The 144179-nt window shown below is 35.3% G+C and overlaps 5 protein-coding genes across 9 annotated transcripts in view; 3 read left to right on the forward strand and 2 right to left on the reverse strand.

The window, feature by feature from the left end:
* LOC142339506 (uncharacterized) overlaps positions 1-4550 on the forward strand; it is a 16314-nt gene extending 11764 nt beyond the window's left edge. For both annotated transcript variants that reach the window (XM_075389590.1, XM_075389591.1), the window contains exons 2-3: positions 183-1268; positions 3451-4550. In XM_075389590.1, the coding sequence (XP_075245705.1) occupies positions 183-1268; positions 3451-4445 (2081 nt within the window). In that variant the 3' untranslated portion in view covers positions 4446-4550. The remainder of the gene's footprint in view (positions 1-182; positions 1269-3450) is intronic.
* A 26655-nt stretch (positions 4551-31205) lies between these two features.
* On the forward strand, positions 31206-44327 carry LOC142340133 (fatty acid-binding protein, brain-like). The gene is made up of 2 exons (XM_075390598.1): positions 31206-31328; positions 43321-44327. Exon 2 carries the CDS (start codon positions 43365-43367, stop codon positions 43842-43844), a length of 480 nt encoding a protein of 159 aa, XP_075246713.1. The 5' UTR covers positions 31206-31328; positions 43321-43364; the 3' UTR covers positions 43845-44327.
* A 6094-nt stretch (positions 44328-50421) lies between these two features.
* On the forward strand, positions 50422-61233 carry LOC142340134 (pseudouridylate synthase TRUB2, mitochondrial-like). Its single transcript, XM_075390599.1, has 3 exons — positions 50422-50905; positions 51259-51685; positions 60759-61233. The coding sequence occupies exons 1-3, from the start codon at positions 50526-50528 to the stop codon at positions 61218-61220; spliced, it is 1269 nt and encodes a 422-aa protein (XP_075246714.1). The 5' UTR covers positions 50422-50525; the 3' UTR covers positions 61221-61233.
* A 6075-nt stretch (positions 61234-67308) lies between these two features.
* LOC142340135 (uncharacterized) lies at positions 67309-103873 on the reverse strand. The gene is made up of 6 exons (XM_075390600.1): positions 103758-103873; positions 82299-82449; positions 81297-81491; positions 80122-80301; positions 69687-69869; positions 67309-67566 (listed from the first exon to the last, which is right to left on the reverse strand). Exons 1-6 carry the CDS (start codon positions 103868-103870, stop codon positions 67483-67485), a joined length of 906 nt encoding a protein of 301 aa, XP_075246715.1. The 5' UTR covers positions 103871-103873; the 3' UTR covers positions 67309-67482.
* Positions 103874-116616: 12743 nt separating this feature from the next.
* LOC142340136 (uncharacterized) overlaps positions 116617-144179 on the reverse strand; it is a 42211-nt gene continuing 14648 nt past the window's right edge. For all 4 annotated transcript variants that reach the window (XM_075390603.1, XM_075390601.1, XM_075390604.1 and 1 more), the window contains 4 exons: positions 129928-130125; positions 122318-122492; positions 117107-117295; positions 116617-116731 (listed from right to left, as the gene is read on the reverse strand). In XM_075390603.1, the coding sequence (XP_075246718.1) occupies positions 122331-122492; positions 129928-130125 (360 nt within the window). In that variant the 3' untranslated portion in view covers positions 116617-116731; positions 117107-117295; positions 122318-122330. The remainder of the gene's footprint in view (positions 116732-117106; positions 117296-122317; positions 122493-129927; positions 130126-144179) is intronic.

The raw sequence follows: 144179 nt of genomic DNA on the forward strand, positions 1-144179 counted from the left end.
AATGCAAACTAAAAGAGATAGTAAACCATAGTTAATGTTATCTTTCATGAAGAAGAATATGAATTAAATGTCCTGTACATATTTTTTGAACTTTATTTGGTTTAAAGATAAGAACCCAATTTAAAATGCATGGCGGCCTAATTCCTGCATTCTTTGATGAATATTTAATGTGTGTGTTTTAGGAAGTAACAGAACACCATTTATGAAGAAAACGGGAGCTGAACTGCCGACTAGTCTAAGTTGGAACACTTCATTTCAACAACCAAGGAATAAAAGGGAATCCAATATTGATTTCTTCAGTGACCGTGGCTCCGATTTCAACGTTGATTGGGAATCCGGCTGCAACAGCCTTTTCCTCACACTTCACTCGCAAAATGCCCAAATTCCGAAAGTAATTCCAGGAGAAAAACGAACTGCAGTCGTTTCACGAATGGTGAGTCGTGAGAACTCAAACTACGAAGATGTGAGGAACATCAAAAACGCAGTTCAGAAGAAACTCGGAAGTTGCAGAAGGCCGAACGATGCCAATGATAGCGGGTTTGTTTGTTCGCAAGACAGTTCGGCTAAATCTTCCGTTTCGGGCATTTCACCCACGAGTCCCAGTTATTATAGCCCCGAGCAAACACGGTTTAGTGAAAAAGACCAGTGTTGCAATGGTATGTTACAGCGCTCCGAAATCACTTATTCAATATCGGAGGGACTGTATGACAAATTATCTTTTGACGAAGAATACCCACTAACTGGTTGCGTGGACAACGATGCTTGCGAAACCTGTCTGTCTGAAAGTGGAGTCACTAATGATAAGAATGCTGTTTCGAGAAAACAAATTTCCGCTAATATTGGCAACGGCCATCATTGCAATTATGAGAATACTTTGAAAACACAGACACAATTTTCTTCAAACAAAATACCTAAAATTGATTGCAATAATTGTGAAGCTGATAGTGTTTTTAAAAGTGTTCACGCACCACCAAACATCGGAAGGCAAAAAACCGCAGTTAGAAGAGATAGATTATCAACCACTGAGGTCAAACCTGCTACCGTGGTGATAGATGAAGGTCATAAAAAGAATGACGTCATTGTGTGCGATGAAGGTGATTACTATCGATTGGACTCTGTGGGGGACTGTTGCTGTCACTGTGAGGAGTGCAAACTAACTGAAAATCTGAGTGACTGTGACTGCGCCATGGCTGAAGATTATGATGATGATGATGATGACAGTCTGTGTTCATGTTGCAGCTGTTCTGACATTTCTGTCATTTCTGCTGGTAAGGATCTATTTTTTATTCGAATGATTTTTTCCAGCTACTTCAGGAAATTTTATAATATTACCTAAAAGGGAAAGCCGTCGGCTGTTTCACATTTATATAAGACTTCATGATTGATCGGTCAAATGTAACTAATCCGTCATAATAATAAATTGCCGGAGTTCATATCAAATCTACCTATATAGAAGCTAACTTTCGTCGAAAAACATGCCAGTTGAAAACTCACAAATCTGTGGCATCTGTTCAACATTTTTGTACGTTTTAGATTATTTTAGTTAAAATCAGAAAAACAAAAATCTCTAGAGCAAAATTTATCCACTCAACTTACCCACTGATAAATCAAAACAAGATGGCTCGTGCGAGTCTATGCCTTGCACAGTATGTGCCGACAGAACTGTCAAGGTTGCAAAAAACCATTAATTTCTGTCAGAGAAACCGCTGGGAGTATCGGAAGCAACTTACATGCATTGGAGAAAACAATTTGGACTGTTTGCAAGACGTGTAATTCAATAGCATAGAGTAATCAAATGTGGAACGAGGCCCGAAAATCTTTTAAAAAAACTATGATATTTTTGCCATTAATAAAAAGCTTTATTGATCGGCTGAATGTTTCACCCAAGATTCAATTGTTAGGGATAAACTTGTAACGTCTATTCCACTATTGAGTTTCGGAGGTGTGACTCTAAGAGAGTAAGGTTCAAAATAATTCACAGTAATGACACTCGAATCTCCGCTCTTCTTATACTCTTCATTCTGTATGTAATGAAATATTTGTTAGTAAAATCAGTCCAGACAATTCCTGGCCTACAATTCAAAGAAGTTTTCGTTGACTAAAAAAATAGACAAAAATTTTACTATGAATGGATTGGGGGAACCCTTTTGAAAAATCCTATCGTATGGACTGAAATAAACGGCTGAAAATACCTAAAATTTATGTTACTAATATATACTAAACACTTCATACATTATCACTATATACATTGATTCCCCTGTCAGATCAGTCACTCACACAAAATGCGGCCGTCAGATCAGTCACTCGACCAAGTTCTTTTTTTCATTAACAATTGCCATGTCCAGCTTTCAAACTATGTGAAAAAGTAGATTTCAACAACTATGTAAAAGCACCTAAATACGGAATAATAATGAAAAGTTAAAGTGAAAAAACAGACAGAATTCGGCAACATTATTTATAAATATCACTCATCTGTTTGCTACAAAAAACAACTCAAAAAAAATCGATTCAATTGAAAAAGCACCAACATTTGCTCCCCCAAATGCTATCAAAATTTTTGAAGAACACAAAAACTACTAAGAAAAAACGTAAAACAAGGCAAAGGGTCTGAAAAATAGCTGAAAATTGAATATAGAGGTGTACTAGTTAGTTCAGTTTCTAAAACGCACTCTTTCTAGTTCCAATAATTGAGAGTAACACTTTTGATTGGGATAATTGGAGTTAAAACTAAAAAACTGCCTTGAAAAAGCAACACGTGATCAAATATTTTTTTCCGCTCAGAGAAAGTCTTTTCACCTTTACGTTTTTTGCTCTCTCAAAAAAATGATATGATCAGAAAACCACTTTTCTTCTCTCGGTTCTTCAATTCGTTCAGCCGTTTGACCTAAACATCACTTGCGGCATTGACTTGCTCATCCATTTTTAAATACACTTCAAAAAACATCATTAAAAAATACAGTCCACAATACTCCTTTTCGAGTTAATTGTTAAAAAGACAGCGGCCCAATACAATTCAATTTTTTTGAATTGTAAAAAAATGTTTTTCTTTCACATTTAAGACCTCAGTACACTTTTTTCTCTGAAAATCAAAATATCTTAACCTGGAAGAGCAGAATTTGGAGTCTCTAAATTTGAAGTTAATGGAAAGAGAACTAAGCAAGTAATATTTTGCCCGCTCTTTTCAGTGGCGTTTTCGCTGAAAAACATCGACCTGGGGGTTACATGATTGCTTTTAGAAACATTATTGACTCATATTGGAGCTTTTTTGCCGCAATATTACTATTTTAATTAGATTCCTTTTTCTTTTTCCTGTTTCTAATTTGATACGCGCTTTCTGTTGCAATTGCATATTTGAGGTTTTCCGTAAAATTGAGGTCAACTCAAGGGCACACTTATTTGCACCCGGTTTGTAATGATGCTTGCTGGTCTCTCAGTTCATTTGTATTTCAGGAACGCAGACGGAAGACCAGCTGAACCCCGATTATGACACAGTTTACGAGGGCGAAGAAGCCAATCAAGAACTCCTCAATCGCGACAAACAAGAACAACAACAACAACAGCAAAAAGTGGAATCAACTCTTTGCTGTAACACCTGTCAGTGCTCTCCATCACGCGAACCAGCCCAAAATGCAGATAAACCAACAATCCCTCCCCCACCTCCAATACGTCAGAACACATTGAGTCATCACTCGAACCCACAAGAAGTCATCAGGAAACATTTCTCAACATTTAGCCCTCAAACATACACCCCAGAGCAGTCCCCGTGCAACCGATTCAATCGAAGGTCATTTACGAATGAATTTTACGCTCTAAGTGCCCAAAATAAGTCTTCCAGCCCTACGATGGAAAGCCCGAAATACGACGTGAGTCAGTTGTTTAGTGATGACTACAACGCAACTTTGCGACCTCAAAAGCAATCAAATCCTTTCGTAATTCCCAATAAATTTTTGGACGATTTAAATATCGCTAACAACAATCCATTTTTATCAACTTTTGGACCGCAAGACGTATACGTTCCTAGACAAACTCAGAATTTAGACACTGAAGCACTATATCAACATCAATATTCGAACGAACAAGCATTGCGAATCGAACAAAACATGCTAACTTTCACTAACGCGGCGCCCTCTACCGCAGTTTCCACTAAAAAGTCTGCAATTAATAACAATCCCTATTGCTCGCCAATGGTCGCACGCAGACTGCTTGCGCATCAAACGCAAAGTAGTCAACATAGTTTAGTAAGGACACGTTACGGAAGTTTGGACGATATAAATGAAACTTTAGAGCAGGATGACAGCCAATCAGATTCGACTGACTTTCGAATCGCAGAAACGATTAATATAGGCAAAAATGATACCTTGACCAAAAAGATGAAATCCAAATGGAGAATGGTGAGACGAGCAATTACAAGGGGCTCCAGTATCAGGAAAAATTCAAAGAATTAAATTTCAGGATTGTTCAATTGTTTATCATCAGCTATTGTCATGTTTCACTACTTCACTTGTTCTTTAGTATTGCAATTCATAGTTTAATTCAAATTTGCAAACGTGTTTGTTTAAGTTGGAGAGCTTTTTGTGAAAAACGAAAAGTTCGAGAGCTTTCGAAAAGGGCAGTCCACGAAAAAGAGCTTTTTAGCAAAGAACATTAAAATTGACTGACTGAAAACAAAATTTGTAGGGCAAAATTTTGCAGTTTTCATTACACTGCTTGTGGTAATACAACAGAAGCTTACCAGTCTGAGGTTTGGCTTTAATTGCGCAGCTTGGCAGATAAGTACTGAAAAATTTCAAAGTTGCAAAAATTATTGATGATGTATCTAATACGAATGGATTCTTAGATAAAATACAATTTGTAACACTCCCTATTTGAAGAGGAGTTTTGCAATTGATTACAAATGTCTAACCAGACATATAAAAATAACTTACTGTTAAATAGAATTTTTCTACCGCCAAATCAAAAACAATGTGATTAATCAAACATGCATTCATAACCGCAGAACATGGAATTATAAGTAAGAACATGGCAAGTAAGATGATTTTGTCTCAACACCGGAAACAATAACAGAAAAATTTCCAGATCTCTACAACATCTTAGGTATGTTGTTAATCAAATTTAGTCTGAGAAATGCTTTAAGAAAAGTTTTTTGCGGAATTAAAATCATCCGGCGCCCCGTTCACAAGAAAACTACAACGGAAAAACCCATTATTTGCCGTAGGCACACATTTTAATCAAATGATGTAAATCCGCTGAAACACCAGCATAAACTGTGCTAAGCTGCATCTTAGGGCCAAACACCTCAATATGTGGTCAATGCATTTATGTCGCACCAGCATGGTGCTCAAAGGCGTGTTGCTTGTTTTAATTTGGTTGATCATTGTCTTTGTGCCGTTCTGTGGTTTTTAGCCTGAAGTAGTAGTAAACTGCCGATATATGATCTCTTTGAAAAGCGACTCTCGGGTGCGCCTGTACACGATTTTCTTTGCATGCCGCTCCCGACTTAACGATTTCCGTAGACAATTCTCGTATGATCTGGTCTCACTTTACTATCAGCTCGCTGATCTTCGTATACATTGCGATTTTATTCGATCAGTCGATATACTACTAGCTCCAATAGCTCGCATACATCACTCTCACTATACTACTAAGTAGACAATTTTTTCATATTGATTGTCAGAATTATATATGGTGATTGTAAAATACGTTAGAAACAACATTAAGATATATAAATAAAAAAACATAATTTGGTTTAAAGATCTAGTTGTTTAAAAAAATAGATGGATAAACGCTAAATATCATCTGATATGTCAAAAGATATCAAGGAGGCTCGGTATTTTGAACTCGGGCATAATGATCCGACAGCGCTTATCAACAAGTTTGGCTTTTTTGTTTACCAAATGAGAAAGAGGTAGAAAACTTTCAAAAAGTCCCATGTAAGGGAAAAAAAACTTCGACTCAAACAACATAATAATGAAAACAACATTTGTGGGCCGATGAGACCTGCCCATCAAATATTGAAAACCATTAGATCAATTTAAATACCATAATGTTGGTTCATACCTCCAAATGAATACATTGAGACCTGTCATTTTCTAGAACCTGTCTTACGTCTACAAAAACACACGACAAATTCAGACGTTAAACAAAAATTCCATTGAATTTTTAAGGAAACCGTGTCGAAGCTGTTAAAGCCATAATCTTCACCAATTTCTTTTAAAATATAATCAATGGCGCCTTTGAACAACAAAAATTTGGGCAACATGTAATAAAATATTAAAAAGGAGGAAAGCTGAACAAATCATTTGTTTTTTTTTCAGAAACAATTAATTTCAAATTCATGAAAACTATAGCTAGGAACAGAAATAATTTAGTATTTTCCCTTATTTATCAAAAATATGTCATTGAGATCTGTCATTATTCAGATTTAGTCATACGAAAACAAAAGGGAAAACAAACACATAAAAATCAAAAATTTTGAAATAATATTTTGCGAAATACCGATTACGAAGCCGTTAAAACAATAAGCAATGCACCAAAGACCTTCAATATGTTCAATTATGTTTTCGTCAATTCAAATGTGCAACTTGTAGTTAATGAAATTAGGAAACAAGAAAAAAGAAAAGAACAGCAGAGTGCACATTTAAAAATAAGTCTCTATATACTATTTTGAAAATTTTGACTTCAACGTCATGAAAAAATTTAGCTATCAACTGAATTCTGTATATTCATTCCTTTTTTTCATTAAACGCCGCTAAGATCCGCAAATATCCAGATTTTTTCTTACGACTACAAACACAGCGGCAAATAAAGACAAAAATAAAAAACTATTTAAAATCTGCTAAAACATGGACTCAAAGCAGCAGTTGAAACCGTTATGTATTCCATGAAATACTAAACCGTGATGTGTTTAATTGTGCTTTGTTTTAAGGTGCAAACAGTGTGACATCTGAATTTTCAGTAATGTGAAAAGACACGAAAGAAACCTCAATGATGAGAAAATATCCGAAAACCATGATTTTTTTGTGAAAACTTCTTGTAGCAGAGATGAAAACCCAATAATTAAAACTGAAAACAGCAATAAACTTTGTATTTCAATCCGTTGGAAAGACTATGTGACTTTACTTTGTAGACATCAAATTACATATTGAGCAATAAAGGGACAAAAATTCGTAAAGCTCATTGATCCTTTGTTTACAAAAAAAGTCCATAAGCGACCATATGCGTTCTACTAAAAAATAGATAGGTTCCCTTTTAACTTTTCAGGAAGCCCATTGGACCTGTCATTAAAACACTCTGATTCAAATTGCTCTGGCTTGTATTTAACGTGAAAAAAGGCAGAAAAAGCGAAGTTACTTTGAAAAACATCGACTGCTTACAGTCCAATTTTTTTTGAATTTTAAAAATCAACGATTAAAACGACACGACACCTGCAATTGCCGTCAGTTCATTAGCAGTTCGTAACTGTTTCAAATATTATTGACACAGATAACTTGACAAAAAAGTCAATTTATAAAAAATGATGCATTTAGCTTAATTATCGAATTAGTTAGCACTTTGTGAACATTTTCGAAGTATACACAATTGAAAAAAGTTTTACACGGAGTTAACAAAGATTAAGTCAGCAGTTATTAAAAGTTGTAATTTGGCGAAATTAAATAAAGGTTTAAAGAAGCTTACTTCGTGCTTCTTGTGATGGAAGAGGATTTTCTCAATTTTTAAAAAAAATCTGATTTTTTGGAAATTTTAGCGAACATTTTAGTTTAAAAAAAAGATCGAACAACTAAACACTATTCAGTTGTTTTTAGAGATTCAACACTTTTGTTACAAATTGTAACATTTTTTTAAGCGAATTGCAAAAAATTTTGTAGAAATATGGAAAAAGTGAACATTTGATAGGTTGCTGTGCAAAAACCTTTATTTTGTATCTATTTCAATCCATTTCCATCCACTCAAAGTATAATATTTTGAGAAGATCTTTGGAGCAAACTTTATTTTTTACAGATTGGATCTTGTTTGCAAGTTTTCAACACACTCGTAAATTATACCAAAAAATTCAACAAGCCAGGCTTGCCCATTTAAGAGCAAAATATATCAGTTCATTTATAAGCTTTCTCTCTTTTGGTTTTGAGATTGTTCTTTGGATTGCTTTGGGCTTGGGTAAATGATTGTGTTTGCAATATTTGTTTCTCCAAAGGAAACTTGCACAAAAGTCTAAATCAATTTAGATGGCTCACGATTAGATTTGATTCTCCAAACGCTGTATGAAAAGTAAAGTGCATTATTACAATCAGACCTTGAGACACATTCAAATAAGAATCCTGACGTGTCATGACTCTTTTCACTAACACTAACAAACTGAATATTAACATGAATCGATGTTTAACTGTCCCCTACAAGTAAGGTTTTATAAGGAATTGATTTCCATATTTAAAATTATACCGAAGTTGATGGAAAGTTCTCCCGGAGTCCTCTTTCAGACAGAAATATTAAATTTGTGATTATGTTGGTTTCTAGATTTGTAGAGGTATTGAATAACTTAAACACTCACGCTACCAAGAATTGTTTATTCTCAGTTTCGCTAGAGATGGCAACTCAGTTTTTTGTTTTTTGTTTCACTTAAAAGCCTGCCAATTCAAGTTTCTTAATTTCCTTATTCAATAAATAGTCTGATGAGTCTTGTCAAAAATTTTGGAAAGCGCCTAAATTACTTTATAGAGGTGAAATTTCTGTGTATTCTAAATTTTAAAGTCTTCGTTGTCTTTCAGAACGTTTTTGAAATTTCCAAAGACTAAAGATAGTATTTAAGGTATCACTTTGGGACTAACTAATTGCTTTGATTTCAGCTATAATCGCAGTGTCAAACAATAAGAATCAAAAAGGCAGAATTGGTTCAAAACACGTTTTGGACAGAAGTACAAGTGTTGAACGACTGAACATTTTTTCTAAACTGTAAAAAAAACTGTAATTTGTGTAATCTTGCATTTTCCTCTATGCATTCTGCAAAAGAAAGAGTTTGGCTTAATTATACACACATCCACTCATTTCATCGGTTTTGTATTCACTATTGAAAATTGTTCAGATTAACAGATTCCTGGGTTTTTCAGAGTTGATTCACTTTTGTCAAGATTAAATTTCAGCTGGATTTTATCCATTCAGTCGCAAAATTTATGGAGACTTTGTTCTACCTTCTTTGTCCTTTGGAGAGCAGTATATTGGCGTATCATTGACGAACAGGTTTGTTGCTCATATTGCTCTTTTTAATTACAAGCGAAAGAACATTACAATAAATTAAAAAAAGTGCCAATATTTACACATGACGAACACCACTTTTAAGGGCTCCTGTTTTGAAATTAAAAATTCCTAAGCAAACAAACTGTTTTCCTTCATTTATTTTTGATTTCAAAGTTCCGCGAAATATGCATCAATTTTCAACTGCTTCTAGTTTCCTTGAGTATATCTAATCTTCAACAATATTAAAGTAATTACTGAGCTCAAGAAAAACACAATATAATGATTCATGATTGCTTATGTTATATAGCGTAACTTCTACCACTTGAACCTGAGTGATTGCTTTGATGGTACTTAGTCTATTTCTTAACCCGTACTTACTAGGACTTAGAAGTACTTATTTCCCAAAAACTGACATAACGCTCTCGAAAAAATTTTTTTCAAACTTTTTTTTAAGTACCGGCAAAAGAGATATTGGTAGTTGATTCGTTGTTTGTGTTCTTTTCGCAAGCGTGCTTTTGAAAGGTCTCACCTCGTCCATGTAGATTATTTCAAAACAATTGAAAACATGAGATCAAATCAACTGTTGAAAGCGATACATAAAGTGTCGCATTTCGCAGGATTTACAGCATTTAGTATTACTTTATGTACTTTAATCACTTCAGCAGGTAGTTTCTTGTTCAAAACTTTGTTTGTTTCTTTTTCTTCTATGTGACAATTAAAGTACAATCATTACTTTTTTAAGCTTTTTTACCCATTAGTGATTGCTTATTTGTAACTAATATTGCTTTTTTCAAAGAATCGACAGTTTTAACAATGAAGGTATTCTAACCATTGTAAGCTGCTAAAGCTCCCAAGGTTGAGACTGACAATGACCAAAAGTCTCCTTCACTACTTGCAGAAAATCATAACAGTACTACGGAAAAATGAAAATCTGAATATCTCTACCATCTGGGGAACAAATTAAATAACCTTGTTCAAATAACAGAACCTGACAATACATATAGTGTACATCACCGATGACAACAACCTTCTTTCAACATGGCCTTTGAAATTTTTGTACAAAACATATAAGGGTTGAGAGATGAATTAAAGGCACATAAGGTACGCTGAGATAAATAAAAAAATTGAAGTGAATAGGCGATGAAATTGCAGCTCGGCGTTGACCACCGATTGGTCTAGAAGACCATTCGACGACTCCCGTTTTAATGTACTCACTAATGTACAAATGTACAATTATAATGTACTCGCAAGAAAACTAGCAATATGATCGAGTAAAAGCCCTTGAATGCCTGTTTAGATAATAGATCAAAGTTTTCTACTAAAAAAAGACAAAAGACTGGTCTCAGTTCTCACTCAGTCCATCTCTTTTGAGTTTCGGACCAATGGTTGAATGCGTGCCGTGTTTGGGAAAAGAAATCCAGTTGTACTACTCATTTGATTACAAACCAAAAAGAAGGTTGCCGTGAAATCGAATTGCAGTTCCCATTAACGATTGCTTGAATCTCTTCGTAGTTTTTGAGTTTTTTCTGGTTTATTTAAATATGATATGGTTTTAACCGAAAAATGGTTTATGCCTAGTGAACATAAATAAAACTAACAGAAAAAAAATGAGTAATTATGGTTGTTGATCTTCACTATGCGATGGTGATATTAGCATTTTAAATACTTGCAGTAAAAGGTCACCGAGTTGACGTTTCGTCTTGTCTTAACGCTGCCACCGTCACATAATGATGATCAGTAACCACAAACTATTGGGTGTGGGTTTTCTCAGATTTTTTCTTTCCAGATCGTGTTCTGGTCTGGTTTATTATTTCCCCACAAAACGAACAGTGTGTTACCGCACGAATGATTTAAAGTTTTTTTTTCATTTTGGTGCTCATGTTAAACGTTCTGTTTACAGTAACTTCATTATCAACTATGATAAAGTTAATGAAGAGTGCTCTCGGCCGTTTTTGCTTTTTCTCCAATTGCTCAATTTATTTACAGTAGTTTTATTGTTGTTTGGATCACCTCTGTTTTGTTGTCTTAATGAATGTGTTCTTTTTGAAGGGTTCGTAAAACTTGACTTTTGCAGGGCCAGTTTTATTTAAATCATCAAGGTTTAGCTGCAAAAGCTCAACATATCTTCTCAAATTAGAATAATATAATGATCTTGTGCCTGAGAAGTCCAAATAAAGTTTAAAAACAAGCAATGTATGTTAAAGATGAGATATCATATATTAAACGCTGCGCACACCTCTACTTTTTACGGACCCAAAAGCTGGTGGGACAATAAAAACCCCTCTCACCCTGGTGGCCAAATTAAACACTTCCACAAACCACATCAAAATAAAAATTTTCATTTATTGTTCTTTTTCGGAGCAGTTAAGTTTCATATAACGGAAATGGGGATTCTGAAGCTGATATAAAAAAAATTTCAACGGTTCTAGATAAGATAGCTGGTACATACAGAATGTCAGTGTAGGCCATAGGATTCCATCAAAGATGTTGAAATTTTTGAAGAGTTCAATTCTAAAAAGACGTACTCAAACAAAAGACAGACGTCAGCTGAAAACTTCCCAGCGCAGGTAATTCAATTAGAAGTAAACCTACCGAGCAAAGTCGATATGCATTCGTATTACAACAGAATCAACGATCTGAAAAAAGTATTTGAAGATACTGCTCTTTAAAAAATTGACGACCCAGAGTTACAAGAAAAAGAAGAGAACGAACGATTGAGTGCAGTGAAACCAAATTATTCATTTGTGGTTCCTTGGATAAATAGATTGGTCATTTTCTCAATTTTCTCTTTGCTCGTAGTGTCTTTCATATTACAAAGGGTCAAAGATTTGAATTCCAAGACATTAATTAAGAACTAATTCGTTCAATAACGACAACAACCAACGAAACAACCAGATCTCCAAAATTGTAACCACCAAACAAGCGAAAAACAACTAGAACTTGCCTGTTTTTTCAACAATTTGCCTAAAATCTGATTTTGCTGGTTTCGACAAAAACTATATTGAAGTCCAAATTAAAATTGAGAAAAATTCTACTCCTTTGTGGTAACGATGGCGCTGGAAAAAAAGACTTTATGTCTGTAGATATTGAATCGCCTTAAAACGCAGCTCTTCAAAGAGTTACACTAGAAAATCTCGAAGTATTTGCTTAAAGTGTAGGGCAAACTGACATATCTTTAGATAACACGAGAAAGGGGATAAAAGCGACAACCTTTATCGTCTTCGTAGCAGGGATAAAAAATTTCACCACTTGTTTTGCGATATGACTGCCATATCATCTTAGAACAAACCTTTTGCAATGTTCGTTCCAAGCGCAAGCAGTTTACAGAAGGGAAAAGAGCTATTCCATCCGAACGACAAGAATAGTGTGAAATTTTTATTGGTTAAAATGACAACTTCATAAAAACTCTTGGTCTCAACAGGCAGCTTGAAACTGATCATTTAGTTCAAAAGAACCCAAAAGAGAGGAAACTGCAGTTACAGTTGACAATTCCGAACACCATAGCTACTCGTTGCTCGTTGTCTGTTATATAATTTAGAGAAATTTCGAAAAACAGAACTTACCAAAATAAGTGCTTCATTTTGGCAACGAAAAAAGAAGTGAACGCAACCTTCTTAACTCTCGCATGAATAGTCTTTGCCTTTCCTCTGATATTAGCAGTCAGCTTTGACAACGAAAAAAAATGAAGTCAACCTTCTAGAATTTCCGCCGGATAACCACTGCGTGACCACATTTTGCGCAATTTTTTTCTGGGTTAGCGCAGAAAAAAATTTAGAAACTCAGAGACAAACGTCACCAATCAAAAACTGGGTGTCCAATGGTTCAATTGCACTAAAACAGCGTCTAGCAGCAAAATCTGGTTGGACAATAAATAACCTCTTTCACCCTGGTGGCCAAATTGAACATTTCCACAAACCACAGCAAAATATAAATGTTAACTTATTGTTCTTTTTCGGAGCAGTGAAATTTCATTTAACAGAAATGGGGATTCTGAAGCTGATATAAAAAAAGTTTACACTGTTCTGGATAAGATAGCTGGTACATGCAGAATGTCTGCCGTAGGATTACGCCCCTGATGTTGAAATTTTGGAAGAGCTCAATTCTAAAAAGACGTACTCAAACAAAAGACAGACGTCAGTTGAAAACTTCCCAACGTTGACTGCCGGTGTTGACTGCCCAGGTTTTGGTGCCATCTGGATGTGACCTCTGATCTGACCGTGCCAGGTTAAATTAACCTCTGCTCAGACCATCCCAGATCAAAGTATCCTCTGATCAGACTAAAGTGAGCTCGAAACACCGTGTGCGCTCGAAGTGCGCCCGAAACTGGCTCTGATCAGACCATTCCAGAGAGAAAGAACTTCTGATCAAACCATTGTCTCGACGATTGTGCGACCATGGCACAGACCAAACCCAGACCATCGTCCAGACGACTTTGCAATCAAAATCACTTCTGATCAGACTCAATTTCGCTCGAAATAGTCTGATCAGTGAAAAGTTGACTGGTATTTGTCCGATACCACTTCCTTCATGCGATTGCGCCTTATAAACAGAGGCGTACGTTTTCTCAATTTTCTCACATGTTTTATTCATAGCGATATTAATTCTAGTGCGGGCCAGCTATTTCAATTTAGCTTTTATATATTGAAATTTTTCCGTTATGTTTAGCTCTTTTTACTCTAGAAATCAGTTGACATCTGATGAAGTTTTCGCGTTCAATTTTGTAGACTCAGTTGTTGCACAGCATCAACGAATGCACTCTCAGCTCACAAATGCCGTTCATCGCAACCGTGGAGAGAGCAGTGATTTCTACTGTTAGGATTGCACGAGACACAATGGTACGTATTCTCGGTCGCCGGGCTGTTTTAATGGCACCTTCGACATTTTGTTCCCATAACTGATTGAACTTTAGCTCATGAGGGCATCGTTGCTCAATCAATCAAGGAATCGAACAGGCTGGGATAGTTTTGAGAGATTGTAACTGAGGATAACTCTGCAAAAAAGACGGCTGGAGTTGCAACAAGTCATTGACTGTACAGTGGCACCTTTGAAACGTCAATGAGGAATTGGAATAGCGACCTACCAATGATTCTCATACTCGAGCATCGCACTGGCAGTTGTCACTTTGGTATTTCCCGCCTCGTTCAGTTCAGTTTTTAAATAAAGACTTTAACATTCAATCGGTTCTTGATTTTTTCAGACCGTTGTTGTTCGGGTGTGTCTTATCACTGCAGAAATAGCGCTTTCCTGCAAGAAAACTTCTGGCGCTAAGTATTTCCATTCGACTGCCGGCTTGAACCTCGGGGGCTTAATCTCCATCATCGCCTGCAGGATGACTTTTTCGCTCTCAACTATTTTCGTTTTGTTCAGTTATTTCCCGGACAAAAACGCTGCACTTGTTCTCTCAGAAATGAACTCAACTAACTGAATAAGGTCTTTGGCAACCGTTTTTTGGGACTTGGTAGACGGCTGAACCCGTTGAAAAGGTGTTACCACAGATGAAAATGACTATTACTTCAAAGGTACCTTCAACACGGATGAACTTTGAGGTTGTAGGCGTGCTCTGGTTAGAGACCAGATGTTGAAGTTCCCCGCCTCCAGATTCCTCGACTAGGAGTCAGCGCAAAAGAACTTCGTAGGCGCTGACTTGAAGATAAGGAATCATGATATCCGCACCCATGCAACAAAAACTTACATCAAAAATGCTCCCAATGGAAGCCCTCCAAACAAGTTTTGAATTACTACAAACATGAAACTGTTTAACGAGGTCTCATCAAGAACTAGGTGTTATCATACCTTAGCCCTCCTTTGCTGAGTTGGAAATTTATTTTCAATATAGGTCAATTTAGCCACCCTTTGCCTTAGTCATATCTGGAGATTGTGCATCTTTTTCATTGATGAGAGCTTTCAATGAGACTTTTTTTCGACGACACAGTTTTGAATCAGATGTTCTGTGTAGAGATCAAATGTTCAAGTTGAACGACTCCGCGAAAGAACTTCGTCGGCTCTGACTAAAAGCTACGGGAATTGCGATCTCCGCACAAATGATAATAAAATATTCATCTAAAACATTGCCATTGGAGGCCCTCCACACATGTTTTGAATCATTAAGAACTTGAATTTATTTAACAAGATCTAAGCTGTATTGCATAACTTAGCACTTGCTTACAATACAGGTGCCTTTATCTAGCATGATAATTCCTTTTCCTTAGTCAAATCTGGAGATTGTTGCCTCTTTTTCATTGCTGAGAGCTCACAATTAGATTTTTTGAGCTTGGAACTGTTCCTGTTATTCCAGATCTATTTTTTTCGAACTCTCATTGTTTTTTTGCGCTCCCGTCATACTAATTATATATTGTCATAAATCACATTACTATGTTAGAATATAGCGCGTGCTCCGCTGGGAAGTGAAATTGATAGCCAACCAAGCTGGAGAGGCAAAACAGAATAGATCGGTTTTTCCTTTCGGATTCTGAAAGTTTTTTGCTGTCAAAATTCTTCTTCTACCGAGTTCTGATTGAAAGCGAGTGAAATGAAAACTTGCGTCTAAAATCCTTCCATATGAGGCTCTCCAAACATTCTGAATCAATTAAAAGTGAAACTAATTAACGAGATTTCATCAAGATCTAGGGGTTATGTCAAACTTTAGCCCTTACATGCTCAGTAGGAAGTATATTTTCACTATAAATGCATTTAGCCAGCATGATACTCCATTTGCCTTAGTCAAACCTGGAGAATATGCCCAAAAAATATAAGCCCACTAAGCTGGGGGGGGAACAGAATACATTGGTTTTTCCATTCCGATAATATGATTTTTTGCTGTCGAAACTCTTCCTCTACAACGTTTTGATTGATGGGCTGACGTATCTGAATTTATCATTTATCTTCGTTTGCCCTGTCTTCAGGTAACAGAATGCTGAGGCCATCTTTCCTAACTAGAAGAGGGAAAATTTTCCGTTGTTTATCATTGTAGGAGAGGTTTTTCATTTTTGAAGAAAAACCTCTTCTTTTTGGATTTTTGGATTTTTTTCGTTTGTGCTACCAACTGAGTGGGTGCATATTATTTGATTCCCCCAGACGCATGTGCAATTTGTTTACATACTGACCTGGTATTTAATATTTTGGGCGTGTTCTGTATAGCGATCAGATGTTCAAGTTTCCCGCCTCCAGATTCCACGACAGGGAGTCCGTGCAAACAAACTACGTCGGCGCTGACTTAAAAATATTGAATCACGATCTCCGCAATAATAAAACGAAAACATGCATCCAAAATCCTCCCATTGGAGGCCCTCCACATGAGTTTTGAACCAATACAAACATGAAACCGTTTAACGAGATCTCATCAAGATCTAGTTGTTACTGCATACCTTAGCCCTCCCTTGCTTAGTAGGAAATTTAATTTCAATATAGGTGCATTTAGCCAGCATGATGCTCCCTTTGCCTTAGTCAGATCTAGATAATCTGCCTATTTTTCGTTAATAGGAGCTATCAATGAGACTATTTTGTGCTTGGAACTGTTCTAGTTTTTCTTTTTCAATATTCTGACTGTTTTTTGCTTACATTCTTGCTCAATGACACTTGCTCTGTATCTGGGGCGGGGGTTGCACAGCGTACTTTGGGGTGACAGAAACGGATAATATCCACTTCTCAGTTATTCTTTTGGGCTTGCCGCAGAAGACTCAGATTTTCGAGTAGTTCTTGCGGTCAAAGTCAGTTTGTGTTGTCAATTTAAGTTGAATCCCCTCATTACTGTAAAAATTTCATTGTTGAGGGATACGTTAGGTGACCACTAAGATAGGTACATACATCGTTCCCCTCGCATCTCCTCAACAAGCGTAATTTTTGTTCAACTAGTTTTTGTATGTCAGAGGGAGATATCTCATTTTACAGGGACTTTCGGACCCTCTCATTATCCTCCAGCTTAGTGGTCCCCTAATGTTAAGTCCCAGCCCATACCAATTATTTTTAAAATACCATAATGAGTGCTATAGTTTCCTGGACTGACTATAACGGAAAGGAGCCTGAGCTTTGCTCAATCCTTAAAAGGATCTTTTCCGTATGTGCCCCAGCCTAGTGGGTGCAAATTCTTTGCAAATTAAAGACGCGAGTGCTATATTTTTGCAAAAATTAACAATGTAATGGCACGTGTTCTGAAGACGTGGGTTTGGATCTTTTCGATTTCTGCCCCCGCCCCCAATATGTTTTCACCCCCCTCCTCCCCCCCCCGTCACAGAGCACGTGTAATTACGTGGTTAATCATTATCTCAAAATATGGCGGATGCAAGATTGTGAGATTGTACCTGATGTTACTTTAGCACAAAAGTTGGGCGGCTGGGGTTGCAACATGTCATTGACTGTACAGTGGCACCTGTGAGTACCCTTGTACTATCAATGAGGAATTGAAATAGTGGCCTACCGATGATTACCAGGATTGAGCAGCACACTGGCAGTGGGGTGTTTGGCACGTTGTCACATTGGTGTTTCCCGCGTCGTTTTGTAATTTTGTTAAAAACTCTACCATTCAATCGGTTCCTGATTTTGCTCAGACAGTTGTCGTTCAGGCGTGTCTGTCCTTGCAGAAATAGCGCTTTCCTGTCACAAAACTGTTGGCACATTGGTATTTCCATTCGACTGCTGGCCTGACCCTCGGTGGTTTTCTCTCCGCCAACACTTGCAGGACGTCGTTGACTTCTTTCGCTGTCAATCTATTTTAGTCTTGTTGGAATATTCCCATGACAAAAACGCTGCTCATGTTCTCTCACGAACGAAGTCAGCTAACTCAATAAGGTCTGAAGAGGTCGTTACAACCGATAAAATTGACAATTACTTCGAAGGTACTTTCGACAGGGATGTAGTTATAGGCGTGTTACGGATAGCGACCAGATATTGAAGTTCCCGCCTCCAGATTCCGCGAATGGGAGTCCGCATAAAGGAACTTCGTCGGCGCTGACTTAAAGATTTGGAATCCCGATCTCCGCACAAATGAAATAAAAACTTGCCTCTTGAATTTTCACATTGTATGCCCTCCTTACAAGTTTTGAATCAATACAAAGATAAAACTTTTTAACGAGATCTCATCAAGAGCTAATCGTTATTGCATATGTTAGCCCTCCCTTGTTTAATAGGAAATTTGTGTTCAGGATAGATGCATTTAGCCAGCATGATGCTCCCTCTCTTTGCCGTAGTCAAATCTGGAGAATATGCCTCTTTATCACTGATGGGAGCTTTCAATGAGACTTTTAAACTGGTCCTGTTTTTCCGGATCTATTCTGTTTTGTCCCCCAGTGTTTTTTACGCCCCAAGTTACAACTTATATATTGTTATATACCACGTTACTATGTACAAAAATCAAACTTTTCAAAGGTTTACCTCGGGATTAAAAAAATATAAGCCCACTAAGCTGGGAAGGGAAAACAGAAGAGATTGGTTTTTTCTTTGCGAGAATCTGAATGTTTTTTTCTGTCGAAACTATTCCTCTACAATGTTTTGATTGATAGGCTGACTTATCTGTATTTATCAATTATATTCGATTGCCCTGTCTTCAGGTAAGAGAAAGCTGAGGCCAGAGTGTTTTTTTCAGATCATCTTCAAATTTTAAATAAAAAACCACTTAGATAACTGTTTCGGATCTGTTCTGTTTCGCCCCCCCCCCCTAGTGTTTTTACGCCCCCCCCCCCCGTGTTTTTAAGCCCCCAATTACAAATTATATGTTGTAATATAGTACGTTCCTTTGTACAAAAAAATAACACGTGCGCCTGGGGTTCATAAAGAGTATCAGCCCACGAAGCTGGGGGGGGGGGGAGGTGGTGCAAGACAGGATAAATTCGTTTGTCTTCTGCGATATTCGGAATGTTTTCCGCTGTCGAAATTCTTCTTCTACAGCATTTTGAATGAAAAACTAATATGTCTGATTTCATCATTTATATTTGTTTGCCTTTTCTTCAGATTGTAGTAACCGCTAACAACAGAACGTAAGATAAGTTTGAAAATTTTGTAAAAAAAAATCAAGAGTGTGATCAATGTGATCAAGGGTAAACCGGATTTCAGCGAAACAAAATGAAAAGTATCAAATTATGATGGGAATCATCATGAAGTTAGGCCTTGACGGGATACGTCAAGGAAGGTTTGTTCTTTGACGGGATTCATCAAGCAGGTAAACCTGTTATAAGTTAGTTTCTCTATCAGGAACTCATGCGGTTAAAATTAACCGTGAGAAAATCCCAAACCAATTCGAGAAAAATATAAAATTAACCCAACATAAACTAAACTAACGATTGTTTAGACCACAACCAAAGACCATAATGAAAACCATAAAAAATTATTCCAAAAACCTTAACAAATATTTCGGTAGGAATACAAACTAGAAAAACATTTTAATTCAAAGAAACAAAAATAAAAAAATTGAATTGATATTATATTTGACAAACAACAAGACTTCGCATAACAAATCAGTATTCAAATCAGCTTTTCATTGTTCTCGCATACGTTACTAGTACAATACTTCTACGAATATCAGTTTCCCCTCGGAACCCCTTACTGAAAGTTTACTCGTGAGGGAGCTAAATTTTACTCAATTGTGGAAAAGAGAACTACAGTGTGGGGAAAGAGTCCAACATATCAAGTGAGTAGAAATAAAAAATTTACAAGGTTGTTGTCTTTGTTGATAACTTACAGTGCTCACTACTCCGGTCGTTTTGTTACTTTTGGCCAAAGTTTTTATTTTGATCCGGGTTTTAATTGTGAAATTTTGAGTACTAATGGCAAAAGAATAACAACCAAAACAATAAAACTGCAGGATAACTGTGCTGTAAACAAAAATTAAAGTTTTTTAAAATCGATCATACATTATTAAAAGGGATTATTTATAGAAAATAAGGCGCATAGTTTTGTGCTTAAAGTAATCTTAGCAAGAAAAGAGATAAGAATTTTTAAAAGAACAACAAATTGGAGTTCAGTAGAAAGAATTCTGAAGATTATAATCAGAACAAGAGGAGATCCAGACCGTCATGTTGATGAACGGCCGCATTGCTTTGCATTCAGGCTACAAAACCTGCCATTGAATTTTGTCGCACTTTCCCGCATGCTACAAGGGAAAAAATATGATGACTGCGCTAAGGCTTGCCGAGAACACTATTGCAGAAAACCGGTCATTACCTGGCGCAATTAGCTCTCCGCGTACAGCAACCAGGAAAATAACTTACAGAATTTCTTGGAGATTTAAAGCAGTTGGCTTTGAAGCCTTAACCAACGGAGTCGCAAAATATCAGAGCTCATCTGGTTTGGAGAGGATTCCTAGAAAGAATTAAGAATGTCAGCTGTGGTTAGATTTCAGGAAGCAAATAGCCGACAAGGGTATGAAAATTGAAACATATTTGACATAAGCGTTGCATCAGGAGCAAAAGGCCAAAGTTGAGGCTATTAGACGGGATGAAACAAAAGATTAAGTGAAGGCCGTCACCAAGCTGGTGAACCAATTGTCAGTAGATGACAAACAGCATTGAAGCAGTTAGAATCAATTGAGGAAACAAATCAGTTCTGGGTGACAGTGGGGTGACAACAGACGTGACAAACAATAACAACAACAAGATCACGGGTTCAGCATTGGGCGACAATTTCCGACGTCAGGACCTAGCCACAGAGATAGATCTTTCAGAAGAGATGAAGCGTCTAGGAGAAACGACAGGAAAGGTTTCAAGTGCACAGCTTGTGGGCAGGAAGAACATATTTTATGGAATTGTCAAACTGTTTTCCTTTGTGGAAGTTCCCAACACTTGAAACGAAACTGCCCTTTCAAAAAGAAAACCTCCAAAAAATATTATGTCATAAGAGTTTGTTCGACAAATACAACTAAATGTCTAAAAGAAAAAATTTTACTTCATGGGAACAGATGCGTTGGATTGATAGACAGTGGAAGTAGCGTCTCGCTTTTGAGCTGGTCCACATACGAGCAACTGGGAAAACCAGAAATTTGGAAAATGCACGAAATGAGTGTTAACAAACCATAACTCAGCTGTGAAAATATTAGGAAGTAACAATGTTGGTACACTTACAGCAAAGTCTACGGGAGGTTGAAAAGATTTTGTGATAATGGAACACCAATATAGAATGTCCCCTCGGAATTGACTTCATGAATACAAACTAATTTGTATTGAACTTACACGACGCCAAGTTACAGCAGTCAGTTTAAAATTTCAATACCGCTCGCCACAGAGAAACGCAAAGTGTTCAAATGTTTGCAATTGCGATAGAATACACTTATATAAAGAGTAAAACGATGATTTAAACGAAGACGGCATTCCAGGAGTGGAAAGATCAGTGGAAGCAGTTTGAGATTTTGAATTGAAAATTGGCTTGCTTTTAGCCGCCTGTATGATGTCAATCGAGATGTTTTTATTTGAATAAAATTGGATAAAATAAAACGGACGCAACAGTGACCGCGTATAAGAGCACAAAAGTGCGATGCTGTCTCGAACACAAACAAAACTTAGTTGTAAAGGGATTTTTTACAAATCAAAATAAACCAAAATAAAATGGCAAAACTTTAAATGGGAAAACACGCAATTTTGGAAGGATCTAATTTAAATAACCAACAGAAACGGAAAGTATAGGAATTTTTTTTTGAGACAACAGCAAATATTCTTCCAAAAATCTAATGAAAGTTTACTGTGACAAAATTAAACACAAAATTAGTTTCAACAAAGATGTACAGCCGTTCAGAATAAATGTTTGCAGTTTGAGCTTTGATAATAGAAAAGCAATGAAACGAATTGTCAATAATTTTGTAGAACGCAAAGCTCAAAGAACTAACCCATTTAAATTGGGCAGCTCCGTCAATATTGGTGAAAAAAGTGGGCACCTACAGACTAGTTGTAGATTACAAAGATTTGAAAAAACAAATCGACAGAACCAGTTGGCTGCTACCAAGAACAAATGACGTTATTGACACTCTTGGCGGTAAATGTTACTTTACCAACATCGATTTAACATCGGGATATTTTCAAAGTGCGCTGGATGAAGATTCGCAAAAATTGACAACTTTTGAACACCAATGGGACTCTACAATTGGAAAAGACTGCCCATGAGTTTGACATCAGCGCCAGGGGATTTCCAAAATTTAATGGAACTGATCAAGGCAGGACTCTCGTGTGAAGTGGTTATAGTATAACTAGACACTATATTCAACAAATTAGGTTGATCTTTGAGGAGCATATCAAACGTCTAGATCTTGTACTTGGACGACATAAAGACGTCGGTTTGGAAATAAACGCCTCATAATGTATGTTTTTTCAGGAAAAATTTAATTCTTGGGACAGATTGCATCAATTAAAGGCGTAGAGGTGGACCCGGAGAATGTAGCGGCAGCCAGTAATCTGAAATGCCCGCAAATACTAAAAGAATTGAGAGCAATTTTAGGACCAGTCGATTTTTACAGAAGATCCATACAAGATTTTGGAAAAAAATTAGAGCCGTTTTTTAAGCTATTAAACAAAAAAGGAACGTTTTTCTTGGAGCAATAAGTGTGAATCAGCAGTTGAATCAGTGTGAATCAAAAAGATGTACTAGAGAAAACATTTTTTCGAGTTATCGGAATAACACGGACGCCTATGCGTTAACCAACGACGCCTCTATGTTTGCCAATGGCGCAATTATTTCCCAAAGACAACAATGGTGTGAAAGTGTTATGGTATACGCAAGCAAGACGCTCAGCAAACGTAAACGAAACCACTCTGCGACCTACGAGAATTTTGGGCGATACTTTTTTTTACTGAACACTTAAGAAATTTTCTTCTGGGTCATGTTATTAATTTTTGCTGATCATAGGACCCTCAATTAGTAATATAGTTTTAAGGAACCCGACACAATATTAGCCAGATGGACAGGAAAACCGGACAGTTTAATTTTGAAATCAAACAGGAAGCTGAAAAGACGATTTTTAGCACAGACAACGTCTCGTGAGTCCCACAGATTGAAGATGAAATCAAAAATTGTGATCTTGTGGACCAAATAAATTCAAAAGACAAAAACATCTGGTCCATTGGACTATGGAAACCTGTGGAAAAAGAAATTGAAAATCAGAAAAAAGCAGCCAAATTTATTATACTGAGAAACTGGAATATGAGCAGGAAAGTTGCTCAAAGGAAAAACATGGCAGGAACATCCAGAGCATTGTGACTGACTTCAAAAAGTTGAGAATAGACAACAATCTTATAGGAGAAACAAACTTATTGACAACTTTAACAACTTAGCACAAATTTTTACTACAAGATCACCTTTATATGAAATTCAAGTTTTCTTTCATGAAAATTGCGTGCATTTTGGTTTGGCTAAAACGTTTGATCGGGTTCAAGTACAATTTTACTGGCACGGGATGAGAAAAGATGTTCACGAGTGGTTAAGTTCTTGCAAATTATGTCAAAAACCGCCACACCAAAAATACGTACACAGCCTTAAAACTTGGAAAGATTTTGACTCTTTTTGACAAAATGTCTTGGACATTATGGGACTTTACCCGAGCTAAGTGATAACAAACACATTTTGTTAATTGGAGATCAAATAACAAAATGAACTGAAGCAATTCCCATGAGCAACCAAGAAGCTTCAACGGTAGCTCAGGATTTTTTGAACGTATTGGATTCAAAATTTGGTTGCCCGGTAAATCTCCATAGTGACAAGGGCAACAAATTTATGACTAATTTTTTCAAGAAAATGTGTTAAGAGCTGGGATTTAACAATAAATCAACATCTTATCATCCTTAAAGAGACACAATTACAGTGCGTACTAATTGCACAACTGAATAATATCCTGCCAATTATGTGATTCAACGTCAGGAAACCTGGAGCGATTACTTTTCGCTAGTAATCAGAGGGCAGCAACTTTATGTCGAATCTTTTCAAGAACTTGTGTAAAGAACTGGGAATTAAGAGGACATCATCAACAACTTATCACCCTCAAGGAAAGACAATGATAGAGCGCACTAATCGCACAATTGAAGAGTCTTGCAAAATTTGTAGATGAACATCACAACAGGTGGAGCGATTATTTTCTTTTAGTATTGATAGCGTACAGTTCTGCAATTCACTCTGTTACCAAGTATAGCACTCTTTACTTCCATTTTGGACGATCATGCTCTCTGCTAATTAATTGCATGGATCTAACAATATCGAACCAAAATCAACACCACCTTGAGTGATTCTGTTGGTTGCTTGAAAGACGAAAAAAGAACGTGCAATGAACTAGTACGGGAAAGCCTGTACGTGGAGCAAGACAGAAAAAAAACTACTATGACCGTTGTACAATTGGACGACAAATTGAAATAGGTCAACCCCCACCGTAAATACTGTCCAGACAAGGAAACAATTAAATCATTTTACCGTGGACCACAAATAATACGTAAAATAAAAAACGATCTGAACTTTGTCATTGATTATGTGAAAACAAAAAAGAGCAAATAGTCCACTAGGATCAACTCAAACATTTAACGGCAGATGTGCTATCACTGATGAAAAGGATCTTAAAAAGGTAACGGATGGACCAAGAGAACCACAAATTGACCTTACTGAGGACAATTTTGTGGAAATTGTAGTAGTCACTCTAAAATTGAATGACATAGAAATAAGAGAATCTATTCCTGAAGGGGATAATAGTCAAATTCACCCTACTGAAACTCACAATTAGACAGACAAGGAGGAACTTTTTGCAACACTAAGAGGTGGAGTAAGAGAATCAATAGCTACTTACAAAAACAACAATAGCAGGAGCACAACGATACCTGCGTTCAAATTAGCCACACAGCAGAGACGGGATAGCATGGTGGAAATAATCGAAAAAAGTGAAGACGAAGAAATTCCAAATAGAAGCACGGCTTCCACTTCGTAGAACATTAGCGAACAACGCTATCAAACCAGAAGTGCGTCGGAATTAACAGGACCACGAAAAAGGAAAGACGGATAACGATTCACGGATAACGATTCAGAAGAGAAAGTTAATAATAACGTTTCTTTTTTAAAAAGTGATACGACAAAATGCAGAGGGCGTGGAACTCACATTCGAACGTGCAGCTGAAATAGAAACTTGGTTAACATTTTAGGTTTTCGTTTTCTCCTGAGATTGGTAGTATGACTTCAAGATCAATCTGCAGCCGCAAATTTTTGCCATGTCTGAATGTAGCGAATGCTAAAAATCGCATATCAAAGAGGAGCAGGTAAATCAAGGAAGACTCATTTACTCTCAGGTCAACATAATTTAGTTAAAATAATGCATGTAGAGAGCCACATACACTGTAACTGCGCTAAGAAAAAAATTGGTATGACGATGCAACATACCTCAACAAAAGAACACAAATAATTCCCGCATTGTACCCTTTAAAAGAATCAGTCTGCCAGAAACTATGGCAGGGACAAAAAGTGTTGGTACAGGGACCCGGTGATTTTGTATTCAGTGCACCTAAGGAAATCCAAAAGAAGGTGAACAACAAAAAATAACATGGAGATAACCCTTGAAAAATTCATGGGGACCTTCTTCTTTGAAACTAAGTAAGCAAGTGCACGAATTTGGTTATATTTAAGGACCCTCTGAAACAAGAGCAAATTTAAATATATACAGGAGAACCATTTGAAATAGATTTAACAGAAAAATTTTATGACCAAGATGCAAGACTGAATTCGTTTACGATAGTTAAATTTTCTAACTTGACAACAGCAAAGAAAGTCAACGCCGGAAACAATAGGTATTTGACCTGCAAGTTGGATGGAAAAATTTATTAGTTCAATTAAAAAAAACAAGACTAAACAGGTAGACAATTTTCAACTTTTTGAAACAAACCACCGATACTTATATTACAAATATGAAACATTGAGTCTCAGGTAACGTAATTTCTCAACAACATATATCTGATAAAGATCTCAGGGACACGAAGCTAGATCAACTTTGTGTGTGGGATCTTCGAGGTGCGTTCGAAAAATTGGAACATCTAGAACTATTAATCTGTCTTATAGAAGAACTGCAGAGAGCAATGGTCCTAGCTACTCCAATAAATGGAAACTCACACCATGTTTTTCGTAAATAAAAAAATACACTTGGATTCCACACGAAAAGAGCGGAAGGAGTACTTTATGTCCACAGGTGGGTTAAAGTTATCGTCCATATCATTGGAAATTAGCTTTGTACCAAGCAAGTACCAGGTAGCGTGTGTTCTGACAATAGTTCAGAAGGGATGAGATACGTGGACCCTATTTCTAAAGTGTTTTATAGTAATTTTACAATAACGAATTGCAACCTCTTGTAAACGAACGCACTTGTGTTGTAGAACGGGTCATGGGTTACATATGGCCGAAAACTACAACAGATTGATAAGACCGATGACATGCCCAATCACAGAGTTAAGGTCAATTTGTCAAGTACTGGACCAATGGAAGCGATCTTTAAAGATGAGGACCTTAAGCTTAGCAATACAGCCCAAAGGATAGGGCACTCGAGAAAAACAATAAGAGGGATTGGTTTTCCTGGAACAAAGAAGCCTACTTGCACATGAGATACTAAGGATTTCAACATATTGGTACCAGCGGCATGAACTCTTAATTTTTAATTACCTCGTTAGTAAAGTGGAACAAATCTGGAATGTGGCCAAGGAAGTCACACTAAGTTCGATTACTATTTTTATCGGCTTAAAAATCATTGTTTTTGTGATGCTTGTGCTCCTGTCAATCGATATGTTGCACAGTTTCACTAATCCTGTAGTTGCAATGCAACACATTAATCCATTGAGCGAATTCGCGTATTTTCATCATCTCAAATGTTTGACCCGAAAAGGGACCCGGTTTGAACTGTATGACACAAACATTGTAGTTGAAAAAAGAACAAGGTCAATCTGTTCCCAAAAAAGCCAGAAATGAAATTGATACAATTGATTAATTGTATTTGTTAATACCTGGGAACTGCAGAACCAATAGTTGACGACTACTGCCACTATCTACCCGAACTATAAAAGGTCAAGTCAATAGTCAGACACCAGGATTATCGGATTGTTGGAGTGACGTCCAATAAAAGATTTGTGGTACCCTTGATGCAGCTTTAGCCACCAATATCGTGTAGAGAGCTCCAATCAGTGTGATGGAGCTGAATGAGCTTCAGGGAAAAATTGAAAGGCAGCAGAGAAAAATAAACAACAGTGAAAAGCTGGGAACTGCTGGGCTTGGCTCGAAGAGGTGCTTCGCTCTTAACGCTAGAAGATCAAAGATTACATGATTAACATTTAAAGACAAGGAGGTTACTAGTAAACTTTGGGAATCAGCTGGAGTCGTGCAGGAAGCAGGTTGAAATGTTGAACAGGGAGTTTGAAGAGGCTAAAAAACAAGCAGAAGCCAAAACATGCAATTGTACCGCTCTGGCAGATGAGCGGGCGTGTTTTGCTTGGGAGCTGGAGAATGCCGGGGAAGACCTCAGAAAGTTTAGTATTAGTGTGAAAACGGAACAGACGTCAACAAAAGTCATCCAGAGGAGACCGCAGGCAATATATGCACAAAGCCCTTTCAGTGGTCCTCCAAATATATTTGAGCTTCTGTTCCTGCCTCAGGGGTCAACAACCACCAAAATTCTGAAACAATTCAAAACTTGAACGTTGCTGTGTCATCTGGACAGGGATGGTCGGGAGCACCTTTTCTTAATTTTTTTGTAAGCAAAAATAAAAGAAGGACAAGAATGGAGGACAAGAAAACCCGGACCATTTATGATAAATACGAAATAGAAAAGCAGAAGACCGTTTTAACTCAAAATTGGACCAATAAAAACCAAGCTTCCAAGTGAGTGGACACTTTTTTAAGAGGAAAGCTTTGCAGCAACCACTATAAATAGAACGTTTGACATGCTTCATGACGAATGATTTATGTCCACATGTGCGCTTAAGTTCTCGTCCGTCTCATTTAAAATCAGTTTTGTACCAAGCAAGTACCAGTTAGAGTGTCTTCTGACAACAGCTCAGAAGCGATGAGATAAGTGGACCCTATTTCTAAAGTGTTCTACAGAAATTTATAATAAAGATTTGCAACCTCTTGTACCCAAAAAGCAGAACTGGTCATGGGTTACATATGGCCGAAAACTAGAACTGAATGATAAGACCGACGTAATACCCAATCACAGAGCTAACGTCAATTGGTCAAGTACTGCACCAATGGAAGCATTTTTTAATGATGATGAACTTATACTTTTCAAGACAGTCCATAGGTAAAGGCACTCGAGAAAGCAATAAGAGGGAGTGGTGTTCTTGGAACAAGGAAGCCTGCTTGCACATGAGATACTAAGGATTTCAACATATTGGTACCAGCGGCATGAACTCTTAATTTTTAATTACCTCGTTAGTAAAGTGGAACAAATCTGGAATGTGGCCAAGGAAGTCACACTAAGTTCGATTACTATTTTTATCGGCTTAAAAATCATGGTTTTTGTGATGCTTGTGCTCCTGTCAATCGATATGTTGCACAGTTTCACTAATCCTGTAGTTGCAATGCAACGCATTAATCCATTGAGCGAATTCGCGTATTTTCATCATCTCAAATGTTTGACCCGAAAAAGGACCCGGTTTGATATGTATGACACAAACATTGTAGTTGTAAAAAGAACAAGGTCAATCTGTTCCCAAAAAAGCCAGAAATGAAATTGATACAATTGATTAATTGTATTTGTTAATACCTGGGAACTGCAGAACCAATAGTTGACGACTACTGCCACTATCTGCCCGAACTATACAACGTCAAGTCAATAGTCAGACACCAGGATTATCGGATTGTTGGAGTGACGTCCAATAAAAGATTTGTGGTACCCTTGATGCAGCTTTAGCCACCAATATCGTGTACAGAGCTCCAATCAGTGTGATGGAGCTGAATGAGCTTCAGGGAAAAATTGAAAGGCAGCAGAGAAAAATAAACAACAGTGAAAAGCTGGGAACTGCTGGGCTTGGCTCGAAGAGGTGCTTCGCTCTCATCGCTAGAAGATCAAAGATTACATGATTAACATTTAAAGACAAGGAGGTTACTAGTAAACTTTGGGAATCAGCGGGAGTCCTGCAGGAAGCAGGTTGAAATGTTGAACAGGGAGTTTGAAGAGGCTATAAACCAAGCAGAAGCCAAAACAAGGGAATGTATCGCTCTGGCAGTGATGAGAGATGAGCGGTAGTAATTTTCTTGGGAGCTGGAGAATGCCATGAAAGACATCAGAAAACTTATTATTAGTGTGAAAACGGAACAGAAGTCAACAAAAGTCATTCAGAGGAGGCTGGAAGCAATAAATGCGCTTCTGGTCCTGCCTCAGGGGTCAACAACCAACGAAGTCATGAAAAATTTCAAAACTGTATTGTTTCTGTGTCATCTGGACAAGGGTGGTCGGAAGCACCTTTTCAAAATTATTTTGCAGGCAAATAATATTATGGTGGACAAGAAAAACTAGAACATTTATAATAAACACGGAAAAGAAAAGCAAAAGATTATTTGAACTCAAAATTGGACCAAAAAATCAAGTTTCCAACTGAGTGGGACACATTTTTTAGGGGAAGGCATTGGAGTAACCCCTATAAATAGAACGTATGACATGCTTGTAAATTACAAAATAAAGAAAACATTTAAAATTTTCACAATTAATATTAGCAACAGAAATAAATTGTAACCAAAAGTAAACCGGATTTTAACAAAACAAAATGAAAAGCATCATAAGTTATGATGGGAATCATCACGGATTTTGACCTTGAGTGGATTCGTCAAGGAATGTTTGTTCTTGACGGGAATCGTCAAGCAGGTAAACGTGATATCTGTTAGTTTAACTAACAGGGACCAATGCGGTTAATATTAACCATGGGAAAATCCCAAACCAGGTAGAGAAAATGGTTAAATAAATCCAAGATAAATTAACAATTGGTATCACCACAACAGACGACCATAATCATAACCTCAACTCATAAAAACGAGCTGCCTTTCTATTTCAAATTTCGCGTCATATTCGCATCTGTAATAACTCTTCTTATAAATTTATGCTTTAAAACTTAATTTGATTAAATCTGTCACATTTGCTGAATGTTTCTATTTAGCAATTTAAAAAAGGCTTTGACTTTGAACGTTTTCTTCAGCTTTGGAAACCCTCAATTAAAACCGTATCAGCATAGCGTGCACGGATGTTATACTGTCACAAACGAAAGCAATCCCACGAAAGTTACGAGCTTAAGTGCAATGGTTTAATGAGTTAATTGTTTGCGGCCTCCATGAGAGGACTAAGACATCACAACTGGGCGGTCGGAGTATATGTTAGAACAAAATCTTAGCCACCCGAGGACTTTTAGTGCCGGACACGGAGGGAAACTTATTTAGAAAACCAAAAACGAAAGTGTTGAATTTCATTTGAATTTGAAGTTAAAGAGTACAGTTCTGCTGCTAAGTGAAACACAAATTCTCTTGAAAATATACAGGGTTTGAAATAAACCAAACGTCTTCGATAGCGAAGCAGCCGATTATTTATAGCGGTTTGATTCAAGTCTCAAAAGTTAGAATTCTAACTAAGTCCTATTTTTGTGCTTAAACTTATTTTTGTGTCCTAAATTAAGCCCTAAGTTTAGGGCAAAGAAATTACCCACTTAGACCCCACTTCTTGACCCCCGTTTCATGACCCCACTTAGAAAAATCGTTATATAGCACGTTATGTAAAAATCAGACGATGTGATTGAAGGAGTAAAGATTCATGACCACTAAGGGAGGAGAGAACGTAAGTGGGCGCATGTTTTGGAAATTGCATTTTGTGGTTCATCACCATACATTCATATTGTCGCGTTTTGCCCCTTATAAAGAACGCTATTTGTTTAAGCTTTCTTTAATTGAAAAGCTTATTGTTTTAGCTTATATAGACAACAAAACTGTTTATAATTGAGCACCACATTGTGCCTCCTTGTACATAGTGGAAAATTTGCGTTGTCATTTTAGTTAACGTTTTTTTGCTATTAACATCAATCTGTTGTCTCTGACTTTCACAAGGCTTTTTAAAGGCTAAATTCCTTCAACTATCGTCCTATTGAAGATAACTATCTCTGCTGCTGAGATCTGGGGAACGACAATTCCCTCAAAATTAAACGGTAAGTTCATGCTCTTTAAAAAAACCTGTAACTCTAGATGTCAAGTTTTTTCACCCGTGTTAATGGATTAATGACGCTTATTTTTCAGTTTTAATATACTGTTTTGATTGCAGTACTGATGTACTGACGCATTCAAAAATCGGATCCATTCAAAAATCTGGTCTTTAATCCGTAAAAAACCAGCTATTCGCGTAATTATGATTTAGGGGCTGATTTTTGGAGTCTTTCCCATTATAGCTCCCCCACAACTAAATAAGACGGGTTGCGCGAGACTGTGTAGCAAAAAATTTTCCAGCATACGTTTGTCAAAAACTTCTCTTTGCTCTGAGACGAAAGGCTCTTTTGACGATCATTTTTTCGAAGCTCAAACAAGCATTTTGTAGCAACTGGAGTACTACTTTTTTTTTTAAAAAAACAATTTTAATTCACCATGTTCATATTAAAAAAGGATTGCCTTTCCAATTATTTCATAACACAAAACAGATTTTCACAAAAACTTAAAAAGCTCACCAGTTAAACTTTTTCAGTTAACGGTCAAAATTGAAAAATTACAGTAATTACTATGTAAATTTCTGTATTTTTGGTAGTTTTGTATTTTTGGTTAGTTTAAAGAAGCTATTTTAAATTTTTGTCTCATGTGTCTTTTGTTCGCACAATTTTGTGCAATCCTTTTTATTAAACACGTGAGCCGCATTGAGCAACATGGTTAAGCAAACATATCGAGAGAGATCAAAGTACTGTGCTCTAAAAGGCTCAAAGTAGATGGGTAAGAACCGAACCTGGGACAAAAAACTGTTAGTCTGGTGCAGTTACCACGAGGATAAGAGGGCTTGAAAGTAGGCTCGCCCAGATGGAAGATTTATTTTCCTGAGTACTACGTGTTTTTTAAATGATACCGAAATAAGTTTGAAGTTCTTATTCTAAACGTGTGTTTTTCTCCTAATTTTTAGCTTTACAGATTCGGCGATATTGTAGAACACTCTTAGCTTTCAACTAAGTTTTTCACGCTTAACTTTCTGATTTTTGTGTGATCTCAAACGTTCTCAAACTCAACTATGTTTATTGACACGATAAAAGTGATTGTGGGAAACGGTGGTATGTTGTCGTCATTGCGCAGTTGGTAAGATGGAGGACTGCTATTCTGAGGGCCGAGTGTTCGAACGCTTGTCGGGTTCCCTCCCTTTTGCAGACATGAGAATTTCTAATCAACACCATGCCGCCTGTTGTTCGAGAGAACTTCTTGCGACGCTGAGTTCTTTTATATTCCTGTGTGCGTTTAGATGAAAAATGCTAATCCTATATATTGAACGCGTGAGCTCTAAAATGGGACAAAAATTTCGCATGTTTAAGGGGCCTCTCGAAGCGCATGTTTAAGGGCCACTTTGAGCAGCATGGTTAGGCGAACATATTGATAGAGGTCAATGAATTAAAAGGCTCAGAGTAGATGGGTGAGAACCAAACCTTGGATAAACGACTGTTAGTCAGATGCAGTTACCTCGAGGCTAAGAAGGCGTGAAAGTATGCTCGCCCAGAGGGAAGATTTATTGTCCTGGGTACTACGTGATTTTTAATTGATCCCGAAATAAAGTTGAAGTTCTACTTGTAAACGTGTGTTTTTCTGCAAAATTTTAGTTTTACAGATTCTGCGCAATTTTAGAAGACTCGTAGCTTTCATTTAGTTTTTTCACTCTCTACTTTTTGATTTTTGCGTGATCTCAAATGCTCTCAATCTGAAATATGTTTATTGATACAATAACAGCGATTGTATGAAGCGCTGATTTGTAGTGGTTATAACGTTGTTGGTAAGATGGAGGACTGCTATTTAAAGGATCGAGGGTTCGAACCCCTGACGGGTACCCTCTCTTTTGTATACATTAGAATTTCTAATCAACACAATGTCGTCTGTTGTTCGAGAGCACTTCTTGCGACGCTGAGTTTTATGTTCATGTTTGTGTATCAAACGCTTAAGCCCTAAAATAGAACAAAACTTTTGCATGTTTAAGGGTCCTCTGGAAGCGCATGTTTAAGAGCAGCATGGTTATGCGGACATATGGAGAAGGGTGAATGAATTAAAAGGCTCAGAGTAGATGGGTGAGAACGCAACCTGGGACAAAAGACTGTTAGTAAGGTGCAGTTACCACGAAGCTGAGAGGGCTCGAAAGTATGCTTACCCAGAGGAAAGATTTACTGTCCTGGGTACATTTTTTTTAATTGCATCCGAACTCAGTTTGAAGTTCTACTTGTAAACTTGTTTTTCCTGCAAAGTTTTACTTTTACAGATTCTGCGCAGTATTAGAAGACTCTTAGCTTTCATTTAATTTTTTCACGCTTTATTTTTGATTTTTGCGTGATCTCAAATGCTCTCAATCTGAAATATGTTTATTGATACGATAACAGCGATTGTATTAAACGGTGATATGTAGTGGTTATAACGTTGTTGATATGATAGAGGACTGCTATTCCGAGGGTCGAGGGTTCGAAACCGTGACGGGTACCCTCTCTTTTCTAGACATTAGAATTTCTAATCAACACAATTTCGTCTGTTGTTCGAGAGCACTTTCTCCGGCGCGAGTCAATTTATTTTGTTCTGGGGTGGGTTTGATGGATGACAAATTGTAAATCTATATATAAAACGCGTGAGCTCTTCAATGGGACAAAACTATTGCATGTTTAAGGGGCCTCTCCAATCGCATGTTTAGGAGCCGCATTGAAAAGCCTGGTTAGGCGAACATGTCGAGAGAGATCAATGACATAAAAGGCGCAAAGTAGATGGGTGAGAACCAAACCTAAGACAAAGGACTGTTAGTCACGTGCAATTACCACGAGGCTGAGAGGGCTCGAAAGTATGCTTACCCGGAGGGAAGATTTACTGTTCTGGGTACATGTTTTTAATTGCATCTGAACTAAGTTTGAACTCTTGTACACGTGTGTTTTTCTGCTAAGTTTTAGCTTTACAGATTCTGCGCTATTCTAAAAGTCTTAGCTTTCAACTAAGTTTTTCACAATTTACTTTTTGATTTTTGCGTGATCTCAAATGCTCTCAATATGAAGTATATTTGATGAGAAGACAAAAACGATTGTGAGAAACGGTTGTATGAGATGGTTATAGCGCAGTTGATTATGTGGAGGACTGCTATTGTGAGGGTCGATGGTTTGAACCCGTCTCGGTCACCTTACTTCATGTAGCCGTGAAAATTTCTAATTGACACCATGCCGTCTGTTGTTCAAGAGCAATTCTTGCCACGTGATTTGTTTTATGTTTCTGTGTGTGATTTAATGAAAATAGTAATCTTATATATTAGAGGCTTGAGCTCTGAAATTGGACAAATTTTTGCATATTTACGGGGGCCTCTTTAATCGCATGTTTAGAAGCCGCATTGAGAAGCATTGTCAAGCGAACATATCGAAACAGGTCAATGACCTAAAAGGCTCAAAGTAGATGTAGGAGAACCGAACCTGAGACGATAGACTATTAGTCTGTTGCAGTTACCACGAGGCTAAGAGGGCTTGCAAGTACGCTCGCCCAGAGGAAGGAAATACTGAACTGGGTACTACGTGGTTTTTATTTGCTCCCGAACTATTTTTGAAGTTCTTATCGTAGACGTTTGTTTTTCTGCAGATTTATAGCTGCACAGATTCTGCGCAATTCTAGAACACCCTTAGCGTTCAATAAAGTTTTTCGCAATTTACTTTTTGATTTTTGCGTGATCTCAAATACTCTCAATCTGAAGTATGTTTTTTGATAAGATTAAAGTGATTGTGAGAAACGTTGGTTTGTAGTGGTTATAGCGCTGCTCGGAAGTTTGAGGACTTCTAATCTGATGTTTGCAGTTTCTTCTAATACCATTGTCCTTAAAATTGCTATGAAACTAGGTTTTGACCAGTTTTAGTCGTTTTGTCCAATCTTCCTCTTTTATAGTAAATATCAGTAGCAATTGAGCACAATGGTCAACAGCGCTTCTATCGTAACATGGTTTTGGGTGTCTTTAATCACGCAATCTAGCGTAATAAATGCGTTTTGAGACGCGATCCACAAAAGCCATTGTTCAGAAATTTGCCGTAGAAAGAGCAAAAGAAAAGTACAATACGCTTAGATAGCTTAAGTGTGAGAACTACGGCTGTTAAACGAGGGATGTGGGTTCGAGCCCGAGTTGGTGCGAAACAGTAAACTTTACTTCTTTTAAACCTTCTATTCGTAAAAACTATTTTCTTTTTATGGTTTTGCTGGCCTGCTAGTAACCTTTAAACTTTACAAACAAAATCCAGGTACATCGAGATTTAATGGCGCATCTTTGAATTTAATATCCAACATGCTAATCATACACCGCATAGCCATGAAAATTCGTTAAACATGCTATTTCCGATCAAATGTCAATTTCTCTTAATTTGATTAAAAAATAATGAAATTGGACGAATTCAAGGAAGTGCCACCGGGTGAATAGTTTTTGGGTCTTTCTCATTGTAGCGCCCATATTTTTTACGATCGGTTTGGCCCTTGAAACTAGATAATCTCGAGAGCATCTAATTGATGTTCAGCTCTAATACGGATTTCTAGTCTTTACGTGTATTTTTCACCGAAACTGCTGATAAAGCATATTTTTTTATCTTTGTAGTAAACCATAGAACTTAATGTATGACACGCTCATAAAATACATAGTGAACACACAGTTCGAATTCTTCACAATAAATGGGAGAACAAAAAGAGATGGTTTCTAAGAGTAAACCGGACTTTAACAATATAAAGGAAGCATCATAAATAATGATGCTTTCTTTATTTTGTTAAAATCCGGTTTACTCTTAGTAACCATCTCTTTTTGTTCTCCCTTTTATTGTTATTGCTTTAGAAACATCCCCAAACCAAACCGTAACCATACACAGTGCACGGATATTACACTGGCGACAGAGATGGGATCTGAGTGAGTGGAACACTCACATTTTCTAAGAGGGAGGCAGTGTAGTAAACCATAGAAATTAATGTATGACATGCTCATAAAATACATAGTGAACACATAATTCGAAATTTTCACAATAAATGGGAGAACAAAAAGAGATGGTTACTAAGAGTAAACCGGATTTTAACAATATAGAGAAAGCATCATAAATATTGATGGGAATCGTCACGGAATGTCATTTTGACGGGAGACGTCAAGGAATGTTTGTTCTTGACGGGATTCGTCAGGCAGGTACACCTGTTATCTGTTAGTGTAACTAACAGGGACCCGTGCGGTAGAAAATAACTTTTAGAAAATCCCAAAGAGATTAAACAAAATGGGTAACAATAACCTAAGATTAATCAACCATTGATAGGACTGAAACCAAAGACCATATTCAAAACTAAACCTCATATAATTGAGCTGCCTTTCACTTATTAGCTTTACACTTTGTAATCTTTTGAAACTTATTGTATTTTCGACCAATAAGTCTAACTCAATATTGAATAGCTTTAATATTTACAGCTTCATAATTTTTAAAGTCTTAGACTTAGAAGATTTTCATCAGTAACCCCGAGGTTTTAAAGTGCTTTAGAAAATTCCCCAACCCAACCCGTAACAGTACACAATGCACGGATATTACATCTTGGTAAATTTCGTCAATTTCCCCGCAGCAGTAAGGATAGCTTGCATTAGCGTAAACTGGATAAGAGAAAAAAGCCAGCGCACTCGTTTTTAGAGCAACTTGTTGGCTATTTATGTAAAAGTGCAGGACTGTTCTGCTCAGTCTGATTTACGACCATTTTGCACCTGTTGTTTTTGCCTCCTTTTACAATCTCCTTTTTGAATAGGCGAGTCATCTATCTTAGTAGCCTTGCCTTGTACTCATCCAGCTAGTTTAAATTGAATCAAACAAGAATTTCTTTCTTTAACGTGAGAAATCGAAGAAAATACGAAATTTTAATTTTTCTAACTGAAAGTGAAGATTTCGGAAATCAATTAGCACACGCCGATTGCTTTCCATTAGCACACGCTGATTTGTTCTGGTGTACAACGGCTCGGCTTCATGTTTCAATCAATTTTGGATTAATTGCAGATGGTATGTGTTTAGAAGATGTTTCAAAGAAACATCAGTTGAGAAGAACCGAGCAGTATTGAAAAATATGTATTTTCTGAAACTCTTTAATTGCTCTCAAACGAAGTCATGTTTTAGTATTAGTCATGTCGGTCTTTTTTGTGCGATTTTTCGCTTGACCAATTTTTCGTCGGACACATTTGACTTTTCGTCCTCATAAACGGGATAAACAAGTAGAGCGAGTGGGCATTAAGCGCTCTTAGAGTCTTTCAGCTCACTAATCTTCAATTATGAGATCCACCGAATCTGCTTCGGAGACTTATACTTGTGTTGCAAAGCGCGGCTCTTAGAGATTGACCCCCCCCCCCCACACACACACACACACACACTGTTGCCACCCCATCAGCCCCCGGTGCACCCCCCCCCGCTGCGCTCACTTTCGCCCCTTCAAGCTAAAGCTAGCCTCATTAAACCGTGCCTAGCTACTGACAAAGTCAACCGGTCGTTTGGGAGCGATTCGCCCGATGTTAGTTGGTTATGTTTGTGATATTGTATCAAAACTTAATTATGTGATCAATTCAACTATAAGTTAAATGGAAGCCTTATATACTTTGGAGACAGAGTTTTGGAATGCTGTAATAAAATGAAAAGAATTACAAAAAAGAATTTCCGTTAAAACGAATATGAGACCAAAGGGACTGCTAAATAATAAAAGACGGACAGACAGCGCAAGCATTAAAGAGTTCGAGTCTCTAAAGTGAAACAAATCTTTTGAATATTTGCGGGAAGGTATGTCGTGAATTTGCGCAGATATTTAAAATCATTTTTTTTTACTGTTCGAGACAATTTCCAGGAGTTTGATAGTTGTTCAATTTGATTCAGTTTCGGTTACCGCTTAGATCAACAAAATTATGCTACTTTTTTTAGTATAAGATTTCAAAGAAAATGGAAATAACTCGAATTTTTTTTATTTGCTTTGTATAATTTTTAGCTTTTTTTACCTTTGGAATGACCAAATAATTTTTCAGTTTTGGTTATATTGGAAACCTGCTGAACTGCCAAATTGACTCTGAAATGCGTCAGGATAACTGGAATTCTGCTTTTTGGTCGTTCATTTATGCACTTTTGATGCGTGCGTGACGTTTTTCAGTCGTGAGTGGAGCAATTTTTTGGCTCGTTTGCATGAGTGAGTTTCTGAGAGTACGTGATTTACCTAACTCTTATAAATGACGTTCATCACTTTCAAAATGATTTGAAGAAAATTTTTGTCTGTTTGTTTTTCGATCTTTTTGAGACTGCAGATTTACAAATTTCTCTTGGCCATTTTTTGGTAATCGCAGCTGTTTTTTATTAGACTCGATGTCGATATGATCTCAATTTCTCCCTGCTTTCTAATCGACTAGGATTACGACACTATCACTTGTTTGAAATCTCACAACGTATTGGATCAGCCGCTCACAAGAAATATTTAAACAGAATTTTTCCAATTTGAGAGACTTTGGGCTTTTCTAAGGATCAATTGTGAGCCCAGTTTTTTGTTTGATTTCGACTTTAGATGAAAGATTCTTTTATTTCGGCTTCAATTATGTGTTTTTTGTCTGGCCCCCAGGATTGCTTTTTCGTGAAACTAAATCGTATCTTTATTTCATGCGCGTCCGATCGATTTTTTCATCTGTCTGCGCTGTTCTGTTACTCAACAACAATATTCGTTTAATTGCTCTCAAAAAAGTTTACGAATTCTATTAGTCCTGTGGTCGTGTTTTTGTGATTTTTCGCTTGACCGATTTTTCGTCTGACGCTTTTGACTTTCGTCCTCAAAAACAAGTAGACCCCAGTGGGCATTGAGTGCCCTTAGAGCCTTTCAACTCTGTTTCAGCTCAAATTGTTTTGGCGACTTATACTTATGATGTGAAGGGTGGTTCTTAGAGGTTAAAGAGTACCCCCACTGTTGACCCCCCCTCCCCCCAATATTGCAACACCCCCCCCCCCCCCCCCCACCGCGCTGTTGCCCCTGACCCCACTGTTGACCCCTCCCCTTGCATTTTTGACAATTTTTGTCGGTTTTTGGGTTTTTTCAGCCTCAAGTGCCGAAGAACGTTCTCTTGGGTTTGGTTATAGGTTAGTGCATAGCTTCTAGATGTAATGGAATGTTTTTCAAGATTTTAATATCAGCAATTTTTAAAAATATTTACAATTGTTGCAAGTTTTTTGGATCTTTTTTAAATTTCTCCTGCACCAGGGTCCTAGGGACCTTCTCCAAGGTTTGATATTAAGCTGTCGCATAGTTTTTAGAGTTGATGGAATGGTTATCAATATTCAAAATGACTCCAGCTTTAGCAATTTTTTGATAAAAATTATTTTAAATTTTTTGTAAACTTATCATCATGTTCCAAGTTAATAGATCTTTATGAGCCAGTGAAACTATTTAACGCTTGAAATAGTGATACTGGATAATCTTTTCTGGTAAGGAATGTTGTCATTTTTTATCACGAGTTTGAGCTTTTTTTCATAAAATTTATTTCCAAATTTCCAGAAAATTATTATCTTGTTCCAGGTTTATGGATCATTGAGCCAGTGAAACTATTGAAGGCTTGAAATAGGGATACCGGATAGTCTCTTGAGACAATGGAAATGTTCTGAAGATATTAATATCACATATTTTAGCAAGATGTTGCTAATTTATTTGTTTTTTTTTTCTGAGCTTAACAATCATTACTTGCCAACGAAGCTTTTTCAAGTCTTGCAGATGGGTTACTTAAAATAACTCCAAAACCAAAAAATAGTTATGAATATTTGCATAACGAAATCTGGAACCTTTTTAAATTTTGCAGTATTTTGGAAATTTTTAAAACATTAGATTTTTATTTGATTTATTTACTAACAAGGCTATAAAACTAGCCTAGTTTTATAGAAGGCGATAAAGGCAGAGTCGATTTTAGCTAAAAACAGCCTCAATAAACCGTGGCTAGCTAGTGGCTCGCGGGATGTTTGAGAGCAATTCGCCCGACGTTAGTCGGTTATGTTTTTTCTACTTTTCTCTTTGAGTTGCTGGTCGGCAAAAAAATTAAGTTGTTTGGCTGTGTTCTTGAGTGTGAACTTAATGAACGTCGAAATATTTTTTCTGCTTGTCCTTGACTTTACATATGATGTCAACAAGAAAACAGAGGACGTAAGGTTGTATACTGGCGCTCACATTGGCTAAAGACATTTAGGGTAAAGGTATTTAGTTCTCTGCTATTTGGTTGAACTTTTAAGATAAATTGTAAATTTTTTGGCGAGGAGAAAAGTTGAATTGGTTCCTATTTTGTTTTGTCATTGAAGAGTGTGGCAACTCCTGGTGCTTTTCATAAAGAAGATTAGTATTCATTCGCAAGATGACTAACCACGATTGTTTTAATTTAATCTCGATAAAATTTTAATTGTTTTGTTTTTAGTATGATCTCAAAACGTATGCAACGAAAGAGGAAATTTAAATTAAAATTGATATTAACTAGTAAATACGAACGTTTTCGATGTTCGATTTCAGCGTCAGGTTGATTCAATATTTACACAATCGAATAAAACGATATTCTTTATTTACACTAAACTAAGTTTGTCTAGTTCTGCGAAATGAGATAAAATAACAGCGTATTTTTGATTTTATTTTTCTTATTTACAAAATAATACACCAACACATTATAGTTTTAAGTCTGGAGTTTTTGAATTTTCCGTGTATTTCGTTTTCTTTCACTGAACAGGAGTTTTGCCCTCAATCCTATCTGTCGTTATCTTTGAGGTTTTGGAGTTGACCAATTTTCGAGTTAACTTGAATTTTTTTTTCAAATTTCAAAAGTCACATTTTGCATTTGAACTAATTTTTTAATGTCAATTACCTTCCCCAGTTTTTATTGCTCGTATTTATTTGCATGTTCAGCTTTTTGATATAGATCGGTTCAATCATTAGTTTTTCAACCCCGCGACATGCGTTGAGTGTGCCCTACTCAGAATGGTGCGCTGTACCACAACATTCAACAAGATGTTGCCTTACCGTTAAATCTCTTTTGATGTTCGGAAATTCCAATGCTAACATAGATGCTGAATTCTGGTAGGGCCAACATAGATGGAATTGCTTTCATTATATGTAACTTTGTGTACCACATGCGATTTCAAATTTCCATCAAAACATGTTTCCAGAAGGTGCATACACGTTATTCTCGTTTTCAAAGTTTTTCGAAAGTAACATAATTTTTTCTGCCTACTCGAAAAAAATTTGGTGATGTTTCCTCTGTGTTAAACAAAAAACATCAACTTATGCCTATTTGTGTTGAGACTATTATTTTTGTGATGTTGTTTTTTTTTTCATAAGCAATACTTAGGAGGGATGGATATTGTCTTCCTGCCTAGATCTCTGAATTTTTTTAGAGCTACATCTAAAAATTTCAGTAACTTGATGCCTTTAAGATCTTGCTTTGTCCCTTGAATCACGTTTTTCTTTTGTTTTAATGGCGCACAGCTGCGTAAATAAATTTAGGGCTATTCCTTTATCATTAGACTTTTGATATTAATGGCAGCTAATTTTCATGACATGCTTAGATCTATGAAGGCCAGGTTTCCATTCTCTTCGGGTCGCTCGAGTGAGACATAAGCTTTTTTGAATTGAATTCGCTTTATCAAAGTACACTTGAGGATTCCCTTTTACAGTGCCAACTATGTCATCCACTTACCTTGTGAAAACTTTCAATTGTGTCTTTTGTTGAACTTTTTTCTGCACAATAACAGATTTGTACATTTTTCTGAGTGCTCTTATAGTCCGTCATTAATTCCTTGGCATTTTGCTTTAGACCTATTATTACTTGAATTGCACTTCACACCTTTTATTGGGAAAGTAACGCGTCAGTTTTAGTTGGTGCAGGTTCCCAAGTCAAGAATTTAGCTCTTCCCTTCTTCAGCTGAGTCCTGCAAGCATTTTCGAAAGATTTCATCCACAGTTTTGTCAGAATCACGGCCAACGAAACACCCTGGCTAACCCGTCTGGTTGCGTGTACCACGTGTTGTTACACTTGAAGAGAACGTTTGTTATGGCTAGTCACAAAAGGGTATTCGTAATTGACCTCAGAATCTCTGTAACCTCGTCAGTGAAGTACAGTTCTTTAGGAGAAAATTCAATTGCTGTTCAGCCCTTCAACTTCGCGGGATACTATTTGCTCATTTTCGTCCAGAGTGATAGATTCTGCAGCGTCCCTGACATCTTTTGAGGTATTCTCAATTTTCGCCCCTGTTAACTTCCTGTTAACTTCCGGAAACTTCAGATTTTCGTAACTGCTGCCGGGTATCGACAGAACAGACCTTAGCGGAGTACCGTTTCCGACTTTAACAAATTCATAAAGTCCTTCGGGTTGAGATCTAGTTGTCCTCTGAACCTCTGCTCTAAATCTTCACCTATTTTTCCCTGTTTCATCAGTTGCTGCAAACTGCTATGTTGATCTTCCTCGGTTTTCATTGTCAGATCTACGAGGCTCAAATTGATTGGCAATAGGAATCTCGTTTGGTTTATCCGAGTATGTTGTCATTTTATGCACAGAAATTCCACTCCCTTTATCAAACGGTGCTACTAATAATTTTCGATCAAAGAGGGATAAAACTTATTTACGGCGTTTGACTCAATCATTGCTGTTTGAAAAAAATTTTGAATTTTTCTGCTCACTGATGCATTAAATTTTAAGGTAATCAATTTTAAAAGAGTCCAATTAAGAGAAATGCGATGAACCGTTGAAAGTTTGGCCATGAAATCGTAATGGATTGGGCTTTCAAAGTTTGTTTGAGCAAATGGTAATTGGTTTTAGACTTGTCGATCGAGCGTATAGCAGGCATTCACAATGGGAGCGTAAATTATGAAGAGTACTGCGATTTCAGTTGATCGTTCTATTTATAGAAAAAGTGGCTGATATCCTGTAGCGTTTGGGTCACCCAAGTTATTATCACAAATGACCTCTCATATGTTTTTCAGGTGACAGGTTGTTTGTTTTTGATCTCTTATTTGTTATTACTAAAATGGAGAAGTACATTGGATCGTGGAAGTTTACCACTCATGACCCAGACCCAAATGCACTTGACAGCTACATGAAAGCGTGGGGAGTGGGATGGGCTTACAGGCAGATGATGAACAGAGCTAGTCCTATCGTCAGATTCAAAGAGTCATCACAGCAACCAGGCAAGTACGTCCTCATCACCAAATCGAAAGGAATCATCAAGAAGCGATTCGAAATAGGTCCATTCGAACTGGGAGGCGAGGCTGTTAAAGAATACAGAGCGGATGGTAGCTATTTTAACTCCAAGTTCACTATTGACAACGACGGAAAGTTGGTTCACGTCGCGATTCACACCGATGGAACGATTCCGGTCTCGACCAGCACTCGAGAAATTGATGACCAAGGTAGACTAAAGGTGACAGCTGTGTGTAACGAGGCGACGGTTGTTAGATTGTATGAGAAAGTTGCTGATGAAGATGAAGAATTAGATGGCAAGCTGTGAGTGACCTCGTCACTATTATGAAATGCATGCTATGTTTGTTGCTAGATAAATTAATATAGAGGAACTGCTTCCTTTCACCCGTAAACTTTTTTCGTGTGTGAGCAAATTGATGAGCGTTATGGTATTAATAGTGGATGGTATAGCCTAATAAGAAGTAAAATTAGTCATTACAAATTCTATGAACCTTTATAAAATGAGTAAGATATCATTAATTTATTGAGATATTCTACCAAGGTGCGCAGGAACCGGTTCCAATATCTAATATGTAAAAAGTGCAATATCTGAAAGGCTACTATCAAATTGTTGAATGATATTGAATTTCATTGGTATGTTAAGTTTGTGCATTGCCGAATGATGCTTTTGTACGTTATGAGTCTAGGTCTATCGGTCTTGTTCTACTTCGTAAATGAATATTTATACATGGTTGAATGAGTTGGGAAATATTGATGGTAAAGAGTCATTTTAATTAAAACATTTCGGTGACCGTTTATTCCACAAAAATCAGTTCTGTTGAGTAATGAATCGCTACGTATTTGCAAGCTGTCCGTTAATTCTTATGCTAAAAACGAGTTGGCGCGCACACCTGTTCTTTTGGACAACTAGATGTGACCATCCACATAAATTTAATCGTATGAAAAAAGACAGATACCACCAAGTTACTGTGATTGGTTCATGCATGGAAAATTTTCACTGCAAACGTAGCGGTTGTTCTTGGACTACGTAATATTTTTAACTTTTCGTCAAAGTTTACTCAGTCGGAATTGAGTTGCTTAAATGTTCCGGCACAAAATGGCTTTTTGTGTGTCCTGGTATTAACTAAAGTCTAATGCCAAATCAGACTTTTTACTCTTTAATCATTTGAGTTTTCAACAAGGAGGCTCGGTTATGTGCGCCCGCACCTAATTTTCCGACTCCGCTCGTCCGAAAGTTTGGCTAAATTGTCTACCAAATGAGGAAAAGATAAAAAACTTTCAAAAAATCTCTCATATTGATCAAAAATAATTGACTTCCAAATCAAATCTTTTCATAAAGTAATTAATGCCCTATTAGTGGGCAGATGAGACCTGCCATTATTAAAGCTACGAGACAAGACCAAAAATTTTAAAAAATCAAATAAACGTTTATATCCAAAACTCAATGTCTATTTTTGTTGAAAAAAATACATAATAACAAAGTCAGCACAATGTCCAGTAAAGCCTTAACTAAACAAACCAGTTTGTTCATAACTAGAAAAAACGTGAGACCAGTCCATGATGAGACTCGGTAGTACGTAGACAAAATAGAACAAAAACCACAAAGTTAAAAAAAGTACGTTTGTTTTCTTGGAAACAAATAATTTCCAATAATGAAATTTCCAATAGGTTTCGGTTCATTCATACTCCAACATATTTACTTTGAGACCTGTCATTATCGAGAATGTGTACGTCTGCAAAAATAAACGATAATTTCAGACAAAAAATCTCATTAAAGTTTGCAAGAAAATGGCGTCGAAGCCGGTAAAACCATTATCTAATCCGTAAAATATGAGATATAATGAAGTACACCCTTTTTAAACAAAGATAATAAGATATGTGATCTCTGAATAATGAGACTAGGTAACAAGTGTTCAAAAAACAAAGGGAAAAGTTAAAAAATAGCCTGATTTTTTCGAAAACAATTGATTTCTAGGACATAAAAACCTTAGCTAGCAACTGCAATCAATAAATAGGTTGTTTTAGTTCTCAAAAAAAGAGATTTGTATTTCAAAGTAATTCATTTTTCTACAAAAAGAACGATAAATAGACAAAATAGAAAATTAAGTGAATATTTTGCGAAAACCTGTATGGAATCCGTTAAAACAAAAACCAATGCACTAAAAACCTTAGCTATGTTCAATTGCGCGTTTTTGTCAGCACCAATAATTTAATACGCAACCTGTAGATAATAAAAATCTCGACAAAAAACAGCAAATTTAAAAAAACACATTTGATTCCAAAGTTATGAAATATTTTAGCTATCAACTGAAATCATTAATTGGGTGATTTTAAGCTTCTATACAAAGATTCTGAGACCTGTAATTATCCAGATTTTTTATTTGACTATGAACGGCAAACAGGGAAAAAATCAAAATTTAAAGTATACCTTTGCGGAAAATGGGTATCGTGAGTAACGCCAAGTAGACAACAAAGAACAGCGAATTCAAAAAATACCTTGTACATTTTAAAATATTTGATCTGAGTCATGAAAAACTCTAGCTATCAGCTGAAATCATATACACAGGCTTCTTTGTTCATCCATAGAGAGGCGCTAAGAGCTATAATTATCCAGATTGTCAAATGAGCACAGGAAGAACAAAAATTCCATATATTTAATCTAGAAGACGGTGTCGACGCATTTGAAATGATAATCTAGTCACTGAAAAACTGATGTGGTCAGTCATGCCCCCTTTTTAAATGATAATGATTTTATATTTGGTCTGTCAATAGTGTGACAAGAGAAGAAAAAGAAACTCAATGGAGAGAAGTCCAAGAATAAAAAAAAATTGTGATAACTCAGTATCGAAGTAGAAGAACCATTTCTTTAAACGTAAAACGGAATTAAATGTTGAATCATTAGAAACATGATGTGTCCTTTCTGTGCAGAACTTAAGCTACAATTTGGCCAAAAAAAAGAAAAAGTCGTGCACTTTAGTAATCCTTTGTTTATTTTAGTGTATTTTAAAAAGTGAAAACGACCTTAAGCTTTCGAATAAAAAACATAGGTTTCCTTGAAATCCCTAGAAATCCAATTGGAAGTGTCATTAGTACGCATTGATTTTAATTGTTCGTCTTTAATTAACTCAAGGAAAAGCAAAAATTGCGAATATCTTTTGAAAAAACTTACGGATTAAAATCCCATTTTTTTTAAAGAAACTCTGATTAGACCAATTAGATCTTAAACTCTGAAACAATGATTAGCTAGCCTTGCTTTTCTCGTTCGTCTAATAGGAACACGTAATTATTCCGAATAGTTTGGATATGGTTAATTTCACATAAAGACCAATATCAAAAAGACCAATTCAATATTAAAAAGACCAATTCGAAAAGACTAATTTGACATAAGGACCAGTTCAGAATTCTCAAATGATCCACATGTAAAACTGACTACCTTTCCAGTTAACGAAGATTGTATCAGCAGTTTTAAGGAGTGTTAATCTGGTAGATTAAGCAAAGTTGACTAAAAAAGCTTAGTTCGTGCCATTTTCGATTAAAGGCTGATTTTTGAAGAATTCAGCAAAGATCTTAGCCAAATAACGGTATCAATTGTTCAAAAACACTCTTGTTTTATGTGGTAAAACCAGCAACACCGTCGTTACCAAATTTTAATATCTTTTGGGAACAACCACTGAAAATGTGAACAATGAGAATTAAAATCAGTCAAATGTTCACAACTTTTTGCTAAAAACTACTTAAAATGTGAACAATAAGAACTAAAATCAGTCAAATGTTCACAAATTTATAAACCTCCATACCTTTGTGTAAAAAACAAATATCGAAAAGTTCTTTTAAGTTGTATATTCAACGCTGGACGGGCTTTTTAGTGATACCACTCACAGACCTCTATGATGAATATATCGGTTCACAAAAATTTACCGAACAAAAAAACGCGTTTGAGTTTAACGTTCCTCCCCCCTAAAGTGGGCCAGAACCGATATATGCGAAAGTGACTGATGCGATAAATTCTCCTTGCAGAGCGTTTTTTAATTGCTCTCAAACGAAGTTTGTAGCGGATATCTTAGTCCTACAGTATTTGTGTGCGAATTTTCGCTTGATGGATTTTTCGTCTGACCCATCTGACTTTTCGTCCTCAAAAACGTGACAAACAGGTAACGGATTCATTAGAAGAACAAAGCGTTCTATCTGTGCAGACCTTAAGCTACAACTTGGCCGAAAAAGAAAATTCGCAAAGTGCAATAATCCTTTGTTCATTTTAGTTTGTTTTAAAAAGTGAAGACGACCATAAGCTTTCGACTAAAAAACTACATAGGTTTCCTTGACAATCTCGATGAAATCACTGGACGTGTCATTATTACGCTTTGATTTGAATTGTTCGTCTTTAATGAACGTCAGAAAAAGCAAAAAAAAAAACGAAATTATCATTTGAAATTATCTGATTAAAATCTGATTTTTTAAGAAACTCTGATTAGAGCAATTAGACTCAATTAGACCTTGAATTCTTTAAGAAACAATGATGAGGCCAAAACTAGCCTTGCTTTTCATGTTCGTCTAGTAGGAACACGTAATTATTCCGAATATTTTAGATATGGTTAATTTGACATAAGGACCAATATATCAAAAAGACATGATGCCTTTAGCATATTTATCGAGTTAAGTTAGCAAAAAACGGTCAAAGTTTTTATTCAAAACTCTCAATTGATCCACAGGTAAAACTCACTATCTTTGGAGTTAACGAAGATTGTGTCAGCAGTTTTTAGGAGTGTTAATCCGGTAGATTAAGCAAATTTGACTAAAAAAGCTTAGTTCGTGCCATTTTCGATGAAAAAGGCTGAATTTTGAAAAACTCAGCAAAGATTTTAGCCAAAAAACTATCAATTGTTCAACAGCACTCTTGTTTTTGGAGGTAAATCTAGCAACACCGTCGATACCAATTTTTACATATTTTTGTGAAAAACGAGAATGCGAAAAACTACTGAAAATGTGAACAACAAGAACGAAAATCAGTCAAGTGTTCACAAATTTTTAAACGTCGATTTCTCTGTGGAAAAAACGGAATTCAGAAAATCTGTTAAGTTGTATATTCAAATCTGGACGGGCTTTTTAATGATACCACTCTCAGCCCCCTACGATGAATATATCGATTGACCAAAATTTATCGAAAAAACCGCGTTTGAGTTTAGAGTTCCTCCCGCACTAAAGTGGGTCGGAACAGATATATGCCAAAGTGCTCAATGCGATAAATTCTTCTTGCAGAGCGTTTTTTTGTAGCAGATATATTAGTCCTATGATCTTTATGTGCGATTTTTGGCTTGATCGATTTTTCGTCTGACCCATTTGACTTTTCGTCCTCAAAAACGGGACAAACAGGTAACGGCCGGAGGCTTTAAGGGATCATAGAGTTTTTAAAGTTACTAGACTAAGTATGCAATTCAACGAAACTGTTTTGGAGTCATAAATTCATTGTGTGAAGGCTGTTCTTAGAGTTTGACCCCCACACTTCACATCCCTCCCGCCACTTAAGCTTATTTTCATTTTCGTTCGTTCATTTTTCACGCTGCTATCAGTGTCTGATCAATATAGAATAATTGCGTTTTGAGTACCTTTCGGTTGTTCTGTATGTTTTTGATTAATAAAAATTAATTCAAATCAGTTCATTTAAGGTAAATTTTGGCTTTAATTTTACGGTTTTGTTTTTTTTCTCATTCTGGTAACCTATGTGTGGTTTCCACTGATATTAAATAACTTCATTGACATTTTAATTCAAAGCTCGTTTTTAATTATGCGAGACTCTGATATGAAAATTGGGAAAATCATATTTAGAGGTTTGAAAAATCCAATACAGTTTTTTAACTGTAATTTTCTGCGTTGCACGAGGTAATCATTCTTAGAAGTTTCTGTTGACGTTGGAAATTGACGTTTTGGTGTATTTTTTTGTCACTCTTCGTCAAGTTTCTGGGATGAGCTATGTACAAGGCTACATTTTTTTCGCTGTTTTACCAGAAGTTAATAAACAGAAGTTTATGGAAAGTTAAAGCTGTTAAAGTTACTGAAAATAAACAATACATTTCTATATTTAAATTTTTTATTTTTCTAACATAATGTATGAAGTTTTTAATTGCTCTTGAACGAAGTTCATAGCAATTATTGTAAACGTGTGTGTCTTTTTATGCGAAATTTTTGCTTGACAATTTTGACTTTTCGAGTGACTTTTACGCCCTTGACTTTTTGCGTTTCGCGTGATCTAAAATTCTCTCTCAATCACAATTTCAAGCAGCTGAATAGTGGTATATGTTAACCTCTGTGGTTATTTGAAGCCCACTATTGAACTTCTTAGTCCCATTTAGCCTCCCCCTCCTCGTATGTTCCACTCTTGATGAACACGTTATGTTCTTATGAAATGTCGCGTAGTTTTAAGACGCGAATTTTGAGTACACTAATTGAAATTTGACTTTGTTTTCATCGTTTTTTGTCTAGTTTTTGAAGGACTGTTTGTTATTGGTTTGCAAATGCTGCTCCTAAGTAGATCAATATGTAGTTTTTGGTTTTCGCAATGAAAACTTTTAAATCGTAGCAGAACAGTGTATTTTTTTGTTGGCGTCAATTTCATTCTCCCTATTTCAGGGTAGTGAAAGTGAAATTTCTAAATGACTCCTACCTTTCGTGATTTCATTTGTTAGTCGGAGTTTATATGTCAATTAATCGTACAAGGATCGTACTAGGAAATACGTCGTACTAGGATTTGTATGATATCATATATGATCGTTGTATGACTACTAAGAAGTGGCGACCCGGGTACGTCAATATATAATCAAATTTTATAAGCACGGGTTCCAGAAAACATGGTTTTCAGTTTTTGTAGATTTGATATTGAGAACATTCGAACACAACCGATCTTCTTACTCATTCGTATTTTCGTACAACAGATGTAAGATATTAATAAGTATGCACCATTTTAGTACCTGAATGTTAGAATCAGCTATTAATAATGAGCTCCAACCGAAAATCATTTGAGGCTATCAAGAAGCTTCATGGTCTAATCGCTGTTTACAAGCCTCAAAATGTGTCAACTTCGACTTTAATGAAAGATGTCAAGTCGCGATTGCTAAGTGATTTGAACGATAACTATCACCATGGCCCTATCAAGCGACAGTTCTACCTCGTAAACTGGAAGAGAGACCGAAAAGTTATTGAAGAAAGCGTCCTCAAACCAGGCTTTTTGGCGCAAAATGACCAGAGAAATCTGACGTTGTTGTTCAATTATTTGACAACGGAGGAACTGAACGATGGCAAAAGTAGTGAATTGGATGCAGTACAAGTCGAAAATTTTGTTCAACTGCAGAAGAATTTAGTCGATGTTGCGTTTTCGTGAGTGTTAGTTTTGCGAGTTTACTTCCATTATCTTTGTTTGAGAGCCACAAATGCCATTGATTTTTGGTGTAATTTTGATTAAATTTAGAAAATTCTGTCAGTTTATTGCAAGCTTTTTAAAATCTGACGAATTTGGGTTCTCATACATAAGTTGAAAAATGCTCTTTAATATACATTTGCCCTAAAATCTATATGAAGATGGCCTCGCTTTAAGTTAATCGCTGCTAGGAGTTTAATTGTTGGTGCGACCAAAGAATTGCTGAAGCCTTTTTAATGAACAGTATCGGTATATTTTTTTCGTTTTGATTCCTGTTAACGTAGTGCTGTTCTACCAGTTTCTATTCTTTTAGCGCCGAGAACCTCAAACATAAACACGATCTGCAGCCTGCCAAGCTAGAAAGAGTTTCAGAAGATGGACAACTAGCAGTAATCAGTTTACCGAGTCTCGCAGACCATCCTCTTGTCAAAGGACCTTTTCACACCACACTTTCTATTGACCCTGTAAACTACCTCGACCATTTCACATCGGGTATTTTACTCCTCAGTGTCAGTCCTCAACCCATATGGCAGAAATGGATGAAGGATAATTTTTTGAAGCGAAATCACAAACAAGTTTTCCAAGTTTTGGGCCAGTTTGGACTGACAACAGATGATTGGACTGTATTTGGGAAGAACAGACATACTTGTGATTACAGCCAAGTGGAGGTAAAATGGCTGAAGCGGAAACTGGTGCAGTTTACACACGATCATCACAATGCAGTGAGGAAACAGTTGAAGGTTTGTTCCTCCTTTAAGCCACGTGTCTTACTGACTGTATCTAATTTGATCGTGCAACTTTTTTAGCAGTTTTGATCGTCTCTGCGTGTCGCAGAAAGTTAAAACACAGCTCTCAAGAACAATGCTTTAAAAACCAGTGCGCCGCGTTTGAATGAGATTCCAGCAGACTTTTTGCGGTTGTCCTAGAAACTCAGCTGTTTGATTCGGAACTAGCGAAATGATGAAGAATTTACTTTTAAACTGAAGCAAGAATGCCCATTGAATATGCAACTTATGACTATCGATGAAATAATCAATTAAAATATATTTATAAAAATATAAAAGTATGCTGTGGGCGGTTAAAAGGGTACAACAAGAACGACTTTTGAAAACGCTAAATTAGACTACCAAACTAGTTCGAAATCAATCGAATTCTTTCTGAACGTAAAAACATGTTGGAGTACTTGTGAAAGTTTTCTTAGTCACAAAGCATAATATAAGATTCAATGAGAGTAGTGTACGCCCGGATCATAGTAACATTGTAAATCAGCGCTGAATTATATTATTTCGCAGACTGTATTTTTACTATAAACATATTATGATCATGTTTTACCATGAAAAGTGTAAATTCAGACAAAAAATTTCGAAGACTGTACAGAATAAAAACAGCATTGAATTTCATAACTTCGCAAAGGCTGGCGAGAATTGATTTTCAGTCTCATATCAGAGTAATTTAGACCTGTTCAGCAAAAAAAAACGAGAGTTCAGCAAAATGAAATAAAACTATAAAAATCTGCAAATTCGGTCCAAATTTGTCAGGTTCGAGGCACTCTTCGTTTATTTACTGGTTTTGACGTGTATTTACTGGTTTGGTGGTTTTTTTGCTAATCTTAATACATTTCTTGCAACGTTTTATTATAGCTGCGAAGCTGTAAGCTGAGCGTAGCTATATTGTGGTGCTCTTGGTTTTTTACAATTCAAAGAATTTGAATTGTATTGGGGCGCTGTCTTTTTTCTAAGATCTGTTCACACATTTTCATGATTTTGGAAGTCAAATTGGAGTAGTGATTTTGGTCACGCCGAAACAGGAAGTGGAGGGAAAAAGCGAGTGGTTTTGCGGCGTGAAATTTTTTCGCTCTAAATTTAAAGTGGAGTGAGAAAACGGTGTTTGAACAAAACTTCGCTTTCTCGCTAGTGGTTTTTTGGTTCACATGCGAAAATTTCACTTTGATTTTTACTGATTTTTCAATTTTTTGGATAAGATTTTTTTCTAAATGGTTTTCCCAATCCATTCATAGTCCGTTCTGGGTATAGTTTTCTGTTTAGTCAATGAAAATTCTTTGAATTGTACGTCAGGACTTGTCCTGCTATGTTTTTTTTGTTTCGTCGTCTGACGCTCTTTTTCCGTTTTACATTAGTTCACACAGCAAAGCTGAAAAAGTCAAATTTTCTGATTGACTTCTTCCTCTCACTAACGGCATTTGCGCGCGTGACGTCATTTCTCACTCGGTTTAGCGTTTTTAGGTTATTTGCGTGATTAGATTTTGATCTTACGTGACTTACCTCACTCAATAAAATGACTTTTGCACTTTAAAACTTAAGTTTAATTTGAATTTGTTTAAGGTCAAAGGAACTCATATGTGCAGTAAAAGTCCCTAATAAGAGGCTTCTGTGGAATGAATTTTAACAAGCTTTATTAATTTATCGCTGAATGTTTTTTATCCTAGTTTTTTGAGCGGCGTCGATTTTTTTTCAATTTAGATCTGTATCTGTTTCTAACTCTATTATATGGCACGCAGGTCTATTCTTTCGCAGCTATTCCGGCAATCTGCCGGCTATGTTGATTGTAAGTCATCTTCATGCTCAAAATGTGCATAAAAAATTACTTAGAGATTACCAAGTCAAAACATTTGGAGCTTAAAAACGTCTGAGAAACAGTAAATTTCAAGTTATTCATTAAACCGCAGCTGCAAAAGTCTATCCTAGCTTCAATTAAGAAGCAGGAAATTTACTGAACTTTTTCGATTTTTAATGTACTCCTAAGTGGTTTCAATCACCAGGGCATCAAATTACAAAGAAGTTCACTTTTATTCGTACACATCTGTGTTTGTCTTCCATGCAACAGTTTTTCAATTGACCCTAAGTATCTTCGAGAGAGATTGCCGGAAAGCTTTGAAAAAGTACCTTTAGATTAGTTCAAATTAAAAAAAATGGGCAGATTTTAAAATATTTTCGTTTCCAGCAGCCATAGCGAGTTGATAAGTTACTATGTTGAAACAAAACATGAAAAAACCCAGCTCAGTTGTCGTTGGCTCGCAAATACGTTGTGCCTCGCACTATGAAGGATTGTGAGTTATGACAATTTCTAAAAATGATTTTAATATTTTTTTAAGAATTAAATAGTTTCAGGCGCTTGCCCTCTTTTAATTGGTTTTTTTTTCGGTCTTGAACCTTTGATTGAAATTCTTGTGCTCACTTGGATTTAAGCAATTAAGTTAAAGCAAATTAAATCAGCAATAATTAGTTGACAAAATAACACAAATTGAAAGTATTTTAATTTATTTGTTCCGACCCCATTTGTGGGGGGAGGAACTATATAATCAAATGGGTTTTTTGTTCAGACTTTTTTGGCCGAACGATATATTCTTCGTACAGAAGTGTGAGCGGTGTAACTAAAAAGCTCATCCAGCTTAGAGTTCGGAGTTCAAAAGATTTTGAATTTTGTTTTTTTCGAGCAGTTATCGAGGTTTAAATTTTTGTGTGAACACGTGATGTTCGGCATGTTTTTTTTCACTTTTAGCATAATTTTTGAAGTTCAGATATTTTCTATAGAAATTTTAACCCAAAATTACATTTTATGATACAAATCAAACATTTTTTTTTCACAGATGAAAGGCAATAAAAAGGCAAGATTTTGTCTCATAAGGAAGTTTACTATCAAAAAATTTTGATTTTGAGAGCTGTTATTTTAAAAAGCATTTCATATTTTATTTCAAGTCACTTACAGACTGGTCACTTTTTAAATCAAGGTTCTGTTGATGACTAACCTCATTTGCAGTCAACTGATGCTCAATGAACAAAAAATTCGTTTTCAAGGAATCGCTCATCTTTTTTTATGGCTTTGAGTTTTCGTAATTTTTATTTAAATTTTGGTATTCTTTGAGACTTTAGTAAAGTTTTGTAGTCCTATGGCATAAACTCGTCGACTAAAATCCAACAGGGCTCCTAAAGAGCAGTAAGTGAATCTTTGTAGAAAATTGAGTTGACAGCTAATGGCTGTTAAAACTTTAACATTAAGTTTTCGAAAAAAAAAATTGTTGAACATTCACAGATGTTAAACTTGTTTCTGTGAACTGTAAGTCAATCTCGCTATTGACAGGGCCCACTTCTTTTCTTGTCTATTCCAACCAAAAGGAAACCAAAATTAATCTGTTTAGCAGTTTTGTATTCAAACTTTTGTCTCTATGACTTGTTGTCACGAATTTCTTAATTTCTTTTAAACTCTTTGGGTATTTTTTCGTAATTTTGGTTCCGAATGAAGTCTTATCACATTCTCCTATTTTTGAAAGTTGCCATTGGCTCAGGGAAGACGTTCAATTGATCACGAATAAGTTTTTCAGGGAAAAATGTGTGTTTTAATGGCCTCGACACTCTTCTTGCACTTCTCTGCTGTTTTTTTTTGTTTTTGCTGTATTTGTTGTTTTTCTCATAGTCATACGACTCATTGTGATGACGTGATAATATAAGGATGACACAAATTATTGCCTATCAATCGAGGCATAGTTTATATCCTGTTTATTATTGACTTCCGTTGAAAGCTATTGATTTTTTATTTTATGACTTTCATTTTACGGCTTTTCTCAAAAATTTCGTGGCCTATAACTGAGTGTTGAAAAAATGAAATTACTCAATATAGTAAGTTTTAGCAAATAGCTCTAAATTTTATGATATTTTTTCTCTTCGATAATTTTTTAAACTTTTTAGTTTTGTTGTTTTATTCGTCAACTTGTATTTTTTTCTCATCATCGAGAGGCCTCATCCAATTCCTTATAATTCAAATCTTAGTGTGTCTATTGATTTTACGTCATAACTGATGTTTTGTGTGTTGGACAACATTCATTTTATTAAAAGTTTTGTTAGTGGTCAAAATTTGTGTTCCTTTTCTCTTCTTTAAGCACATTCTCGTAACACCAGATCCCGTTGATATCCGAGTGACGCCCAAGTGAACATATTTAATCTTTAAGTATATTTTTAATTGAATTAGTATCACTAACATTTGAAATAAAAGAAAACATAATTTTCAGATAACTTTGGAAGATTTTAATGGCTTCAATATTTTTTGTTTTAGCAAATTGTTCGTAATCTTTTCGGTTTTTCTTCATCTTAATTCCGTTTTTGTGACTTATTCTAACCAAAAACAGGTCTTTTTGATTGGTTATTGACTTTTTGGTAAAGTTATCAAGAATTTATGGTAAATGTATTATTTAATTCATTTAGTAGTTTGTGTAACAATTTTTTTTGAAAGTAAGATATATTTTTGCTTTTCTCCATTTGGTTGACGGTAAAGTGAAAAATGTAGATGAGCGTGGGTCGGAACATCACGTGCAAACGCACATTAACGAGCCTCCTTGTTCAGGTTAAAATTCAGATTGAATTGTTTTATATTCTGTGTGATTGAACATCATGAAAAATTACCTGAATTTGTCATTAAAATTTCTGAGACAATGTGCTCGAGAGACAATATTGTCAATAGTATAAATTACTTATATGAAAGCAATAGCTTAAAAGAGTGACCATATTTAATCTTTAAGTATAATTTTAATTGAATTAGTATCACTAACATTTGAAATAAAGGAAAACATAATTTTCAGATAACTTCGAAAGATTTTAATGGCTTCAATATTTTTTGTTTTAGCAAATTGTTCGTAATCTTTTCGGTTTTTCTTCATCTTTATTCCGTTTCTGTGACTTATTCTAACCAACGACAGGTCTTTTTGGTTGGTTATTCTGTGTGAATGAACATCATGAAAAATTACCTTAATTTAACCGTCCCGTATTTGGATTGTTTCTGCATAAAAGGAGGAATAAAAGTACAAGCAGGGCATGCAGGATTATAGCGGGGATGCGGAATGACATTGGGGTGGACGGGAGGTGAAAGAGGGGCGTCAAAACCACCAAAACAGTGTGAACTTAACAGTATAATTTCATGTCGTCAGCAGCTTCAATGAAGAACACACTTTGAGACTAGCACAGCTCGAAGCAAGCTGCTCAATGCCATCCGGGCCTTACCTGCTGATCCCGTTTTCAAGGACGAAAATGAAAGCTGTCAGACGAGAAAATGGTGTAGCAAAAAATCGCGTAAAAAGACCACAGATAATATAATTGCTACAAACTTCGCGTTTGAGAGCAATTATTGTTTTTAATTAAGGATTTTAACTTGTATAAACTTAGAGAATGTCGGAATGATTCAAGTTTGGTAGTTCAATTTTTCAGTATTTTTTTAAGTTTAAGGAACGTCTAAGATTTGAATGAATTTAAGCAGGTTCATTAAAATTAACTGCTCAACAAAACCCACATGCCCTGATTAGAGAACTCCCGTGTTTTTGAAGACTGTTTTTAAAAGAAATTTCTGTAACGAATTAGGACTCTAGAGGCGTTGACAGAAGACATTCGATGAAAAGGAAAAGGCCTACCCCCGCATATAGAATTCCTGGGGTGTGACAAAGGTTTGGAAAAAAAGGTAAAGCAGGCAGCGTAAAAATAGCTGGAAAATCTGTTTTTAGTGCGCATTTAAGGTTTTAACTTTTGCCTTTGCTGGGTTTTTAGGTAAACTAAATACAAATAGGGTGTTTCTAATAGAACGGCGTTTGAAAAAAGCGCAGTTGTTATTCAAATATTGGTTGAGCTTTATCGCTGGTTTGCATGATTACAATGAAATGATTTTCAAGGATGAGAAGCAGGTGTGCACTAGAACTTAATTTGTCATATTAAAATTTGTCGTATTAAGTAGTTTGTGTAACCATTTTTTTTGAAAGTAAGATATATTTTTGCTTTTCTCCATTTGGTTTACGGTAAAGTGAAAAATGTAGATGAGCGTGGGTCGGAACATCACGTGCAAACGCACATTAACGAGCCTCCCTGTTCAGGTTAAAATTCAGATTGAATTGTTTTATATTCTTTGTGAATGAACATCATGAAAAATTACCTGAATTTGTCATATTAAAATTTCTGAGACAATGTGCTCGAAAGACAATATTGTCAATAGTATAAATTACTTATATGAAAGCAGTAGCTTAAGAGAGTGACCATATTTAATCTCCAAGTATAATTTTAATTGAATTAGTATCACTAGCATTTGAAATAAAAGAAAACATAATTTTCAGATAACTTCGAAAGATTTTAATGGCTTCAATATTTTTTTTGTTTTAGCAACTTGTTCGTAATCTTTTCGGTTTTTCTTCATCTTTATTCCGTTTCTGTGACTTATTCTAACCAAAGACAGGTCTTTTTGGTTGGTTATTGACTTTTGGTAAATGTATCAAGAGTTTTTTTCGTTATAAGCTAATGGTTTTCAAGACTTTTGAAAATATTTGATTATTTTTGGTTGATTTTTGAATTTCGCCTCCGTATTTGTTCTTTTTGTCAACTTTTTGACTACATTCATTAATATAATGTCCTGTCTGCTTTGTAGTAACAAGAAAGTTAATAGTAGTTCAGGTTTTATCTGATTGTATTTCGACGTTGTTACTGGGTGCTTTTAAGTTAAGATGTTGAATGTTTGCCGTAGAATGTTTTCGTTTTTGCTCATTTTGTTGTTCGATTTTTTTTGCTCCCGTAGTCTAATTAATGGCTGTTCTTGTGAGCGCTGTAATGAGGCTGGGTATTATTTAATTCATTTAGTAGTTTGTGTAACAATTTTTTTTGAAAGTAAGATATATTTTTGCTTTTCTCCATTTGGTTGACGGTAAAGTGAAAAATGTAGATGAGCGTGGGTCGGAACATCACGTGCAAACGCACATTAACGAGCCTCCTTGTTCAGGTTAAAATTCAGATTGAATTGTTTTATATTCTGTGTGAATGAACATCATGAAAAATTACCTGAATTTGTCATTAAAATTTCTGAGACAATGTGCTCGAGAGACAATATTGTCAATAGTATAAATTACTTATATGAAAGCAATAGCTTAAAAGAGTGACCATATTTAATCTTTAAGTATAATTTTAATTGAATTAGTATCACTAACATTTGAAATAAAGGAAAACATAATTTTCAGATAACTTCGAAAGATTTTAATGGCTTCAATATTTTTTTGTTTTAGCAAATTGTTCGTAATCTTTTCGGTTTTTCTTCATCTTTATTCCGTTTCTGTGACTTATTCTAACCAACGACAGGTCTTTTTGGTTGGTTATTGACTTTTTGGTAAATGTATCAAGAATTTTTTTCGTTATAAGCTAATGGTTTTCAAGACTTTTGAAAATATTTGATTATTATTTTTGGTTGATTTTTGAATTTCGCCTCCGTATTTGTTCTTTTTGTCAACTTTTTGACTACATTCATTAATATAATGTCCTGTCTGCTTTGTAGTAACAAGAAAGTTAATAGTAGTTCAGGTTTTATCTGATTGTATTTCGACGTTGTTACTGGGTGCTTTTAAGTTAAGATGTTGAATGTTTGCCGTAGAATGTTTTCGTTTTTGCTCATTTTGTTGTTCGATTTTTTTTGCTCCCGTAGTCTAATTAATGGCTGTTCTTGTGAGCGCTGTAATGAGGCTTGGTATTATTTAATTCTTTTAGTAGTTTGTGTAACAATTTTTTTTTTTTGAAAGTCAGATATATTTTTGCTTTTCTCCATTTGGTTGACGGTAAAGTGAAAACTGTAGATGAGCGTGGGCCGGAACATCACGTGCAAGCGCACATTAACGAGCCTCCTTGTTCAGGTTAAAATTCAGATTGAATTGTTTTATTTTCTGTGTGAATGAACATCATGAAAAATTACCTGAATTTAACCGTCCCGTATTTGGATCGTTTCTGCATAAAAGGAGAAATAAAAGTACAAGCAGGGCATGCAGGATTATAGCGGGGATGCGGAATGACATTGGGGTGGACGGGGGGGGGCTGAGTGAGGGGCGTCCAAACCACCAAAACAGTGTGAACTTAACAGTATGATTTTATGTCGTCAGCAGCTTCAATCAACAACACACTTAGAGCTACTAGCACAGCTCTAAGCAAGCTGCTCAATTCCATCCTGGCCTTACCTGCTTATCCCGTTTTCAAGGACGAAAATGAAAGCTGTCAGACGAGAAAACGGTGCAGCAAAAAATCGCATAAAAAGACCACAGATAATGTAATTGCTCCAAACTTCGCGTTTGAGAGCAATTATTATTTTTAATTAAGGATTTTAACTTGTATAAACTTAGAGAATGTCGGAATGATTCAAGTTTGGTAGTTCAATTTTTCAGTATTTTTTTAAGTTTAAGAAACGTCTAAGATTTGAAGGAATTTAAGCAGGTTCATTAAAATTAACTGCTCAACAAAACCCTCATGCCCTGATTAGAGAACTCCCGTGTTTTTGAAGACTGTTTTTAAAAGAAATTTCTGTACGAATTAGGACTCTAGAGGCGTTGGCAGAAGACATTCGATGAAAAGGAAAAGGCCTACCCCCGCATATAGAATTCCTAGGGTGTGACAAAGGTTTGGAAAAAAAGGTAAACCAGGCAGCGTAAATATAGCTGGAAAATCTGTTTATTTTTAGTGTGCATCACAGGTTATAACTTTTGCCTTTGCTGGGTTTTTAGGTAAACTAAATACAAATAGGGCGTTTCTAATAGAACGGCGTTTGAAAAAAGCCCATTTGTTATTCAAATATTAGTTGAGCTTTTCCGCTGGTTTGCATGATTACAATAAAATGATTTTCAAGGATGAGAAGCAGAAGGTGTGCACTAGAACTTAATTTGTCATATTGAAGTTTCTGAGACAATTTGCTCGAAAGACAATAATGTCAACAATATAAATTACTTACATGAAAGCAGCAACTTAAACGAGGTCAATATTGTAATGCCTTGTTTGTGTTAATTTCACTAAAATTTTCTTTTAGCTACCTGTGCTCAAGTCAGATTTAGAACATGATGAAAATATTGAGCAACTTCTATTAGACTCGAGAGTGTTACAAAGACGAATGCTGATGCTGCACAAAGTATCTTTAACGAAACTGAGTCTACCACATGTTGAGCTGAAAATGGAGCTTCAAAACTGCACTGGAGAGTTTTGCAGACGAGTACTTCATCAGATTGCCTTCAAACAACGCACTTTTGGATGCGCCAGAAAAGTCACGCTACAGAAGTTGGGACCGATTACGCTCGAAGAAACCCTGGTTGTTCCCCAAATTAACGTTGAAACTGTTCAAGATAATATTTCACAAATTAGGCTACTTTTGATGGGGCAGATTGATGACGATATTGGATACAATTTAATTGAGAAGAGTACAGAAAATAACTTGATTGAAACTAGATCTCAAGAACGATTGATTTTTGACGTAGATTATGTTTTGCCGAATTGAACATTTCAATAAGTTTTTGTTTTTAAATTTGAGGTCAATTTTTGTCTGAGATCTCGGGGAAAGAAAAAGTTTTTTTCTTCTGTTAACTGTATAAAAAAGACCTAAATGAAATGCGCTAAAAAAAACTCAATTCTAACGGCAATTGTAAATTATGGCATTGTGAGTAAATGACAAAAAATTACATTTAAAAAAGACATTTCCTGCCTCTTTTGAGATTATTAAATTAAATTGAAAATATTAAGCTTTTTTTGGAGTCAGAGTACTGCGAGCATCTTACTCAAAGTAAGAAGTCGCATATGATTTTCGCATGATATGGTAACGCATGATATGGCTCAAACGCAACAGCAACTTGAAGCTTCAATCGCACGTGCTGTCAAAGATTCCCTGGCGACTTTTAAACACCAAGTCAAAACAGAAATGGTCGACCTCGAAAATAGGTTGTTCTTGAAAACACTGTCGGAAAGTGATGTGCACGAGTCGTACAACAGGCGAGATAATGTAAAAATTTTCAATCTCAAAATGGACGAGGGTAAAACATGCGAAGAGTACAATGAGACTATTGACAAAATACTGGAAGTCATTGATCGAGTCGAATCAGTTGTTGAGGCCTCAGACATTTCAATTGCTCACCGCCTGCCTGGAAAACGCAATCCTATCATTGTGAAGTTCAATAGAAGGGTGGCAACACTGGACCTTCTGAAGAAGAAAAAGAAGCTAGCAGAGGTGGACGACATGAATTATATAAGTGTGGTCGAGGATATCACCAGACCCAGATTGAACTTCTTGAATATTATGAAAACTGACAACCGCATCAAAAGTGCCTGGGTGCGTGAAGGCGTACTGCACTACATGTGGAACAACGACACTAAAGTTTATAAAATTTTCAGGTTGCATGAAGGTGGCTCAGTGCTCAACTACCCCCTCTCTGACGTTCTTGTCTGTTTCAATGGTGTTTTTCCCCCAAACAATAACTCACAAGTCTCTTGAACCCCTCCATAAACCCCTACCGTCACGTGATAAACCCTGTACATCTAAACCCACCCAGATAATATCTATTTTGCATTTAAACATCCGCTCAATCAGGAAAAAACTGCTGGAATTGGAATCTTTTATATATGGACTTGAATCACTTCCCAAAGTCATATGCCTTACGGAGACACACTAAGATGATGATGATGATACTTCTAATTTTCGCTTGCCTGGATACTCGAACATTTAGGTGAAAAATCGTAACAAGTATGGCGGAGGGGTGATGATTCAAGTCCATGAGAGTGCGACGATAATTAAAACCTTGCAAACTCCATTCGAGGAGGCAATATGTGTTGAAATCAACAGCCAATCATACAAATTTAAAACCTTGGTGATTTACAGTAAACCTTGAACTAACAAAAACCAGTTCATTGAGTTACTTGATGAATATCTGCAAGGTAATACTTCTGCCACAATGCCTTTTATAATATGCGGGGATTTTAACATCGATACAAAATCTCAGAATTTGATTAGCAGTAACTACGTCGATATTATAATTGCAAACGGCTTCAGTCTGTTCGATAGTTCGGATCGTCCAACTAGAGAGACTGATCATTCATCAAACTGCTTAATCATTTCATCTATCAAAATATTCCTTCTTTTAAATCAAATATCCTGTTTCATCGAAACATCGCAGATCATTATCCTATTCTAGCTAGTTGGTTGGTCAACGACCTCGATCAGACTGACGCTCAGTGTAAATTTCGAAATACAAAATTTATTCATGACGAATCTCGGAGACAGCTCTTCCTTGACTCCAACAACACCTGAGTCTCAGGGAAGTTGAAATATTAAGTAGTCGTGATCCAAGCATTGCTTTTGAAATCTTTAACTCGAGTTTTATTAAGGTCTTTGATAAGTTTGCCCCAATGCAAAAGGAAAGGAAATCAAATCAAATAACAAACCTAAATGGTTGACAAATTCCTTGAAAAATCTTAAAACCACGCGTAACAAAGCTCATAAAAATGGAAAAGTAACCCCAATAATCCAGATAATCTGGCGAATTTCAAAATTCAGCGTAAAAATTTCGAAAACGCGTACAAAAAGTCAAAAAAATCTTGCTGTGCAGATAGGTTTAAGTCTTGCATTGGTGATTCAAGACAAACTTATCATTTACTTAAGGAAATCAGTGGCAGAAGTACGCACTCAAAAAAGATTCCTATTCTAGCCTCTTGTTATGAGGCGAACCAGTCACCCTCTCTCGGTGACGTGGCAGAAAAGTTCAATCAATATTTTGTCAATGTACCTAATAATATTCGTCAGTCGATTAATAACGTTCCTCCTATTCGCATTCCAGACAATGACAAGTCTTTATATTTATACCTGTTGTCAGCGTTTCAAGTGGAGGAGCTCATTGACAGCTTGGCTCACAAAGCATCATCTGGTGATGATGGCTTAAGTAATATATTAATTAAATTATCAGCCCCTGTTACGGTTCGCTTCATGACACACATTATTAATTGTTCCTTCACTCATGGCTTCTTCCCCGAATCGCTCAAGTATGCAAGGATACTTCCTCTACACAAAGAAGGCAGTAAGTTAGAAGAAAATAACTACCGCCCTATTTCACTTTTAAATGTATGGAGTAAAATTTTTGAACGTGCTATGTATACAAGGTTATACAACTTTTTTGAGCGATTCGGGCTCCTCTCACCCTGGCAATTCGGCTTCCGAAACAAGCATAGTACCATCGATGCTTTAGTTGAGTTAACGGAGAAAATAAGCGTTTGATACACTTGATCACACAATTTTACTTATAAATTAGAAAGATGCGGAATAAGAGGTAATGTTTTGTGTTGGTTAAAATCTTATCTCAGGAGCCGAATGCAAAGAGTAGAAGTCAATCGCATTTCCTCGCAATGGTTGAAAGTACAACATGGAGTACCACAAGGGTCTATACTAGGCCCCCTGCTTTTCCTTATCTACATAAATGACCTACCAATTCATTGTAAACATGCTCAAGTCCTCCTTTTTGCAGATGATACAAATCTTACATTTCTTAATAAGTCCTGTGAGGAAGTGCAAAGAGAAATTTATAATGTTAAACACTGGCTAGATGCTAATAAACTTTGTTTGAATATTAATAAGACCATTCAATTGAATTTGAAATCAAGCGAAAATAGGTTTGATATTGATAACAATTGATACATTTCCATTGAGCCCGTATGTAAATATCTCGGCATTTTAGTTGACTTCAAATTTTCCTTTGTCGCTCATTTATCGGTGCTGAAATCGAGACTCTCTAAACAATGTGGTATTATTTCAAAACTTAGGCATTATGCCCCGCGTAACCAGCTTATTGATTATTATAAAACGAACGTAAGTTCTATTATCCAATATGGCATACTAGTCTATGGGTGCAGCAGCTATAGCAATCTGTTGCCCATTTACAATTTACAAAAGGAAATACTTAAATTCATTTATTTCAGAAAAAATCCGCCAGTGCTAATGACATCTTTGTTAAAAATAATTTACTTAACATCTACCAGCTTCATATATACGAGTTATTGAAGCTAGTTTTGAAATCATTGAGTGGATTACATCGTGAAAGTTACCTTAATTCTTTGTTTTCGTTTTCGCCATCGAGACCTACGCAAAGTGCATCAAAAACATTACTAATGGAACCGTCTTGTAAGCGAATGATTGAAAAACGATCAGTTAAATTCAGAGCTTCGAAGCTCTTTAATGCATTGAGCAAAGCCGGTGTTCTTCCCTACAATATTATTGGATCAAATGAAAAAATTATAAAAAGTTTTTATCATAAATTTAAGGACACATTTTTGGTTAATAATGATGATATAGTGAAATACATCTTTGAATAATTTCTCTAGGAAATTTAAAGAAAACGACCCCTTGGATAAATACTATCAGACATCTGCTTTGGGAATGGGATTTCTGTGAAAAAAATGAGCTCTCAATTCCTTCTAGTTTCCGAGTTATCGCAATTTTTTTTAAATTTTTAAATTTTTCCCGCTAATATTGCTTCTGAAAAACTTTTTAAACGGAAAAATTTTGGAGGCCTATTTTATGCTTCCGGTAGGTTTAACGGGGTTTAATTAGGCTGCTGTTAAATTGTGACGACTGTAGCAAAAATATTTTATAAGTTTTTGTTTTTTTAAGCCCATTTCGTTAATAACGATGATTTAGTGAAATAAATCTTTGAATAATTTTTCTAGAAAATCCTAAAAAACGACGCCTTGGATAAATGCTATCAGACATCTACTTTGGGAATGGGATCTTTGTGTCAAAATATGAGCTCTCAATTCCTTCTGGTTTCTGAGTTATCGCAATTTTTCAAATGTTGATTTTTTCCCGCTAAAATTGCTTCTGAAAAACTTTGGAGGCCTAATTTATGCCTCCAGTAGTTTTAACGAGTTTTGTGCTTTAATTTGGCTGCTGTTAATTTTTGTCGAATGTAGCGAAAATATTTTTTTAAGTTTTTTTTTCATTTCTTCATTTTTTTATGTTTTTGTTATCATAGGAACTTCTTTGTTGAAATAGTCCTACTGCCTAGTTTACCGAGTCTCTAAGGGCAGGGCGTGTGGGTTTAAATACCCCGTTGCCTGTCCACTTTGATCATGTTTGTACGAGTCAATATTTACGTTTATTTTTTGTACTTGCTGTTACTTATTTGGTACTTGATCAAAGAATCAAATTCTTTCTTTTTTTCTAACGCATGATTGCCTGCGTTCCGGTTTTATACTTTGAAATTTCAAAGAAGTAAAAGATTTGCGCAAAATGTTAGCAGTTGATTTGCTTGGTCAAGTTTTGGAAACTGTGCCAGAACAAAATTGAATAACCCTGTAGGTTACTAGAATTAGTTTTATCATAAGATGCCTAACACTTATGAGAGAGAGACCGTAGTATACACTTAGTTTGTAAACGAAGAAGGGCAAAAGCGGTTTCCGCTTAACATGGTATCAAAGAAACCCGACCTGCAAAACCTCATAAGTGAGAATGGATTTGAGCCAAAAACACAGTCAGAATCCTCAGTAAGAAATTGGATTGTGAAACTGATTGTCTCATCTAGTCAATAGTATTTTTATATACTACTGGGTCCGTTTATACCTAATCATTTCGAGTTCGATGTGCAACCAATCGATGATTAAGATCAAGGCAATAACACCTTTTCAGCAGGTTTAGAATTTCGGCAAGAAATGGGATGAACGTCGCAGTGATTTGTGTTCCGAGAATATTGGAGTAGCTACTTCGCTCTGCGAACAAAAACTTGTATGCCAAGTTTTTAAAACTTAGTTGAAACTCCATCTCTATAACAGTAAAGTGGGGGATCAGGGGGGGATCGAATGATTCTTCCACTCCGGTTGTAGACAACGCGCACAGATCCCGTGAACGTGTGCAACACTGGTCAAAAGAAAGCAAACGTCATTTTACGGAACTGAACTGCAATTAAAAAAAATCACCCCAAGTTTGACCATCTAACGCTTGATTCTCATCGGTATTAAACTTAATTTGAGATAATGTCTAACGGTAACATCCAGAGTCAAGCCCGGAGAGATTTTAAACTATTACGGCAAAAATGATCATCTCCAAGATTTTTGTATCAGGATGATGTATCATATAGCAAGATAGCAATTCAATTAGAGTTACCGATTACCGATAATGCTGCTGGCAAAATTATTGTCTGAAAAATGAACTGTCTGAAGTGGAGAAAAATAAAAGAGGCAGTTGATAAATTAGCCGCTGTTGGCCTATTGCTGATCCGCTGCGAATAAGCAAAAACTAAAATTTCAATTAGTTTTCTGAGAGATTGCAAGGAACTTAAATTTCAAGTGAGGTTTGTATTGATTTTTGCCTAAAGAGTTGAAAAATTGACCACAAATCGGTTTAATTTTACTTAAAAACCGAATTTCGGGAAATTTTCGCGTTATAACTCACTTCTAAGATTCGTAGTTCATTTTAAAAATTTTTGAAAATAGAAATCCCATATCATTGTTAATACTCACAGAAAATTACAAACGATTTTTGAGCGATTAGTGAGCCATAGAAAGACTACATCTGAAGCTTCAGAACTCTCCTCGTGTGCGTGAATAAAGAAAAGCCGGAAGCAAAAAGTGCTTCAACAAAATTGCTATATGGTAAGTACCCTAAACCCGATGCTCAGCACAGTTCAAAGGAAGTATAAGAACAGTGGGATTTAGTTTTGGTATGGCCAACACCTGTTTTTTTCTGAAGTTGAACATTTAATCAGAACTGGAACTTAAGTACTGGCATATCAAGAATTCCTCATTGGTGATTTGTCTCTATCTGGCTTGTTCACTAGTTCACTCATCTCGTGCACTGTCAGATGTTGCGCATACTAAAATACGATATGTCGAAAATACTTTGAATTGAGTGCAATTATTCTCAACGTTTGTTCACATAATTCAAACTCTTGGAATTAGGAATTCTAAGCGGACATCTTGAAAACGAAAGAATGCATAATTTGTTCGGAGTTATCAGGCACCAATTTTGCAAAAAAGGATATGACCAACCGTGTTTGATATCAAAATAGCAGTTCACAAGGCTTGGCTGAGCCCCACTGACCCACCCGGTAATGCCAAAAAACCAAAAAATTTAATGTTTTTAATAACCTAAAGCATAATTTGGGCAAAATTATTTCCCTAAGCAGGCATGATTGTTTAGCAGAACATTACAGAAGCGTAAAGATATTGTGATAAATTCTATTTTCCATTCAACTAAAATAATTTCAAAAAGTAAAACTGAAAATTGTTCAACCTAAAATGTTTATAGATATTATGATAACTCTCTTCTCAGTTTGCTTATACGTTCTCTTTCTTTTTAGAGGCGGCTATGTAGGTGCTAGTGCCAAATGCTATATTGTATGAAGACAGAGTTATCGTTGCAATATCCTTTCTAATAAAGGCTTTGAATTGCAAGTTTTTGCTAAGTGCTATTCGGAGCGCGGGCTCGTTGAAAACGCTCTTTTTCTGCTACAAGTTTTTATTCAAGTATTTTTGTAAGCAACTGAACTGTACTGAGCAGAATCGTCAGTCTGAATTTCAAGATAAATGAAGCTTGCTGTATAAATTTACAAAAGTCTTTTTCAACCAATCAAAATTCAGCATCGTCATATTACGGCTCCTTAGAAAAAGCAGAGGCGATGGGTTTCGAACCTTTAATCTTATGATTATAAACAGGGTTGCCTAGTGTGCTATGCCAAGTGGGTCTTGATTAGTGGTGTTGTCAAAGTCAAGGGATTTACTGGGCTAATTAAGTATAAATGGAAAGCAAAATCAATAGTGGTTTGTTCTAAGTTTTTATTGAGTATTCCAGATCAAAATGTTGAAAGTTTACTTTCTGTTTGCTCTTATTTGGCCTCTTGTTTTCTCATCTGATGTATGTGAAGAAATTGAGCTGGGGAACGCGACTGCTGTATGTTGTGAAAAGAATACTACATTCCGCGTTGGCCAAGTGGATGTGAGTTTCGTGCCATATCGGAGCCATATTTGTCCAATTGGTGATGGTGGGATTGAAGATTTGTGTCCTCGATTCTTTCCAAGTTTTGCAATGATGTTCGTGTTGGTCGTGGCAGGCATAGTACGCATGCAGTAGAAGAATAAAGGATGTAGAAAAATAGATTCGTGAAGTAAAAAAATAATTAAATAAATTGATTTCTTTCCCTGGTCAGGTTCATCCTGAAGGCGCGTGTTCGTCCCCTGCATACTTCTTGAAGTTTTTGTCCATCCTCGCTCCTCTTGAGGACGAACACGCGCCGTGTAATTAAGTCCAGGTTGTGCGGTTGCCCTGGCCTGATGTATTCGACGATGAAGTAGCTCGAATAAATTGGGTTGTCCGAAGCTACAATTTTTGTTAGCAGTGCCATAGTGCTATATTGTATGAAGACAGAGTTATCGTTGCAATATCCTTTCTAATAAAGGCTTTTAAATGCAAGTTTTTGCTAAGTGCTATTCGGAGCGCGGGTTCGTTGAAAACGCTTTTTCTGCTACAAGTTTTTATTCAAGTATTTCCGTAAGCAACTGAACTGTACTGAGCAGAATCGTCTGTCTGAATTTCAAGATAAATAAAGCGTTCTGTATAAGTTTACAAAAGTCTTTTTCAACCAATCAAAATTCAGCATCGTCATAGATGTTTTAACAATATTTTAAATATACTCAGAATATTGAAACCAACATGTTTGTATGTATTTACCTGGTATCCAGATCTCAGAAGTTACAAGGGGAGTCGTCTCCAAAATTTTTGTCTACCAATGAGAGGAGACAATCAGTACTGATACGTTTTTGACGTCTCGCCCAATGAGAGGGGAGCGCAAAATATATTTTAAATTGGTGGTTAGGAGAGTGTTTGCTTTGATGATTCGAACTCATCTTATAATAACAGAAATGATCAGCTGTGAACCAAAATTTTCCACTTTTTCATGAACTAATCAATTTAAAAAACTCCATTTAAAAAAATTACCTGGTATTCCTCTTGCTCTTGATCCCAAGGATGTTGCCAGTTCTGTGTGCCATACTTGACCTCTTCCCTGAATGCGTCTATGAATGAGTTGCAGCATGTGACAGTGTCGAACACAGGCAGTCCTGTCGCATGTCTCAAAGCATTCGCATACCTGGGCAGCTCCGTGCACTCCATCAGAATGGCCTAGAAAGAACATTTTCACTTCAACACGTGATAAACAGATTTTGTAAGAGAATGTAGATAAGGTTCAATTACATTGTTCTAGACAGTTTAGTTTGGTAAGTTTTTATATCAGTTTTAAGTTGCGGGAACAACCAACTCGTTTTGGTTGCGATAAGGACAAAAGTCAATGTTTTTTCAAGTTTTACTTCTGACTTGATTGTTGCACGACATGCTCCAGGGGAAAGAGGAGGCCAACTAACACATCACAGACGTTTGACCAGATCGTCGAAGAGGGTGTAACCCAAGTTGCCTAGAAAACCGTTTCGAAAAAAGGTCAAGAAAAAATAGGCTAATCAGCCAAAACACGTGCGAGGGCGGAGACCGGACGAACGTACGTGCCGTAAGCCGTTTTCACCTTCACCACACGGTGTTGTCCATCTCGTCCAGGATAGACTTCAAGAACACGTCCAAGGGGCCAAATTCCACGTGGAGTCATATCTTTCAGAATCCAAACGATGTCGTTGACTCTGAGTGGTGTTTGGTCACTATCGCTCCATTTGGACCTCTTTAACAGTGTCGGAAGATACTCCTTGACGAGTCGTTTCCAGAAATGGTTGACCATTTGCTGCACATTCTTCCAAGACTTGAAACTGGCGGGTTCTTGGCTGTCGAACTTTCCTGGTGGGAGAGAGTTGAACGGTCTGTTGATCAGAAAATGGTTTGGCGTGAGAGGCATTTCATTTTCTGGAAGGTCAGCGACAATCGTTAGTGGTCTGGAGTTCAATATAGCTTCGGTCTCGACCAAAATTGTCCTGAACACATCAAGCGACAGCCTTCTGGAGCCTAGAATGATCAATAGAGTGCGTTTCGCGGTCTGGATCAAGCGCTCCCAAATACCGCCAAAATGAGGTCCATAGGGAGGATTGAACTTCCAGGTTGTGTTCGTTGCTGCCATTGCTTTGTAGATTTTGTCGTTGTCGAGACGTTTCACAGATCTTTTTAGTTCCTCAGATGCACCAATAAATGTCTTGCCATTGTCGCTGAGCATTGTTGTTGGCTGGCATCTGCGGCTTACAAAACGTCGATAGGCGTTTAAAAAAGTGTCAGTGTTGAGATCGGGACAAGCTTCTAGATGGACACACCTAGTAACCAGGCAAGTGAAGATGAGGCCGTAGTGTTTTTCAATCTGTCCTTTGGCATCCTCTATATAAAAGGGTCCAAAAAAGTCGACTCCGCTGTTCGCGAAAGGATACTGGGTAGAGTCTGTCGGGAAACGGCAGGCAGGGAGGGGAGCCATGACGGGTTGAATGTTTTGAGCGGCAAATCGTCTGCAGAGAAAACATCTGTACTTTATACTCAAAAGTGTTTTTCTGAGTCCAATGATGTGGTATCTTTGCTGCACAAAAGCTTTCACTGGCTCTGTTCCTTGGTGAACGCAAATGTTATGTGCATGCTCTATATAGAGTCTCGCTATCTTGTCCTTTGCGTGCAGTATAATCGGAAATTTCTCAACTTCGAGGTTATCTGGCGCAAATTGCAGTCTTCCGCATGACCGAAGGATTCCATTGTTGTCCAACATTGGGTTGAGCGAACGGATTTTGCACTTTGAATCTATCCTGGAACCACGTTTCAGGGCTTGGATTGTTGAGAAGAAGAAATTTTGCTGCGAAATTTTGATCAGCTGATTTCTTGCAAGAATGACGTCTTCTGTTATATACTGGTGATCTTTAGGCCTTTGCTTTTTGATCCGAAAGAGCAAATTGAAGACTGTTGCTAAAGTCAGGAGCAACTTGTTCCAAGTTGAGAACCGTGTCGGGTCGATTATTTGCTCCGACAAATTGCGTGAAATTTCATGCGTTGCTAACACATGCTTTGAAGAGTTTTCAGCAGCGCTGAGCTGTCTTGTGGAAAGAAATGCTGGCGCTGTTAGCCACTTGGCTGTAATTTCGTCTGGGTTGAGACCACGGGTCCCGTGGTCAGCTGGATTTTCTTTGGTGGCAACGTGTTTCCATTGGTAAGCATCAGTTGATGCAAGGATTTCTTTGAGGCGATTCGCAACAAAAACAGGTTGCTTCTTGGTTGTCGATAACCAGTCAAGTACTACTTGACTATCTGTCCAGAGTGTAGAGCGAGTAATGTGAAATGATGACTCTTTCATGATGGTTGAAAGAAGGCGCACTCCGATGACTGCGGCTTCCAACTCTAATTTGGGTATGCTGATTTGTTTAATTGGGGCAACTTTGCATTTGCCTATTAGGTAACAAGTTTCAACATCAGTGGCTGAGTTAGGAACTGTTTTCAAGTATGCAACGGCTGCAACTGCTACAGCTGAGGCGTCGACAAATATATGGATTTCATTTTCACTTTCTGGTGAATGGCAACTCTTATTCAGAGTTCTGTTCAATGTCACTTCTGGGGAAGAAAAGTATAAATCCAAATTCTTTTGAAGTGGTTTAACTACTTGAGGGGCAATTTGATCGTCCCATTTTTTCCCAAGTTTCCACAGTTCTTGAAGAACTATTTTGAAACGGATCGTTGATGGCGACATTATTCCTATTGAGTCGAAGATCGAGGAGACAAGACTAAAGATCTTACGTTGAGTGTATGCTGAGGCACCTTTTGGGAAATCAGTGAGAGGTTTCATAAAAAAGCAGTCTTTCTCAAGATTCCATTTAACACCAAGAACTCTAACAATATCTGTCTTGTTCTCTTTGTCTTCTGGAGGGATTTGGTTTAGAATTAGAGAGCTGTTTGAAACAAATTTTGTGAGTCGAAACCCACCTGTTTGCAGACAATTTTTTGTTTGAAAAACTGCCTTACAAGCGTCTTGTTCTGTTGCATGTGATTGGATGTAGTCATCCATGTAAAAGTGCTTTCTGACGGCTTTGAGGGCTTCTGGGAATTGTTGACTGTTTTCTTTGGCACAATGGTTAAGAACGTATATTGCGCACGAAGGTGAGCAATTTGCTCCAAAGATGAGTCTGGTAAATTGGTACTGTTGTATCTGATTGTCTGCTAACCAAAGAAATCGAAGAGCAGATTGATCAATCTGATGGATGGCGATTTGCATAAACATGCCTTCGATGTCCGCAAGAACTGCAACGGGATGTTCTCGAAATCTCATCAGGACACCTAAAAGGTTATTAAGGAGATCTGGTCCTGTAAGAAGGTTTGAATTAAGCGATTGGCAGCGGAATTTTGAAGCGGCATTTGCAACTCGGCGGACTTTTCCGGGCTTATTGATATTTTCCACAGGATGGTGTGGCAGGTACCAAATTCTGTCTGGTTGAGGATCTTGCATTTCCACCGCTTTGACATAGTTTTTCTCGAGGTCTGTCAAGAGAGTCTCATTGTATTTGTCCTGCAACAAAGGTTTACGTTGAAGGCGTGTATTAAGGCTTTTGACTTGGTGCAGTGCAGAATAGAAGTTGTTTTCCAAATTTATTTCTGATTTCCAAGGCAGTTTGATTTCATATCTCTCACCATTGTGATTGATGGAGTTCTTCAAAATATCAAGAAACTGTTCTTCTTGCTTTGTGTAAACTTGTTCACGGTCCTTCTGAATGCCATCAGCTTCAATACTCCAGAACTGTTGAACAAGTTCGTCAAGTCCGGGTTCATCTGATCTGTTTCTTGACACATGGAAAATAAATTTCTTCTGCTGAGTTGCGGGCTGTTGAGTGGTGGCTGAGATACAATTCTCATATTCACCAGCGAGGGTCCAACCAAGTTTAGTTTTCACACCAAACGGTTGATTTTGATTGCCAGGTATAACATGTGTAGGGTAGGTGAATGCGAATGCGTTAACACCGAGGAGGGCGCCGATTTTGCCATCGGCAATATTTGGGAAATGTATGTGGCGCAAACTGTTGAAGGCATCACAAATTTGATTAAGTTCAAAAGTTTTTGCAGCTGCGACGTTCAGAGACGGGGTGCTGAACGTTCGAGAGAGTTCAAACGATATTTCAGTTGACTTATATGGAGTTATTGTGACTGGCTCAACAATTTTTGAGAGGGACATGCTGTTCTCTGTATTGAGAAATTGTAGTGGTACTGACTGTTGTGTTTCACGGGGAAGCTCAAGAAATTCAGCTATGGCGTCCAATACAAAACTGAATTGGCTACCGGGGTCTATGAGGGCGTAGGTATCGAAGGCTTTTTCCCCTTGAGGAATGAAACTGGAATAAGCTGCAATTGCTCATACCAATTCTTCGGTGTTTCTGAGCATTGGTTAATGCTGAACGATTGGTTAATTGCATTGCCGTTTAAATTACGTCGTTGCACGTTTTGCTGGCTTTGGTTGTTGAAAGTTTGGCCAGAACGGCTGTTGGGGGCTTTGTTTGTTTGACTTTTCTGTTGAGAAGATGTATTTGGAGTTTGACTTGAAGCTTTGCTACTAGACGAAGCTGTTGGATTGTTACCAGAAAAAACTTCAGTAGAAAAAGCTGCTGTAGGGCGTTTGATTTGCTTGGCGGGATCATGAAGGGTTGTGTGGTGGAATCCACTGCAAACCTGACATCGTTTTTGCGATGGGCACGATTGTTTGTGGTGTTTGTTGCTCAAGCAGTTTGTACACAAATTATTTTGGCTGACAAGGTTGTATCGATCACTTGGTGAGCACAATTGATACTCAGGGCATGTGGCAATGCTGTGTTCTTGTTTGCACTTCTCACAAGATCGTTTTGTGTTAAAGGTTTTGTTCGGAACGTTTTGTGAAATTGACGGTTGCTTTTGCTGAGGCCCAAAGTTCCATTGTTTTCTACTGTTTTCCGCTGATGCGTTGTTGACTGACACTGAGGGATTGCCATTGTATTGCTTGGTTTGCGGGTTGTTCGAGTTGACAAACTTTGAGGCTTGAGAACTGATGGTTCTTTGATTGCTTTCTCGACTCACTTTGTCGTAGATTTGAGCTTGGAGCCCCAACCACTGTTGAAAATCCACAAGAGTTGGGTCTGAGTTGAGCTCGGTGAGACAATGTTCTGTCCATTTCAGAACCAAATGATGTGGCGTTTTCTCTTTGGCTTTCTTAATGAGTGCTGTAGACTGGAGGTCTGCTGTAAAGCCAAGGTATTGGAAGGCTTGCACAAGTCTTTTCAAAAATGAGGAAAAGGCAATGAAGCTTTGCTTGTTTTGGAAGTTCATTTGCCAGTTTTCAAGCTGGTTAATGAACGCATTAACAACTATAGTACGATCACCGAAATGTCGGATTAGTTCATTCAGTGCTGTCTGATAATAGGATGGATCGCAGGAGTAAGCATGAATCAAGTCTTTTGCTTTCCCACTCACAGAATTCTGTAAGTAAGTTATACGATGAGTGTCTGTAATGGAAGGGTTGTTGTGAATCATCGTGTTGAAATTATTGATCCACTCGTGAAAGTGGATAGGATCACCATTGAAATTCTGAAGTTTCAAAGGTGGCAATTTGATTGAATGCTTGAAATCAACATTTCCTTTTTCCTGTGTTACATTAGGGTTCGAGTATGCTGAGCTTATGTGTTGATTGACAGTGGGCAGTAAACTCTGGTTAATTAAAGGCTGGCTCAACTGATTTTGTCCAGCAGGATTTGAGTGTTGATTAATGCACATTGGGGCATGGATCGTGGAAGTTAATGGAGCTTGACAGTTCGATGGAACTTGAGAGTCAGGAACAAACTGGTTGTTACACAACTGACTGGGTTGTGTCACATTTTGGTTAACTGGGAAAGTGCTGGTAAGACCGTGTTGACTGTTAACAGGTTGTGGAAATTGCAGAGGAGCCGCAATTCCGTTTGATTGTGGAGCTACCTGGTTTGGCAGAAAATTAGGAGCTGCAGGATTTAAGACGGTATTTTGATGCTGTTGTTCCATCAGTTGTACGGTAATTGGAGGAACACTTGCGGAATGTACCCCAGTTATAGGATTAATATATTGATTGGATTGTAGGCAATTGTTTTCTGCCACTATTTTATCAGTTGTACTTGGAAGATGTGAGGTTCTGTTCGCCACTGTGGGTAAGCAGGGGAGTTTTTGCAGATCACAGTTCAACACTTGACTATCGAGGTATCCATTTGTTCCTATTTTAACCTCAGAAGGTCCAACATTCTGTTGTAGATTGGGAAAATTATGATATTGAGGATTTCTGTTGGCATATGAATCCTGATTGTTTCTTCGCTTTGGCAACTTTAAATTAAGGGTTTTCTCCAATGCCGAGTTTTGGGCAAAAAGACCATCTGCTTGTAATTGAATAGTTGGATCTGCCAAAATGAAGGGGTTTGAAAGTGAGTGATTACCTGAAAGGTTCAAATTTTGGATTGGAGGCAAAAGGTTCTGCGACGTGTCAAAGTTGTCACTCAAGTTGATTTGAGCTGTTTCAATATCGCAGACATCTCTATTTACCAGGTTGGAGGCAATTTCAAGTTTCCCTGATCTTGTTGGAGATGTGAATTTTTGGCTGATATCTTTGTCAAAGCAGGGAAAAGGATTCGGAACGTTTAATTCGTTTCCAAGTTTAGTTTTGGATTTTAGAAGACTTTCATGAACTTCCTTTTTAGGATTTCTTTGATGGGCTTCAAGCACATGTTGAATTTGAAGTCCTGGTTCATTAGATGTTTGCAGAAACAGTGATGGTTGTCTTGGCCGTGGTGGTAATGGAGGCGGCTGATTGAAGATGTCACTGCTGGTCTGCTTTCCTTCTATGTCGCGCTGATGCTGGATTCGTTCCTTGTCGTCACTGGGCGCAGGTGTTGATTGCCGAGACAGGTTTCTTCTGCTGGAGATCATGCTGACATCATTTCTAATGCGACTAGAAGACTGACTGAGCTGGCCATCGTCGTCCAACAGATCAACTTGCAGTTCCAGTTCATTGAGGCGAGTTATTAGTGTCGTTTGCCTATTCAATATTGATGATGCAGTGCTCTGATGTGGCTGCTGTCTCATCACTTCCTCTGAGAGTTTCTTGAGCTCTGTTTCCTGGCCTTTGATTTTGTTGATCATCAAAGACAATGACCGGAAACTCTTTTTCTGCTCCACAGTTTTCTCAAGGAGATCGAGCAGTTTCTTCATTGACATTTCTGTCGCTTTGAACATATTGATGGCAAACTGACATTCAGCGCTGTTCTGCTTTGACATATTGGTGGCTGCTGCTTTGTTGTAGCTGATTGTTGATGATGTAGGTGAAGAAGCTCGTTACTGAAGGTGAAAAACGGCTTAGAACCGGAGCGACGCAAATTTTTGATGTAAAAAAAAAAAAGTTGTCTAAGGTTTGAATGCTAATGATCCTAGTTTTTTCTTGTTCAAAAGACCGGCGACGCAAATTTTCTCAAAAAGTGATGTCCTAGAATGTGTTTTGTGTGCTAAATCTTGCCTTTTGCGCTAAAAAAAACTTAAAAGCTTTTCCGAACGTTCGCGCGCTTTAATCGACTTTCGTTCAACAGACTTAAATAATTGCTTGTTTTTTGTTGAATTAACACAAGTTTTGGTTAAATAGCTGGCTTTAACTGTTTTAACTAGTGTCTCTGGCTACTGTAGTTGACAGGAAACTTGTGCTTTGCTACAATTATGCAGTTGAACCAATATTAGACCAGAACTCAAATAATTGTTACATTAAACTCCTTTTTCTTGAAAACTTCAAAACACTCGTCTGTTTCCCTCAAATAGGAATAGATTACCAACCAGAAAGCTTATGAAACTACCCAAGAAAATTTGTCTTAACTCTCTAACCCTAACCAAACACTATGATTAATAAATACCTCTCACAGTTTTTGCGAATTTATAACTTTGAAACCTGTTCTTTTTCTAGGAGTTTATTGTTGTTGTGACGGCTAAAGATAAGAAATTAGTAAAAAGGCGATGCGTTTAGGCAACAAGGGCTACAGGAGGGCTACTGAATGCTAGAAATTTGCAGAGACGAATCATATTGTGGAAATCTTTAGAACTCTTTGGTGTATTGTCTTTTTTCGGGTTTTGCAAAAGCTTTTTCGTTATCTTTAAAACTGTGTGACTTTGTCTGCTGTTTTTCACTCTGTTTTCGTTATTTATAGATTGCATTGACTCTAATAAACTCTCAAAACTTTCTCCCACGGATAACGTCTGAGATCTGCTTTTCAAAAATATTGAAAGTAGAAAAAAAAAGAGACATCAAAGTTTCTGGTGACTACTGGAACCAATTTTCTTCGAAAACTCCTCTTCTGCTGATGGTAACGTCTGAAACCAATAGGGATAAAGGGACTTCGCAGACGGCAACGTCTGAGACCGAGGACTTCTGCAAAAAATCAAGTTTTGGAAGTTTTTTCCAAAAAAAATTAAAAAGCTAGTTATTTTCGTCAAATGAAAGTTTTGATATTTGCTGTGGCGCCTAATGACTTTCTATTTACTTCCATATACAGGTGAAACCATCAAACCGAATGACAATGACTTGTTGTAGGGGTTTGTTTAGTGGTTTATTCGGCAATTCAAATGAATATGTAGTCAGAAAATTAGCTTGTGTTTTTTGAATTTTCTGATTTCAAAAAATTTTTTCTGACATTTCTCATTTATATGATACTGATTGGATAAATCGATGAAAATGGCTTTCTGTTTGATTACAAACTAATTCAGGAGAGTAGTTTAAGGGTTTATTCCGCAATTGAAACGGATATGTAGTCAGAAAGCTAAATTGTGCTTTTTGATTTTTCTGAATTCAAAAAATTTTTTCTGACATTTCCACTTTATATAATGCTGATATGATATATCAATAAAAGTGGCTTTTTGTTTGATCGAAAGCCAATTCCGAAGGGTGGTTTAATAGTTTTTTCCGCAATTCAAATGGATATGTAGTCAGAAAACTAAATTGTGTTTTTTGAATTTTCTGAATTCAAAAAATTTTTTCTGACATTTCTCATTTGTATAATACTGATTGGATATATCGATGCAAATAGCTTTCTGCTTGATTACAAACCAATTCAAAAGAGTGGTTTAATAGTTTTTTCCGCAATTCAAACGGATATGTAGTCAGAAAACTAAATTGTGTTTTTTGAATTTTCTGAATTCAAAAAATTTTTTCTGACATTTCTACTTTATATAATGCTGTTATGATATATCGATAAAAGTGGCTTTTTGTTTGATCGAAAGCCAATTCCGAAGGGTGGTTTAATAGTTTTTTCCGCAATTCAAATGGATATATAGTCAGAAAACTAACTTATGTTTTTCGATTTTTCTGATTTAAGGAACATTTCTCTAAAGTTTGTGCGTTTTTTTCGCATAATTTTCTTTCAAAGTTAGAAAATTGCCTTTACTCGCTTTGAAAATAATATTACTAGTCAAGGTTTATCAATCGAGGTGTTATAGTAACAAAAAGTTTTTTTTTGGGACAAAAATCAATTTTTTGAAGGCTTTTTGTCGAAAAAAAAGTAGAGATTTTGGATGGCTCTAACCGGGGAACAGGACATCAGAGGTAACGTCTGAGACCTCGGGCGGACTTCTGCTGGTGACGTCTGAAACCAGTAAAAAAAACAGATCCTCTCGTCGGGGTGACGTCTGAAACCCAATTTCCAAAAAAAAATCGTCTGCTGGGTAACGTCTGTAACCCAATCTTGGCTTCGTCGCTGAAAAAATTGCTTGTCTTTTCTTTTCTGTGACTTTTCTGTGTCTTTTCGGTGTCTTTTTTGTGTCTTTTCGGTGTCTTTACTGTGTCTCTTCTGTGTCTTTACTGTGTCTCTTTTGTGTCCTAAGAGACTTTTGCCAGTAACAGGGGAGACTTTTGTCCTCAAAATTGTTTTGGGGAAAGAAGGTTTTGTTCTTTGAACGAGGGGTAAACCATAAAATGTAAGAGAATGTAGATAAGGTTCAATTACATTGTTCTAGACAGTTTAGTTTGGTAAGTTTTTATATCAGTTTTAAGTTGCGGGAACAACCAACTCGTTTTGGTTGCGATAAGGACAAAAGTCAATGTTTTTTCAAGTTTTACTTCTGACTTGATTGTTGCACGACAGATTTTATTCACTCAAAGATGTTTTAAGTTGTAATATAATAATCGAATGCTTAAATAGTTAAATTCCAATTAACTTGAACTAAATTACATTGAATCATTTGAAAATTTCGGCAATTGCGGAAAACCACGAAGCATGACCGCCGACTGATTATAGTGCCAACATTAACATTCACCATTATATAAAGGAATAAAATCGGGGTGAAATGATTGAGGGGTGAAGTAATCGGGGTAAAAAATGGGGGTTAAAAAATAGGGGCTTAAAATCGGGACTCCAGTTTATATATATTGGAGCAGATCCAACGCAACGTGATAAAGGTAAAAGCTAGCCTTGATATGTGGGTTTTCCCGGATCTTATCCTGCACAAGTTGCACGATTCCAGGTTGCACAATTTCTGGCAAGACTTTCTCTCCCTTCTCGACAGCGTCAAATCCGGGCACATCCTGGCAACCGACTATTTCAAATCTGGGATTGTCACAATCACAACCAGCTATTTCTTTAATGAGACCCTGGTAATATTTCAATTATTAATGATAGACAACATTAATAGTCCATTTTCTATATTTTTTAATAACTGTTGAATCTAACCTCTCTAACGGCGTCTTATTCAACAAAAGGTCCTTAAGATTGCAGTTGCTGGTAAAATGATCTCCCCTATCGCCTACCTTTCAGCAAAGGAAGGTTATAATGAAACCGTGACAACCATTGTCGACAACAATTACAATTAACGGTTTCCAAATTTCAAATATTCATGAACATACTTATCTAATCTGTTGTAGATTTTAAATTCTGTTTGAAAATCAACTAGCTTTCAATTGCTATTCAACAAAGTGAGCACTGCGATCTTTTTTAATACCCTTTCTTTTATAACCGGATAAACAGGTAATTAGCTCTGGAGAGTTCAGATGCGCGCTAGGTATAAGCCATTCTCATACCAAGTGTAGAATAATGAGTCACGGATAAAAATTAGCGCAGACTATACATTAAAAAATGCAACATGATCAGAAACATCCCAAAGAAAAAAATCAGCCTGCTTTTTCAATGGGTCATGGCTGAAATGCCGTGCACGCTAATTCCGGGTACCTAAGACGAAGCTGGCTACTACCGAAGTAAGCCGCTCACCAATCGTTTGAGAGAAACTTTCCCTTAGTTAGTTTGTTATGCTTAATTTCTGTTCAGAGACCATGCCTATATAAATTGTTTTTTTTTAAGAAGAAACTTTGAAAGCAAAAATATGATCCTCATTCGTATGAAAACTGAAATTCTGGGTCAATATTTAGCAAATAATAACATTAATGTGAATAATATGAATGAATTCCTTAGGGCTCTATATGAAAACAGAAACAACGCCAAAACTCGAATAATTTTTCGGATCTTTTCCGTTTGTATACCCGGAAAAAATTGTAAATTTTTGTTGACATATGTTTTCGAGTGATTGAATTTTTGAGTCGGAGTTTTAAAAAGAAAGCTCATTGCAGTAGACAATATACCCACAAAGACATACCTTCATGGCTATGAGGTTGTCCCCATTGGCGGTGAGAATCATCACGTGTTCATGCATAGACAGTGAATGCAATATAGTTCCAGTTTGGACCAGTGAGCTCAATACTATAGGAACTGCACCCACTTTCTCTGCTTCAAGCTGGGCTATCCTTTGAAAATTTATCATAAATCCACAATCTCCGGTTATCACATTCACCTGGCATCTTTTCAGTTGGTTGCGTTTGAACACTTAACACAAATGATTGAAAAAACATTTTTTTATTAATTCTTAGGTAAAATTTTGTGATGCATTTTAGTTTTCTGGGTAATTTATTATTTAAATAAACTGCAGGTACTGTTTTTTTGTCTGGCCAACTGTTTGCTGTTTTGTATAAAATACCCTGACGCTAACTTTGATAATAGGTCTCTTTTCCTTTTTATTCAAATTCTCCAGTGCTATATAGCCAGTCTATTTGCAACCCCCCCCCCCCCATGTTCTTTTGTACTTTGCGACAAGTAATTTTAATTTTTAAAATTATTTAAATGTATTAAGATATCCATGTGAAAAATAGGCAACAAAATAATTTGGTCACATATTTCTCTTTGTGTGCCTCCCTTATATGAAAAAAGAATTACTTTAAATGAATTGCTTTAGAAAATTCAATGGATCTTTATATTGTAAAATCAATTTGTGTTTAAAATTATATAAGAACGTATGAACCTCAAAGTACTCTAAAATTGTATAGGTTGGGCGTGCAAACAAACAAGGAAGTTAATAACAGAAAAAAGCCGCTGGTACCCTCGACTGAACTTGACTATAAAGTTGCATGGAATAACAATTCTCGACTCATACAGTCCATGAAATGGCTTCAGCTCAACTCTATGGTACGTTATGCACCCCTTAGTACGTTATGCACCCCCCAATTATAGAGCACGTGTCCTTACATATCAACCACGTGTCAATCATTGTGTATAAATATGAAATCATTTTCTGAAATAATTAAACCACTGAAAGATGCTTGACTTGTTTGACTTCGATCAGCCACCGAATAGACTCTAGGAAGCGTTCTTGCACTTGTGGGGTCATTTTGCCCTTTTGAGCCACTTCGTAAGTCAATCCAGGTACGACTTTGTAATAAACGTCGTAATCAAAACTGTCTGGGCTGTCAATATCACCTACAGAGAACTTTTCCGTTTTCTCACAGCTATCCAATGAACTACAGCAATTTTATAACGTCCCAATTTGTAAGAAAAGTAATGCCTCTAAAGCTATTTAAAACACCGCTTCAAACAATACTCGTAATGGCAGGTAGTTGGAGGGGAGGCGTGAAAAATTTACTGGGAGCACGAACCAAAGGGTCCGATTTTTCTTAAGAGTTTAATAAAATTCTTTAAATCTTTCCATACTCTTGCGACTATCGTTTAAGTTGCATGGATCTCTGGTGTAAAGCTGCTTATCAAAAATTGGATCTATACTGTTGCGTCCTCTCCCACTGTTTTTGCCATTAGTTACAGTTTATGTTTTCTTATATAATGTCTTATGAAGTATGATAACATATAGCACGTAATAAACATGGGTAATAAAAATGGGTTTTTCCCATTACAGGCCCCATTATGGTATATTTATCACGATGGGGGCTATAGTTTATCTGACCACTAAGCTGGGGAGGGGGCTATTATGGGAAAGACCCATAGAAAAAGCACGTGCGCCTGGGCAAGAGGGTTAAAATTTTTCTGGTCACGAAGCAGGGGGGGGTCAAAAGAATAGATCCCAGCATTTTCAAGAATTGTAGTAAATCCATCATTTCTCCATCATAGTTTTTCTCCATTACTCAAAAGACCATTCTCAATCGATAAATTACACTTATCCCAACTTTTTGTCTGTGTAAGGATGAGCTCTTACTTAACCATAGCTTCAGGTTGACCATAGCCTGACCAATGTTGGTACCACGTGAAAGTTTCAGACGCAAAAAAAGTGGCCATCGTCACCAAAAAAGAGAAATAAAAGAACTCGTAAAAAGAACAGTCTGAAATGTGGGGAATAATATTAAAAAGGGCAGATGAGAACAAGTCGTTGTTGCCTAATGCTGTTCCGCTGCGATTACGCAGGAACAAAATATTTTTATTGTTCCGACCCCACTCAAATGGGTTTTTTTTGTTCAGTCAATTTTGGCCGATCGATATATTCATCGTAGAGAAATGTGAGTGGTATCATTAAAAAGTTCGTCCAGCCTAGAATTTGAAAATAAAAATGTTTTTGTTTGACTTTCGTATTTTTCGAGGAGTTATCGAGGATTGAAGTTTTGTGTGAACACGTGATAATTGGTATGATTTCGTTCACTTTTAGTGTAATTTTTCTTCAAATTCTGATCTTTTCTTGATTTTCATTCAAAATTACATTTCACGCCACAAGAGGAATCAATTTCGTAATCCTAATACACGAAAGGTGAGCAAAAGACTAGTTCTGGACTCATAGGGAACTTTACTATAAAAAAATTCAAATTCTATAGGAGAGCTGTTTTCTTAAGAAAATTTCATATTTTTTAGGTCACCTAGAGACTGATCACATTTCATATCAATGCTTGGTTAAAGATAAAATTGATTTACAGTAAAATGACGCCTAGTGAACAAAAAACACGTTTTCGAGGAATCGAATATGTTTTTTATGGCTTCAACTCTGAGCTTTAGTAATTTTTAATGAAATTTTGATTTTCTTTTTGAGATTTAACTGATTTTCTGGATCCCTATGGCATAAAACTGTTGAATAAAAGTGTAATGGGTTTTGTAATGAACATTAGTGAAGCTATTCAGTGCGATGATTGGACAGCTAAAGGCTGTTAAAACTTTATATATAATTTATCGAAAATTTTTTTTAAACATTAACTGATCATAAACTTATTTCTGTAAACTGTAAGTCAGCCTCAGTACTGGCCGAATTCCCATCCTTTCTACTGCAACAATAATTAATCTGTTCAGTGGTTTTATCTTCTAACTATTGGCTTAATTACTTTGATGCCACAAGATTTCAAAAACAATTTTAAAATTTTTGGATATTTTTTGTATTATTGAATACTTTTGAAATTTTATCAGGTTATCTTAATTTGGAAAACTCCCGTTGGTTTAGAGAAGACGTTCAGTGGATGATAGATAAAGTTTTGAGAGAAAAACTCATGGTTTAAATGGCTTCGGCATTTTCTTTTCGCGCTTTTCTACTGATTTTTTGGTTTTTGCCTTTACTTGTTGTTGATTTCATGGTCATAAGACAAATTGTGATATCCTATCGATTACCCAATCATGACAAACATCTTTTTCTATCTGTCGAGCCATGACGGAGCATATTTTTTTGACTTCTGTTGAAAGCTATTGAACTTATTGTCTATTAAGTCTATAAAAATAATTTTTCAAAAAAATTTTTGAACTTTAACCAATATTAAACTTATTTTCATGATTTGAAAGAAGTTCTCAGTAATGAGCAGATCTCTTTTCTTTTTTCCTAACGCAACCTAAAATACTTTGCTTACCGTTTTTTCTAATTCCTGGTTTTATGGCTTCGATGCTACAAGATTTCAAAAAAAAATAAATTTTTGGATATTTTTGTATATTTGGTTATTGTTGAAATCTTATCACATTATCCTAATATTGATAGCTCCTATTGTTTTTAGAAGACGTTTATTGGAGTTTAGATAAATTTTGAGATAAAAAGATATGTTTTAAATGGCTGCGACATATTCTTCTCGCACTTTTCTAATGAATTATTGGTTTCTGTTTTTGTTTTTGTTCTCATAGTCGTAAGACTTATTGTGATATCTTATTCATTACCCACGTATGAAAAACATCTTTTTCCTTCTATCGAGTCACGACTGAGCATATTTGTTGTCTTCTGTTGAAAGATTTTGAATATAATGCCTGTTAAGACTTCAAAAACAAATATTCGAATTGAATTTTTTAACATTAACCAATCGTAAACTTATCTTCTTGAACTGTACGAATGTCTCGCAATTTACCGGAACACCTTTTCTCCTACTTCAACAACAATAATCTAATTTGGGGCTTTATTTTTTAACTTTTGCTTTGATAAAAATCGATGCGCGAGTTTTCATAAACTTTTTGGACATTTGGAAAATTATTAGACTTGTTTCTGGTTCTTCTGAAATCTAATCACATTATCTTATTAGTGTTAGTTCCAATTGGCTTAGAAAGGACGTTCAATGCATCGTAGATAAGGTTTTCAAAGAAAAGCCTATGGTTTAAATGGCTTTGACGATTTCTTCTCGCACTTTTCTATTGAATTTTCGGTTTTTGCCTGTTTTTGTTCTGGCTGTTTTTTTTTCAATGACTTTTGTAATGTCTTATTGCATCGATGACTTGTCAATGACAAACTTCCTTGTTGTTCTATCGGGGCTTAACTTTTATGCTCCCATCTAGCGCTTCTATTGCCTTTCGCTCAAAGCAATTGAGTTTAATGGCGTTGATACTTACGGTTTTCTCAGAAATTTTGTATTTTGTGGTTATAATGTATTTGTTCATATTTATTGATATTTTGAAGTCATATTGAAAAAAGGAATCTCAAGTTGTTTAAAAATTAATGGATGATAGAAAAGTCATTACCGAAAAATTATTTTTTAAAGGCTTCGACACTTTTCTCTCTCAATTTTTTCAATTAGTGGTTTTTGCCTAATTTTTTAAATCTCTAGGAAGGCGTAAAATGCTGACCGGTCTCAAGAGCTTGTAATTGAGTATTCAAAGATTGAAGTTACCCGAGGCAGTCATTTTATGTCGAATAGTCCCAAATTTTATGATATTATACATTTTCAATGATTTTTTTTAACTTTTCAGTTTTTGTTGTAGCCTTGTAGCCTATTCTCATCCTTGAGAGGTCTCATTCAAATTCTTGTCTTCGAAAATGTTAAATATCTAGTGATATCATGTCGTAACTGGTGTTTTTTGTTGACAGTATGCATTTAAATAAAAGCTTTAGGGGTGTAGTTGTGTTTCTTTTTCTCTTCTTTTAGCACATTCGCGTAATAACAGATCCCAATTATTTTCAAATGTGACCCAAATGCACTTATTTAATCTTTCAGTATCATTTCAGTTGCATTAGTATGATTGAAAATTAAAGGAAGAATACATAGTATTCAGATAATAGCTATTGATTTAAATGGCTTTAAAAATTTGTGTTTTCGCAAATTGTTTAGTTTTTTTGAGTTTTTCAGCTTCTGTAGTGCGTTCCTATTACTTAATCTAACCAATGACAGGTCCTATTGGTTTCCTAATGAATGCTTAGTAAATTTATTCAGAATTGTTTTTTAAAACCTAATGATTTTTAAGACATTAGAAATTATTTGGTTTAAGAAAAGTTGATTGACTTTTCATTTTCGCCTTATTATTTCCTTTTGTCGACTTTGTTACCTAGTCTCACACAAAATTGCCCTCTGCTGTAGAGTATGGACAAGGTAAATTTGTGTAGTTAAGGTTTAATACGATTGCATTTTGGCGTTGTTACTAGGTGCGTTCAAATTTAGATGATTAGTTTTTGCCGTGAAATTTTTGTTTTTGCTTCTTTTGTTGTTTGTTTTTTTTTCTCGTAGTTTTTTCTCGTCAGCGCTGTAATGAGGCATGGCATTATATAACTCAAAGTAGTTGAGTTTTTAAACGTTTTTTAAAACTCAAACATCTCTTTTTATTATCTCCATTTGTTTGACAATTAAGTCAAAAGTGTAGATGAGCTCGGGTCGGAACATGAGAAACACGTCAAAAAAAGTGAAACCAAATTTGTGTAAGGAATAGCTACAAACCTCTGATTAAAAGGTATGAGATGCAAGTGATGAAGTTTGAAACTATTACTTGACGAGCATGGGGCGTTATTACGCTACAAGTAACCAATAAATCAGTTTTTGACGTTTGAATATAAAATCATTTTTGACCAAATGAGAGTGTACTGGCAATAATAACACAGATTTAAAAGATTAACAATAAAACCTGTCTTGCGATTGATTGGGGGCGTTGAAATGTCTCTCTTCCTCTCTATGATTTCTTCTTTTGTGTACAAAAAATTTGATTTAAGATTTATATTTAACATTATTGGTTAGACATTGGTGCATTTGGTTCTGATATTATCTGACTCGTGAACCAAGCTGAACAATTTTCTTTTGTTCTGGACGATTTAGTGGTTAAAGAAGAAGAAAACTATCGAAAAAAATCAACAGTAGGCGAAAACGATAAGAACACGAACAGAATTTATCGCAGAAATATCCAATTTTATATCCTTGTTAAATATTCAACTGTCAAGTTGCAGTATACAATGATTAGAAGTAAAAAGCGAGTAGTTATATGCGAGCAGATCAGGGGGGGGGGAGTAAACAGACGTACCTATGTATAAAGATTACGTATGTCCTATTTTCATCAATTTTCCAAAGATGTACCTAACAAAAGAGTGAGAACAATAGACATGTCATCTTATCATAATTACCCAGGAGTAGTTATCATAATTTCTCCTGGGGGAATGCATCCAGTCGGATTTTTCTAATACCTTTCAGATAATCTTAACTAAATTCCATCTGCAGCACTTTGACTTTGAAACACTTCATTTACGCATAACTCTTTCAATTATTAATAATTTCATAAATTTTCGATTATGAATGAAGTTTTGTTTTCAATAATTTTCAATAACCATAAATCAGTTTTTCAGCAATACCATAAATCAACCATAAATCAACCATAAATCTGTTCTAATAATCGATTAACGTTAATTTTTATGGCACGATTTCATTGAAAAATACTAAAGCACAGAGAACCATCACTCAATTTTTTTTTTTGTTTTTTCTTAGTTTAAGATTCTGAAACCTCGAAATAATAGTTTTTTGTTTGAAAATGTACGTTACTGTACAAAATAATAGTGTATTTTTCGAAGTGGAGTTCAATTATCGTAATTTCAAGGGCAATGATAGAATATAGTTTTCGGTTTTTTTAGTTTGCGTTTCTCAAACCTCAAACTACAAAAAAGTTCTCCAAGAACGGTATGCTGTTTTAACTGTCTATAGTTATTTTATATACAGAGCATTTGATGGTGATTTGTTTAACCCAAAGAGGTTACACTTTTTGTTTTTCCAGAAGTTTCGTCTTCTGAAACCTGAACCCTGAAACTACCTTGTTTTGGATTGTATGTTACAGTTCATCAGCATAGCGTATTTTTTAACGCAGAATCCAATGGACATAATTTAAAGGTCGTAAAAGGAGGGCAATTTTGTATTTTTTTGAAATTTTAGATTCTGAAACCTTAGACCAAAAAAATTTTTGTCAAAAAGTACCAACATTTGAAAAAATACCCATTTCTTGCCAAAAATAACCAGTTCTTGCACAGAATGCCCAATTCTTGTAAAAAAAAATACCCAATTGTTGTCAAAAAATTCCAATTACTGCTATAAAGTTCCCAATTCTCGGCAAAAAATAACCAATTCTTGTCAAAAAATACCTAATTCTTGCTGCAAAGCACCCAATTCTTGGCAGAAAATACCCACTTCAAGGCAAATATTACCACCCAATTCTTGCCAAAAAACACCCAATTTGTTGGCAGAAATTACCCAATTCTTGGTAAAATTAACGACCCAATTTTTGCCCAAAATTACCCAATTCGTTGCAAAAATACCCAATTATTGACAAAAAACACAGTTCATGAAAAAATGTATGTAATTTTTGCCAAAAAATGTCTTATACTTGCCAAAAAACCCTATTTTTACCAATAAATTACACAATTGTTCCAGAGATTATCCATGTTTGGCAAAAATACCCAATTCTTGAAAAAACACCCCATTATTACCGAAAAAGGCGAACTATTGTCAACAAAGCCCAGTTCTTGACCAAAAAACAACCAATTTTGGACACCAAACATGACACAAAACAAAACGAAATTATTGCCAAATAATTTCAAATGACACAAAGCAAAATTATAGCCAAAAAATAATCAAATAGTGCCAAAAATACCCATTTGTTATCACAGTGTATCTAACTCTTGTCAAAAAATACCCAAATTCTACCCAACTTTTTATAATTATCGAAAATTACCCTAAATAACAAGATGTTTGTCTGATTGTCAAATGTTTGTCTAAGATATATCAAAATTTAGACAACCTTGCCTTGCTATCATCTGCATTTATCTATGTTTTTCCTGACATTCGAATTGTTTCGTGTCATTACAAGCATCAACTTTTGACATTATTTTTAGTCAAGACGAATCTTCTCATGTGACCAATATAAGTTTTATGAGCAAAAATTCGTTTTGAATTATTTACTAATTTCCAAAATTAGTAAAAAAAATGTATCGGGTTTAATCTTATGAGTTTAAAAATTACGTCTTTGCATCTTCACAACTACGGATAATTAGGTGATCTCATCCTTTTAGGGAGGTAACTGACCACTCTGAAACAGTTTAGTTCAACTACGTCGTCTGATTGCCACAATTACGGATATCCAGGAATTGTATGGGTCAGTAAACTCATGTGAACAAAGTATAATCCATACTACTTTCGTTATGATTACTCACACTTAATCAAAGCAGGCACAGCTCACGTGATTTAATTCTTACTCATAGTGTTGTAATATTTACGGCACTATTGCGTTATAATGATTGCCATTTTTATCATAGAGCACATACAAAAATTCAACTCTTTGTGCTTCTTTTCCTTCTTTTCAACGACTCAACTATAGCTGTTTTTCATTCTTTTGCTGAGACAATTTCAATCTCTAATCAATCGAACGAGAATCTCAAGACCCAGTTCTTCTTCCCCGATTTAATTGATGATGTAGCAATTATAAATGAGAGGAAAACGTGCTTCGGCTGGGTAGCTGATCCTCCATTCTCAATTTCCTCCATTCTCTCTTCAAGAATCTGCCTGAAGTTTCTGTACCATACAAACAGACAACTGTAGACTTCTACAAGAATTACAACAAAAACAGAACTTAAGACATCTTAGAAATTATGGAACTAAGCAGATCAGTCCGTCAGCAATTTTGTGACTATGGGTTGTCTAATAGACAAATTTATGAAAATCAGTTGGGCTTTTTTGAGAAGGTGAGGCAACATAAGTTCCTGTGCTGTGTATCTGACGAGTTTATAAATTTGAAGGAGCAGAAACCTGATCGGTATTCTGATGCATTGGCAGAGAATATTATTGCAAGTACAGAAGAAGAGAACGGACTCGACCCCAAGTTTGGACTAAAAAAAATGACAAGGCAGTCCCCTTTTCGTGTTGTTCTACAGAAACTGGACCGAATAAATTGAAAGAAGTACGGGGAGCATTGACTGTAGACAATACTTCACTCAAGACTGCCAGAACCATCCTTAGTACAGTAGTCAATAATTCCCAAGATTATCAAGATCATATTTTCTCTAACGAGGCCAGTGAAAAATTATCTGAAAAAACTTCCCTCAAATCTGAGTGACCGGCGTATTGTACACAAAAGACTGTCAAGAGAAGTGCTCCTGCTGTCAATAAACCTGAGTGTGGGAAGTAAAAATGAGATGTTGATGAAAACGAAGAAAACTTGTGTCTTCCATCGCTCAATTTGAAATGCGCTGCTGAGTATTATAGTCACAAAAACCAGCAACCTGAGAAAACATTCCTTTCACTGATTATTTGCTTATATTTCCAGTATCGTTTCTGATCCGAAACTAATATTTTTTATGAGATGACTAATTGTCTGGTTAACGTGTAAAATTCTGTTTTTACACTCAGAAAAAGTTTAATTTCATTCCTGATTTCGAATTGGTACTTTGATAATAATAATTAACTCAGTTTTAAAAATTTATTTCGGAAAAAAAATTTATTAAGAGTTCAATTTTAAATTTAAATTTATGTCGAAAAATGCTTGTTTTTAATATCTGTCTTTTTAATAGCTCGCCACAAAGAAGATTAGAAGAGAGAGGGAACTGTCGTTGCAGGGACTATGAAGTAGATTGGAACTAGTTAATCTGATTATCAGATAACGGACTGCAATCGACATACGAATACAAAATGTAAAAAGTTCTCATGGGGATAAATTTATTAACAACAGGTTTCTCATACCCCTGAATGAGTTGTCAGACCAGATTTATGAGGTAGAAATGAGAAAGATATTTATTTTTTTCCTCCTGCACATCAGACTAACAATGTTTTAACATAACTGCAATTTCTTTTTTCATTCTGCATTCCAAACAAACATGAGTTGATTGAAACGGATATTGATACTCTTTACTTCTCACTTAGTTAGAAGAAACTTGACGAAATCAGTCAACCAGAATTTTGATTATTGTGATACTGGATGATGCAAAGCGATTGCAGTGATAATTTCGTAGCAGGATTCTTTCCCACTAGAATGTTGCAATAAGTATGCTGCCTTTTATAAGAGATTACTTGGATTTTTTAAACAAGAATTTGTGGTGAAAAGTTTTTAGATATAGATACACATACAAATCATTAGGTGTAAAATTTGCAAAGTTTTTTTTTGAGCTGAAAACCATTTCCATCATTTTTGCTTTGAAAAAAAATTGTTTTACTAAATTTTTTTTTATTTAAAGTTTTTTATAGTTAATTTTTTAAAAGTTTTTTATAGAAGATGTTCATTTGGATGTTTTTTGTTTTTCGTTTTCCATTTGTCGGTTTATTCGAAGTTTTTTAATTCGAAATTTGGAATTTTTTCGAAAAAAGTGTAGTTTTACTCAAATATATGTTTTCAAAAATGTTTTATGCATAAACTTTTTAACAAAAATGTAAATTTTGATGATTTTATTTTTCTATTTTCCTATTTTCAGTTTTTGAAGTTTTCTTCATGTAAAACTTTCATTTTAAATATTTCTTTTTGAAAAAGAGCAAATTTGACGAGAATTTTTTTCTTTCAAAAATGTCGTTTAATCACAAAATTCAATTTTTAATCAAAAATTCAAAGTTTAATCAAAAAATTCAATTTTTGTTTTTTTTTTCATTTTTTTATTTTTCAAGTTATCAGTTTTCAAAGATTTTTATGTAAATTTTTCAGTTGAGTTATTTTTTTTTGAAAAAAAAATTGTTTCACTAAAAAAAAATTTCTTATTCTTTCAAAAAGTTCGTTTTTTACATAACGTTTTCAACAAAAAATTTAAGTTTTGATGTTTTTAATTCTACTTTTGATAATTTTATTTTTTTGTCCTTTTTTAACCGCTTCTGAAGTTTATTAATGTGAACTTATCAAAATTAGTGATTTGTTTTGAAAAAGATGTTGTTTTACTAAATTTTTTTTTTAAAAAAATGTCGTCTTTATAATGTTTTTAACAAAAAATGTAAATCTTGATGTTTTTTATTTTTCAGTTTTTTTCAATTAAAGTTTTCAATTCAATTAATTTTTTTTGAAAATTAGTTTTACTAGAAAACTTTTTCGTTCAAAATATTGTTTTTTGTAAAGTTTTTAACAAAAAATGCAATTTTTGTCTTTTTTTATTTTTCTGTTTTTCCAATTTTTAGTTTTTGAAGTTCTTTATGTAAAATTTTTTTAATAATCAATTTTTTATTCGAAAAAATGATTTACTAGAATGAATGTATTTTCAAAAGCGTTGCCTTTTACATAAGGTTTTTAACAAAAATTGCAATTTTTGTTGTTTTTTCGTTATCTTTCTTTTCTATTTTTCAGTTTTCGAAGTTTTTTACGTAAAATTTTCAATTGAATTTTTTTTAATAAAATTTTGTTTTACTGAATGAATTTTTTTCAAAAGTGCTGGTTTTACGTAATGTTTTCAACAGAAAAATGTAAATTTTGACGTTTTTTAATTTTCTGTTTCTCTATTTTCCAGTTTTGTAGTTTTTTTGATGGAAAGTTTTCAATTTAATCATTTTTTTTTACTAAAATAGTTTGAAGAGTTTGTCTATCAAAAACGTAGTTTTTTACATAAAATTTTAATCGATAAAAAAACTGATGGAAAATTTTAAAAGCGAAAAACGGAAAAATGGAACAAGAAAAACTTCAAAACTTATATTTTTGTTTAAAAAATATGCAAAAACGACTTTTTTTGAAAAAATTTTTTTAGTAAAACAGTATATTCTCTCAAAAAAAACTTCAATTGACTTTTTTACATGAAAAACTTCGAGAAATGAAAAATAGCAACTGAAAAACAACAGAAACTGCATTGTTTGATTAAAACTTAATGTAAAAAACAACATTTTCGAAAGAAAAACTCTTCAAACTGTTCTAGTAAAACATTTTTTAAAGAAAATGTATAATTAAACTGAAAATTTCCCATGAAAAAATCTACAAACTTGGAAAACAGAAAAACAGAAAAATAAAAACATCAAAATTTGCATTTTTTTGTTGAAATCGTTATGTGAATAACAGCTTTTTTGAAAAAATTGTTTCAGTAAAAAAACATTTTTTTAAAAAAATAATTCAATTGAAATTTTTACATAAAAAATTTCGAAATTTGAAAAAATTAAAAAAAATGAAAAACAATACAGAATAGCATTTTTTGATAAAAACTTTATGTAAAAAACGACTTTCTGTAAAATTTTTGAAAGAAAAACTCTTCAAACAATTCTAGTAAAACATTTTCTTAAAAAAAAGATTAAATTAAAAACTTTCCGTCAAAAAACTACAAAACTGAAAAATAGAGAAACAGAAAATTAAAAACGTCAAAATTTACATTTTTCTGTTGAAAACATAGTGTAAAAACAGCACTTGAAAAAAAATTAACTCATCAAAACAACATTTTTTTGAAAAAAATTCAATTGAAAATTTTACGTGAAAAACTTCAAAAACTGAAAAATGGAATGACAGAAAAATAAAAAGCTACAAAAATTGCACATATTGCGAAAAACCTTAGGTAAAAGACGGCATTTTTGAAAGAAAAATTTTCTAGCAAAACATTTTTTCATAGAAAAAAGTGATTAAATTAAAAATTTGACATAAAAAAATTCAAAAACTGAAAAATGGAGAAACGGAAAATAAAAAACAACAAAAATATCATATTTTGTCAAAAACGAAAGAACGACATTTTTGAACGAAAAAAAAATCTAGTAAGACATTTTTTCAAAAAAAATTTTAATTAAATTACAAAATTTAATTGAAAAGAACTGAAAAATGGAAAAACAAAAAAATAAAAAACATTAAGATTTACATTTTTGTTTAAACATTATGTAAATAACGACATTTTCAAAGAAAAAATTATTTTTTTTGCAAAAACATTTCTATCTCGAAAAAAATTCAAAAAGTTTTTTCATAAAAAGCATTAAAAAACTAAAAAATGGAAAAATAGAAAAATTTAAAACTACAAAATTCGCATTTTCTGCTGAAAACCTTATGTAAAAAAGGCATTTTTTAATAAAATTATTTTAGTAAAACAACAATTTTTTTTTTCAAAAAAACCCACTAATTTCAAAATTTTACCTTAAAAAACTTCAAAAGTTGATAAAAAGAAAACAAAAAAAAAATAGAATCATCAAAAATAGAATAAGGAAAACGTAAAAACTTACAATTTTGTTAAAAACTTTATGTAAAAAACGAACTTTGAGAAAAAAATGTCTTAGTAAAACAATATTTTTTTTTCAAAAAAAGATTTCAATTGAAATCTTTATATAAAAACTTCGAAAATTGAAAAATAGAAAAAAAACAACAAAAATAGCATTTTTTGATTGAAACCTTATGTAAAAAACGACATTTTTGAAAGAAAAATTTTTCTGGTAAAATATTATTGTTTTCAAAATAAATAATTAACTTGAAAATTTCTTATGACAAAAACTACAAAAACTGAAAAAAGGAAAACAAAAAAAAATCATCAAAACTTCAATTTTTGCTAAAAAGCTTTTGTAAAAAACATTTTTGAAAAAAAATATTTGAGTACAATTTCACTTTTTTTCAAAAAAAAATTAAATTCGAAATTTCAAACTAAAAAACTTCGAAAACCGGCAAATGGAGAAACGAAAAATAAAAAAGCATCCAAATGAAAATCAAAAAACTTATAAAAAATGAAATTAAAAAAACTATTTAAGTAAATAATTTTTTTTCAAAGCAAAAAATGATGCAATTGTTCTTCAACTTTTAAAAAAAACATTGTAATTTTTGTACCTATTGAATTGTATCTGTATCTTTATCTAAAAATTCTTTACCAAATTCTTCTTTAAAAAGACCAAGTATTCTCTTATCAAAGGCAGCACGGTTATTGCAACCCTCTCGTGGGAAAAAAAGCTGCTGAAGCTTGCTGCGAAATTATCACTGCAATCGCTTTGCATTAACCAGTGTCATAATAATCACATTTCTGGTTGACTGAATTCGTCAAGTTTCTCCTAACTAAGTGCCATGTAGAGAGTATAAGTATCCGTTTCAATCAACGCATATTGGTTTGGATTGCACAAAGAAGAGAAGAAATTGTATTTAAGTTACAACATTGTAAGTTTGGCGCGCAGGAGGATAAAAAAGAAAATGTCTGGCTCATTTCTACCTCATAAATTTGGTCTGGCAACTCATTCATTGGTTTTGAAATACTTGCTATTAATAAACTTATGCACATGAGGACCTTTCGTGTATTTTGTATTCGAATGTCGACTGCAGTCCGTTATCTGATAACCAGATGAACTATTTCCAATCGGCTTCATAGTCTCTGCGACAGTTAACTTTCTCTTCTGATCTCCTTCGCGGCGAGCATCAACAGCAATCTGAAAAAAAGATTCCAAGCAAGGGTTGGGAGTGTTTTGCAGAGGCCAAAAAACCGACGTTTTTGAAAAAAAACAGATAATACAAAAACAAGCATTTTTTGACATAAAATTAAATTCAAAATTAAACTTTTAGTTAAAATTTTTTTTGAGGATGCATTTTTAAAACAGAATTGAATATTAGTGTCAAATTATCAATTCGGTAGCATACTTGAAATTCAGTTTTTAATGAGTGTAAAAACAGAATTTTACAAATTAACCAGTCAATTAGTCATCTCAGGAAAAACTAGTTTCAGATCTGAATTTATGCAGGAAATATAAGCAAATAGTCAGTCAAGTATATAACCTCTCGGTTTGCTAGTTTTTGTAACTATATAAATCAGCAGCGCGTCTCAATTTGCATGATGGAGCACACACGTTTTCTTCGTTTTCATCAAGATCTGGTTTTTTTTACTTCCCACACTCTCAAGCTTATTGACAGCATGAGCCCATCTCTTGACAGTCTTTTGTGAACAATACGCCGGTTGCTTAGATTTGAGGGAAATTTTTTCAGATGTTTTTTCACTTGCCTTATTAGAGAAAATATGATCTTGGTAATCTGCATATTTATTGACTACTGTACTAAGGATGATTCTGGCAGACTTGAGTGAAGTATTGTCTATAGTCAATGCTCCCCGTACTTTTTTCAAATTATTCTGTCCAGTTTCTGTAGAAAAACACGAAAAGGGGACTGCCTTGTCAAATTTTTTGTTGTCAAACTTTGGCTCGAGTGCGTTCTCTTCTTCTATACTTGCAATAATAATCTCTGTCAACGTCCAATTTTCCCACTCGTCACAATCCCGATCAGGTTTCCGCTCCTGCAAATTTTCAAACTCGTCAGAAATGCAGCACAGGAACTTAAGTTGCCTCTCCTGCTCAAAAAATCCCAGTTGACTTTCATAAATAATTCTTTAAGAAAACTCTCAGTCGCACATTTGCACTCGGACGGATCTGTTTAGTTCCATGTTTTCTGAGATGTATATGTGGTTCTTTTAGAAGTCTACAGATGTCTGTTCGTATTGTATGGAGACATCAGGCAAATTCTCAATTGCAATAATGAAGACCGGAAGAGGGCTGGGAAATGAGATTGGAGGATCAGCTACCCAGCCGAAGCACGTTTTCGTCTCCTTTATTATTGCTACATCATCATTAAAATCGTGGAAGAAGAAGTGGACAATGAGATTCCCGTTGAATTTCAAAGATTTGATATTCATTATTGCAGCCGTTTTTGGTGAAGACGGTTGAACTCCTAAATAAATTAAAGTCGGAGATATTGCAAAATCGTTCTCTCTGAAGAATTAGTGTGTTATTTGCGAATAAGTACGATGATTATGATAGCCTTTTTTTGTTTTTTTCATATTTTATAACAAAAGTAACTTACCTGGAATAGGAAATAGGAAGATGTCCTGGAGATGAAGAATCTTCCCTGAAAATTTATTTTTGACAAATTAAGTTTTTAACAAATAGAGATTTAAATTATCTCAGCAAAAGAAAGAAAACAGGCTATAATTGAGTTGTTGAAGAGAAGGAAAAGAAACACAACAAAATGAACTTTTGTACTTTTTGTACGCTATGATAGAAATGATATCATTATGACGAAATAGTGCCGTAATTGTTACAATACTATGGGTAAGACTTCAATCAAGAGAGCTTTGCATGCCCTGATAAAATATGAGTTATCATACCGTAAGTGGTATGGATTATGCATTGTTCACATGAATTCAGTGACTCATACATTCCTGGATATCCGTACTTGAGGCAATCAGACGACGTAATTGAACTAAATCGTTTCAGAGAGGTCAGTGACCTCCCTGCAAGGATGAGATCACCCAATTGTCCGTAATTGCGGAGATGGAAAGACCTTATTTTAAAACTGATAAGATTAAACCGATACGTTTTATGACGAATTTTGGAAAATAGTAAATAATTCGTGACGAATGCTTGCTCTTAAAACTTATATTGATCACCTGAGAAAATTCGTCTTGACTAAAGATGATGTCAAAAGCTGAAGCTTGTATGGCCATTAAAAAATTGGAATGTCAGGAAGAATTCAAATTATAACAGATGATGGCAAGATTGTCTAATTTTTGATATATTTCAGACAAATATTTGATAGAATTTTGTTTTTTTTTGCTCTCAATTAGTGTAATTGTTGACAATTATAAAAAGTTGGGTAGAATTTGGGTATTTTTTGACAAGAGTTAGATACTTTGTGGTAGAAATGTGTATTTTTTTGACAAGATTTGGGTATTTTTGGCAATAATTGGATGTTTTTTGTCAAAAATTGGGTTTTTTTTGCCAAGAACTGGGCTTTGTTGGCAAGAGTTTTTTTGGTAATAATGGTGTGTTTTTTCAAGAATTGGGTATTTTTTGCCAAAAAATGGATAATCTTTGGCCACAATTGTGTAATTTTTTGGTAATAATAGGAGGGTTTTTTGGCAAGTACAAGGTATTTTTTGGCAAAAATTAGATACATTTTTTCATGAATTGTGTATTTTTTGGCAAGAACTGGGTATTTTTGCAATGAATTGGGTAATTTTGGAAAAAATTGGGTGGTAATTTTCGCCAAGAAGTGGGTAATTTCTGACAAGAATTGGGTGTTTTTCTGCAAGAATTAGGCATTTTTGACAAGAATTGGGTATTCCTTACCAAGCGTTGGGAACTGTTTGGCAATAATTGGATATTTTTTGACAACAATTGGGTATTTTTTGACAAGAATTGGGTATTCTTGGCAAGAATTGGTATTTTTTCAAGAAATGGTATTTTTGAGAAAAACTTTTTTTGGTCTAAGTTTTCAGAATCTAAAATTTCGAAAAATGCAAACTTGTTCTCTTTTCACGACTTTTAAACTATGTCCATTGGATTATCCGTTAAAAATTACGCTATGAAGGTGTACTGTACCATGCAATTCCAAATAAAATAAATTGAGTTTTCAGGTTTCAAAAGACGAAACTTCGTAAAAACCGAAATGTGTAAACTCTTAGGGTTAAACAAATCACCATCGAAAGCTCTCTTTATAAACAAACTGTACACCGTTAAAACAACATACCATTCTTGGAGAACTTTTTTGTAGTTTGAGGTTTGAGAAAAGAAAACTAAAAACCGAAAACTATAATCTATCATTGACCTCGAAATTACCATAATTGAATTCTGTTTCGAAAAATACCTGTGAAATTGAAGTGTATTGTACATTTTCAAACAGCATTTTTTTACTTTATGGTTTCAGAATCTGAATCTACAAAAAACAAAAATTTTTTTCATTGATGGTTTTCTAAGCTTTAGTATTTTTCATTGAATTCGTGCGTTAAAAAAACTTTAACCGATTATTAGAGGAACTTTACCTGAAAATTTGTTTTAAAGTTTAGGGTTTTTGAAACTAAAACTACGGTGCAAAAATCAGAAATGAACAAAGAAAACTGTAAAAAAAGGGTTTCTTGAATGCTTTCACATGATGAAAAAAAAAATTTTAAAAATGAAATTTGCAAAAATTTTTTTACAACATTTTCTTTGAAAAACGTCCGATAATTTGAAATTATTGAAAACAAAACTTCATTTATAATCAAAAATATAAAACATAGTTATGCGTAAATGAAATGTTTCAAAGTAAAATTTCTGTAGATGGAATTTAGTTAAGATTATCTGAAGTGCATTAGAGCGGAAAATCCGACTTGATGCCTTCGCCCTACAATGCGATGCCTTCGCCCTAAATTATAATAACTACCCCTGGGTAATTATGATAACATGAAAGGTCTTTTGTTTTCATTCTTTTTTAGGTACGTCTTTAGAAAACTGATGAAAATAGGCTATACGTAATCCTTATACATAGGTACGTCTTTTTACCCCCCACCCTGGATCTGCTCGAAGATAACTACTAAAGCGTATTGTGTGTGATTTGATAGTTCCATGAAAACCAGCAATTCATGGATCATTTCTTTCGAACATTTTGATTTAGATACGTTAAATAATGCAAGAACTCAAAAATCATCTTCATGTTATTTTTTTTACTTAATTTTTTTTCCTTAATATTTTGGGTATTCCAAAGACTTTGATTTTGGTGAATATTGGTTTTCATTTTCCTCGTGTTGCTGTGTGAATGTTAGTTTTTCAAAAATTTTAAATATCGTTTTCTGGGGGTTTTTCAAGTGAAGCCAAAAATTTTTCAGCGACCGTAATTGAGGCTTCGTTTTTCTTAAAATAATTAATACGTCGAGGAGGCCGGAATATTAACGTTAACAAAACGGTTGTTGACACTAGGAAATTCGAGCTGATTCTTCATGGGCCGAGCCGAACTGTTTTCATCTAATATTTCAATTTATTTTTTTTTCAAATTCTCCATTTTCAAAATGTTTATTCTCAATCTATACAAACACTGGTAGAAAGCTTGCAATTGTAAAAACCAAGTAAAACTAACAAGGTGTGCGTTAGTGTGCGTTCGCACATGATGTGATCCCTCCCGCGCTTATGTACATTTCTGAGTTAACTGTCTTTTGACTTACATTTTCGCAAAAGGGTAACCGAAAATAGATGTTTGAGTTTAAAAAAAATAGTTCACAACCAAATTATTAATGAATTAAGTAATGCCATGCCTCATTACAACGAGATCTGTCATTTAAAAGAATACCAGAAAAAAACAACTACAAAAAAGGAAAAACAAAATTTTCAAGGTATAAACTCAATATAACAATTTAAAAGCGCCTAGTAACAACGTCAAATTACAAGCGGATAAAACTGAACTTACGCAAGTTTACTTTTTCTTAACTATACAGCAGATGGAAGTTTTCCTTAATGAGACTAGCTTCCAAGTCGACAAAACGAAAAAAACAGAGAGGCGAAATTCGAAAATCAATCAACATTTTTTTAAACGAATAGTTTCTAAAGTTTCGAAAATCCATTGGCTTTTTAATGAAATAATTTTTGATAAATTTACCAAAAATTTTTTTATTTAAACAGTAGGACTTCTCTTTGGTTGGACTAACCATAGACTGCTACAGACTAAAAATGAAAAAAATCTCAAGTAAAACTACAAACCATTCGAGAAATTACAAATAAGTGAAGCCATTAAAATCATTAGCTATTATATGAATTTTATGTATTATTATTTCAGTTTCTATTTATACTAATTCAGCTTAAAACTATATTGAGCGAATAAACAAGTTTCATTGGGCCACATTTGAAAATCATGGGATCAGTTATTACGCGATTGTGCTGGAGAAGAGACACAAAAACAAAAATACACCACTCACATAACTTTGCATGAAAACGCATATTATCCAACAAACACAACACCAGTTACGTCATAAAGTCAGTAAACAATTTAGTTTTTAAAATATATGGAAATGTATGGGACTTCTCAGTGATGAGAAAAATTTACAAATTGAATAATCACAATAAACTGATTGCTTTGGATAACACCATTTATTCAATCCTCAATTACAAGCTTATGGGACCGGCCAGCAATTTACGACTACCTAAAGAATAAAAAAGAAGCTAAAACAACAAGTTCAACAAAAATTGAGCAAAAAAAGTGTCGAAGCCAATGAAAAATGAACATTTCTGTATATTCTATTCAACTTTCAAATAATTTTTAACAGCGATGGGATTCTTTTTAACAATTTAACTCCAATAAATCAACGAACATGAACAAATACTTTAAAACCACGAAAATTTTGAGAAGACCCGTAAAATCAACGCCATTAAAATTTCAACGGAAGCTAATAAATATGCTAATTTACGCCTCGATGAAACAACATGGATATTTGTTTTGCATGGTTCATTAATAAGACATTACAATAAGTCATTGATATTGAAAATACTACAAATACAGGCAAAATCCAAATTTATGAAGAAAAGTGCGAGAAGAAAGTGTCGAAGCGATTTCAACTGTATTTTTTTGTGAATACTGTTTGTAAGATCCATTGAACGTCATCTCTAAACATATGCAAGTATCAGTATTAGGATTATTTGATAAGATTCCAAAATGACCCAAAATTACGGAAAAAGGTATCCAAAAATTTTTGAAAATTATGATAACACGTGCATCGAAGTCATAACACCAACTGTAAGAAGATAAAACCACTAACTAGGTTGATTTTGTTTGCAATAGAAACGATGGGGTCCGGTCATTACTTAGACTGACTTACAGTTCACGAAAATAAATTTAAGATTGGTTAATTTTCAAAATTTTTGAAAAAAAATATTTTTGAGTCTTGTCAGCCATCAAATTCAATTGTTTTTAACGGAAACCGATAATTATGGTCAATTGGAGCGTATTTGTTGATTGAGGGACAAGTATGTTTTTATGCATAGGTAATCAATGAGACATCAAAATAAGTCGCATGACTATGGAAACAACAGCTAATACAGGCAAAACCTAAAAATTAAATAGAAAAGAGTAATAAGAAAGTGTTGAAGCCAATTAAACCATATACTTTTCTGTAAAAATTTTTTCCATGATCCAAACCCAATGGTCGATATCAATATCAGGACTATGTGAGCAGATTTCAAGAGGAACCAACAATTAGAAAATATCCAAAAATCTTTTTTAAAGACTTAACAGCCATTAGCTGTTCACTGAAAGCTCTAGATAGGTTCACTTAATTCTCAATACAAAAACTTTTGCACTCTTAGTCAACGAGATTATGCCCTAGGACTCCAAAAATTCTGTAAAACTTAAAAAAAGAAATCAAAATTCCATTTAAAATTACGAAAACTCAGAGAGGCCAAAAAAACACGAGCGATTCCTTGAAAACGATTGTTTTGTTCATTGGGCTTCATTTGACTCTAAATCAGGTTTGCCATTAACGGAACCTAGATATGAAAAGTGACTAGTCTCTAGGTGAACCAAGAAAACAAAATATGAAAATTTTTCTGAAAAAGATTTCTCAAATAGAGTCGCGAATTTTTTTGATAGTAAACTTCACCATGAGACCAGAACTAGTCTTTTTATAGCTTTTCATCTATTAGAAACTCAAAATTGTTTCAATTTGTGCCGTGAAATGTAATTTTGAATTAATATTTTAATAAAAAAGACCTTAATTTGAAGAAAATTTGCACTAAAGGTGAGCCAAATATCCCTTGATCACACAAAACTTCAACCCTCGATAACTCCTCGAAAAAGTCGAAATTAAAAAAAAATCCTTTTAGTTTCGAATTCTACGCTGGACGAGCTTTTTAATAATACCACTCACATTTCTGTACGATGAATATATTTATCGGCCAAAATTGTCTGAACAAAACAAAACCCATTTGATTATATAGTTCCTCTCCCCATAAGTGGGATCGGAACAATAACTTCAAAAATTGGTTGATCTGCTGCTTTCAACCTGTGTTCTAACGTCCATTCGAGTCCCACCCAGCTCGTGGTGGAGGGGGAAGGGGGTGGTGGGGTATATATACTAAATTCTTTTTGACTCCGCTATCGCTAAGAATTATTTGTTTACATTGTTTAGTACAATGAGAGAAAATTTAGCATTAATTCAGAACCGAGCAGTCGTTCGAGATGCAAGCTAGATCTTCGAAATGACTTCGGCATATTCAAAGAACCTTGTCTAAAAAATCGCATTTTGTTATTTAAAAATAACGTCACATTAAACCTGACACTGTAAATATGATTTTCTGGCATTCTAGCATCTGGTAATACAGAGATCTGGCATTTTAAAACTTGCAGGTGCTTTGCTTGAACAAAATCTGTGATACCATCTAGAAAATAGACTACAGCTCGTGGGCTAATTTAAAAAATTGTTATAAAAATGAAAACTCTAATACAGGAAGAGAATGGAAAAGTTTTGTTGTGTTGGGTTCCTGCGATTGGAGGGTAATCGTAGTCAAGTCTAATTACTCCAAGACAGGGAGCAGGTACTTTACGGCTCTGACTTATCCTTGGCTTGTTTGACACTGATGCTTTTTGTCCCATTTCGCTCTCTTTTATTGGTTTAAAAGATATATCCGAGATACAGAAATTGCTGATGTCTTTTAATGAAAAAAATGCTTATCTGCCCTCAAATAGAGAAATTTATATTTGCATTACTGCAGATTCAGGTGCTGTGACAGTGTAAAATTACTAGTGAAAAAATGTAGCGACTTTGTCGAAGTCCTCGTACAAGATTGCTTACTGTCAGCGCATTCGATACCAAAATATCGTAAGATCAGATATACCCCCACACTATCAAGACCTATGCGCAGAACTTTCCTCTTTGAAATAGGTTAGTGCTTTCAGGTTCCAGTCGTGTAACTCAGGCGTTGCCTCGTTGATTTTTTGGTGTTTTTTGCCTTGCTCATTTAAAAAAATCTGGTTTAAGCCTCGGTAATTATATTTTTTTGCATTTTTGCTATGTTCAAAAAGAGTTATGACCAAAATTTTAATTTTTAGAAGCTGTTATAATTTATTAACTTCACAGCCTGAGTTGACAGAACCGTAAAACAGGGCTGCTTATCATATGATTGATAAATTTCCTTTATGGTTGTCAACACGGGAAGGAAAACTCCAAAAAGAGGGCGATTGTATATTTTTTCAAGTAATTAAATTTAACTCCTATTTTGACTAGTATAAAACTAAAAACAACGAACACAAGTAACTTGCAGTTTTTCATAAACTCCTATATCTGTATAAGGAATTAATGAAAAATGCATATTATCCAAAACGCATATTGTTGGATAATAAAAACGCATATTATCCAACAAACACAACACCAGTTACGTCATAGTATCAGTAAACAATTTAGTTTTTAAAATATATGGAAAAGTATGGGACTTCTCAGTGATGAGAAAAATTTACAAATTGAATATTCACAATAAACTGATTAATTTGGATAACACCATTCATTCAATCCTCAATTACAAGCTTATGGGACCGGCCAGCAATTTACGACTACCTAAAGAAAAAAAAGAAGCTAAACAACAAGTTCAACAAAAATTGAGCAAAAAAAGTGTCGAAGCCAATGAAAAATGAACATTTCTGTATATTCTATTCAACTTTCAAATAATTTTTAACAGCGATGGGATTCTTTTTAACAATTTAACTCCAATAAATCAACGAACATGAACAAATACTTTAAAACCACGAAAATTTTGAGAAGACCCGTAAAAACAACGCCATTAAAATTTCAACGGAAGCTAATAAATATGCTAACTTACGCCTCGATGAAACAACATGGATATTTGTTTTGCATGGTTCATTAATAAGACATTACAATAAGTCATTGATATTGAAAATACTACAAATACAGGCAAAATCCAAATTTAAGAAGAAAAGTGCGAGAAGAAAGTGTCGAAGTGATTTAAACCGTATTTTTTTGTGAAAACTGTTTGTAAGATCCATTGAACGTCATCTCTAAACATATGCAAGTATCAGTATTAGGATTATTTGATAAGATGACCCAAAATTACGGAAAAAAGTATCCAAAAATTTTTGAAAATTATGATAACACGTGCATCGAAGTCATAACACCAACTGTAAGAAGATAAAACCACTAACTAGGTTGATTTTGTTTGCAATAGAAACGATGGGGTCCGGTCATTACTTAGACTGACTCACAGTTCACGAAAATAAATTTAAGATTGGTTAATTTTCAAAATTTTTGAAAAAAAATATTTTTGAGTCTTGTCAGCCATCAAATTCAATTGTTTTTAACGGAAACCGATAATTATGGTCAATTGGATTGTATTTGTTGATTGAGGGACAAGTATGTTTTTATGCATAGGTAATCAATGAGACATCAAAATAAGTCGCATGACTATGGAAACAACAGCTAATACAGGCAAAACCTAAAAATTAAATAGAAAAGAGTAATAAGAAAGTGTTGAAGCCAATTAAACCATAAACTTTTCTGTAAAAATTTTTTCCATGATCCAAACCCAATGGTCGATATCAATATCAGGACTATGTGAGCAGATTTCAAGAGGAACCAACAATTAGAAAATATCCAAAAATCTTTTTTAAAGACTTAACAGCCATTAGCTGTTCACTGAAAGCTCTAGATAGGTTCACTTAATTCTCAATACAAAAACTTTTGCACTCTTAGTCAACGAGACTATGCCATAGGACTCCAAAAATTCTGTAAAACTTAAAAAAAGAAATCAAAATTACATTTAAAATTACGAAAACTCAGAGAGGCCAAAAAAACACGAGCGATTCCTTGAAAACGATTGTTTTGTTCATTGGGCTTCATTTGACTCTAAATCAGGTTTGCCATTAACGGAACCTAGATATGAAAAGTGACTAGTCTCTAGGTGAACCAAGAAAACAAAATATGAAAATTTTTCTGAAAAAGATTTCTCAAATAGAGTCGCGAATTTTTTTGATAGTAAACTTCACCATGAGACCAGAACTAGTCTTTTTATAGCTTTTCGTCTATTAGAAACTCAAAATTGTTTCAATTTGTGCCGTGAAATATAATTTTGAATTAATATTGCACGAGCATCGAAGTCATAACACCAACTGTAAGAAGATAAAACCACTAACTAGGTTGATTTTGTTTGCAATAGAAACGATGGGGTCCGGTCATTACTTAGACTGACTCACAGTTCACGAAAATAAATTTAAGATTGGTTAATTTTCAAAATTTTTGAAAAAAAATATTTTTGAGTCTTGTCAGCCATCAAATTCAATTGTTTTTAACGGAAACCGATAATTATGGTCAATTGGATTGTATTTGTTGATTGAGGGACAAGTATGTTTTTATGCATAGGTAATCAATGAGACATCAAAATAAGTCGCATGACTATGGAAACAACAGCTAATACAGGCAAAACCTAAAAATTAAATAGAAAAGAGTAATAAGAAAGTGTTGAAGCCAATTAAACCATAAACTTTTCTGTAAAAATTTTTTCCATGATCCAAACCCAATGGTCGATATCAATATCAGGACTATGTGAGCAGATTTCAAGAGGAACCAACAATTAGAAAATATCCAAAAATCTTTTTTAAAGACTTAACAGCCATTAGCTGTTCACTGAAAGCTCTAGATAGGTTCACTTAATTCTCAATACAAAAACTTTTGCACTCTTAGTCAACGAGACTATGCCATAGGACTCCAAAAATTCTGTAAAACTTAAAAAAAGAAATCAAAATTACATTTAAAATTACGAAAACTCAGAGAGGCCAAAAAAACACGAGCGATTCCTTGAAAACGATTGTTTTGTTCATTGGGCTTCATTTGACTCTAAATCAGGTTTGCCATTAACGGAACCTAGATATGAAAAGTGACTAGTCTCTAGGTGAACCAAGAAAACAAAATATGAAAATTTTTCTGAAAAAGATTTCTCAAATAGAGTCGCGAATTTTTTTGATAGTAAACTTCACCATGAGACCAGAACTAGTCTTTTTATAGCTTTTCGTCTATTAGAAACTCAAAATTGTTTCAATTTGTGCCGTGAAATGTAATTTTGAATTAATATTTTAATAAAAAAGACCTTAATTTGAAGAAAATTTGCACTAAAGGTGAGCCAAATATCCCTTGATCACACAAAACTTCAACCCTCGATAACTCCTCGAAAAAGTCGAAATTAAAAAAAATCCTTTTAGTTTCGAATTCTACGCTGGACGAGCTTTTTAATAATACCACTCACATTTCTGTACGATGAATATATTTATCGGCCAAAATTGTCTGAACAAAACAAAACCCATTTGAGTATATAGTTCCTCTCCCCATAAGTGGGATCGGAACAATAACTTCAAAAATTGGTTGATCTGCTGCTTTCAACCTGTGTTCTAACGTCCATTCGAGTCCCACCCAGCTCGTGGTGGAGGGGGAAGGGGGTGGTGGGGTATATATACTAAATTCTTTTTGACTCCGCTATCGCTAAGAATTATTTGTTTACATTGTTTAGTACAATGAGAGAAAATTTAGCATTAATTCAGAACCGAGCAGTCGTTCGAGATGCAAGCTAGATCTTCGAAATGACTTCGGCATATTCAAAGAACCTTGTCTAAAAAATCGCATTTTGTAATTTAAAAATAACGTCAACATTAAACCTGACACTGTAAATATGATTTTCTGGCATTCTAGCATCTGGTAATACAGAGATCTGGCATTTTAAAACTTGCAGGTGCTTTGCTTGAACAAAATCTGTGATACCATCTAGAAAATAGACTACAGCTCGTGGGCTAATTTAAAAAATTGTTATAAAAATGAAAACTCTAATACAGGAAGAGAATGGAAAAGTTTTGTTGTGTTGGGTTCCTGCGATTGGAGGGTAATCGTAGTCAAGTCTAATTACTCCAAGACAGGGAGCAGGTACTTTACGGCTCTGACTCATCCTTGGCTTGTTTGACACTGATGCGTTTTGTCCCATTTCCCTCTCGTTTATTGGTTTAAAAGATATATCCGAGATACAGAAATTGCTGATGTCTTTTAATGAAACAAAAAAATGCTTATCTGCCCTCAAATAGAGAAATTTATATTTGCATTACTGCAGATTCAGGTGCTGTGACAGTGTGAAATTACTAGTGAAAAAATGTAGCGACTTTGTCGAAGTCCTCGTACAAAATTGCTTACTTTCAGCGCATTCGATACCAAAATATCGTAAGATCAGATATACCCCCACACCATAAAGACCTATGCGCAGAACTTTCCTCTTTGAAATAGGTTAGTGCTTTCAGGACCCAGTCGTGTAACTCAGGCGTTGCCTCGTTGATTTTTTGGTGTTTTTCGCCTTGCTCAATTAAAAAAAATCTGGTTTATGCCTCGATACTTATATTTTTTGCATTTTTGCAATGTTCAAAAAGAGTTATGACCAAAAATTTCATTTTTTTAGAAGCTGTTATAATTTATTAACTTCACAGCCTGGGTTGACAGAACCGTAAAACAGGACTGCTTATCATATGATTGATAAATTTCCTTTAGGGTTGTCAACACGGGAATAAAAACGCCAAAAAGAGGGCGAATCTATATTTTTTCAAGTAATTAAATTTAACTCCTATTTTGACAAGTATAAAACTAAAAACAACGAACACAAGTAATTTGCTGTTTTTCATTAATTCCTATATCTGTATAATAGGAGCCGTTTCTGTATTCCATATTCTTTTAATTTTTTTGGATCTTTTCCGTTTGTGCCCCCCCCCCCACAGCTTAGGAGCTACATATTTGCACTCCTCAGACACACGTGCCATATTTTTACATAAAGATTTACTATGTAAGTGCATGTGCTACGTAACTGGGGGGGGGGGGGGGGGCATAAAGTACGGGCTGACACAAACGGAAGAGATCCAAATTTTTTGCCATGCTTCAAAGCCAAGAAACAGAATATAAGCATTTGGAAAACAAATTTGGCGTTTCTTTCTGTAACCCTGAATTTACCATGTGCGTTCCTAACAAGCAGTGAAGCTCTTTAAAAACTACTTTTAATATTAAATGGATACTTTTTCATGAAAGAAATAACAACGGCATATGATGGGAGTTTGGCTCCTTGAAAATCAGTTGTGATCAAATTTGAGCGCTCTCTTAGAGACTGTCAAGTACTTTGTAATTATGCACGCGCATATGTGCTCGTTTGGTGGTCGGATCGTAACTTTGTTGAAATACGGGGTCTTTCCCATTATAGCCCCCCCCCCCATGAAATTATAGCCCCCCCCCCATTATGGTATAATTACCATGTTTGGGGGGGGGGGGGGGGCTATAGGTTTTCTGACCACTAAGCTTGGGGCTATAATGGGAAAGACCCGAAATACGATCTTGACAGAAGGAGGAGCCCGACATGAGCCCGAGCTTTGAGTTTCTTCCTCACATGATATTAGCTTTTCCTTTTTAAAGAGTTATATTGATTAATTTTTCAAATTGAAGAAGAAATTAATGATTTGCCCTATTTAACTACTACTTTAGCTTTATAACATGAGCTTTGAATTCATGTGTGCAAAAACCAAAAAAAAAAAAAACAGTTTTGTTAATGAAAAAATAATTTATTAATCTAGAATGAACAAAAAAGGAAGTTCCAAAGGGCTGATTAATGGCTTCATTTTTTATTTTTTCATTTGCAGGAAAGCACTGCAAAACACTAAAATAAATTGAGAAAGTATTATAGCCGGCACTGACCGAAATGAGGAAATCGATAAAAATAAAAAAAATTCTCATATTGCTTAGTTGTTGCGGATATAGGAGTGAAGACCTCAACTACCCAGGATGAGGTCCGCAACCCAAGACAGCTGTTGGTCAGACCAACTTGGGACGTTGACAAAGAGTTCCGCTGCGACCCAACTCCATAGTCTGGAAAAAGTTTTGATTGCCCGCCTTTATTTGGCCAATACCAATTTTTGGGCTGTTCGATGCGGCCAATACTTAAAATACCCATTTATCAGTACTTTTGGTCTGTCAATTCCCACAGTTTAGACCATTTGACTATGAGAAAACTCTTAAACCAGCCAAAACCAACAGTTCTCCTCTCAAAAAAGTTCAAATATGTGCTGAAATGACTGTTTTTTAAACAGTAGGCAAATTTTGACAAACAGCATCAAAATGTTGATGATTGCAACAATAAAGTAATTACTAAAAATTGCCACGATCATAAAATTGGCTGTTTTTCACCAAAAATGACTCAAAACTCAGCCATGAGAAATGATAAAATTATAAATTTGATTGGATGCTTTTACAAGATTAATTGGGTCTGGACAATGATCTGGCCCATGGTCTGTTGGTCTGACCAATGGTTTGGTTACAGTTTAGGAAATGGCTCGGAAAAGAGTGTTTGGTCTGGCCAAGGCCGGCCAAAGTCTGTTTTGTCGGGCCAATACCTATACTTCGGGGCTGCCCAGGTCTAGGTACAGACTTATGAAAAGACAATGCTCGACCCAAATGTACTATGAAAAGACCATGCTCGACTCATTTGAGGTATGAAAAGATTTTAGCTGGACCTTAAGACAATCTGGACTTTAGCTGGACTCAGATTTTTCGCAAAAGGCTTTAGCTGGACCCAAAATTTTAGAAAAGACTTTAGCTCGAACCAATATTTGGGCTGGACTTTAGCTCGACACAATGTTTGCAAACAAAGTCGAGATAAAGTCTTTTCATGGTTCCATCAATGGTCTTTTCCTAAGTCTGCTTCTTTGTCATTGAAATTGTCCGTCCAATATTGCATATAACGTAGTCAGCGTGTATGCTCCTTTAGTTTTTACGATTCAGAAGAAATACGTATCCCTCAAAAATCTGCATTATTTTTATAAAAAGATAGTTCATTTTTTTTGAAGAGGAAAAACAAACTGAATAACGCCGAAATTTTGTCATGGCTAATGGGACTAGGACCAATCCACTTAAGCTAGCTGGTTTCATTGAATTAAGTAATGTGGTAATATACTCGAGTTGCCGTAACTCTTTATCTTAAGATCTGACGAAGATCTTAAGGCTTTGGCAGTTTTCCAACTGTTTCGTAAGTTGGACTGCTCTGGTGCAAAGCTATTTAGTTTTGCGCCGGCTCTGCTTTTGTATGTACAGAAGCAGAAAAAATGAAAAATTTCGAACTTTGAAAAAAACAGACTTATGAAATGACTAATGTTGGACCCATGAAAAGACATTTACTGGACTTTGTTGGTTGTGAAATGACTAATGATGGACCAATGAAAAGACGTTAGTTTGACTTTCTTCGTTGTGAAAAGACTTAAGCTCGACCCATGGATAGATATTAGCTCGAATTTAACTAGGATGCTCGACCGTGTAATTATAGTCAATATTGCCCCCCCCCCCCCCTACTAGACTTTTAAAGTCTTTTCATAAGTCGAGGCATAGGCCTGGGTGGTCGTTCTGAAACCTCTTCTGTCCGCGACCGAAGTTGGTCAAGACAATATATGTCGTGGGTTGTGGTCCTGATCCTGGGTATCACTGAACAGATTGCGGATAAGTGTTAAAAGGAGAGCGCTAAAAATATTGGTGATTTAATTCAGTGTTGAGTTGTTTTTGAAATCAGCTTTTTTGCGATGCTAATCATTTATCAGCGCCGGTCAATTCTTTGCAGTCTTCCCACAAAGATGATTGCTCTTCCCGCGCAAATGAATTAGCACTGACATGTTTACCCGGATATATTAGTAACACAAAAGACGATTAAATTAAAAATGACTGATAAATTTACAAGTATAGTAATTTCTGAAATAGATTTCAAAACGTAATGACAGAGAAGCAATATGATAAGCAAGTTAAGCAAAATGTAACAATAAATTGTTCTTTAAATTTATTGCTAGCTCTAAAATTCAGTTAAATTGTGACGTTATACGCCCGTTTCATTGCCTTATTTCAAACGAGATAATAAAGTGCTTTTCAATCTTCAAGCAGAGCAGCAGCTTAAATCGTTAATTACAGTGAAGATTGTCACAACTGCCGTTATAGTTAAACATCTGTTACAATTTCAATTAACTTTCTTGTTTGACCTAATTCAACTCTTTGAGATCTGTGGAACAACAATAAGTTTAAAAGAAAACTGAGAAAAAGTACAAACGCCATCTTGAAAAAATTTTTGCTTAAATCATTTAACAGCGATGTGCGGTTTATAAAACGTTTGAAAAAAAAAACAATGAAAAGCTCACAAACAAAGCATGGCTATTGATAAGAGAGAAGTGACTTCAAGGTTAGGATAATTTGATGCTTGATGGTGGATGACTCTTCTGATGTTTGAAGGTGAATTTTTCTATCAATTCAACTTTTATGACTTCGGTAGCCTATCGATGTAGCCTACTTTTAGACACCGCCTTTTTAGACACTTTCTTCAGACATCAGTTAAACAAACTTGCAATCAATGAAAAAGAATGAAAACATTGATCTTTGTGAAAAAGTTTTTTTGAAGCTCTTCAGAAGGAAACAAATGTTAAAATTCCTTTAAAGTATTTGATTTTAAGAATCAATTATATATACTGCCACATAAATTTCAATCTATCCACGAAATCTAACTTATACGTTCATTTGTGTATGCGTGTGTGGGTAAGTCTGTGAGTCTGTTTGAGTGTAAGTTTGTTTGTGTGTGCGTGTGTTTGTGTTTGTGTAATTACGAGCACTCTCCCGGACTGAACGTCCAATATTAATCAGTACAGATTCAGTGAAATTGCAAGCGTTGAAGCAGTACTGTATCAGAGCTCTGGTCATGTCACTTTTTGCACTTGGCGCATCCTGAAACAAGTTTCAAGTCTTGCCATGTCCTGATTCAAGTCCTGAGCACATTTTTTGGTATTGTTATTCTTTCGTTTTATAACGAAAGAAAAAAGCCGTCATTTATAATGAGTTGAATTCAAGCCCCTTCAAAGTGGAAAATGAGTCTGCAGGAAACGTGAGCACTTAATCAATTTCACGTGAGAAAGAATGAAAAAAGTTTTGATATCTGTCAAATGTACCAATCATAGCCGCTCTTTTCTGTCCATTAAAAAAAAGTTTTCTAGTGAATAAAAGAGAGGTTTCAGGTTAGAAGATGCTCTTATCAAAAATAGCTTGGCAGATTGACTAATTTCTCGTAAACAATTTTAGCTAATTCTGAAATTCAAAATTTAAAAATAATGGTTTTTTTTTGTCAAAAATCTGCTCATTAACTGTGAAACAATCTGGACATGTCAATAAATCTCCAAATCCAAATATTGGTCTGGATATGACTCAGGACCAGTCAAGTTGTGGTCAAGACTTGATCTAGACTTGGCAAATCTATGCAAGTCTTCAAATTCTAAGGCTTGAAATTAAACAAGCACTTATTCGTGATCAGTAGTTATTTGTCTACTTACTTACTTGACGTGTATTTCCCAGCAGAAGTACTGCTCAAGACTTGGCACTCGTCCCCGGATTGTTTCTTTGTTGTTTGTAAAAGTTATTGATATTGAGCAGATACAATTTTATTGAAAATAAATTTTTATTTCCTATCATAGCGTCCATCTATTTTGGTGGCATAGAGCTTGTAGCCGCGATTAACGTAAAAATACTTTGATATGAAGCAGATTTTTCAGGGTGGCTATGTTAGAAATTGACCAATTTTTCCATTGATTATTTTTTCGTGGAAATTTGGAGCTACCACTTTAAACTCAGTGCGCAGATTTCATGAGAAACGAGAATATATTATCATGTTCATAAACTTTGTTTGGAACAGTCTTGTTTTTGTCTTTAAAAAATATTTTAAAGCATCTTGTCCGTTAATAATGTACAGTTTCTCCGCCACAAGAGTTTTTCAGGCTGAATTTCACATTTGTTGCTGCATTCTGAATATCGCTTCAAAATTATGCTGAAAACATTAGAACTCTTTTATGATTTCTTTCTAAAAAAATTTTTTTTGTTTGCTTTTATTAAGCGCTTAAGAGGTCCACGTTTGAAACTAGATTTTGTTTGTGTTGCAGTAGAGTTTAAAAAAATTGATGAAAATTAGTTAGTACGGAAAAAGTCTTCAAAATAATGTCCACTTTTGAAGTCTGCTATGAAGTACTCTTCTTTGTGCCAACTATTCAAGTACTATGCCAACCATTCTTTGGTGTCTGCCTTTTTAATTAGTTTTAAGTCAACAAGGTTGTCCTGAGATTCGATCTCCATAAATGATAAGTAGCACAATTTTTTCTCGAACAGAATATTTTCCTCGTTTTTTTATTCTTCCCAAAAAATCACCTGAAAATTTGTGAAAGCCTCCTAATATAAGTTGTCATTAACTATAACTATTTCTTAAGAGATAAACTTTTCCAAATTTAGTTTGTCAAAGGAAAGCGGAAAAAACTGAATTATTTACAAATAAAACCAACAAAGTCCATTTTTGAATGCAGGAGCTAGCTGAATACAACAGCAACTAATTAAAGTTGACCCGCGCCCTCCCTGACAATCAAAAGGTTTTTATTTTTATTGCTTGACAAAATTTCTCAGAGGTTTAAAAATTTTCTCAGACAGGAATCAAAGATGACGAATTTCTATAGTCAGAACAAGCATTTCAAAAGTTGAAAGGAAAGTTGCAGCAAAATAAGTCAAGTTTTCAGGCGTTATCACAATATACCAGTTTAAAAATATGAGCAGTAGGAAAAGGGAGTAGTAGTTTTATGCGTTAAGCTTATTGAAATAACTAGGTGTTAAACTTTAACTCAGAGAGTAAAACTTTTGTTCACATTGAGCATTCTCAAAATGATTTTTGGCTTCAAGTTTTCGGCAAAACGAATTAATCATGTGTCAGAAGTTTGAACCTAATTAAGCGAAAATTAAAGTCTTGATAAAATAAGTAGAAAGAATATTCTAAATTAAACTTTTAAAAAGCAGGACTCAAAAATTGGCCTATTTTATTCTCTCTTCCAAAAGAAATAGTGAGAACTACCAATTATGGACAGCAAGAACTTTAAAAACAAGGAAAAACACGAAAGCCTCTAAAATTGTCCTGAAACGGCAAAATGATACAGAAAACAGATAAATTGGAAGCAAAAATATCTTAAAATCTTCTGGATTTGGAAGCAAAACCTGCTTTATTTCTGAAAGCAATGTTTACAAAAGAAGACTTGTTAATTTTTCTGATTGACGAACGAACAAAATCTGTTTTTAAAACGCCTAGACGTTATAAACAGCTCTGCATATTTTGATTAGTCTAGGATTTCTCTTGTTTGGGCTAATTGAATTCAATTTTACACGTGCTCTATTAGAAAGACCTTCCTTTGATCAGACGGTTTTTCCTGAGAAATACTAAACATTGTCGCGAGTTTCTATTTTTTGCTATTTGTTTTTCTTCTCTTCAATTGTTTGTATTGTTATGTGTCGTGTGTGTAGACGCAAATCGATTCCGTAGAGTTTAAAAAAACATCGTATTTATTGTAATATATGAAGTATAAACAAAATAGATGTCACGTCTTAATTTGGAAAAATCGATAAAATATTGAATAATTGAATACAGTTTTAATTGGTTTGTCCATCAAATGAACTGTTTGATGTGTAATAATGATATAATGTAATAATAAAATCGGGGTGAAATGACTGAGTTAAGAAAAAGTATATTCATACCTCATTCATTTTACCCGATTTAGAATAAATAGAATTGATGGAGGTCTAATTTTCCTCAATTATAGTAAGCTTTAAATTGGGGTGAAACAATAAAGGGGTTAAATGATATAGGCTGTAAGAAAAATTGGGGTTAAAATATAGGGGGTTAAAAGAATAGGGATGAAAAACAGGACACCCTTAATTTTGATGAAACTAACCAAATTTTCTTTTTCCAATGATTTCTATTCTTGGCCTCAAATTAACTACCAAATGAGGAAAGTAGTTAATATAAGTTGATGAGTTATTAGCGGAACCAAATTACATTTCGAATCGGCAGCGGTGTTTTCAGACAATGTTGTTGTAATGATCTTTTCACATATTTCGGTTACCTTTAGAGAATTCAATTGCAGTGAAAATTTGGTAGTCGCTAATTGATTTTATGATAAAGTTAAATCTCTGGTAAGAAATTGGTTCCTACCGACCACCCGAAATGGAGCAAAATGCGAATGATTTTACGGTGCCGTTGCTATCCGTTATTATAACGTATAGAGACATGTGACAACTTGGTTGCATTGTTCACTTTGTTTGAGTTTTGTGGTCGATTTTCTCAAAGTTTCTCAATTTTTTAATGTTCTATCGCCACTCTACGTCATTTGCATATATAACGGGAGTGTATTTAGATTTAATAGTTAAATTTGTTTGAAAAGTTTCAATTGAATTTCAATCTATTTTCACATATATATCTCTTAGTTGACTGTCAATCACAGTTGTCAGCTCTCTATATATCTATCATCTGCATGTTGTACCGTGTCTTTGCAGTGACAGTTTTTCTAATCTTCGGGTTTGTTGACCATTTCTTTTTTCTCTTCTTCAGAACAATTTTGGCCGAACTGAAAGTCAAACGAACTGAATTCTCTGAGGTTACTAATTTTGATCAGCATATTAGAACATGCATTAAACGTAGCATGCTATTAGTTACAACAAACGACATATTATTTGCAGACATTTTCTTCATATATAAACTTAATTTTCATTTTATTCCATTTGTACGAAACTGCGTGGTATAAATGTGCCCTCATCATTATTTTCCTTCAGGAAATAAGCACCTACCAAAGAATCTTGAGACTTTCCCCCATTGTAGCCCGCTCATTTATAGCCCCAGTTCAAAGCTTTTTGTTTCTTTAAAAAATTTTCCGGTAACCCCTCTACCCTGGCTTGGCTTTTGGTACCCTAGCTTGGACTTATGAGAGCGTTGCAACCCGTACCTTATAGGGCTCTTGCTCTCTATCCCATGGGTCTTGCCAGTTACGTTTGCCATACTTCCTCTCCTCTCTGAATCCGTCTATGAAGGCATTACAGCATGTGACCATATCAAAGACTGGCAACTTTGTACTCTGTCGCAGTGCATTTGCATACCTGGGTAACTCTGTGCATTCCAGGACAATGGCTGTAATCTAAAATTGGAACTGTTTCTGTTATCACCATAAAACATAACCGACTAGCATTGGGAAAATCGCGTGATGCAAAAAGGATGGAACAATTTTCTTTTTGAAAAATTTAGAATTTTGGAGAACCCCTTTCAAACTCTCAAGACATCGCGAATCTATGCGTCGGTATCTATTCCTGAGTTTCTCTAGTGATGTATCGCCACATTACTAACATGGCCCGCACACTGCCGGAATATCTACAAAATAAACTTGCGTGCCGCATAGTACACATACGAACAGACCCAGATATAAGTTGAAGTTATCCATTCCGCTAAAAAAAAACAATTTAAAAACAATCAGCGAAAAATTATAAAGGGTTGTTAAATTTTAAGCCGCTAAACTTTCTGCATTAGAGATCTTTATTGCTCATATGAGTTTCTTTGGTCTTAAAATAATTCAAATTAAACTTGGTTTAAAAGTGCAAAAGTCATTTTGTTTTAGGTAAGTCACGTGTGATCAAAATTTAATCACGCAATTGGCCTATATAGTTTTTACTGAGAAGAGCGAAAAATGACCTCACACGCGCAAATTTCATTAGTGAGAGACAGAATTGAATTCATTCAGAAAGTTTGACTGCTTTGCAAATGTAAAACAAAAAAAGAGCGTCAGGCGACAAAACGAAGAAACCGCCGGATAAAATCGAATTATAAATCAACTGCCGGAAACCACTCGAAGTATAAATTAAATCACTTCCTAGTCAACCAGTAACTGATAAAAATGTTAGCTTCGTTACACTATTCAAATTGAAACAGCAAACGGATTAAAATAATCAGGGAAAAAACAAATGAAAACATTTTCTTGGAAATTTTGGATCTATTCTGTATCGGCCCCCAGTGTGTTTTACGCCCCCAGTTACGAACTATATGTTGTTATGTAGCACGTTACTATATAACAAATAAGCAAGTGCGTCTGGGGGGCGTAAAAATTATAAAACCACTAAGCTGGGGGGGGGGGGAACAGAATAGATCAATAAACTGCTACTCTAATTTTCAATAAACTGCTACTTCTAAAAGCAATGGGTATATCAGAATGTCCTACATTGGAATTTTTAGGTAATTTAAGTAATCAACGACGTAACTTTGATTACCTTCGACAGTTGAGTTAGCAAAAACTTTTTTACACCTACTTTTCTCGCTCTCTCTCTAAAAAAGCGATATGAACAGAAAACCTCTCACTTCTTTTTGGTTCTTTAGCAATTTGACAATACCAATTTGTTTTTTTTGCAGTTCATCTGTTTCAATTACTTTCAAACAAAGTAACATAAAAAATTATTTTCTACAAATACTCTTCTTCGGGTCTAAAGTCTTGAAAAAAGCCGCACTTGATTAGAGAAAAAAATTTTTTCACAAATACTTTTCTCGCAAACGCCGTATGAACAGAAAATCAATCTCTCCCTTTTTCCTTTTCCTTCAATTTATTCAGCCGTTGAACCTAAACACTTAGACTTCACGAGCGACATTAACTTTTACATCTTGTTTCAAATATATTCCAAAAAAAGTATTGATCAAAAAAGACGCTCCACCAATACTCCCCTTCGAGTCCTAAGAAACCAGGAACACTTTAATATAGCTGCTCAACTTACAGCTTCGCATCTATAATAAAAATGCACGTTTTAGTAAATTATCTTCCTGTTATAAAATTACACGCTACCAATAGCTTCATATTCTGAATTCTTTTTTCACTCTCCTGTTCCTATATAGACCCGGGCCGAGGAATTTGGCCAAAATTATGTAAGATCATCGGCAACTAGCGTTGACAAGTCGGAAAATTCACCGCATTTTTCTTACATAATTTTGCGTTGAATGCGTTGAATTTAAAGACAAAAATTCAACGCATTCAGCGCAAAATTATGTAAGAAATAGCGGTGAATTTTCTAACTTGTCAACGCTAGTTGCCGCTGATCTTACATATTTAGCGTTGAATTTAGCGTAGATCTTACATATTTAGCGTTGAATTTAGCGTAGATCTTACATATTTTTGCGTTGAATTTAGCGTTGATCTTACAAAAAATCAACGCGTAGAACTCTGGGTATGGGACTCAAACCACTGACCTCCTGTTTACTTGTCGCCTCTTCTACCATTGCGCCACCGTACCTTGGTTTCCTTGAGAGCCGCAATCATTATACAGCGTAGATCGTACATGATTTGCGTTGAATTTAGCGTGGATCTTACATATTTTGCATTGAATTTAGCGTAGAACTTGCATATATTTCGTTGAATTTAGCCTAGATCTTACATATTTTTCGTTTTTTCGTTAAATTTGGCCGAGATCTCACATAATTTCAACGTATTCAACGCATTTATCAAGTAAGAAGTACTGGGAAAAATTTAAAAATTTTTCTAAGTTTTGAAAAAAAAATTGAATTCCTAAAATGGTCTGAAATGGTTTTTGCACCGTAAGAGAGCAAATGGTTATTTTTTGCTGACTTCATTCTTCTCAATTGTGCAGTATAGGGGTCGGAACAGTAAAAAAAAATTAATTTTTCGAAAAAAACTTTAAAAATTTGAAAACCTCAAATGGTCTGAATTGGATTTTGCACTACAAAAGAGCACTAAAAAAAAATTTTCTGACTCCTTGTTACTCGCCTCTGGAGTATAGGGTTCGAAATAGTGAAAAAATTAATTTTTCGAAAAAAAAACTTGAAAAAGTTTTGAAATCGTTAAATGGTCTGGAACGGATTTTGCACTATAAAAGAGCACTAAAAATTGACTTTTCTCACCTGTGCAGTATAGGGTCGAACCAGTTTAAAAATTAACTTTTTGAAAAAAAACATGAAAAATTTGAAATCGTAAAATGGTCTCAATTGGATTTTGCACTATAGAAGAGCACTAAAAAATGATTTTTCTCTGACTTCACGTTTCTCACCGCTAAATTCAACGCCAAATATGTGAGATCTACGCTAAAAATTCAACGCTAAATATGTAAGATCTACGCCAAATTTCAACGCAAAATTATGTAAGATTGGCGTTGATTGCGTTGAATTTAGGTAAGATCTACGCTAAATTCAACGCTAAATATGTAAGATCTACGCTAAAATTCAACGCTAAGTATGTAAGATCTACACCAAAACTCAACGCAAAATTATGTAAGATTTGCGTTGAATGCGTTGAATTTATGTAAGATCTACGCTAAATTCAACGCTAAATTTGTAAGATCTACGCTAAAATTCAACGCTAAATATGTAAGATATACGCCAAATTTTAACGCAAAATATGTAAGATTGGCATTGAATGCGTTGAATTTATGTAAGATCTACGCTACATTCAACGCTAAATATGTAAGATCTACGCTAAAATTCAACGATAAATATTTAAGATCTACGCCAAAATTCAACGCAAAATTATGTAAGATTTGCGTTGAATGCATTGAATTTATGTAAGATCTACGCTAAATTCAACGCTAAATTTGTAAGATCTACGCTAAAATTCAACGCTAAATATGTAAGATATACGCCAAATTTTAACGCAAAATATGTAAGATTGGCATTGAATGCGTTGAATTTATGTAAGATCTACGCTACATTCAACGCTAAATATGTAAGATCTACGCTAAAATTCAATGCTAAATATGTAAGATCTACGCCAAAATTCAACGCAAAATTATGTAAGATTGGCGTTGAATGCGTTGAATTTATGTAAGATCTACGCTAAATTCAACGCTAAATATGTAAGATCTACGCTAAAATTCAACGATAAATATTTAAGACCTACGCCAAAATTCAACGCAAAATTATGTAAGATTGGCGTTGTATGCGTTGAATTAATGTAAGATCTACGCTAAATTCAACGCTAAATATGTAAGATCTACGCTAAATTCAACGCTAAATATGTAAGATCTACGCTAAAAATCAACGCTAAATATGTAAGATCTACACCAAAATTCTACGCAAATATTTGTAAAAATTGGCGTTGAATGCGTTGAATTTATGTAAGATCTACGCTAAATTCAACGCTAAGTTTGTAAGATCTACGCTAAAATTCAACGCTAAATATGCAAGATCTACGCCATATTTCAACGCAAAATATGTAAGATTTGCGTTGAATGCATTGAATTTATGTAAGATCTACGCTAAATTCAACGCTAAATTTGTAAGATCTACGCTAAAATTCAACGCTAAATATGTAAGGTCTACACCAAAATTTCAACGCAAGATTATGTTAGATTGGCGTTTAAGGCGTTCAATTTATGTAAGGTCTACGCTATATTCAACGCTAAATATGTAAGATCTACGCAAAAATTTAACGCTAAATATGTAAGATCTACACCAAAAATCAACGCAAAATTATGTAAGATTGGCGTTGAATGCGTTGAATTTATGTAAGATCTACGCTAAATTCAACGTTAAATTTGTAAGATCTACGCTAAAATTCAACGCTAAATATGTAAGATCTACGCCAAATTTCAACGCAAAATATGTAAGATTGGCGCCGAATGCGTTGAATTTATGTAAGATCTACGCTAAATTCAACGCTAAATATGTAAGATCTACGCTAAAATTCAACGCTAAATATGTAAGATCTACGCCAAAATTCAACGCAAAATTATGTAAGATTAGCGTTGAATGCGTGAATTTATGTAAGATCTACGCTAAATTCAACGCTAAATATGTAAGATCTACGCTAAAATTCAAAGCTAAATATGTAAGATCTACGCCAAATTTCAACGCAAAATATGTAAGATTGGCGTTGAATGCGTTGAAATTATGTAAGATCTACGCTAAATTCAACGCTAAATATGTAAGATCTACGCTAAAATTCAACGATAAATATGTAAGATCTACGCCAAAATTCAACGCAAAATTATGTAAGATTGGCGTTGAATGCGTTGAATTTATGTAAGATCTGCGCTCAAGCGTAGATCTTACATTTATTCAACGCATTCAACGCCAATCTTACATAATTTTGCGTTTTTTAGCGTTGACACCTCGGCCCGGGGAGGTTTTAAAAAAAGCGTCTACACTGGGTGAATCAAGAGACAGAAACAGATACCTTTGGATCTTGCTTAATTTTTTTCTTTCGCCAGTTCAACAACTCCAGGTTCCACAATTTCGGGGAAGACTTTATCTCCATTTGCAACTGCTTCGAATCCAGGCACATTCTCACACCCCACAATCACAAATCGAGGGTCAGAACAGTCAGTGCCCGCTTGTTCTTTTATTAAGCACTGAAAAACATCAACTTGACTTCCTATTATTAACAACTTTGGTTTTTAATGAGATTATTTTATTCAGATTATTTAACTAAGATTATTTAACTAAGAATATAACTAAGATTATTTAATAATGGAGACCACGCAGATGGCAAAAAATTTTTCAAGCTGTGTAAAAAAACAACTTTGGCAATCGTGTAAAGAATATTGGATCAATTCTTCTGTTTTTGCCATCCCCCCCCCCCCAAAGCTAACACGGCTAGTAACTTTTATGCCCCCAGGAGCCCGTGCTATTTTTCACTTAGTAACGTGCTATGGAGCATAGTTTTTAAAAAGGGGAATAAAAGACATAGGGGGTCAGAAACAGAATAGAACCAGAAAATTTGTAGTTCAATATACCCTTAAAAAGTTTCTAGCGTGATTTTGCAATGAAAGAATATATATGATATTTTATTGGATACTACACACCATTTATGACTATTTCACGGAAACTAATAACCATATATGGTCTTTTAAATGATTATTACGAACCAAAAATGGCCTTTGTGTAGTTAACTAGGGATTCGGTCCCTAGGCTAGTGAGCCCAAATAGATTTTTTCCTTGAATCGTATTTCTTATAAGATGTACGGGGACTTTAAAGGGATATATCAAATACCTTTTGTTTTCAGTGTCAGGGATCAGAAGGGTTTGTGAGATTTTCCTGAAAAGTGGCTCCGGAGCTATTCTCAATAGTATCACAGTCGAGAACTCCATTTAGCAAGAGACTGCCGTGCTAGACAGAACAAAATGGACATAAAGATCCTGCTGAACACAAATTAGCTTTCAAAAAACCTTCGATCGACTGAAAGGGCTGATCTTGACTTAGCATCAGAAAATAAACACAGCAGGACATATAGCCTATCTGAATTAGAATCCAAAGAATGGATTTAACAAATGAACAAATGACTAGACAATTAACATTTTTACAGCATTATGTGTTAGCGGGTCTATGCAGGTGCAACTACGGTGAAGATGGACAAGTACTAGATTCGAACCAGCATCTCTTACTTGCAAGCATAGTGGGTTACATATTTACACCAACTGGTCTTAAGCTCTCGAACTTGGGTATCTCTTATAACCTGCTCTCACGTTCTTTTTTGTTCCTCAAGGCTTCATTTCTCTGGACAAGTATACGTTGAACAAATAGACCTTTTTTCAAGCTATGTAAAGCTTATCTTATGCAGTTTACTTTCGGCTGTTCTCTCTCTATATGCCTTCTAATATTATCAAACTAAAACAGGCAAAAAACCATGAACCTATCTATATACGAAAAAAAATAGCAGCAGTTATACAATTTCGTTTCTCAAGATTTAAAAAAGTTAACACTTTATAAAAAAGTTGACTCTACGCATCCTTAGAACGAATACAAACTAGAACAAACTAGAGGGAAAATTTTTTTGAAAATAAGCATATTTAAACTGAATATTTACATACCTAGATTCCACAACCCTTAACGACAGCATACCGTATACTTTCCGAGTCTTAAAATTCGTTTAACAGTTATAATTAGTGGACAATGAACGACAGAACTAGAAATGAGCACAAGATACACAAATTTACATAAACAATTCGAAAACAAACGCTATCTCATTCAACGGAAAAAATAGCTAAAAACTAAATTATCCAAAGTCATACCCCACTACACGGACATGAAAAGTTTTTTTAAAGATAAGAGTGAGTGATATAGCCTCAAGAAAGACAACAAAAATTCAAGACTAAGAAATCAACATTCTTTTCTTTAAAAGGTGACAAAATCAGAAAACCGATCCCTATGAATTCAAGCAACCAATTAGATGCGCCTTTTCGCATTAGCAAACAATTAAACCTGGCATAAATGGGACTAAATAAGAAAACTACCATTTTTTGCGAAATTTAAAGAAACTGGTTAAAGAAATACTTTTTGAACAATTACTGTATAAAAGTCACCAAAAACATTAGCTAAGCAATGAAATTTTTTTTTCAAATAGAAAATGTTCATTAGCCACCGCAGAGATCTGTCACTACTTAGAATAAGCGATCAGAAAGCTCTAATTACAACAAATTATTGCCAAACTGAATAAAAAATTATTAATGTTTTTTCAAAATGAACAGCCTGTAATTCATAGTACGCAATAGTTCCGACCTAAAACATTTATTTCTTTTGATTTAAACTTGTTCAGCAATTGATGAGACCTTGTCAAGTGACATTAACAACTGGCATCAAAAATATTTCTTGAGAACAATTAAAATCAAAGGGAAAGAAATGGATAGCTTTAAACCTTGAAAAGATAAATCATCAGCTTAACATCTATTAGAAACCTGTGAGAACTGTCCCCGTTTCGAGTCAATGATAGGACAATACAACTCAACAAATACACAAAAAACTCAAAAAATGACTATGAAAGTTTTGAGAAAATACAGTGTCAAGGTCATGAAGACCACTAATTGAAAAGAGCCTGAGCAAATGGAAAAAAACTTTGACTTTTATTCTGTATTTTTGATTTAGAAGAGAACAATTGATTCAAGTTTAATAGGAAAAGAGCAAGAAATTACCATATTAATACGGGAGAAAATCCCTAGTTTTGCTCAACATGCACTGCCTCGACAGAGAAGTTTTCACCAGTGGTTGGCCAATATAGGAAACTACCAGATGGTGAAACAATTTATATCATCCGATAATATTTTTATGGCACCCGTGTCAAAATTACCCCCTGATTACCCCCAAACTAATGTAAGTTTAGGGGGGGGGGGGTAACTGTCTATGGTCTATGGGGGTTAAAATGCAAGATTAGGGGGCTAATGGGGAGCAAGGCAGGAATTGCTAGTTTTACCCCCAAAATTTACCCCCCAAAAAGATATATCCCCTACTCTTGCATCATTTTACCCCCCCAAATTATCCCCCCCATTACCCCCACTCTTGCATTGAATTACCCCCCAAACTGATGTAAGAATTTTGAGGGGAGTTGTCTTAAAGTTCCCCAGTTACCCCTTAATCTTACATCTTTTTCGGGCTAAAAATTCGACACGGGCACCTTTTCACTTTCTGCTTGTTTTTAATCACTAAATTTTTTGACTTATCAAGAAACTCAGTAAGGAAACACTTATTGGTTTTTTCCATTATAGCCCTTCAGCGTGGTAGTTAGATAGGGGGGTCTTTCCCATTATAGACCCCCCAATGAAATTATAGTCCCCCCATTGTGGTATAAATAACATGATTGGCGGGGAGGGGGGGGGGGCTATAGGTTATCCGACCACTAAGCGGGGGGGGGGGGGCTAAAATTGGGAAAGACCCGGATAGCGTATAGCCCCCGAACCCTAAATTAATGAATTTAGCCCCTAAATCCAATGCCATAATTTTTGGCGGGGAATAAAAATTCTTGAGGGAGGATTTATTTTCTTGAAGACCCCATTTTAATTCAATCAAAATTTTTTGGAAAAGGGCGGGGAAAATAGAGCATTTTCGCTGGAGGCATGGCCCAGAAGAAAGAGTCGTGAAAGTAGTTAAGAGATTTACAGGTAGACGATTCAGCGAGTCGCGAGACGTACGAACGACCGTTGAACGTGCGATGTTACCGGCTCCGTATTTCAGTTATTCGAGCCACGCAGTTTTGCAGGTAATCCCTCAAGAATCCAAAACAAGTTAATAGTCTTAAGGTGTTACCATTAAGGTGTTACCAGTGTGTGTGTGTGTGTGTGTGTGTGTGTGTGTGTGTGTGTGTGTGTGTGGTGTGTGTGTGTGTGTGTGTGTGTGTGTGTGTGTGTGTGTGTGTGTGTGTGAAAGGTTCTTACGGTAAGTCTGCCATTTTTAGTTAGATTCTTGCATCGTGGAGTGTTCTAAAAATATCACAGATCGTATGTAAGAATTTATCGTGAGAGCACATGTGAGCACACTGGTAGGCGGGCAAAATTTGCCGACGATTATTGTCGTTCGAATAGTGAGTGAAATGGTTTCTGTCGGATAGTTATTTTGTTGAACTCTTATCACAACAAAGTTGAGATTTCGTTGAGGGTGTGAAAATCTAAAATTCAAAACTTTGATACAAAATGACAACAAATTTTGATATTTATCAGGCGGTCGTGGTAGCTGCTGCTTGTAGTTGCTCTCAACAGAACTTAACTTCCTAAGAAGCCGTATTATAATAGATTGCATTCCAGCCATGATAGTCAGGCTACCCTCGCGTCAAAAATTTTGTAGAGAATATCATAGTTACTTCTTTCACATATTAATTTTTAAAAATGATGGCTTTTCGAAGAAAAACCCAGAGGTCAATTTTTGCTTTAAAAAGGTCAAGGACTGATTTATAAAAATTCCGGGCTGAAAAAACAATGAAATAATTTGTAAAAGCGTTGTTGACAAATTTTCCCGATTTCTCATGCTGTTTTCTTGCTTAATACAAAAAGCAGAGTTGAAAAAGAAATTTGTTTTTCTAGAATACTTACTAATGTTTTACAAAACGTACATAAAATCTAATTTGTGCGGGACAATTCAACCGGGTGGAGGCAAAACCAAATAAATCCGTAAAACAGACAACCCATAACATTGTGTTTAGTCAATATTAATTTCGGGACACATTAGTAATAATGAGCAGCAGGATCAAATTGCAAATCAAAGTTTTTCGTTCTTTTACCGCTTTTTTTTCCGTTTGTGCCTTTCCCAGCGCGTTATGCACGTGTCATTAAAAAACAAATCATCATGTAAATATATGGCGCGCGCGTCTGGAGGTGCCACTAATATGCACTCCCTACGCCGGGGTCCACAAGCGTAAAAGATCCCAAATTTTTGGTTGTCTGACTAGTCCTGCGATCTAACCAACTGCAGTCATTGACTTCTCATGATTACGTGCAAGAGAGCCAACGTTATAAATAGCCGAGTAAGAAGAGAACCTAGAACAAAAAAAATAGTTTAAAAAGAACTGAAAGCAAAAAGTTGCCTTCAATTACCCTATATTGTTAGTTGGTTACCATGGAAAACGCTTAATTGGGTTGATTGGTTGCATGGTTGGGTCAGATAGTTTCATATAAAGTCACATATACCGCTGAGGCATGACCATGGCCCGCAATAATGGCAAGACAGTTTTTCAATTTGCTTTCAGTTGCTCTTACTAGAAACAATTAAAATTTCGTTTCTCATGTACTCGGTTATAGTTGGTTGCCTCATTTCAGAAGGTATATTTGGTAGTGTCATTTCAGAAAGCATTTCATTTGGCCGCAAAAATTATTTTGATTAGTCGACCAACAATTTCAATATACTGTCGGCTCTCTTTTAATCGGCCCTTTTAACTTCGGCTCTCTTACAAGTCACCACTTCTCATATGTCTTCCATTAATATTTGATACAATTTTGTTCCCTTAAAATCGACTAAAGTGCAGTTAAACAAGCGTTCCTGGCAAATATCTAGCAAAAATTTGATTATTTTCTCAGCTGTAATTTAACCGCGGATGAAATAATTACGACAAATAATAAGAAACCAGTTTGCCTCTTTTAGGCAACAAAAAATTGTGGCTAGAAATAAATTGTTCTTTAAACACTTCAGTGAGCAGAATTCGAGCTCCGAAAGCTTTGTTATGTACTCAGAAAATTACATGAAAACCAATTGGTTGCACTTAACTGTTGCACTTAACTCAATTAGTTGCACTTAAAATTACATGAAAACTAATTGGTTACACAATCGAGTTTCTACACTCATTAATTGCCAGAGTTGGTGACCGTAATGAATTTCCTGGTTTTTCCCATAAAAATTTAGCCCACCATTATTATATAGTTACCATGATGTTTGAATGCAGTATTCAGCTCAGTTAACTTCGAATTTTTCAATATTCTGAGCTCGAGTCGATAACCCCCTGATTACCCCCCAAACTGATGTAAGAGTAGAGGGTAATTGTCTAGGGGGGAGTAAACGATGTAAAATTAGGGGTTTAATGTGGGGTAATGCGGTGTAGTGCTGGGAGGGGATTTTCAGATTTAACCCCCAAAAATTACCGCGAAAAAATATAGGGTTAGGGGGTAATTTGAGGGGGGAGGGGGTTAAAACGATGCAAGATTAAGAGGTAATGGAGGTAAGGGGGTAATGGGGAGAATTTTTAGATTTTAACCCCCAAAATTAGACCCCCCCCCCAAAAAAAAATGCGCGATTAGAGGTAAATGCAGGGGTAAAACGATGTAAGATTAGGGAGTAATTGGGAGTAAGGGGGAATTGATAGATTTTACCAACAAAAAATTGCCCCAAAAGAGATGTAAGATTAGGGGGTAAATTTAGGGTGGTAGAACAATGTAGGATCAAGGAATAATGGGTAGTAGGGGTGAATTTTTAGATTTATGATAAAGGGACTGTTGGCTTTGTAGGTTAAGGCGGTTATGGGGAGTAAGGGGACATTTTTAGAATTCACACGCCTAAATTTTAAACTCTAGATTTTAAGCGCCAAAAAGTGGTCGACGAAATGTCAAAAATAGCAAATACACGTCAAAAATAGTCGGGAAAACGCCCTACAATGACCGAAGAAACATCAAAATAGTCGGAAAAGGTAAAAGTAGCCCGGAAAACGCCTAAAAATGGCCAAAAAATGTCAAAAAATAGCCAAAAAAACACGTCAAAATTAGCCGGGAAAAAACGTCGAAATAACCGGTATGCCCTCACCACGGGAAACTGACCAAAATTTAATGCGAAGATCATGTTGCAATCTTTTTGGAGTTCGATGTTTTCAATCTTTTTGGAATTCGATGTTTTCATTCGAAATTTTCTGAAAAGTTGGTTTTGACTCTGATTTAGACTTGCCTAGTACTGATATAGACTTGAAGTTCGTTACGCGTAAAAAGTCCCACGATTACCCCTTAATCTTACACATTTTTTGGGGTATAAATTCGCCCCGGGAGTTAATAGAATTAAGTGAATTGAAAATGCTTAAAGTATTCAAAGGGTGTCATTTAAAAAGCTGTAAAACGAATGAACTAAAGAAGCAAAATCAAAATCAATTACACAAAGAAACGAACTTCTGTTAGTATCAGAGAAATTTTTTCTGTTAACCATTTTTCGCATGTTAAAAGATATGCTTTTTAATTAAAAGTTAGAGACTTTTGGTTTCTCAGATAACTAGTTTCAGATAAACCTCAGATAAAAAATTTTATGTTCTTTTGCAAACTTGAGATATAAAATAATTGCCATTATTATAGAAGCTTGCTAAAACTCAAAAACTATGGAAAACGTTTCAGCATTATCATTCCAGATATGATGATTAACCAATGCTGGTATGCATTTTATGCTTTTAAGTGCGAATGTGATGACATTCTGTGCCACGCATAATCAACCGAGCCTTCCTGTTATACTGTAATGACGCGTGTTTTCTAACACGGGTGATGGTAACATAATGCAGGCGGTTGGGGGGGGGGGGTGGTTCAGTATCAAATATCCAAAATTGGCATGTATGAAACTATCACCTGAATGGCTTTTAGATTGGCTTCATTAGCTGTCATTATCATCATTTTCTCATTCAATGCCAAAGAGTGTCCTATCATTCCGGTCTGTGCCAGTGCGCTGAGAATGATAGGCACAGGGCGACCAAGTCTCTCAGCCTCTACTTGAGCTATTTCCTGGAAGCTCACCATGAATCCACAATCTCCAGTTATCACATTCACCTACCACCACACCTTTTCCCAATTGTTTTAAAATTTTAACTGGCTACAACAATGCTCGCTTGCATTTTGATGAAATTGTTTAGTTCTTGTTAATACCATTTTTGGTCTTTCATTTTTGGTCCTCCACGAAAACTTAGCCCTATTATGGTTAATTACAGTATTGCGTGTGCGTGTGCGTGTGCGTGTGCGTGTGTGTTTGTGTGTGTATGTGTGTGTGTGTGTGTGTGTATGTGTGCGTGTGTGTGTTTGGGGAGGGGGTTACGCTATTAAGATGTCTGCAATTTTTGTTGGGGGGGGGGCTATACTGGTAAAGATCCGGATTTTCTGTACATCAAAAATTGTTTGTTGCCACTACACATTTTTTTCGAGAAAATGACTCGCTCTGAGTTACGATATTTTATTATTTTTAAACGAGTCTCTTGATCTGGTTCAGTTATTCTTGATCGGCTTTAAAGGAGATTTAGAATAATTTATAATGAAAAATTGTATGGCTTATGCCAACCCGGGTCGAGATGTCAGCGCCGTTTCAGCGCATTATTTTGTAAGAAATGCACTGAATGCACAGAACACAGAAATTATGTAAGAAATGCGCTGAATACACTGAAATGCGCTGAAATGCGGAGAAGGCGCTGAAAATTCAAAATTTCAGCGCAATTTCAGCGCTTTTCTTTCATAATTTCAGCGCTTTTGCAGCACATTTCATGCATAAGTTTCAGCACTTTTTTTAGCGCATTTCTTACAAAATTTCCGGGCAAATTCAGCGCATCCGTAAAAAAAATCAGTGCTTTTGAGAAAATTTAGAAAGAAAATTCCAGCGCATTTCCTACAAAGTTTCAGCGCAAATTCAGCGCATCCGTAAAAAAAATTTCAGCGCTTTTGAGAAAATTTAGAAGCAAACAAATTTCAGCGCATTTATTACAAAATTTCAGCGCAAATTCAGCGCATCCGTAAAAAAAAATTCGGCGCTTTTGAGAAAATTTAGAAGCAAACAAATTTCAGCGCATTTATTACAAAATTTCAGCGCAAATTCAGCGCTACCGTTAAAAAAAAATCAGCACTTTTGAGAAAATTTAGTAACAAAAAAAGTACAGCGCATTTCTTACAAAGTTTCAGCGCAAATTCAACGCATCCGTAAAAAAATTCAGCGCTATTGAGAAAATTTAGAAACAAACAAATTTCAGCGCATTTATTACAAAGTTTCAGCGTAAATTCAGCACATCCCTAAAAGCTTAAGCGAAGTTCGAAGACTCGTTTGTAGACTCATGCCAGATTTGAGTTTCATAAGTTTCACTGATCACTGCAGATTCTGTCTGTTGGTCTGAGTACTTAAATTCAATTGATATACATGCAACACGAAAAACAACTAGGGCCAATAAGAATGGGTCATGTAAAATAACTAGACATTATGCATATTTGTTCGTTGTTACTATATGTCTTCAACTATCACTAGTTTTTACACAAATCGAAGTTGAAATTGAATTATGACTTAAGTCATAAGTCATAGAAGGCAGCTAAAGCTGTTCACTGTGTGCTGTAAAATAAAATGGAGCGCTTTTTGTATTTTAAGATCCAAAAGAAAGCATAGGTCGACAATAAATTGGACTTACAGAGTTCATTGTGTAAAAATTGAGGTATTTGGCAACCCCTGGCTACCGATTGTGTGTGAGGACTGTCTAATAATGTTTACTGAAATCAGCTGCCTACTGGCGGCCGGATCCTAAAAAGGAACGTGTATAGTCTTGCAAGAACATTAACGGAAGCCATAGAAAAACCATATAAGGACCATATAAGAACCATATATGCTACCATTTTACCATGAACGGTTATTGTGTGTGGAAAGGTTTATACGACGTGTGGGTTGTTTGAAGGTGCTCCTGAAAGAAAATAAACCTGAAATCGTGGTTGCTATATAAGAATCAAATATGAAAATATTGGCAACCATAGCAAGATCGTTTCAATTTTCACCTTTTCCCAAATGTTTTAAAATTTTAACTGGCTACAACAATGCTCACTTGCATTTTGATGAAATCATTTAGTTCTTGTTAATACCATTTTTGGTCTTTCATTTTTGGTCCTCCACGAAAACTTTGCCCTATTATGGTTAATTACAGTATTGCGTGTGCGTGTGCGTGTGCGTGTGCGTGTGTGTTTGTGTGTGTATGTGTGTGTGTGTGTGTGTGTGTGTGTATGTGTGCGTGTGTGTGTTTGGGGAGGGGGTTACGCTATTAAGATGTCTGCAATTTTTGTTGGGGGGGGGCTATACTGGTAAAGATCCGGATTTTCTGTACATCAAAAATTGTTTGTTGCCACTACACATTTTTTTCGAGAAAATGACTCGCTCTGAGTTACAAAATATTTTATTATTTTTAAACGATCCTCTTGATCTGGTTCAGTTATTCTTGATCGGCTTTAGAGGAGATTTAGAATAATTTATAATGAAAAATTGTAAGGCTTACGCCAATCCGGGTCGAGATGTCAGCGCCGTTTCAGTGCATTATTTTGTATGAAATGCGCTGAATGCACTGAAATTATGTAAGAAATGCGCTGAATACATTTAAATGCGCTGAAATGCGGAGCAGGCGCTGAAAATTGAAAATTTCAGCGCTTTTTCAGCGCTTTTCTTTCATAATCTCAGCGCTTTTTCAGCACATTTCATGCATAAGTTTCAGCACTTTTTTTGAGCGCATTTCTTGCAAAATTTCAGCGCAAATTCAGCTCATCCGTAAAGAAAATTTAGAAACAAACAAATTTCAGCCCATATATTACAAAGTTTCAGCGCAAATTTAACTCTTCCGTAAAAAAAAATTCAGCGCTTTTGAGAAAATTTAGTAACAAAAAAAAATCAGCGCATTTCTTACAAAGTTTCAGCGCAAGTTCAGCGCATCCGCGTTAAAAAATTCAGCGCTATTGTGAAAAATAGAAACAAACAAATTTCAGCGCATATATTACAAAGTTTCAGCGTAAATTCAGCGCATCCGTAAAAGCTTAAGCAAAGTTCGAAGACTCGTTTGTAGACTCACGCCAGATTTGAGTTTCATAAGTTTCACTGATCACTGCAGATTCTGTCTGTTGGTCAGAGTACTTAATTTCATTTGATATACATGAAACACGAAAAACAACTAGGGCCAATAAAAATGGGTCATGTAAAATAACTAGACCTGATGCATATTTGTTCGTTGTTACTATATGTCTTCAACTATCACTAATTTTTACACAAATCGAAGTTGAAATTGAATTATGACTTAAGTCATAAGTCATAGAAGGCAGCTAAAGCTGTTCACTGTGTGCTGTAAAATAAAATGGAGCGCTTTTTGTGTTTTAAGATCCGCAAGAAAGCATAGGTCGACAATAAATTGGACTTACAGAGTTCATTGTGTAAAAACTGAGGTATTTGGCAACCCCTGGCTACCGATTGTGTGTGAGGACTGTCTAATAATGTTTACTGAAATCAGCTGCCTACTGGTGGCCGGATCCTAAAAAGGGACGTGTATATTCTTGCAAGAACATTAACGGAAGCCATAGAAGAACCATATAAGGACCATATAAGAACCATATATGCTACCATTTTACCATGAACGGTTATAATATGTGGAAAGGTTTATACGACGTGTGGGTTGTTTGAAGGTGCTCCTGAAAGAAAAAAAAATAAACCTGAAATCTTGGTTGCCGTATAAGTATCAAATATGAAATTATTGGCAACCATAGCAAGATCGTTTCAATTTTCTTAAGATCACCTGACGAAATATCAAATGTCAAAAACAATGTCAGAGGATCAACCAAATGAATAACTTAAGAAAAATATTTGTAAATAGTGTAAAACTCCTACTTCTCAATTCTTGGTAAGAAAAAACAATCATATTTTTGACAATAAACAGTCAGTCTTTTTTTGCAGTGTTATGTCAATGTTCAACTGACAACTGAAGATACAGTGGAGTGACAAACAAGCGTTATCTTAAGCACTTTACGTTCGTGGTTGACGAGTTGGGGCGTTATATGTGAATGCAATTTACTGATTCTACGAGCTGTTCTAAGAAAAAAAAATATACCTGAATTCTTGGATGCCATATACAAATCATATATGGAATTCTTGGCAACCATAGCAAGATCAGAAAGGAAATTTTTGTATGGCTTGTATCGAACCATATATGGATCGTGGATATGGCTCACAAGAAATGTCAAACCGAGTTGATTCCAATTTTCTATAGATCATCTGATAAAGTATCAAACGTCAATAATGAAATCAGCAGATTGACCAAAATGAATAAATTGAGAAAAATATTTGGAAATAGTGTACAAATCCTAGTTCTCAATTCTTGTTAAGAAAAATACAATCATATTTCTGACAATAAACAGTGAGTCCTTTTTTGCAGTGTTATGTCTATGTTCAACTGACAAGTGAAGATATAGTAGAGTGACAAACAAGCGTTATTTTAAGTAATTTACGTTCGCGGTTGCGCTGAAAAGCGGAGAGGGCGTTGAAATTTCAAAATTTCAGCTCATTTTTAGCGCTTGTCTCACATAATTTCAGCGCTTTTTCAGCACATTCCTTGCATAAGTTGCAGCACTTTTTTTCAACCCATTTCTTACAAAATTTAAGCGCAAACTCAGCTCATCCGTAAAAAAAATCAGCGCTTTTGAGAAAATTTAGAAACAAAAAAAAATTCAGCACATTTCCTACAAAGTTTGAGCGCAAATTCAGCGCATCCGTAAAAGCTTAAGCGAAGTTCGTAGACTCGCTTGAAGACTCATGCCAGATTTGATTTTCAGAAGTTTCACTGATCACTGCAATTCTGTCTGTTGGTCAGAGTACTTAATTTCAATTGATATACATGAAACAACAAAAAACAAATATGGTCAATAAGAATAGGTCATGTAAAATAACTAGACCATAGTCCATATGCATATTTGTTCGTTGTTACTATATGTCTTCAACTATCACTAGTTTTCACACAAATTGAATTATGACTTAAGTTATACGTCATAGAAAGCAGCTAAAGCTGTTTATTGTGTGCTGTAATCTAAATTGGAGCACTTGTGGTATTTTAAGATCCGTAAGTAAGCATAGGTTGACCATAAATGGGACTAACAAAGTTCATTGTTTAAAAATTGCGGTATTTGGCAGTGCGTGGCTGCTGGTTGTGTGTGTGAGGACTGCCTAATAATTTTTACTGAAATCAATGCGTACTGGCGGCCGTATCCTAAAATGGAACGTGTATAGTCTTCTAAGAACATTAACGGAGCCATAGAAGAACCATATAGGGACCATATAAGAACCATATATGCTACCATTTTACCATAAAATCGTATTATGTGTGGAAATAATTATACGTCGTGTGGGTTGTTTGAAGGTGCTCCTGGAAGAAAAAAAAACCTGAAATCTTGGTTGCCATATAAGAATCAAATATGGAATGCTTGGCAACCATAGCAAGATCGTTAAAAAAAATTTGCATGGCCTGTTTAGAGCCATATATGGATCTTGGACATGGTTCCCAAGAAAGGTCAACCCGCGTTGATTCCAGTTTACTTCAGATCAACTGATGAAGTATCTAATGTCGAAAACAAAGTCAGAAGATCAACCAAAATGAATAACCTAAGAAAAATTTTTGGAAATAGTGTACAACTGCTAGTTCTCAATTCCTTGTAAGAAAAATACAATCATATTTCTGACAATAAGTTATCAGTTTTTTTGCTTTTGCAGTGTTATGTCTATATTCAACTGACAACTGAAGATACAGTAGAGTGACAAACAAGCGTTATCTTAAGCAGTTTAAGTGTGTGGTTGACAAGTTGGGGCGTTATATGTGAACGCATATTACTGATTCAACTTGCTGTTCTTTAAAAAACATATTAGCGTTCACAAATGCTTGGCAATAGTCCATTAGAAAGATTGTTTCGGGTTTCGGGTGAGAAGCATCTTCTTGCATGAGAATGAGCTCTCGCGAGAAACACTTCAAATACCACACGAATCATTTTTATCGTTCTGGCATCAAAAAAAGTAAAGGCAACTCTTGAAATGTGAGCAGTTTGTAAAATTCTGTTGTATAGAATTGGGAGTTAAAAATTGATTCGTCGTTTAAAGTCAACATGAGGTCTGCAATACTCAAATTAAGCAATCAAAATTAAAATTAGGTTAGATAGAAATAATTAGAAAAAAATAGCTCAAAAAAGGATCTAAAAGTCTATTTTATTATTGAAGTGATCAAAATTGCTTCCAAAAGCACAGTCACCTAACGAAATAGTTTATAAAGTCTTCTTCTTTTTTCCTTTTTCTTCAGTTTAAAATTTAGTTTGATTGAATGTCAGTACAGGCCAGAACATGAAACTTGCCATCAAGTTCAGCCTGGTACATGGCATTTTCATTTCAAACTTCATCATGGCTTCTTTAACACTTCATCCTGGCATTTTTAACTCATTCTGCAAACTAATTTTCCAGCTCATCCTAAATTTTTTTGTTTCAAAATTAGCAGCGAGGGGTTGTGTATTAATTATTTATATAATTGGCCAATTAACTCCGAAGTTAGACTCTCAAAATTCTTTAAATTCCAATGTTTTCTCTGTACAATTGATTGCCTCTTGTAATGCTATTTAGCAATGCTAGGTTCCAAGGCAAACCATTTAAAAACAATATCTATGTTCGGAAATTGATAGTTATCGAAGAATTCACGCAATATATAGGCTGAATGTCATTTCAACATAATTTTTGACAAAAAAACTGATCTGAGTGAAGACGGGCGAAAGCTCATGGAAAATCTTTTTAACTTTTGTTTTATATGTTAATTTTAGACTAGATTAGTTTCCTATCAAATGTCAATTTCTGAAATCTCCTAATTAATATGTCAAATGATCAGATAATATGTTTTCAGTGGAAACCTATTGTTTTTTATAGCTTCGACAAAGTGTTTTCATAAAATTTAAACGAATTCTTGTGTTCTGACGACCGTTTGTTTTCCTTTTTGCGATTTTCTGAATTTGCATTACTAATCAAGGATCTCACTGGGTTGTTGAATTCCTATAGATGAACTTATGTAAGGCCTTCAGTTGATACTTAATGGCTCCTAAGACTTCAATTATTTTCGTCTTTTTAGGGTATTAGTGATTTTTTGAAATTACCACCTAATTTTTTATTTTGTCAACCCGTAACTTATTTTTCATCAGTTTAAAATTTTCTTTTTAAACCATTTTAAACCTTTTTTTAAACCTCAGAAAAAGGCCAGAACATGATGTACTTAGATTTAATTGATATAAACGAAATACGAAAAAACAACTAGGGCCAATAAGAATGGGTCATGTAAAATAACTAGACGGTATGCATATTTGTTCGTTGTTACAATATGTCTTCAACTATCACCGATTTTTACTCAAATCGAAATTGAAAATGAATTATGACTTTAGTTATAAGTCATAGAAAGCAATCAAAGCTGCCTACTGTGTGCTGTAAACTAAAATGGATTGTTTACGTTATTTTAGGAAACGTAAGAAAGCATAGGTCGTCCATAAATTTGAATTTGATAGTTCATTGAAGAAAAATGTATATGGCAGCGCTTGGCTACCGGCTGAGTGTGGACCACCTAATATTGTTTACTGAAATGATCTGCCTACTGGTGGCCTGATCGTTAAATGGAACGTGTTTAGTCTTGTGAGAACCATCTGGAACCATATAAGAAACATACATGGTACCATTTTACCATAAAGTTTTATTATGTGTGGAAAGGTTTAAAGGTCGTTTGGGTTGTTTGATGTTGCTCCTGGAAGAACAAAAATGAACCTGATATCTTGGATGCCATATAGGAATCAAAAATGGATCGTAAAAATTTTTTTGCATGGCATGTATGGAGCCATATATGGCTCTTGGACATGGCTCCCAAGAAACGTCAACCCGAGTGGATTCCAATTTTCTTTTGATCATCTGATGAAGTATCAAATATCAAAAACGAACAAGAGGAGGTCAACCAAATGGAATAAACTAAAAAAAATTGGAAATAGTGTACAACTCCTAGTTCTCAATTCTTGGTTGGAAAAAGACAAATGTGTTAAAGTCTTTTTTGTAGTGTTAAGTCTATGTTCAACTGGCAACTGAAGATACAGTAGAGTGACAAACAAGCGTTATCTTAAGCAATTTAGGATCGTAGTTGACGCGTTGGGGCGTTATATATGAACGAATATTACTGATTCTACTTGTTGATCTTAATAAAAAAATTTACTAGCGTTCACAGATGCTTGGCAAAAGTCCATTAGAAAGATTGCTTGCTGATTGGCATTAGTAAGTTTCCGGTGAGAAGGAGCTTCTCGCATGAGAACGAGCTCTTGCGAGAAGCACATCGAACACCGCAAGAATCAATTGTAAGGTTCTCGCATCAAAAAAACATTAAAAACAACGCAAGAAATTTTGGCAACTCGTGAAATTCTGAGGTTAAATACTGGGACTTAAAAAAAGATCAATATTCTGCAATACTCAATATAAGCAATAAAAAATAAATTAGTGCAGGAACGATAAAATTCTATAAAAATCTCAAGTATGCATCAATATTATATGATTGAAATGATCAAAACTTCTCCCAAACGTACTGTTAGTTAACAAAATTGTTCAGAAATTCTTTTTTCTTTTTCTCTTTTTTTTCAGTTTAGCATAGAGTTTATTAAAGTTTCAGCGCATGTCAAAACATTTACTTAATTCAATTTGATATACATGAAACACGAAAAAAAACTAGAGCCAAAAAGAATGAGTCATGTAAAATAACTAAACCGTATGCAGATTTGTTCTTTGTTACGATATGTCTTCAACAATAACCAATTTTTACACCAATGGAAGTTGACAATGAATTATGACTGAAGTAATAGGTCATAGAAAGCAGCCAAAGCTGCCTACTGTGTGTTTTAAACTAAAATGGATTGTTTATGTTATTTTAAGAAACGTAAGAAAGCATAGGTCGTCCATAAATGGACTTCGATAGTTCATTGAATAAAAATTGCGGTATATAGCAGCGCGTGGCTACCGGCTGGGTGTGGACCTGCTAATATTGTTTACTGAAATGATCTGCCTACTGGTGGCCTGATCCTTAAATGGAACATGTATAGTCTTGTAAGAACCATATAGGAACCATATAAGAAACATAACTGGTACCATTTTACCATAAAGTTTTATTATGTGTGGAAAGGTATAAACGTCGTGTGGGTTGTTTGAAGGTGCTCCTGGAAGAACAAAAATGAATTTGATATCTTGGATCCCATATAGGAATCAAAAATGGATCGTAAAAATTTTTTTGCATGGCATGTATGGAGCCATATATGGATCTTGGACATTGCTCCCAAGAAAGGTCAACCCCAGAGGATTCCATTTTTCTTTTGATCATCTGATGAAGTATCAAATGTCAAAAATGACCAATGGCAGGTCAACCAAAATGAATAAACTAAAAAAAATTGGAAATGGTGTACAACTCCTAGTTCTCAATTCTTGTTTATAAGACAAATGTGTTAAGGTCTTTTTTGTAGTGTTAAGTCTATGTTCAACTGGCAAATGAAGATACAGTAGAGTGACAAACAAGCGTTATCTTAAGCAATTAACGTTCGTGGTTGACGCGTTGGGGCGTTATATGTGAACGCTTATTACTGATTCTACTTGTTGATCTTAATAAAAAAATTTCCAGCGTACACAAAAGCTTGGCAATAGTCCATTAGAAAGATTGTTTGCTGATTGGCATTAGTAAGTTCCTGGGTTTCCTGTGAGAAGGAGTTTCTCGCATGAGAGCGAATTCTCGCGAGAAGCACATCAAATACCGCAAGAATCAATTGTAAGGTTCTCGCATCAAAAAAACTTTAAAAACAACGCAAGAAATGTTGGCAACTCGTGAAATTCCGACCTTAAATACTGGGACTTAAAAAATGATTCGTCAATTAAAGTCAACGACGTCTGCAATACTCAATATAAGCAATCAAAAAATAAATTAGGGCAGGAACGATAAAATTCTATAAAAATCTCAAGTATGCATCAATATTATATGATTGAAATGATCAAAACTGCTCCCAAACGTACTGTTACTTAACAAAATTGTTCAGAAATTCTTATTTCTTTTTCTCTTTTTCTTTTAGTTTAGCATATAGTTTATTAAACTTTCAGTACATGTCAAAATGTTTACTTAATTTAAATTGATATACATGAAACAAGAAAAAAATAGAGCCAGAAAGAATTAGTCATGTAAAATAACTAAACCGTTTGCAGATTTGTTCTTTGTTACGATATGTCTTCAACAATAACCGATTTTTACACCAATGGAGGTTGACAATGAATTATGACTGAAGTAATAAGTCATAGAAAGCAGCTAAAGCTGCCTACTGTGTGTTTTAAAATAAAGTGAAGCGTTTTTGGTTTTTTGGGATTCGTAGGAAAGCATAGGTAAGCATAGGAAAGCATAAATTGGACTTACAGAGTTCATTGTGTAAAAATTGCGGTATCTGTCAACGCGTGGCTACTGGCTGTGAGTGAGGACTGCCTAATAAAGTTTTCTGAAATCAACTGCCTACGGGGGGCCGGATCCTAAAAAGGAGCCTTAAGAATAACGATATAAGGACCCTATAAGAACCATATATGCTACCATTTTTACCATAAAAGCTTACTATGTCTGGAAGGGTTTATACGTCGTGTGGGATTTTTGAAGGTGTTCCTGGAAAAAAATATACCTGAAATCTTGGATGCCATATACGAATCATATATGGAATTCTTGGCAACCATAGCAAGATCAGAAAGGAAATTTTTGTATGGCTTGTATCGAACCATATATGGATCGTGGATATGGCTCACAAGAAATGTCAAACCGAGTTGATTCCAATTTTCTATAGATCATCTGATAAAGTATCAAACGTCAATAATGAAATCAGCAGATTGACCAAAATGAATAAATTGAGAAAAATATTTGGAAATAGTGTACAAATTCTAGTTCTCAATTCTTGTTAAGAAAACTACAATCATATTTCTGACGATAAACAGTCAGTCTTTTTTTGCATTGTTAGGTATATGTTCAACTGGCAACTGCAGATACAGTAGAGTGACAAAAGAACGCTAACGGCAATAGCTCATTAGAAAGATTGTCAGCTGATTGGCATCAATAAATTCCTGGGTTTCCGATGAGAAGCAGTTTCTCACATAAGAACGAGCTCTCGCGAGAAGCACCTGAAATACCGCAAGAATCAATTTTAAGGTTCTCGCATCAAAAAAAAAAACATTAAAAGCAACGCAAGAAATGTTGGCATCTCGTGAAATTCGGACGTAAAGTATTGGGACTCAAAAAATGTTCAATAATTAACGTCAACGAGGTCTGCAATACTCAAATCAGGCAATCAAAAATTAAATAGCTCATTAAGTTACTATTTGATTGAAATGATCAAAATTGCTCCCAAACGTACAGTTACTTAACGAAACTGTTTAGAAAGTCTTATTCCTTTCTCTTTTTTGTCAGTTTAACATTTATTTTTATTAACTTTCAGTACATGCCAGAACATGAAACTTGCCATTAAGTTCAGCCCGGTACATGGCATTTCATTTCAAACTTCATCCTGACATTTTTAACTCAAATCTGCAAACTAAAATTCCAACTCATCCTCTTCATATTTTTCTGTTTCAAAAATAGCAGCGAGGGGTTGTGTATATATTATTTATATAATTGACCAACTTACTTCGGAAGTTAGACTCTTAAAATTCTTGAAATTCCAATGTTTTCTCCGTACAATTGATTGCCTGTTGTAATGCTATTTAGCAATGCTAGGTTTCAAGACAAACCATTTAAAAACAATATCTTTGTTCGGTAATCGATAGTTATCGATGAACTCACGCAATAAATAGGCTGAATTTCATTTCAACATAATTTTTGACAAAAAAACTGATCTGAGTGAAGTCGACCGAAAACTCCTGAAAGTTTTTTTTAATTTTTGTTTTATATGTTAATTTTAGACTAGATTAGTTTCCTATCAAATGCCAATTTCTGAAATCTCCTAATTAATAGGTCAAATGATCAGATAATATGTTTTCAGTGGAAACCTACTGTTTTTTATAGCTTCGACAAAGTGTTTTCATAAAATTTAAACTAATTCTTGTGTTTTGACGACAGTTTGTTTTCCTTTTTGCGATTTTATGAATTTGCATCATTAATCAAGGATCTCACTGGGTTGTTGATTTCATATAGATGAACTTATATAAGGCCTTCAGTTGATACCTAATGGCTCTTAAGACTTCGATTATTTTCGTCTTTTTAGGGTATTAGTGAATTTTTGAAATTGTCACCTAATTTTTTATTGTGTCAACCCGTAACTTATTCCCAGTTAACAAAGCTGGACCTTTCTTTCTATTGTTTGGAAAGTCAATTTTTCCTGCACCTCAATTTTTTAATGATTATGATATCGATACTGCAATTTTCAATAAATTCTTTTGGAAGTTATTTTCTTGTTTCTGTAACAGATTACAACAAAAACAGTTCTCGGTGGCTTAAATGCACATTTCAGTTTAACATGCATCATGTTTTCAAAAGTGTATGGTTAAAACGGTTTTGAAACATTTTTCCTGCAAAATAACATTGATTTCTCTTTTTACCTGTATTTGTCTTTCTTTTCAAACTAATTTCACGATTTGAGTTGATAGCTATTGATTTTAAAAATCATTAAAAATTTCAAATGAATGGACATTAAGGTTCCAACGTGAGCCAAATGAAAACTCATAATTTTTTGAGTTGGTGGCTGTGAATGGTAATGTCTTATGGCTGACAAAAAGTGGAGAGCTGAAATAGGCAATCAATAAAACATAGGTGGAGTTTCGAGCAATATTAGCAAAACCGACGTATCGGTATTTAAATAGGTAAATTACCACGGTGATAGAACAGATAATGGAACAGTTCGAGAGCAATGATTTAAATTGAAAACAATTCTTGCCATTTTGAATACACTGTTCAATTAAAATTTAAATTATCTTTCTCTCTCTGCTCAAACTACAAATGATGTTAGTTCGTTCTTGTATTTTACATTGCTGCGCACGGGCGTCTGCTAATGATCGTACTAGGAAATCAAATATGTGCAGTACAAAATCATAATGATCTTCCTATGAATTAAAGAACTTTAAACCCGATTATCAATTTTTCATCGTGGAGACCACTGACGTGAGACCACCCAGGTTGAGACATGCGACCGAATCTAGCCCTAATCAGACCGATCGATTTGGGTTGCGCACGAGGGCGGGGGGGGGGGGAGTAAAATACGAATACTCTACAGAGCCTGGCAGCACTATCTGACACCCAGTGCGCAAATCAGATTTCCCTAAACCCCAAGTGCGCGACTCAAGTTGGTCTGTCAACACCAATGCTAGACTGAAGTTGTTCTGGCAACCCCAGCGCCTGCATCAAGCTGATTTGCACACCCATTGGGCAACTCAATTTGTTCTTTCACCCCGTATCAAGTTGATCTGGACCCCCAGTGCGCGATTCAAGTTAGTCTGGTACCCCCAGTGCCCATATCAATTTGATCTGGATCCCCAGTGAGCAACTGAAGTCGGTATGGCACCCCAGTGGGCAACCCAAGTTGGTCTGGCATCCCCACTGAGCAACATAATTTGGTCTGGCAACCCCAGTGCGCGACTCAAGTTGTTCTGTCAACCCCAGTGCGCGACTCAAGTTGTTCTGTCAACCCCAGTGCCCGTACGAACTTGATCTGGCACCCCCAGTGCGCAACTCAAGTTGTTCTGGCAATCCCATTGCGCGACTCAAGTTGTTCTGTCAACCCCAGTGCCCGTACCAAGTTGATCTGGCACCCCCAGTGCGCAACTCAAGTTGAGCTGGCACGTGCAGTGCGCTACTCAAGTTGCCCCCCCCCCCCCCGAGAGTAACTCAAGTTAGTCTGGCATCCTGAGTGCGCAACTCAAGTTGCTGTGGCACCCCCCGTGATCGTATAAAGTTGATCTGGGCCCCCAGTGCGCAACCCAAGTTGGCTTGGCACCCCCAGTGGGCGACGCAAGTTGGTCTGGCACCCGAACCAATTCGGTCTGAATCAGGTCTGGCGTCGGTGGCGCACCTCAACCTGGG

This window comes from Convolutriloba macropyga, chromosome 5 (assembly GCF_964194025.1).
Source record: "Convolutriloba macropyga chromosome 5, txConMacr16.3, whole genome shotgun sequence".
In the NCBI taxonomy this organism is placed as follows: domain Eukaryota; kingdom Metazoa; phylum Xenacoelomorpha; order Acoela; family Convolutidae; genus Convolutriloba; species Convolutriloba macropyga.

Coding starts and splice junctions, on each gene's coding strand:
- LOC142340133 (XM_075390598.1), top strand. CDS start 43,365: ATGGAGAAGTACATTGGATCGTGGAAGTTTACCACTCATGACCCAGAC.
- LOC142340134 (XM_075390599.1), top strand. CDS start 50,526: ATGAGCTCCAACCGAAAATCATTTGAGGCTATCAAGAAGCTTCATGGT. Junction 50,906..51,258: donor TTAGTCGATGTTGCGTTTTC/GTGAGTGTTAGT, acceptor CTATTCTTTTAG/CGCCGAGAACCTCAAACATA. Junction 51,686..60,758: donor CAGTGAGGAAACAGTTGAAG/GTTTGTTCCTCC, acceptor ATTTTCTTTTAG/CTACCTGTGCTCAAGTCAGA.
- LOC142340135 (XM_075390600.1), bottom strand. CDS start 103,870: ATGGGACAAAAAGCATCAGTGTCAAACAAGCCAAGGATAAGTCAGAGC. Junction 80,302..81,296: donor ACAACCTCATAGCCATGAAG/GTATGTCTTTGT, acceptor AAATATTACCAG/GGTCTCATTAAAGAAATAGC. Junction 67,567..69,686: donor AAGAGCAAGAGGAATACCAG/GTAATTTTTTTA, acceptor ATCGTATTTTAG/TATGCGCAACATCTGACAGT.